The 133,884-nt window shown below is 36.3% G+C and overlaps 1 protein-coding gene across 6 annotated transcripts; it reads left to right on the top strand.

Moving 5' to 3' along the window:
- The first annotated feature begins 12,966 nt into the window (after positions 1 to 12,966).
- MPDZ (multiple PDZ domain crumbs cell polarity complex component) lies at positions 12,967 to 108,493 on the top strand. 6 transcript variants are annotated; one of them, XM_072404280.1, is made up of 51 exons: positions 12,967 to 13,109; positions 20,832 to 20,868; positions 23,290 to 23,456; positions 26,314 to 26,535; positions 26,630 to 26,769; positions 27,549 to 27,762; positions 28,134 to 28,262; positions 29,639 to 29,851; positions 30,211 to 30,325; positions 31,216 to 31,304; positions 34,362 to 34,551; positions 37,982 to 38,068; positions 39,517 to 39,599; positions 40,279 to 40,425; positions 41,534 to 41,704; positions 41,872 to 41,961; positions 42,932 to 43,117; positions 45,401 to 45,610; positions 46,203 to 46,319; positions 46,859 to 47,014; positions 48,134 to 48,472; positions 51,631 to 51,751; positions 56,434 to 56,632; positions 58,822 to 58,863; positions 67,558 to 67,662; positions 68,941 to 69,033; positions 69,169 to 69,346; positions 72,373 to 72,483; positions 73,526 to 73,609; positions 74,972 to 75,067; positions 76,605 to 76,676; positions 80,029 to 80,191; positions 81,547 to 81,743; positions 82,135 to 82,226; positions 84,045 to 84,135; positions 84,542 to 84,622; positions 86,913 to 87,005; positions 87,098 to 87,172; positions 88,562 to 88,742; positions 89,509 to 89,654; positions 89,846 to 89,929; positions 90,104 to 90,297; positions 90,451 to 90,598; positions 94,914 to 95,000; positions 96,119 to 96,215; positions 99,082 to 99,122; positions 99,409 to 99,531; positions 100,905 to 101,009; positions 101,319 to 101,431; positions 102,603 to 102,726; positions 104,460 to 108,493. In XM_072404280.1, exons 2-51 carry the CDS (start codon positions 20,844 to 20,846, stop codon positions 104,604 to 104,606), a joined length of 6,573 nt encoding a protein of 2,190 aa, XP_072260381.1. In that variant the 5' UTR covers positions 12,967 to 13,109; positions 20,832 to 20,843; the 3' UTR covers positions 104,607 to 108,493. The 6 variants fall into 6 exon arrangements, with proteins under 6 accessions (XP_072260381.1, XP_072260382.1, XP_072260383.1 ...); XM_072404281.1 differs by lacking the exon at positions 58,822 to 58,863; XM_072404282.1 differs by lacking the exon at positions 76,605 to 76,676.
- Positions 108,494 to 133,884: the final 25,391 nt, after the last annotated feature.

The raw sequence follows: 133,884 nt of genomic DNA, 5'->3' as shown, positions 1-133,884 counted from the left end.
TACTCTCATTATGTATTGGATTGAATACAAATTCCTGTATCCAATCCAATACAAAATACATACTTTGTATTTATTTTTAATTGAAACTCATTCATTCATTTTGTATTGGATTGAATACAAACTCCTGTATCCAATCCAATACAGAATGAATGAATGAGTTTCAATTTGAATTGCCTGCACACGTGCCGACGTCATCGCGCACGCACGCACAAGAAGCCGGCCGGCTTTTTTTTTCCTCCGCCGGCCGGCTTCTTGTTTCAAAGAGCACCCGGCGCTGGAAGGAGAAGGACGCGGGACGATCAGCGGGACCAGGTAAGTTCTGCCGGCCGGCATCTTACCGGTCCCGCTGGTATAGGAGACGGCACCCGACGCTGGAGAGGGAGATCGACGCTGGAAGACGACGCTGGAACACGGACCCGACGCTGGATGAGCACAGCGGGACCAGGTAAGTGAGATTTTAATATGGTGAGAAAAGTACGGGGTTATCGATAATTGCAACTTTTTTTTGCACGGAAAAGTACGGGCTTAACGGTTGGGAGGTTAATGTCTCAGTATCTCTTTGTGTCCTAAGTGCTGAACATGTACAACAGTGCATGCATTACTGTGATGCCAAGCCAAATAACCTCTGAATGTTTGTATTCACTTCACCTAAAGTAAGGGGTCATTCAAAATATAGCTCCTATTTTGAAAACCACACACAACACCATTACATGCCATTACAGGCATGTGCAATCCTAAATTTAGGATTAATACTAGCAGCCCGGAACATGGTAATAATATCCAGGAGTAAAAAAAAGCCTAAAACGGCTCTTGTCTCTAGAAAGTCACCAAAATATCAGAAATTAGAGGTCTTTGGGACATCCAGACCAATAGGTCTATTGCCTTTCCCCAATAATGTTAAGGCTATGTACACACATGCAATAAATGTCATTGGAAAGGATACTCCACGATCCTTATGATCTTTTCATATGTATGTATGTAGCCTAAGTGTAAATCTTGAGATCTACATCCTATCAGCCAAGTGATACGAAACAAAACTAAAAAATCCAACACATACATACATAAAAATGAGCTATGTGCCAATACACACAACATTAGGTGGCCTTCCAGGGAGTATTAAATATGCTACAAGCAGGCCGTGGATTTTTTGCCTTCAACCAGGGAACCAGGTAAGCCCAAATGTGAATCAACCAGAGACCAAAAGGAAGCCCCCAGTACCCACCTCCAATGGGGTACTTCCTCTTCTTCTACGGAAAAAGAATAGCTAGATTTTCTGATATAAAAACAAATACTACACTGTTTTGACCCAAAAGGCTTGATGTCCTCCACCCAGGAAATTAGATAGGTTGTGTCTGACTAGCTCCTAATACCTACTATGAGAACCTCACAGTGTGCAGTGAAATCTATATACAAATCTATGTTATTTAACTCCTATACAAATGTATAGGAGTTAAATAAATCTGGCGATAAGATTTAAGAAACTTGGTTCTTGAAACTTTACCACTGAAAATATGAAAGTTAAACATTGTTTCCATTTTCTAATTATACCTAGAAAACTTTCATGTAAATCTTCACTAGTCAAAACACCATCCACATATTTAGCACAAGTTTTACATAGGAGTTACTTTTATATCTGTTCCTATAGATTTTCATTTTTATCTTTTACATTACTATTAAAAATGTAGGATTTATTACTGCATTCTAACTGTAGTATTTTTCTAAAATAGTCATAGCTATTACATTGTGAATAACCTTTAGTCTATTAAAATTCAACTCACCAAAGAATCTCCTTTAAAATAAAAAGTTAATATAGCCAAGGCACTGTAAATACTAACCAGCTGGATGGAGATGTAAAATAATCCTTGAGGCCCAGAACAGGGGTAACGGGAGCAGTGTGAGCCTGATCCAACACATGCAGAACATCAAACTTTATCTCCTCTACAGCAAATGGATAACGGGCAGCAATGGAAGGAACATGAACTTATCCTCAGGACAAAGTCTAGATTAAAAACAGGCTCCTCCACTGACAGCATCGGAAACAATAAAGTTTTAATACTCAGAAAGCAGAGTAATGCAAATGACATATTTATTGACTAATGTTGCTAAGTAAAGATATTTAAAACAAATAATATGAACTGGAGTTAATACCAGTACCAGTTATAGAAATGTCCTGCGGTGTAAATATAAATGATTACAAAGTCACAACTATAAAATAAAGTTATATAACATTTATTGTTTTTGTACAGAATAAAAACCAACATATTTACTTTATAGTATATATTGCTTAGGGGGCAATTTCTCAAGCCAGATGTAGTGTGAATTGCACAGTTATCCAATACAAATCACAGATGAGATTTACAAAGAAATTACATTTCCATCTGATTTGCATCTTTTATATCATCGCATGATTTCAAAGCTAAAGAAAAGTGTCTCTATAACTACTGCATACAAACTGTTCAGCACCCCAATGGTAAAATTGTTGTCCCAATTGTTGATAAGTTGTCCCTCATGTTTGTTAATGGATATTCATTTATGTCCAACATTATACCAGCGCATGGGAGTGCTTGCTTGTGGTGTTAGCTTTCTTCTGGAACAATCTAAGAACTCTGAAATGTGAGGCACTATTTTACTCATGTTTACATTACACATTTGGAAGGTCAAGTGTTGACCCATATCGCCTCCTCTATCAATATGGAGATGTGGACCACCAGAGCCTTTTTCAGAATCTTAGGTCCTGGCGTACTAGTAAGTGTCTGCTCTCATATCAAGATAATGCTTTGGTAATGCTGCAGAAAGTTCAGGTTCATTTTAACCAGCTACTCTCTCTACAAGCACAATACAATACAGGCAACTTTCATACCAACGAGGCAGAGCAGAGAAACTTTGGAGCCCATGCTTAAAGGGTCACTTTGCCCTTTTTTTACTGTGGAGGGTGAGCTGTATGTACGGCAATACATCTGTACATCTGGACCGTAGCTTGGTACTTGCCCAGCCATCATCCCTCACCAACTTCAAGGTATATGGTAACAAATAGTGGTCAACCATCAAGCCCAAACAGCGTGATGTAGGGGGTGCCTTATCCCCTCATTGCTCTGGTAAAGCTGACATCTGAGCTTAGACAGGTGGGAAGACGGAAAGGGATGATAGCTGAATACTGTAAGTAAACATGACTGGGGGTCTTCTATGTGCAGTCTGCCACTTTGCCTTGAATGGGTAAAATGACATTGTTTCTTTAAACACCAGCCCTCAAAAACTGCAGCATTTGTTATTTTTTGGGTCCCCTGAACACAAGTTAATGAAGTTACACTGATCTACATACAGAAATTTAAAAAATAAATAATGATTTTAAACTAGGGATTAACAACAGATCCAGACATATATCACTCCAAGAAGGAGGGTAACTATGGTAGACCTAAATTTCTGGGTGTCTCCAGCACATACTGTAGAAAACTGTTACTCCAAAAATTGGCTCTGAAGAATCAAACTCAATCACCAAGCCTTTTTTTCTGATTGATGGAAGATTTTCGGTAGAACAGAATCTATGTTTCTAAACTATTGTGAAAAGAATGGGGCTTTGTTTTGTATGTAACCCTTACAGTGACTAAATTACAGATTCGTGTAAGTTAGGGGGAAGGGGTCATTTTTCTTTTTAGAGCTTTAAATGTTCTAGTCTGTTTAGCTTAATAATTTTTCTTTTGAATGTTGACACACATAGTACCATTGATTTTTTAGTTTTAACAATGCAAAAAAAATCTCCACATGACATATCTTACAATATTAGAGAACCAAGTTTTAAATACAAATCAGACCACCCACTAAAATGGAAGATCTTTTTATGCTGGCCTCACCCCCACCCCCTTTGTAAATCACCTACTCTAAGTAGCTTAAATAGTATTTAGGTTTACATGTACATGTTCCTCCTGCAGCTAGCTGGTTGGGGGTCCCAACCAATACACAGGGTCAGACTTTTTTAGCAGCAGGACTATTTTAAAAAACAAAGAAGAGACAGCTCCATATTTACATGTAGAAGTATAAGAACTCCAGCTGTTTGTACATTAAACACAATGTTTCAGATTATCTGTTTTTCTCTGCTCATGTAATATATGCTCTCTCCCTACCTCTGTGTAGCTCTGCTGATAAACAGTTGTCCACTGCGACCTCTCTGCTTCCTAAGTCACTGCCCACTCATCTACTCGTAATGTTTTTGTTGTTTCTGTCCACTTGGCTTTACCCCAACCTTTTTTTCTGTTTGTCTTGATATCTCAAATTTGTTTTCTCAGCATCCCTCATTCATCTGTTACCACCTCCTAGGAATGGTGTTCTAGTTTCTAAACAACTTTTGCCCTTTGCCATTAATCGCTGTATTTGCCCATTGGCTGAACCTGGATAGCATAATTTCTCTGAAGCTCAGATAGATCCTTGGCCGATTTATAGTAAAATGATTCCTCTGTGCTTTGGCTTAGCTATTATTCACAAACTTTGGTTTAAACAGAAAACTTATAGTTACAGAGGCCTATTGCACTAGCTCATTAGTCTTTGTGCTATAATACTGTCTAAGCCTTGGCTGGGTATTTTCATTGATCCAACAAACTAAGATCGATATCTTTGCCAGCCTGCTTTGCTTTACGCATCAGTCCCTTGGCTGTTTTCACTTTACTATTGCTCTGCAGATATCCTGGTGATGAGGTCTGGTATTCAGCTATTCCACATCTCTACGGAATTGTTTAAACTTATTAGAAGTAAACTGTAAGGAATTAATATCATCCAAGAGATGCTATACCTTGCATCTCGGATGTAGATCTGGCCTTGTCTTGCAGATAGTGCTCCTAAAATTTTGAAAAGTATTCTACAGTTACAGGTACTCTTTGTACGCTCCTCCCCAATAGAGTAACAGCATTATTTTATATGACTCATCATCAGGTGCTACTTTACATAGAAAGAAAAGTAATCCTTTTTTTCCAGTTACTTTTATGTTTAGGATCAGATCAGATAAACTCAGATATATAACCAGCAAGTTTAACATACAACCTTGGTGTAACAGTAGAAGGACTCCTAGTGGCAGAGCTGTAAAATATCATGTAGCTAAATACTCTACATAAGGATGTCTACACTGCTTTTTTCCAGTCGCTACAATTCCTTAAAAAAAATTCCAGCAGGGAGACTTGATTCTTTATAAAAACTATAGTAGGTTTGTAAGCCTGAGATCTCAAGCATAGGGAGCACACTAGTGTTGTTACAAGGAGATTTAGGAAGGGCTGGGATGAGGCAGAAAAGGCATTCATCCACCTTGGGCCCTATGTGTAGGGGGATGTATTTGGAACAGAAGGTTCCTGTATTGTGCAGCACCAAGCTATTATACTCACAGCTCAGTCCTATACAGTATACTGGAAGAACTTGGTTTCCATATAATCAGTGAAGCTGCGTCGTGACCGCCCTCACCACCCTACTGCATATCAGGAGCTCTTTAGGGCTTGATAAACAGAGCACAGCAAACTATTGTCATATTAATGCAGTATTTTATTCCTCAGTAATGAGCCGTCTGTCCAGGGGCAATTTAAAATCGAAAACTAATATTGCATAATGGTGTGTGTTAAAAAAAAGAAATGTTTTCTTGTCCTTTGAAACAAAATTGTAGCCTATTTTGCAAGTTATCATTATTAATTTTTTTTTGTTTACTTGCAAAGGTTTTAAAAATTGGATTTGTTCATTTTCCTGACATTTGTTTTCAAAAGGAACACATGGCAAAATAAAATTTGCACTTTTAATTAGTCATAAACTGCTTTACTTTCCCAAATGGAAAAAGAACATTGGTTAACATGCTGATTACAAATAAATAGCACTGAATTTATCTTGTCACAACACCTCTTCACATCCAGTCTGGTTGTTCTCGAACCAAAACCTGGTAACCCTAGGGCACCAGCTCCTTCACCCTGTCAACAACTCTACATATATAAGTATATGCTCCATGGTAGAGGGGGATGCTCTTTTACAATCCCCTCCTTGTTCTGGTACAAAGAAACCATTTTGTGCTTTTGATTTGCTCAAGATCAGCTAAATACTGAAATTTTAGAATTACAGGTAACATCAAATAATAGTAAAGTAATTAAACATGAATTGCACATACTACACAAAAAACATTTTCCAATATTCTATCTAAATATAATTATTAATTTAACAAATTATATTGACCATTTTTGCTAGGAGAAAAACAAAACCATACCCAAGGGATGAGACATTTAGGTGTATTGTTATGCTGAATATTAAAATGAGGGATCTACATTTTCAATTGCTAAAACAAGCATCAATGGCACAATTCAATGCAAAGATGAAATTAGAGGCTGCAGTATGCATGATTTTTTTCATAACTAAACCAGAACTAGAATTCTACTAAAGAACTTTTATTCTGAGCAGCAAAGGATTCGGCATCTACAGGGTGTCCCAAAAGTCACCATACACATTTAATGAATATTTTTAGCATCAACAAAGGAGTCACTGCAGTTTTACTTGCTAGGCTTGCCATCACATTCAAACAACTTGAAGACTAGTTGTATACCTCCACATCAGTGCCTCCATTTTCTACAACTTTTAGCCACTTTCTCCGACATATTGCAGCAACTCTTCCCCGACATTGCTGCAAGCCATGTGGATTCTTTCCTCAAACTGTGACAGGTATGGGGCTTAGTGGCAAAAACTTTGCTTTTGATATAGTCCCTCAAAAAGAAAGTCATAAGGTGTAAGGTCAGGGAAATGCAGAGCCCATTCGAGGGGATAGTGGTCATGTTACTAGATGCATTGCGGAAGAAAAATGGTCAAACCAGCCCAATGCTAGACATTGGACACCAAACCACAGCTTCAGAGAGTCTCGTTCATGCTCAATAATTTCTGCTGAGTTTGTGACCTATAACCCATCCAATTCGAATCTGTTTGTTCGGGAGAAAAGTATAAAAAAATAAAAACGTACAATAGGCTGTTTGTGCACAACTTTAAACTAATATTTTGTTGTAGCACCTTTTGATTTTATTACAGCATTGTCTTCTTGGGTAGGAGTTTTTCAGCATGGTACATCTTGACTTGGTATTCCAAATTGGTCAGATTGCAAGGGCATAGCCGTCCTTAGGTCAACCCACAGAGTTTCTATTGGATTTATGTCTGGACTCTGGTTAGGCCATTCCAAAACTTTACCTTTATTCTGGAAAAGCCATTATTTTGCTTAATTGAATGTATGCTTGGGGTCATTGTTATACTGAAAGGTGAAATTACTCTTTATCTTCAGCTTTCAAGATGGTATTTGGAACTGTTCATAATGGTATTTGGAACTGCCACCCCCATGCTTCTAAGGGGGGGGGGGGGAGTTCTTTAACTCCTTAGCAGTAATACAGCAGTAAGCAGAAAGCGGTAATCCCTAGTCACACTCGGGGTCGCCTAAACCATAAAATAAAAACACTTACCTTATTCTGTTGTCGTCCCCCGGCGTCCTGCTGGTCCCTGCAGCTCCTCGGGACAATTGCTGTGACAATTGCTTCTTCCATGATTGCAATCCACAATCAAAAATGGTGTTCTTTAATTTATGATTTATTGTGGTATATTCACTGTTTTTTATACTTAATTTTTGTTATATGTTCCTTTTTTTATTTTATTTTCCAAAAGATAGTAAAGAAAATAAAACAATAAAATGTAAGCATATTCAATCGAAATCTAAAAGAGAAATACACCATCTTTTTTTTCAACTGGGTAAGGTTAAAACCATTTCCAGGTTTTAAGTGCTGTGCGCTCAGTGAGGGGAGCTAAATTCACATCCTGTCCAAAAAGGTGACTGCAACAAATCAAAATTAGGGGAAATTCCTGGAGACAACACTAAAAATCTGACAATGGTTCCTAACCCTCCCCTGATCAAAGGTACAAAAAAATTGTTTTGGTATGGCGATATTTTAACCTCTTTTAGTTTTAAGCTAGCAAATACTTACAAATCACTGAAATAAAATATCAGTTTAAAGTGTATTCTAAAAATTTGAGACCTTTATTTAAATTCCTAACATTCTGTACATGATCAGTAATTTTGTAATTTCAGTAATTATTATTAGTCTTCACATTTTAAAAATGCCAAGAATCATTCAGTTGTACAGTAGAATATCATAATGAAGTGCATAATTTACAATAAATTAAAAAAAAAAAGATTAGCAAAACCAAAACAGCTGGGATTCTCATTTTCTGCAGCTAATACTATAACTTCATATTCATTTATTTACATAAAAATAGATGTCAAGTGTATTAGATAGTACTCAAACATTTCAAAATGCAAATTTACATTTTAAAAGCAAAATTTAATTATATTATAATGCGATATTATAATATAACATTTATTCTGCATAATGACTTGGGGCAGGTGTTTACCACAAACAGAAACACAGCTGGTAACACATACAAATTTGATCACATGATAACAAGATTGTATACTTTGACAATTATTGCAGAAACATGCTCAAAGTTGTAAACACTAATACAAAATGATAACAAAGGATTAAAGAGTATTATCTGTGGTATAGTACACCCTTGTACTTATCTCTTTAAACAGACAAGGAGCACCAGAATCCAGAATACACTGATATGCAATGAAAAGTTGAGGGCAGACTCATTAACTTTTCAGCACCTCACTACTCTTCACTGGGATACCGCTTAGGGTTGAAGGTTTTTTTAGTTTTAAATAGAAAAAGAATTACAACTCTCAGGTTTTTGTCTGCTTTCTGGACCTCCATGAGAGAGATTTATCCTCACTTCTGCTAAAAACAGTTCCTAGATAGTAAATAGGTTAAAATCTTAAAACAGTGATGCAGACAGAAATATATATATTAGTTGGAGTTTTGGCTGCAACATACACCTTCAGCACATTCCATCTTCAAAAAAATATTATTTCCCCTCTCAGCCCTTATCTAACCAATCCTGCATTTAATATTTTCCCAGAGATCATAGTTTCTAATCCATTTGAAGACAAGAGAATGAATCTCTTCCACATAAAGTTAAAAAAAAAAAACTTGACAGGTCTAACCTCCATTGCACTAGTTTTTTGATCATTTTCATTACAATGGAAACTATAACTGTACTTCCCACAGCAGTTATTAGGGACAAATACATTGTTAGTGCCTGGAACCCAAGTCTCTTGCGTGGCACTTAATGTTGTGCATCTGCCTGAGATTTATCTACAGGGCAGCCACAGTAAGAACAGAATATAGAAAAAACAGCTGAAAACAGACATGCTGACCACGTCCCCCCCCTCAGGCTCTGGCCGGGTTGTGTCTCTGGACACAGCCTGCCCGCTCCCCCATCGCAGGCTTAGACCTGCCATGGGAGAGTGGGCAGGTTCTGGCATCATGTCACTATGGGGCAAGTTTCTTCGCCTTTGAGTGACACGCGGCTCCCTGCGCATCCAGAGCCTGTAAGTTTAGTGGTCTGTAGGTCAGTAAAGGTTGGTGACCACTGCTATATATAACATACACCTGACCCCTACAAACCTGGTTGGAGGGAAGGGGAGCTGGCTATCAGTGAAGCACAAAGATTTGATGAATGTTTAAACTTTGTTCTTCCTTACCTGTGATGAAAAGCACTAAGCATTAGCAGTGTGAACTTTAAGGTTTTCAGGGAGCTTAACAAGTATTTAGGTATAAAAATATGGCATTTTATCATTGTAAATAAAAGATTTAGACTCAGTAAAAGCACACCTGTAAAAGCATACTAAATTTTTACCTTTCTTATTGCTCATACCGGTACTCCTAAATGCTCCTCTTATGTTCAGGTCTAGGGAAACTAACAAATCTGAAAGGCTCATTCTCCTGGGTACCCCACAGCTCAAACTTTTTCAATCCTGCCAGAGACACTGCTGCAGTAATGATAAATATATTTAGATTTTTTTATGTATGAGCTGATTGAGTAATTTTAGTATAGCCACAGGTTCATTTTCATCTGTAAATAATTTAATTAACAGTTAGAGAATTTACGAGATAATCTTTATGTGGCTAAATATATTTTAAATTAGCCACATGAAGGATTATCAGCTACATTTTCACTGTCTAACTACTAATACCATGGCTAACAGGGCACAACACTTTACTGCTTTACATATTATGACTTGTCTTAGAAAGCCTAAAATAGACTGAAGAATGTTGTAATCACAAAAAGGAAGAAATAAAACCTTAAAGGAAAACTGGTAACAAAAAAACTAACCATTACTTTGCTTTATAGGTATTGCTTTGAAGGTATACAGAAACGTCTGTGGAAACTTCACCGAAGGGTCATTTAAGTGACAGCACTGACATCTATTGGTATGTTCATACAAAGCTATCTGAAAAGCAAAATATCTGACCTTTGCATTACTATTCATTTTGTACTATTCTGTTGCAGGACATAACAAAATAAATCCACATTTACAGGGTAGCAAGTTTAATAGTGTAGAAACTTATATTCATCAATAAAAAATTTTATATTCATTGAATACATTATATAATAATATAAAAATATAATAATAGACATAGACTGCTTTAGCGAGCACTGACAAGACAGCATCTTTAGCTAGTGCAAGCACATGGGATGAAAGGAGTGGTGATGTCACCAAGAATAACATCATTTCTGTCAAATGATTGCATGCATACACATTTCAACTCAGAAGGAACATTTCGTTATATATGTGGTTTGTAAGCAACTCTAGTGCTCATGATGCTGTATTAGATATTTGTTTTTAAAAAACACAATTTGTTAAATGATGAAAGTTTCAGCAGATAAAGAACCTTACTGTAAATATCGTTTTATATATAACGAGAGGCTATATTATGAGGTTCCTGGATAATTATTCGTAATATTTAGAAATGTATTTCAAAATGGCTTACTTGGTTTAAATTTTTAACGAATAACATTGTCAAAACAAATAAAGCTGAAATCAATCACAGAGATCTTGCTGAGGATTCAGATTCTCTGCAAGGAAAGAAAAGGAAGACTGATAACCCCTTGAGTCAGCAGGACTCTGGGCAGAAAAAATCTTTAACAGGGACCCAAATCCTAGTAATTTTCACAATCCTAAATGAAACAAAAACCTGCAAGCCAGTCATAAAGTTAGTCATTCTGGCTATCAGCTCAATCACTGGGCCTGATTTATCAAAGCTCCCCAAGACAAAAGAAGATAGACTACCATAGGTTATCCAACAAAACTGGAATGGATTTCTTAAAAATCACTTACTATTACTTAGCAAAAGTTTTCAATCCTGAGCCATGTCCATTCCAATTTTTCTGGATCACACAGGTTCTCCCATTATCTGGATTATCTATTCGTCTTTGAGAACTTTAATAAATCAGGCCCATTGTGTCCTGCCAGTGTGATGTCAATTATACCCTTTACTATTTGACTATTTGGGCAGCACGGTGGCTCAGAGATTAGCACTCTGCAGCATTAGGTCCTTAGTTTGAATCTAGGCCAGGACACAATCTGCATGGAATTGGCAGGTTCTCCCAATGTTTGTGTGGGTTTCCTCCAGGTACTCCAGTTTCCTCCCAAAAACATGCAGTTGGATTAACCTTCTTCCCTCTAAAATTGACCTTGGACTAAGTTAATGACATATGACTATGGCAGGGACATTAGATTGTGGGCGTCTTTGAGGGCCAGCTATTGACAAGACAATGAACTTTGTAAAGGGCTGTGTAATATGTTGGCACTATATGAATATGTAAAAATAATAATTTTATAGCTTTGGTATCCTGAACGTTATTATATTTCACATCATTGGTCTGATGTGCCATATGCCACTGCATTGCACATCTTCACACTCACTGCTCCATCTTTAGATTCTGCAGATCTTAATTCATACATCTCAATGGCCTTTAATATTAGTGGGAGATACTTTCACTGCATTTTTACAAGGCAGTATCCCTGTAAGGGCTGCACCCCCTGGTGGGTGACGTGGTATTACCTAAGACGCAGAGTCTAAGTGTCTCCTGGTCTTCACTCCAGGTACAAGCACAGGTCAGGGCAGGCGTCAGACAAGCGTAATCCAGGTACAGGCACAGGTCAGGGCAGGCAGCAGATATGTGTGGTTCAGGTACAACCACGGGTTAGAGCAGGTGGCAGACAAGCATAGTCCAAGCATGTACAAGGAATATGGTGGTCTCTGGGGACAGGTAGGGGCGGAGATGTTCCTTAATGTCTCTTGTCACTGCTGACACCTGGTCTAATTCTGGGTTTGGAATCAGAATTACATAACTCTCACATATACGCTCACGACTAACGCAAAACTCCCACACATACGCTCACTACTAACGCATAACTCTCACACATACGCACACCACTAACGCATAACTCCCACACATACGCTCACTACTAACGCATAACTCCCACACATACGCTCACTACTAACACATAACTCCCACACATACGCTCACAACTAACGCATAACTCCCACACATACGCTCACAACTAACGCATAACTCCCACACATACGCATACTACTGAAATACAGTAGTACAGAAATAAACGTACAGAAATAAAATATAACTGACAGGCCAGGCATAAGGAACTTAGTTCTGGTCCTTTCTGTCATAAAAAAAACTGTCAGCAACCCCGCTGAAGCAAAGTTTGAGCTGCTTTATTATTTGTCAGTCTTCTGTGAGGTAATTCCCATAGACTAAACGATGGTCCAGTCTTGATATTTATCTATACACACACATTAGGTGAATGTATAATGTCAGTGTCAGCCTTGTCCTACAGCCATGGATCTCCCTCAGCTGTGTGTGAGGTGGCCCTGGATGTACAAGCACTGCGTATATTGTAGCCGCTGGTCAGCCTGTAACAACACCCTACCCTGTCCTCACACATCCCCCCTCCAGCTCCATCTATTGTTCCCGCTCAGCCCTCTCCCATCCTCTATCTCCACCACACTGGCCGGCCCCTAGTGCCCATGACGTAAGAGCGCTGCCAGCGGAGTGACGTCACGAGACGTGGACCGCAAGCGGCCTCCGGACTACGTTCGGTGCCCCCCGACCCCAATCGGAACCGATGTACTGTGTGACAAGAGCCAGAAGGAAGCAGCGGAGGGGAGGTCAGCAGTAACACCATCGCTAGAGCCGAGCAACAGGTGATGATCCTGAGTGGCGGGGAGAGTACAGTTATGTGATGTGTGTACACCGGGTGATGATCAGCACCGAGGATGCTGCAAGAACTCCTAACACTTGCTGCTATACACCAGTGTCCGGGGGTGAGCACTGCCAGCAGGAGATTCTGCTTTGTACACACGGTGCTGGTCAGCATGGCACGCTTTATGGGCTCAGTGTATATCGCGACATACATTGGGGGTATCCGAGCTTTTACAATAGATTTACAAGGATCAGATCATGCTGCATGTGTCAGGGTGTCATAGGTTGTTGTGATTAGCCCTATGTTATGAGTACTTTATATATATATATATATATATATATATATATATAATAGTGTATATACCTATTTATATATAGATATATATACATACACTCCATTTTTATGTCCCCAGTGTTTATTTCCAGTTCTGGTATTCTCTGTAAATATTTTCCAAGCAGGACTAATCTACAAATAATATCTATTATTATTATTATAGAGTGATCTAATACTTGCTCAGCAGTTGTAATGTATTTATTACCCCTGGGGGTATGAGGGATCCCTCTCCCTGTAATACTCATACATTGGTGCATTTCTGTCTGAGATCATCATTCTCCTTTTATTATATCTTCCTTTGGCTTCGACAAGACAGGGATAGTTTCAGCTAGAAACTTTATATTTTTATTTAAAGAATCCTAAAGCCATTTTTTTGGTTCTAATGTCATAAAAAGTCCCACTTTCTAGTTAAACCCATCCTTTTTGTAAAATGTATGCATTTATGCTGGGATTGGACGGAGATTTAACAATGTAAGCATATGACTCTATTTTCTGTATTATGGTTTTAAGTTTATATGTTTTGTAATAAAATATTCTTCTACATGTACATAGAAATTTTTAGACAGATATTATACTAAAATAAATAATATGCAGAAAGTGTATGTAGTTACTTGACAAATATGTATTATATTTATTAATAATAATGAAGCGCGGTACAAAGTCATACCACTATATGTACTATATCACTATATGTACTATACCACTATATGTACTATATCACTATATGTACTATATTACATTATAAGCTTGAAGTCCAGTACAGTTATGGAACTAGATCAGAGTATCGCCACCTTTTAATAAAGGGAAACCCTTGAAATAACTTTTAGGACTGGGGGAACCCTGCTATAATTTTTATATCCCCAGCTCACAGTACGTTTGTGTGGTGATTGGTAGGAAGAATGCCTCTTACATTGCCGGCCAGTGGGAAGAATGTCACTTTTACAGATAGCTACAAAGATCATCTGGTATGTGTTAAACTGACCTGAGAGTCACAAGCTGCTCATTGCTCAAGGAAACCCTAACAACCCCTTGTGGAACCCTGCTTGAGAAACATTGGTCTGGACAGATATGCATTATTATTATTGACTTGTATTTCTATAGCACCAACATAGTAAACAGGGCTGTACAAAGTCATATGTATTATAATAAATACCAAGCTTGAACACCAGCATGTGTGGATAGTAGACAGATATATATCATTATTATTAATATCTTGTTTTTTATCAGCACCAACATATTACAGCACTCTACAACATCATGTCACTATATGTACTATAATAAATTCTATAGTGGAAGGCCAGTGTATGTAGATTCCTGGACCAGTGTTGTACAAATGGCGTAGCACGCAATATTTATATATTGCTATTATTAATAAACAGGATTTATATAGCACCAACATATTACGCAGCATTGTACGTTAAATAGGGGTTGCAAATGACAGACGAATACAGACAGTGATACAGGAGGAGAGGACCCTGCCCCGAAGAACTTACAATCTAGTAGGTGGAGGAATTTACACACAATAGGATGGGATATATGTAGTGGTGGTTTCAAAAGACAGAAGAAGATGGGTAGCCAAGTTTGAAAGAATGGGTTTTGAGTGTTCTTTTAAATGAGCAGAAAGTAGGAGCAAGCCGAATATATATGTGTGTGTGTGTGTATGTATATATATATATATATATATATATATTTATTTTTTTTTTTTTTAAGAAAGCAGGGGTTGATTCATAATTACATTTCGAAGAGATTTTAATTACAAGGAGGACTTTTTTGTTTGCTCAGTAAACAAAGGTTGTAGAGTGTTAGGGGAATGTTTATCTAGTGTATTCCACTGATAAGAATGTTGGCAAACACAGAGCAGAGACAGAAGGAATGACAGTAATTACTTGGTTATCACAAATCACACATCCACTGCTGTCAAGCTGGAACTCTTTGGTCTTTGGCCCTGTTAACACCATTAAAAAGCGCATTAATGGGGGGTTCTACTCTACTTAAAACTAAACCAAAAAGTTTAGCTTGACATATACCGTATTTTGTTTGTTGCTTACCTTTTTGTATACCAGAAGCTCAAACTTTTTTTGTTTTCACTTTTGGATGCGGTTGGGTGTGGGTGGGTTAAAACTTTTGTTCTCTTCACATTCTCTCCTGTAGACTCAGTAGGAAGTGAGAAGCTATCTTTCTAATAAGTGAATGTACTATTGATTGTTTTCATGAAAATAGTTGTCCTCATTGGAAGAACTCCCCTCCATTGCTGTACTGGTAGCAGCCTAAAATTTTACATTTTCACTCACTACCATTCCTTTAGTGGTCAGGACAGTGTGACAGGGACACAGACAGCAATAAAAATGTGACAAACTTTCTAAACCCCCCCTCACTAGTCAATTTTATTAATAAGATTTGCTTAAATGATGCTTTAAAGCTCACTAAAAATGATCTGTCTAATACTACCAAAGTGACAATGCTGCTGCACATTTTCAGTTCAGAAGGAACAGCATTGAGACATGAGATAAACTACCGAAGTTCACCTCTTTCCAACTGCGTATGGATGAGATTGGTTTATATATCTATTTGTGCCTGCATTTGTAAGTTGTACAGTTGTGTTGTTGCTTTTGCGAATGGTTTGCTGCAAAACTGCACACACAGAATTGAATGGGAATACTTCTTAACCTCATTGCAAGATCACTCATTAACCTTTGCAACATGTGGCAGGAGAATCACAACCACTTGCTAAAGCTTTATTTATTGTACAGTGATGTGCAATATGTTGGTGCTATATAAATACAGCCTAATGAGGATAATAATTATAAAGTGTTTCAGCAAACTTTAGTACTTTTTTAGTACTAAGTACTTTTCTCACCTCCTCCAGCTGCATTGCAGTTGAATATTAATGCCTGAAAGCTGTTAACCGCACCTCTGCACATGCCCTAAAGGCAATTTAGGAATTGACAGATCAGTAGGTAATAAAATATGTTTACAGGGGATCAGAAAAACAAAAACTCCAATATTAATGCTTATAGCTGGCTGCATCTTATATGCCATTTTTATTTTCCATTTTACTTTAGTACTGCTTATAGTATTTTTTTTTTAATACCACTGTAGGTATGTTTTTCCAAGCTTTGAAAAGGTTAAATCTTTGCTTCCTTCCATCTGTTGGTTTCCCTGTTTTTGCCTTGTGTTACCTAAGAATGAGTTAATGGCATAGGGCCTTAAATCCTATTACCGAATCAAGTGTTCTGGGATAAGAAGGTTATTTTTATTCGCAAACCTCCATACTGCTGGGTTTGCATTAGTAAGACTCAAATCACTCTCAGTGATAGCAATATCTTGTGCCTTTACTAAGATGGAATCCAGCATTGGTTTTAGTCTGAAAAAAAAGTTTCCATGTTTTAGTAGAATTTATAAACTTGCCTCCATCTGCAAACCTATTTCTTTACATAGCATAGTGTTGTGCTTTATTGCTATGAATATCTTGTATTGCCTGTACATTATATGACATTTCTCAATGTAAACGGACCGTGTGTTAGTAAATCCTGTTGTGAGGAAGAACGAAAACCTTTTAGTACTAGAATGTCAAAGAATACTCAAATCTCTATATTTAAAAGGTATTTGAAAGTACTGGGCTATTTATGGCCTCCTCATAAAAATACCAATTGTTTGGTGATCCAGCAAACCTGGAATGGATTTGGTCCAGGGTTCAAAACATTTGCTAGCAAATAGAAAAGGGTTTTTAAAAATCCATTCCATGTTTTCTGCATCATCCAGTTCACTTCTGAAAGTGTATTCTCTCCAGCCTTGGAGAGCTTTCATAAATCAGGGACATAGTGTCCATAGAGCAATGGACCGAACAGCAGCTGCTGAAGGTTTTTAACACAAGAAAAAGTATGATGTTTTTTTCTGGTAAGTTGGACTCTCATAGTTACTTTGATTGCTCAAGTAAACTTAAAATTAATTTACTTTTGGAGGCTCTAATAAGACTGCACCAGCTGGTGGGAAGCTCAGCACTAGCATAGTGAATGTCATAAGGCCTTGTACATATGCGTAGGTCTGCCTACTATGTTGTGCTTTACTAACTCTTCTAAACTATATTTCAAAATAATATTAAATTCATACATTGGAAGTACCAAATCATGTACCGGATCTAAATCGGATATTCATTCTGACACGGCACAAGTCTTGTGTACATTTGAACAATACTTACCAATACATCCAATTTAGTTACAAATCGGTCTGTTAGGATAAGTTAGTTTCCTTCAGGTTTGTCCAATTATTTTATTGGTTATGAAGTAAAAATCTGCCCATGTGTAATAGTACCAATAGTGTCTGAAATCTAGATTGACATCGCCGACCAAATTTTTCAGCAGGAGTAGGTAACCTAGATCTGTGATTGGACTGATTTTATTGTTGTTTAATGAGGCAATTCAAAAGTTAGGAAAAAGCATGCAAATAGATTTCCTTTTTATTAGTGTAAAAGAGCACTGAAGTTTATTATTGTTAGTACTGGGTTACTTAATTTTGCCTTATTAAATAAATGGATAACTATGCTGGGTGTTAAATAAAAAATAACTAAAAGTGGATCTTATTTGTTGTAAGCATCCAGTAGGTAGTAGATACGTGCTCTATTCTGCCAATATCCAACAAGATGTAATATATATATTACTCAATACTTACCTACATTCCTGAAATAAGCAACATTCTTTAGTCTCCATAAAAGCAGGAAGGAATAAATCTGCACTGTTGCTTCTTACATTCATTTTAATGTGAACCTGAGAGGACAAAAATATAGGACCACAACTATTGACTTGCTTTGATTACAAGCCTTAAAGCTGTCAAAGCTGGCTCCATCACATTATTCCATTGTGACTACTTTGCCTGAATATTTCTATACTCTTCAGTGTTCTCCCTAGACCCTTTCAGCTGGGCGCACCTCCCGGCACGTTTCAGTAACCACCAGGCTGTTTATGGGTGGTTACTGAAGAGTTGGGTCACAATACAGGGGCTGCCACCTGCCTATCTACAAACAGTCAGAAAATGCTGTTTCTTGAAAAACTTCTGTTTGTTTACTTTTGGGTAGATTCCCTGTTAGACAGTTGTCCCTGGAATAGGCACCGACTTTTGATTTCCACTTACCCTTTGCTCTAAAATTTTAGATATCTCCTCGCTTACTATTTTAGTGACAAGTGACACCAGTACCAAAAGGGATAAATCCCCCCAATGGGGGCATGGCAAAAAAATCTAGAAGTTTTCGTATGTGTTGGCAAACTAATATGTTTACATCCATAAATACATTTTCATTGTTTTTAGGCATATATAATGCTTGTATTTGTTACAGTGTGACAATAAATGCACCGATTCACAGATTGATGTTGATTGAGAATAAATGCATTTTGATTGAGAACAAATGAACTAGAATGCTAATTTAAAATTTGTCATCATGGTCTGACATCATGCTGAGGAATGTTAATCTACAGACTAAAGGTGAAGTGGGTTTAAAACCCTTTTTCCCGTGGTATAAATTTAACCACCTTTGTTTTGTGCATACCATCTCATTTGGGTAACCTTTCATTAAAAAAAAACATTTGAGACTGCTATTTATGACATCTCCTGAAAGTTAGTAATTGCTTTACTGTCTTGGTAATCTTTTCCCTAATACTTTCACTGGCCCAGAATAAAGAAGCACACAAGGTCATTTGACCGTTCTCAAACTGCTGATCCTGTACAGTGTTCAATAATTTTTTTTTAAGCCGGGTGGGAAGAAATCGTACGCGGGTGGCAGCCCCTGTATTGTTGTGTACCCAACTCTTAAGTAACCTCCTAAAACAGCTGGGTGGATACTGAAAAGTGTCGGGTGAGGCAGTTTGGTAATAGATTTCCTAAAAAAAAATCTGTTTACACAAATCCTAGAACCCAGATAGGAGAGGGATTTTACTTTTTTTATATCTATTCTCTCCACAATTTATTTGTCACAATCCTATGCTTAGTGTCCCTTGAATTCACATCCAGCCAAGCATACTGTGATTTTTTCAGTGTTTACCTAAGAAAGCCCTGTTTTCTTTTTGTGACCTACATGCCCTCTACATTCCCTGTGAACTGCATTGCTCTGTTAGTTGTGGATTTGGATAATCTGTCGTAATTTTCATTACATATCCCAGGATGTAGGTAAATGAAGCAGTGCAGATGGTATTTACGTGCTTATTTTTCTGTTAGTGTACTCTATATACATTATTTGCTTGTTTTGCCCTAAAAACACATCACAATGTACATTTTTTTTCTTTAAATCCCTTCCCTATTTCGAAAAAAAAAAGTTTTCCTATTTGCTACTTGTTCTGTTCATGCTCCAGCGCTGCTTTCTTCCTCCTCTTCTAAATTAAATGGTTGGAAGAAAGTTTAGGACTTTAGACTGGTGAGTGTTTTATCAGTTTTCTAAATCTGTTAATTAAAGATTAACTTTATAGCAGGCATATATGGTAACTTTACCTTACGCTTATGCACCTACTTTCTGGGTGTTAGAAATAGAAACGTATGAAGTGTAATTTTCTATGGGAAACCCCGCATACTTACATATTCCTTGCCTCAGGTATTTAGAGAAGTGATGTTAAGTCATCAGCTCTTTCAAAACATACTAAGCTCTTTTGGACAGGAGCTTCTTCTTCTCTGTTACCTCTTAGATATGCCATTTTGGTATAAACCACATGACTAGTGCCTTGTATTTAGTGCCATAATCAATCTGTATAAGATAAATATTTAAAGGATTATTTAGTGACATATTTTAAGTCTTTTTTTTTTCTATGAATTTGAAGAAAGGGGATTATGTATGTCTTACTAGGTAAACATTGGCTATTCATAAAAGGATGCAGCAGCAGCGATGTCAGTACAAGAGGACTGTAGGGGACTATCAGCATAGGTGTGTCTGCAATCCAACAGAATATAGAGCTATATGGTTTAATTTTTACAAGTCTTTTACCAGAAAAGTATAAAAAAAATTTTTTAACTTTCCAATGTCAACGTTTGGTAAAAGAAATGTTAGTTTCCTTGCACGGGTGGTTCACTTTATTAGTAGTTCAACTATAGGATTCAAGTAGATTTGCATGGTCCAATGTACTAATAAATTTATCAGTTTATTCATTCTGTAGGGATCATTGTGCTAATTGTGTCTAAGAAGTACCCTGGTAAATGTACCATATTCCATTTAATATTTCTATTGAAATATTGTAGCATTCTTCCAAGTGAGTGTTCCTTGTCTCTTCTGTTCTTTTTACTTGTATATCTGCAGTGTGAAATCAAAGGCACTGTGACTCTGACTGCTAGTCTTGGGGGATGTGGAGCGATATTTGGCATTCTTACTACTAAGCTGCTCACTGTTATTCACACTGGGTTGTTTTTCTTTGTACAGATAACAGCTCCTATGAGAACTATGCTGGAAACAATTGGTGAGTAATATTATCGTCCTGTTATTTGTCTACTACATTTTTATTCTTCTGTATAAAAAATTCATCAGGCTATTTAAAACATATCTGTATGCTATATTGCATTCACAGTGTTTAGGGGAACGTTAGTTGTGAGATTCTCTGTTCTCCGTTGAAATAATTTGTTGGATGTCCTGATGCATTTTATTTATACTAAGACTATGGGCCTGATTTATCAAAGTTCCCCAGGACTAGAGAAGACTATCATGGGAGAACCGGGGTAATCCAGCAAACTTGGATTTGTTGAAAATCATTTTTTCTTAGATGGCAAATGTTTTCAATCCTGAACTAGATTCATTCCAAGTTTGCTGGATCACTCATGTTCTCCCATGGTGGTCTATTTTCTCCAGTATTGGAGAGCTTTAATAAATCAGGTCCAATGTGTAGGTGATCATTTGGTTGAGGCTTGGCAGCATTCTTCTCTAATTAACATACTTCAAACCCTGCCCTGACACAATAAAGAGTGCTAATACTTAAATACAATAATCTAAAACAAGCAATATGATTGTATCTATCTTGCATATGATTGGTTTTCCATTGCTTGAATTTTGGATACTGCAATTAGGAACAAAGCCTATGTATTGAATATTGCAAAGTTGCTGAATGTAGATAGAATAAGTAGTGTAAAGTTGAAATGACCTTTTATTAAAGCAGCGAGAGATCATGAAAGCTGCCATTACTGAACTCAATGTAAAAAATGATGATTTTGTTTGGGAGTTTTTTAGTAGTTTTAGTTGCACACCTGAATTGAGCAAGCAGATAACTGTATGACAAGTTGTGTGACAATTATCTAACACTGGAGCTGCATTCTTGTTCTGGGTTAGTGATCAGAAGGTATTAATGGCAGAGGATCAGAACACCAACTGGGCAAGCTGGATTTATTAGAACAAGGTCATAAAATACAGCTGACAATCTCCTAGTGAAAACCTTCTTTAAGTTGAGCTGAATGATTCACATTTGTTAACCCCCCTAGTGTTCTAATTCTGTCCATCTGTCCATGCAAAAAGTGTTACATTTATTTTTTGCATGGAAATTTTTTTTTACATTGTAGGCTACAATTTTTAGGCATAAGTCACCAAAATATGTCCAATATTTAATAAATTTATTAATAAACTTTAAATAAAAAAACACAAAATCTGTTAAAAAAAATAGTGAAACATACTATACCTGTATGTTTACCTGTACCTAATAATACATAATATACCAGTACAGTAGCATGTATAATATATATATATATATATATATATATATATATTTATATGAAGATTTCTTTGTATTGAACGCAATACAGCTACTTTGTATTGACTCCAATACAAAATGATTTGAATTTCCTGCCGATCCTCCTGCCTGCACCGACACGTGCACCAATGTCACCGGGGCAGTGGACGTCTGGAGATCGGAGGAAGAAGACGTGTCCCCAAGACCTGCAAGGACCAGCAGGATGCCAGGGGATGCCGACGGAGCAAAGTAAGTGGGTTTTTTATAGGTTTTAAGCGACCCCAAGTGTGACTTGTGATTATCGGTTTTTGCAGGTAAAATCCGTCACACTCGGGATTACCGCCGGGGGGGTTAATATATATGCAGCAGAAGCTTTGCCATCCATCTCTGTAGAACCAATAGTTCTTTCTATTCCCTGCACCTTGCCAAAGATGTTTATAAGTAAAGTCGAGAATTAGAAGGCTGGACAGTAGGGAATAAGTCAGTGCTGCATCTTTGGTCTGCATGGGGGCATATGAAAAAGTGGGGGCAACCCATAAAAGATTGTTATCACGAAAATGTACCCTTCTTTGTCTAAAATGTCTCTGTATGTGAATAAAGATACACAGAAATGTGCCAGACAGATTGTGTAAACAGTCCACAATGTTTTAGGGGTTTAGCGAGTCCCCTTCAACAGAAGTTTAAGCTTATCAAGGAAAGAATATTCTTGGCTAATACAGCCAAAAAAAAACTGAAGTAGTAGATTAATTATAACTGGATGAGTAGTTTCTTTATGGCTATTGTCTCTGTAAGAGTCGCCTAAAAGAAACTTTCCCTTTATTTTATCTGATATTTAATGGGGATACATGCAACAAAATTATCCAGCACCACATGCCCTTCCTTCAACTTTCATTATATAAGTGTCAGACTCTCTCCATAAAGCTGAAATACTAAATATATTAAAGTAGGATTCAGTTTTAGGTAAACCAGTTCTGGTACACACAATTGTGGTTTATGGCTGTCTTGTAGGTTCGAATTCTAGCAACTAACTAACAAATGCTTTCTGCAACAAAGATTAGTACAAAACCATCTGTGACCAAATGAACTGTGTAAAATATCAATTTAATGATCATTAGATAATTGGGATATTGGTTATTGTCTAATAATGCACATTTATTTTTAATGCAGATACCCATCGGGCCTTGCAGGCAGTGGAACGCCTACATAAAAAAGTTCGGGAACGTGGGGATGTAGCAAATGAAGAAAAGTTATGTTTACTAAAATCTGTTCTACAAAGCCCTCTTTTCAATCAGATCCTGAATTTACAGTCTTCACTCCAGCATATTAGAGATCAGGTAGAACAAACATGCAACCTATATAACCTCCTTCGTTATGCCATAATAAAGAAAAGCTGGTGTTTCATGTTTTAAACTCAAAGGTTCAGAGTGAAATGTATATTTTGTTACCACAACAACACTTATATCTGCAGTAGGAGCAGTGTGTGTTACTTTAAGTGATCAACCAGATGTTTATTTAATTTTCATAATTTTCATTCTTCTTTCACTGGATTTCTGAGTTTTAGTCTTTATTTGTACAGCATTTCACATTGCCACAACTTCCTTATACAAATGGTTTAAAAGTAATTTTATGAAAGTTAAACTTATCAGTGTAATGTGAATATTAATAAGCCAGAACTTCTGATGTTGTAAAAAACAGAAAGTCCACTTTTTCTTTTTTATACTTCAATCCATGTAATCAACTGCTAGAGAGCACTTAGGGAAGAATAATGGGAATAATGATCCTGATAGAAGATATAGAAGCCTGTGCATGTTACATACTTACTCAATAGAATTAAATATAATTATTATCAAAACCTATTAGCATTACCTATATCAGGCTTTCTATATGTGAAACGCAACAGATCTCGCAGTAGGTGTTTATGGATAATTTGTTCTTCCCAGATCTATGTATGTATGTATAATAGGTGTATGCATCTGTGTATTGATGTAAAGGGTCTGCCCTGGACCACTGTAGTACTGCAACAACTGGAGGCAAAACTAATACATGTGATTAGTACTTAATGATTCAAACAAAGCATCTGAACAGGTGACTAAGAATTTGCAAACATGTCCAACTTCTGGGTGCCTGAGTCAGCTGTAAGAAAAAGAATCAACATTAATGGTATTTGTGTTAGGTTACAAGAGAGGAAACCACTGCTTCAGATTGTTCTCCTTAGCTTGGTGAACAAAAACAGTACTGTTGGTTACAGATATTGCTGGGATTATTGCCACAAATTACAAGTAGAATAGTACTACCATCAGTAGAGTTGACAAAGCTTGGATATTTTGTTGTTAATTATTTAGTGATAAACTTTCCTAGGGATCTGATCGGATATACAGGTAGTCCCCAGGTTCCTAAGTTGAATTTGTATGTAAGTCGGAACAGGTACATTATTTGAATAAATGCAATTAGGACATATGTTTGTCTCAACATAATTTTAGGCAGTGAGGTGTCAGTTACTGTATAAAATCCCCACTGTGAGTTAGACGTTTATTAACTTTAGAGCAAGCTGTGCTTTGATATGCAAAAAGAAACAACTGCAGAGTTTGTCACTAAAGAGGTACAAGATGTTGTAGAACAGTTTACCCCCTAAGATCACCCACAACTTCAGTTGTGTTTAGCAAAAGTTTTTTTCTGCAAGTCATGAAAACTGCCCCTTCTTTCCCCCACATCACGCCTTGTCCCGCTCACAAAGGAGTAGGAAACCCCCATTCGTATCTAGGAGCTGTCCGTATGTAGGATGTCCTTAACTCGGGGGCTACCTGTAATCCGGTAGTGTTTTGTTTTTTTTGGATAAGGCACTTTTTTTTGTCTGGCTTTGACCCATGGGTGAGATTCTTAGATAGCTGTCACAAATAAATTCATTATAAGATATCACCTCTATTCCTTTGCAGTTTACAGCTTTTGATTTTTCAAGTATCACTTTTTTAATGATAAACATGAAAGTTTCTGTTAGAAAAATGTTACTAATTATAATTTTTAGTTAACGTTCTTTCATATCAGTCAACCTGCTCTGCATTTTGGTATGCATCGTTTTTTAATGATTTAAAAGTTCAGTGAAGCCTCACATACCAGCCTACACATTCCAGGTTCAATAATGCCAGAAAAATGGACACATTTATACAGAGTAGCCTAGAAGGAATGTTAGTGATAAGCAAAGATTGGAATGCTAGTCTTAGTGCAGAATTTTTTCTTTTCATGTTCTCTGCAGTAGTTGTAAACAAAGTCTTTGTAGCTTTAAAATCTGTGAGTATAAAAATACTGGTACAAATGTCTGGAAAACTATCCTTATGCAATTATCTGTGGAGGCAAAGGCGACAGTTTTGAAGACTTTTTAGCGACCAGAAGTGACTAGTGACTGTCAACTCTGGATGTCCTTTATTATTACAGATTCTCGCATCCAAGAAGAAACAATAGAATTTATTTGTAGGGTACAAGGTAACTAATGCTGTATTGTATAGTAGGAATATACGTAATACATTTCAAGGTCTGTATTCCCAAAATACTTCCTGTATACCAGTGCCTTTGATGTTCAATGGATGTACAGGATTGAGGACCCCTCCTACCCCATGTGACTGATTTGGTCAATCACTGGAGCTGTCACATGCACCCCATACCTTTACAACTAGCATTATTATAATAGAAAAGATATGTTTTCTAATAGTAATAATATTTTCTTTATGGACTTAAAAGTTGCATTGTAGAGAAGATCATTTAACTCACCATGTAGTCCATCAAGAGGGGATATGTGTTGATATAAATTTTTGGCCTTTAAATTAGCTATGTAACAGGTGCATATACCATTTTATATATGTGTTTATATTACTTTTTTTCTCTATTTATGTGTTTAGAAAATCATTGGAAAGGACATATATTCCAGAGCACAGTCAAGTTTGTAGGACAGTTGTAATAAAAAATCATGGTATTAATATTCTACCTCTAACTAATTAGTACAGTCAGCATACTTTGCTCTGTTGTTCATGATTATTACTGAAGTTTCCATTGTACAAAAACTCTGAACTATTGTAAAGAGTCAAAGGCCTTTAAAATTTAGGCCATTGCCTACCCCATATGTATGCTTTAATTCTGGTTCAAAAGAAGATTGAAATTGTTATTGAAGTTTTCAGTAATGCATGCTTTGTTTGGTTTCAGGCTAATGTAATACCTTCTGGGTCTTTAGTAACAGAGGTTGCCCAGATTTCTTCATATGGATCAAACTCTCTTTCATCAGTGCAGAATGATTCTAGCTCATTGACTCAACAGAATGGCAGTCAGTTCAGCTCTGAAGAAACTGTTATACCACCAACCCCACCAACGATCAATGGAAAAACTAGCAGTGATGAATTTGATCAAATCATTAAAAAAATGGCTCAGGTATGCATTGATGTGGATGGTCTGATTTCTTACTTAGAGAAAATGGAATTATATATTTCTATTATTTTTTTAATTCTTTTATATTTTGTTACAGGGTCGACATATTGAAGTACTGGATATGGTTAAACCATCATCTGGTGGTCTTGGGTTTAGTGTTGTGGGACTGAAAAGTGAAAATCAAGGAGAACTTGGGATCTTTGTTCAGGAGATACAGGAGGGCAGCATTGCACATAGGTACGACCCAGCTCCATGTTAGTGTAAGCTTTGGTTGCCATTGGTTCAAAAAGTAAATTCACTTAATCCTTAAATATTTTAACACCGCCATGGACAATTTTAACCAATAAATGTAAGCTTTTTCCGTGTTAACTAAACTGCATTCAAACTCTGATGTACAACCTTCTCACAGCTATAATGCATAACATGCTGAGTTTGAAATGACTGGTGATCTGCTAAGCAGTTGATAAGTTGACCTTCAGCAAGAGAATTTAAAGGAAGATAAAAGCTATGGCTGTGGTCAGTAGAATTATGACTGTCTAGCACATGCTTATGTGTTGGTCTAATTGTTCTATCTACAAGAATGTCACAGTTGGCGATGCATGGCATAAGAAGATGTGTTTTTAACAAATCCAGGCTAAAAAGGGTTAAAAAAAAGACAAACTTTTTAAAGGAAAACTGTCAATAACGCAATGTGTGGCTTGCCATTATTGATCTTCTCAATGAGCTTGAAGTCTGGCTCTTATACACACTCAATAGCCAAGCTAAAAATCAAACATTTACCTGGAACAAGTATGCAAATTTGGAAAGTGGTAGAAAAGTCTGAATTTATCTGTATAGTTATTGCAGGTCAGTTATTCAAAATAATAGGGCAGAGGATCTCCAGTCATGTAAATTATGACTGAAAGCAATATTGCAAGGTACATACTAAATAAAAATGTGTGGTAGTTGTGGGAAAAAGGTATCCAGTCTATATTCTCATGACTAATTCTTTATGCCTTTTTCTTTTTTGTTTTTAGGGATGGAAGATTGAAAGAAGTGGATCAGATCCTGTCAATTAATGGTCAACCACTTGATCAGACAATTACACATCACCAAGCCATCAGCCTCTTACAAAGGGCCAATGAACATGTGCAACTTGTGGTTGCTAGAGGGCCATTACCTCAGCTTGTTAGTCCTATGGTATCGCGGTCAGCATCCGATGCCAGCACAGTATCTGCACTTTCTAGTCCTGTAAGTGTTGTTTAGTTGAATTTAATTTTGAGTTTAATGAGTTTAATGGACCTTATATTTTATTATCAAATCTTAATTTAAATGAACACTAGACATAGAAAACAATTCACACCTGAAGTAAAACGTGCAATTTATTGCATGAAAATGCATTGCAAGTGAAAAGATCCTATTCTATTTTATGTGCCTAAATCACATCTTTGCTCCACATAATGTGGAGGTCCAATTCAGAAGTATGTGTAACCATGCACCCTGTAATGTGCAATCATAGTTGTGAACAGGATCTTACAAATGGAAATATGTATAAAAAATTGGTATTTCAGTATTAAAAGAAACATAAGTTTTTTCAAATTTATTTTTTATTATTTTTTCAGATACACTGGCAGCATGTGGAGACCATTGAACTGGTTAATGATGGTTCGGGTCTAGGCTTTGGAATTGTTGGAGGTAAAGCAACTGGAGTTATTGTTAAAACCATTCTTCCTGGAGGAGTGGCAGATCAGGTTGGTTTATATTTGTTGTCTTATGTGCATTTCTAAAACTATAATGTGTGGAATTTATATCTACCTATACATAAAGCTATATTGGATGAGTGTCACTATAAGTAGATAAATGTCATCTCACACTAGTGTGATTACCATATATACTCAAATATAAATCTATTTGAAAAACAAAAAACTGTGGTATCACTTTTTCCTGAAAAAACAGGAAAATCCCTTTGACTTGAGTATCAACCTAGGGCAGCTGTCAATGCTAACATTTAAAACTAGAATTTATAAAATTAAATTAAGCCAATAAAATGAATGTGAATAAATAGATGGGTTATAATTAGTCATTTGCTGTTAAATGATCTTTTGTGTATGGTTTTTGGCCATCACTAGTAGATGGCTCTGTGTTCTCTTGTAGAAATTGTTCCAAACAGCTAGTCTTCAGTGGTAGTTTAGAACCACCCAAAAACAGCCGAGAGGTTACTGAAAAGTGCCGGGTGGTGCACCCAGCTAAAGAGTTGGGGAGCACAGTGCATGTATATGTTATATTAGTTATCATTAGATTTACCAGGTACGTGTACTGAGAACTCATCTTGCTATTGCTGGCCATAGATAGGCTGATTTTGGGACTTGTATAATATTTAATTTAGTTGCTTTATTGTTTTGCTCTATTTAAATTTTAGTTCTAAGTGTTTTGGTACAGCTGTTCTTTGGGTGCAAAATGTGCGAATTGCCAGGAATCAAAATGAGCTGATCACTTCATAAGCGTTGTTCACAGCTGCTATTGTCATCTATGTACGATCTCTCCCTTGAATAGACAACAGGGAGGTAGAGGTGTTCCTCCATAGACACTGTTTGCCACCTTAGGACAGAGGGAGTGTTTCACTGACACCAGGAAAAATCAGAAAACAGTCACCACAAATAAGAATTAGTAACCTGCAATAAATCATATTTTTAATTCCTAGCTTTAGATACATTTTAAAGTTTAAGTTATTAAGCATTAGTTAAAAAACCTTCACTGTAATTACCAATTTTAGATATTGGAAAGCACAAGTATGTTATATTTAAACCATATAAGCAGCCCTTTTACTTGACAGTAGTTTGATGATATGCCTGTGTAATAAACTATGCAGTAAGAAACTAGAATGAATACAACTTCATGTTTATATTAGGTTTGGCAGTAATTTGGTAAATCAACAAAAGCCAGACCTTTATTTCATTAAAAAAAAAATATATACCTGTTTGTCGCCAATGGCCAAATATTCTTTTTTTTTCTTTGGAGAAGATAAAAGTAGTGACGGATTCCCCAGAATGTGTGCATGCATACATTTTTTCTTCTCTGATTACAATACGGTTATTTTATATTAACTCTGACTTTAAATTTCCTCTAGAATGGAAGACTCCGTAGTGGGGACCACATATTAAAAATTGGTGATACGGACCTTGCTGGAATGAGCAGTGAACAGGTTGCTCAGGTTTTGCGGCAGTGTGGAAACAGAGTGAAGCTGGTTATTGCCAGAGGTCCAGTTGTAGACTCTACTACTACCACAGCCTCTGCCAGTGTTCAGACTCCTCCGCCAGTACCATCTCTCCCTGACTCACAGGTGAGTGTAATTTCACATTTGGGTTTTTTAAATATGTTGTTTTTTTCTGATTGGTGTTTTCTTTAGGCAGTGTCAGGTAATCTTGGCATAAGGTCACTCTGCCATAAAGTTGATTTTTTAGAATGCTGTGGGAAACTTTTGTGTTTTACTGCAACAAAGAAAAAAATAGGTCTTCTGCTTTTTGTGATGTGAGCACTGCCTAAGTCTCAGAACTGGATAAATATTAAATAAATATAAATATTATCTGTGTATTTACCTGTTTGCCTGAAGTTCAGCTTTTAAAAACATTGTTAATAAATATTGTCTTCCTTTTGACTGTCAATTTTTCTACCTCTGTATGCATTCTTTTTTTTTTCCAGGTGAATGGTGGAATTATTAGGGATACAGATGGCGAAAGCTTTGATGTAAAGCTGTCTAAAAATGCTCAGGGTTTGGGAATAACCATTGCTGGTTATGTTGGGGACAAAAGTTCAGGTAACTAAATTCTGAAGCTTGGTTTGGTTTTGAAGCAATTTGCTGGATGTATTTTTTAAATTTACAGTGTGTGGGGGGTAAGGGGTTACACAGAAAATGAGTAAGCAACCAAATGTTTATGTTCATATTCATTCCAATTTAAGAATTATTGGTAATGATGTTGATTTTTAAAATACATTAAGGAACATTGCTGCGTGTCATCCACTTTTAAAGCTGACCAAGCACATTATATGTGCAAACAATCCAAACAGGAAACATTTTAATAAAATATTTAAAAAAAAAAAACAATAGTACTCATAAGCATTTGATAAAGTTTCCTAAGAGAGGCCATGGGTGCCTGTACTGCAAAGATAATTTTTTTTTTTTCTAACACCAAAAATAATTAGGCCATCTGCCTCTTTTCCCCAGATCTGTACTGGCTGGGGTGTCTTCTGAGGTGTGAAGGTACTCATAAATACCTACTGGGCAGATAAAGTAGATCATTTTTTACTAAACCATTGCCTTTACGCTTTATATGATATCTAACTATACTTGCCAGGATGGGTAACCTTGCACATCTGTCATTTGATTTGAAGAGTGTCTGCAGGCTTGTGTAAGTGTCTATATGATAAGATTACATGGTCCCTGTTACAACATATAGCATCATACTCTGTGACCCATACTTCTTGTACACTTGGTCTTAGGTTATGTAAATAGCTGGCAGTAAGGCCAATACTCAAATATTATTGTGTAGTTGGATACTCAGCCAGAAAAATGTAGGTTAGCAGGGCATATATGCCGTGATTTTTTTAGTCCTAGGCATTCCAAGGCAGCTCATCTTTCAGGACTGGAATTGAAAATAGCATTTCTAGTTGTGTAAGACCCTTAGATTATTTATTTTTCCAAAACAGAGCCCTCTGGTATATTTGTGAAAAGTATTACAAAAGGCAGCGCTGTGGAGCAGGATGGAAGGATTCATGTCGGAGACCAGATTATTGCTGTAAGTAAAGTGGTATTATCATGTTTTCTCATGTGGTTTCAGATAATTTCACTGTGTTTTCCTGTTATACCTGAAAGCTGAATTTAAATTAAATCTGTACTTGTTTTTAACAAGCAGTAAAAGAAAATTAAAATAAACCATCATTTGCCCCTATAACTATAAACATTTTGAAGAAATTCATCTTGAAATTTTAGAGTCATGTTGTTAGAGCCACAGAAATCTGATCCTGGTGTTTTCTATTTCACCCAAAAAAATTGGAAGCCGGACAACTCTACTGTAAACAAACAGCAGGTGTTTCTAAGTATTGGGAACTAATGAAAACCAACTTTTTTGTAAATTTTGTAATCTGTCAGAATTAAATACTTCACATTACAAGCAGCTGGAGGGGTCTAGAATGGCTTTTTTGAAAGTCAGTAATATGTAAACAAATTTTTGGTCTGGGTACCTGTACATATTAACAAAAAATGCACATAAAAGGAAAATCAGGTAGTGAAATCTTGATGTGCTCTGATGACACTTTACACTTTTAATATATTGCATAAAACAAGAAAAATACCCATCTTAATTGGGAAGTCATGCTGAATATTTTTTTGACATTTTTTATTATTTTCTTTTCTCTTGTATTTTTTGTTTTGTTTTGTAAAATGTACTTTTCTGGTAGGTGGTAAGAATAATCTGGACTATCTTTCAGAGCTCTGGGTGTCACTGCTTTCCCACACTTTAGAGTATGTTGCCCACTGTGGCCCAGATTTATGAAAGCTCTCCAAGGCTGGAGAGAATACACTTTCATCAGTGAAGCTGGGTAATCCAGCAAACCTGGAATGGATCTGGTCCAGGATTCAAAACATTTACTAGCAAATGATTTTTAAAAATCCATTCCATGTTTTCTGGATCACACAGCTTCACTTCTGAAAGTGTATTCTCTCCAGCCTTGGAGAGCTTTGATAAATCAGGCCCTGTATCTCCCATAGAGTGCTTTGCTTCTCTTGCAATCCCCTTCGTCATATTGATGTAAGGTGGTTTGCCCTCCTGTCAGCCCATGTGTCTTTTATCTACCTATTTAAGCTTTTTTTTTTTTAACGTATTTAAACATTTGCAAACAGTGCAATACCTGCTGATTGAGAAAGAGAAAACAGTTTTTCATTGTCTAATAGTGCAGTAAATTTCTGACACAGAAAAAGCATCTTCACACAAAGCCTCTCGGCTCTGCCTAATAATCAGACTAAATAGTGGAAAGAAAAGAAACATGTCCATGTCACCACTATAAGGAAGAAGAACAATTAGTATTTACTATTATTTTATGAGAATCTATATTGAAATATTAGCAATAAAACAGCAATACATTGACTGATATTGTGGGTGAACACACAAAAACAGACAATTAGTTCTCTGTAATGTGAGAATTATGGTTACCCGGGGTCACTGGTCAGAATTTACTCTCTATTCTTTTGATCATGCAAGATTGATGAAGGCTAAAAATCTGTCATGGTATGCACTAAAGATCTGTTATACTAAGGTTGAGTCACAAATTCTGGCCATATGTGAAGGCAAGTTTGATACCCACGGAGTATTGTGTTGTTTACGGAGAACTGGAAGCATCCTCTGGCGTGATGACAGCCTTAATCAGCCAAAAAGCTGGCTTAGACCGAAGGGTGCGGGGCATATCCAGAGGCCAGTTTTAATGTATTTATTCAAATTCAGGATAATTATGTGACTGATAAGTTCTTATCAGTCTCTGTGTTGGTAATTAATGAGTTCTCATTTTTACTGACAGATTATTATTTTATCACAAAGATAAGTTGTTAATAAGACTGAACGGTTTCCAGCTCCCTGTGTACACACTTGTTTTGTTCATGAATATGTAATGCTGTGTATTTACACAGCTAGAAGTCTTTTTCCTAAATTAATAGAATGAAAATCACATCATGTGGTTGTAACATATCAGAATTATTAAATATACTGTGTGGTATGCCTTTAAGCCCATTTCCCATTGCTGTCAATCAGGCCATTTATACAGCAGAACAGATGGTGTAAAATATCCTTAAGAGGTTGTGCTGTTTATTTTGAAAATCGGCTACGATTATTAGAAAGCAAAACAAAAAAATCTGGATGTCAGCATGTGCCATTACATTTTTATTGTCAGAGCAGTATTCAGTATTGTCAGTATTGTCAGTATTGTCAGTGGGGGGGGGGCTTAAAAAAAAATATTAAAAAAACTTCTGAACAACTATAATCTAGGTTGATTTGAAATCACTAATTCAGTTTTGTATTGAATAATGTATAGGTAAACATCTTTTATTATGTCTAATGTAAGTTTTGACATCAACTGCTTATGCATAGCAGATTGTAAACTGTTAGATGGCAAAGGCAGAACTTTTTCAGAACCAGTCGGTGCTCTGTTGCTTTACATAGTGCTATCAGATGACAGTTTAAATTAAAAAAAACAAGTATGGTCACGGGACCTAATTCATTTTGTTGGATTAATTAAGCCTTAAAAGTCCCATGACCATACTTGTTTTTTATATCATGTTTTTGTATAGGGGATGTGGCATTATGTACAGTGATTACCTCACCTAAAAACTAAGAAAGAAGATTTAAACAGATGAGAATTTAAACCAGTGGCTGTAAATTTAGTAAAGATAGTGGCGCTGACAGTTCAAGAGGGTCTTTCGATGGGTTGGATTTGATACATTTAGCATATGTTTCAGTAATGTGTTTAGCATGTTCTGTTTAACATGAACCAAAGTTTGGGTTTGGAGAGTTAGACACAACAGTCAAAAATCGACTTTCATAATTTTGCATAGTCAAAAGAAGAAATTGTATACGTGACCATATACTTGACTATTTTTCCTACTTTTTGAACCATCTCCATAAACATTTTTGCAAATTGTTGCCATAAAATCTATGTATGTAAATATAGAACATTAACACATTTATTACATTTTTTTTAATTGTTAATCTGTTAAAAAAACATATACCATATAATAGTGTATGGCTATTCCTCTTTATTGTCAGTTATATTCTCTTTTCTGACACCTTTGTATGTAATATATTCAGGTTGATGGGACTAATCTTCAAGGTTACACCAACCAACAAGCAGTGGAAGTGTTACGCCACACAGGACAAACTGTTCATCTGACTTTAATAAGGAGGGGACAAAAACAGGAAATTGTTCCTCAACAAGCTGAGGAATCTCCAAGAATGACTGATCGAACAATGACTGTGCAAAATGAAGATGATGGCAAAGGTAAAGCACACCGATTTACCAGTCCTGTAACTGATTGATGATCTTTTTCACATCACTAAAATTTTTATTACAAAGACCAGTGGAATTTATTGTGTTCACATTTTCATTGAGTTTTGCTGTGATCTTTTATTGGCAAAAGTCAGTTTACTGATACTTTTAACTGTCTTGGCGGTATTCCCGAGTGTGGCTCGGGGTGAATTTTACAAGCCAAAGGCGGTAACCCCGAGCCACACTCGGTAGGGAAAAAAATCCTACCTGCTCCCCTTGATCCAGCCGCATCCTCAGCGATCCATGGCTGGCTTCTGCATCCCATCCCCGGTGTAATCGATGTGATGCGTGAATCAAGGGTACGCCGTCGTATCTGTTTTTAAAACTGATCCCAGTGATAAAGTTATAAAAAATAAAAACAAATAATAAATAATAAAATAAATTCTTTTATTTATTTATTTTTTTTATATTTTTTTTTTATAAAATTATTTATAATTAATTATTATAATATAATTTATGATTTGTGTTTCAAACTTTATCATACCCTGGAATTATTCCTAGGAATTACAGGCCTAAAATATTAATCAACAAGTGTATTGTATTTGACAAAAAAAAACAGACAAGGGGGTTAATGACCTGAAACAAATACTGTATTTACTTGATTATACGAATATAAACTGAGGTACCTACTTTTAATTGCGAAAACAAGAAAAATACTTTGACTATAAACCTTCAAAGATATTGGCCCTGATTTTTGAAAGCTCTCCAAGGCTGGAGAGGATACATTTTCATCAGCTTTCATCTTTGGTCCAGCAAACCTGGAATGGATCTGGTTCAGGATTCAAAACATTTGCTAGCAAATAGCAAATGATTTTTTAAAATCCATTCCATGTTTTCTGGACCACCCAGCTTCACTTGTGAAAGCGTATTCCCTCCAGACTTGGGGAGCTTTTCATAAATCAGGGCAAAAGAATTCACAACAGGAATTATTAAAAATACCAGTGAAATAAATGTGAACAAATACACCTGTATGGTGTATTATTTTAAAAACTTATTTAACCTCCCTGGTCGCCTGATTATGTCAGTATTTTTATGTCAAAAGCAGTACATGGTTTTGCGTGAAATTTTGTTATATTTAATTAATTATTATTTTAGGCCTGAAGTTACCCAGCTTCACTAATGAAAGTGTATTTTCTCCAGCCTTAAAGAACTTTAATAAATCAGGGCCTAAGGTTCCATGGTACCCTGATTCAAAAACACTGCTCTCTTCTATAGCTGCTCTCTATTCCCAGGATTATTTTTACATTTATGTTTGCTACATTAAAACTTATCTTTACAGAACTGTGCGAGTTCTTCCAAAACTAAACCAGAGAAAAATAAACAGCCCAAACTGTTTTATTTTCACATGCAGTTTACTCAGTTGTACACACTGTTGTAAATATGACTATATTTTTATTAATCACCATTAAAACATAGTAGAATACTATTGCACCACAACATTCCATGTATAAGTTCTCAAAGTACAATGCAAACATGTCAGCAATGTTTTTGTGCCACTCCTGTTTTCTCAACTGGTTTCACAGCACTCTGTAAGTTCAATAGCTAAATAAACATTTTTCTTACATTTTATTTGTAACTTATCCCATCAGCATCCACAAAATGAATATATGTTTCCTTGTATATCCATCAGGGCACATGCGTTATACTATGGATAAATTGCTCAATGTGCCATCCATTCACAATACAGTATAGTGATTCTAAAAAGAGAATTTGCCACATGAAAAAAAATGCATGAAATGTACTATACATGCAATAGTCTGTCTGTCTGAAACTAAACCCTTAGCGGAAGCTGATCTGTTGTGAATGAAACATGTCTTATTCACTCCTATGTGTACTGCAAAAGATTCTGACCAGAATGCATGGCTAGATGGTCATTTTCAACTTCTATTTAATGTACAGTGCTGCGTAATATGTTGACGCTATATAAATCCTGTTTATTATTATTATTATTAATAATAATAATAATAATAATAATAATAATAATAACAATCAGAGGAACCCTGAAAATATTGTTCAGGTATTAAGAATCCCCCGCAAAAAAACATTTGATTGGGAGTCATTGGGAAGAATTCCTGCCTTTTAAGTGTAGGTAGTCCTCATTTAACAACTTACCTGTTTACCGACTATCTGCTTTTTGGACGAGTAGACTACAATGTACAGACAGGTAGCGTCTCCTTTTCAGTCTTCTGGGCTCCATCTTTTTTTCTCCTTCACTGTCCTCTGCGATAGACGCTGCACGCTCACTGCACTGCAGACCAGATCTTTACTATTTGCTTAACCAATTTGCTTAATGACCAGGTCGCTGCTACAGATCCCAGTCATTAAGGGAGTGCATCTCTAGTTTGTTAGATTGACACCCTTGCAGGCAGCTAAAAACATTCTTTGACACCCTGCTGGCTCTGCCCAGTAGTGTTGACTTGGGAACTATACAAGCACCATCATATTGTGGGGGGGTCATTCACTCACAGATCGTGGAATCCCAATTCACCTCTTGAGGAATCCTAGGGTTTTATGAACCCTGGTTGAGAATAGGTTACCTAGGGATTCAGTGTTATTATTTAGATTTGTACGTATTATTTCAAAGTGAGACACTGCATAAGTGGATGTTACTTTAGTATCCTTATCCATGAGCCAGACCAGCAACATGCATTGTACTTACGGAGTGCTGTACACTGGCTGAGAAGACCAGTTGGCACAAATAGCATTGTTGATGTGTTCATAGTATTGTGAAAGGTTTATTCTATTACTTCTGAAATGTGCACATTTTTATTAGTTGTAAATATAAACGGAGTTTTGTACTAATTTACAACACTTTTTATAAACAGTTGTGGTATATGGTATGTGTAGCCAAAATAATTTAGGGAGTTTATTTTTCTATGGTTTATTTTTACACTTCGGCTTGTAAAAAATGATACTTAGAAAAATCTATGGCTTTTCCTTTAGCTTACTCATGTTACAACCAAAAAGAATGGCTTGGAATGGGGGTTGTTTATGAAAAAGTCTGTTTTGATTTATATTGGTGGATTGCTTTTTTCTTTATTTGCAATAGAAAAAAATAGTTTGCACTATTTGTTTTCAGTCTTCTGTTTTAAATGTAACCTTTAATGAGGGAAATAAATAGGCCGCCATTGTTGAACTCCTAAAGATTTGGGTTATCTAGCTGTTACGTTGATCCACTGGCTTCAAGGCTTTCTTGGGTCTGTGATACAGAACAGATCTGCAGGTCAGGAAAGCAAGACGTCCATTTGTGCAGACTTGTTGTTGGTCAGAAGAGTCCTAGATACATTTTTATCTTTTGGTTTGCATAAATAGTTTGAATTCATTTGTGTGTAAAATCTGTGCATCTCTTTTTTTTTTTTTTTTTTTTTTTTTTTTTTTTTAGAAAGCATTAAGAAAATTCAGCTATTATCGTCATTGAGCAGCAGCAATGTTTCACAGCCTACATCAAAAGGAAAAGGCATACAAACAGGTACTGGTTTCCATAAAGTGCTCCATGGACTGTGTGTGGGAAAAGCATACTGCAACAATCTGCCAGTGATAAAGTGGGCCAGCTGTCCCTCAGATCTTCACAACTATATTGTGGCATCTGACAGTTTTCATTTATTTAAAGAATGTATTAAAAAATGACCCTTGTTTGGAGCATTTTTTTAAAGAAAAAAAAATGCATGTGCTGCTGTTAATTCTTTGTGATATTGTGATAAGTAAAGAACAACAATATGGTTAAAATCCTGTTTTTCTCTACATGTATTATTTGAAAGAAGTTAAAACAGAGAGCTTTTTGTCAAAAGAACCGCTGGCAGTAATTTCAATGATGAGAAACTGCTGCATTTGCATCATATGGCAAATATGGAAATATATTTAATGATAGTGGCGAGACCTTCATATACAAATGTGTTCCCGTTATTGTTCCACTAAATCCTCTCTAGAATAGTAATTAGAATTTCTTTTCTCAAAGGGCTAGTTTTGTAATATACATTTAAAGTAATACTTAAAAGTTGCAGGTTCTTCTCCAAATATAACTGCACAGACCTAAAAAGTACTGGCAGATTAATTGACGTTGTAACTACTATATACCCATAACGTATCTTTGTAGCAAAGCCTAGCATACAGCTCCTTAGGTAACAGGTCAACTTTGGTTGGGCTAAATGTACAGAAGCTCCCGCACTGTCCCCCATGTCCTTTGGAACAATAAGCAGACATACATAGTTGGTAGTTTGGCTTTATTTGTGGAGAACCTCTTTACATTTTAACATTTTATAGGACCTTAATGCTAAACTCAATGCACAGTGTTTAATACATACAGGAGCAATTTCCCAAGGTTGTTGAAACATATGATAAAATAAGCATTTAACTTTAAGGTCCTGTAGGTAGGTAGGTAGGTAGAGGGGGTTTCTGGGCTATAAAAACACTACTGATTTGAAAGAAAATGCAAGATTTATTCTTTGTGTAGTCTTTCTTTTGTATTCCTGTTTTTACTTTATTAATATTAATAATAATATTAATTTTAACAATAATAAACAGGATCCAACATGTTAGACAGGATAATAAACAGGACCAACATGTTACACACTCTGTACATTAAATAGGGATTGCAAATGACAGACAGATACAGACAGTGACACAGGAGGAGGAAGAGACCCTGTCCAGTAGAGCTTACAATCTATTATGGTTCTCATCTTGTAAAACACAGAGGCCATGATATCTGCCATAATACTTTGTAAGGTTCTGCATTGTACTGGCATTTTTTAATATAGTTCTTGCATTTGTAATACAGCCAGACCTTGGTTGTAGTGTTGCCCAGCTCAGCACTACAAGTAGATAGTGCTCATGTATTGTGAATGTATTGGTAAATAAATTCAGAGATTCCTGTCTTGGGTAAGGAATTTGAATTTGGACTCTTTTTTTTCCCCCTTTCAGAAGAATCTCTTTCTGTTGCAATTGATGAAGATGTACTCAGGAATAGGTGGCAAAGAATTATGGGATCAGAATATGAAGTTGTGGTATGTTTATTCTAGATTATAGTTTTAGTTGTGATATATCATCATACCGTCCTTTCTTGACCTTTTTAACATGGGGAACCCCTTGAAATAACCTCCATGTCTTCAGTGAGCCTCTCCTTTTATTACCAATATTCAACGTTCATAGTACATTAGTATAGTGGTCAGTAAAACAAATTTTCCTACATTTCTGGTCAGTGGGAAAAATGTAATTGGTGACCTGTGATTGCCCCCAGCAACCTCTGGAGGAACCCTGGTTAGGAGAAACTGATGTAGACTATATACCCCTTGCAGTGTGGCTTTGTGTTACTTCTTTTGTAAAGTTTGACCCACAATTTGCAAATTCTCCCAGCGGTCAGCAGTTCTTTTCTTACAGTCACACAAAATTTGTGTGTGTAGATGTGCAGTTTGTATCACTTTAAACTTGTATTTTAGAAAAATATAGCATGCAATATTATGTCAACATTATTTTTTCCCTTCTGCGATATTTTCTTCCTCTCTTATCTCTGCATTCCAGGGATGACAGTTGGAATGTGTTAAGAGGAGTTCTCAAAACACAGCACAACCTAAAGGTTGTCATGGAAACGTGAACCCCTACATATTCCATCTAGTTCACACAGCTTGTACTGATACCTGTTCTAAAAAAGTTTTAATCATTCTTTGCGTTTGTTTTTTCGTTCAGGTCGCACAGGTAAACAAGTTTAGCGAAAGCAGCGGGTTAGGGATAAGTCTGGAAGTTTCCGAGGGCCATCATTTCCTGAGATCTATATTACCCGAAGGTCCAGTTGGACGCAGTGGAAAACTGTACAGTGGAGATGAGCTGCTGGAAGTAAGATGTAGCTGAAATAAAAATGCAAATATACTATTACTAATATATACAAAATATATATTATACAACTATATATATATACAAATATATAGTTACAAGCACCAGTGTGTATATCACTATTATTATTAACCTCCCTGGTGGTGTTCCCAAGTGTGGTAACCCCGAGCCACACCGGGGGTAGAATTTCCAGGGAGGTTTAAAGTCCTACCTTGTTCCCACGTTCCAGCGGCATGCTCCAGCGATGTCCGTGGCATCCTCCAGCAATGGTCAGCATCTGCTTCCTTGGCGGTGCCGGCCAGGCATCTTCGTAACCTTGCGATGTCAGGCTGGCATCTGCATCTCTGGTGTGTGAATGTTGGATACGCAAGGCCAGAGAAAACAGATGTCGACCGGTCATCTGCTCGAGGGCAGGACTGTTAGGCAGGTAGGCGGGACCAGGTGGGAAATTTAAAATAATGATTTTTAAATGTTTTGCTTTTACATTTAACAACTTTGTACGTTATATAGGGGTTGCAAATGTCAGACACAGGAGTAGGGGAGGACAGTTTAAGAGACAAAGTGATATTGTTCATAGTGATTTAGTATATTCATAATATTTAAACATTTTATTTGAAATTGTTTCAGCACCCCTTTGCACTACATGGTTTTTGTAAAAATATTGTACGATCAGATTGTAACATAGTTGGTCATATTTATTCTCATCAGATAACATAGACAGGCAAAGGACCAGAGTCCCTCTGTTGCAGACCCCCTGCCCCCATTTTATTGCATTAAAGTTTGACGTATAGATAAACGTTTTATTTAACATGAAAAGAGCACATATCTAAGTTATCTTGTAATTCCTGAAAATTTCTTTTTTTACTGCTGAATATACAGACAACTTTATTTTCCTAAACACAACTTTAGCATGCTTGCTTTGTTTCAAAGTTTTGTTTGTTTGGTTTTTTTTACAGGACAATTTACAATTTGTGGTTGTGGCCCATCAATGTCAATATGATTGTGTTAGATAAGGTCTACATCCTTGGATCTAAAGCAGGTCTTGGGTTATGGGTAAAGTGGCACAATTTTTTTTTTTCTGTCTGACCGTTCTGTATATTTCTTTATATAGGTGAATGAGATCTCCCTACTTGGTCAGAGTCATAAAGATGTGGTAAACATCTTGAAGGAGCTGCCAATCGGTGTAACCATGGTGTGCTGCCGACCAGCCCAGCAGTTTAATAGTCCTTCTAATGATGATGAACAGTGCATTTCAGAGAATGACATTCAGCTAATTGAAAAGGTATTAAAAAAAACACTATTCAAAAATTCGACCTGTCTCTGATATATATTATAAAAAAACAGCAAGGTGAAATAGAGACTTGAACACCTTTTTTAGTTGAAATATGGCTCCCCAGCCCGAATGTCTTATAGTTTATAGCATGTGATTTTGTGTTTTACAATTTACAGGATGACAGTTTCTCCAGTAATCACTTATCAGACCTCTGGAAAGTACAAGATGATATACCTGAAATTCCCAGTACTGTTGCTGAATCGCAGGTAATACAAATGTTTAATGTACTTGATGTCTGGTGAGCTACACATAAAGGCTACCATAATTAAGCACAGAGATTGCTACAGCTTGCATGGTTATGCCTAGGGAAAAATTAAACCTCAACCTGGAAAATTAATGATTATCCTGCAAAATTTTTACCAGTTACTGTTTTACATGTTTTAAAATGTTTCAAAAATATCCAATGATTTTACAAAAAAATCATTAGGCACAATGGATTTTGCTGAAATTTTAGGCAGTGCCTCTTGCCCTGACTGATTCCTCCTATGTTGCAATACAGAACCTCTCTTCTCCTTTTCTCCATAATTCCTTCTTATTTATGCTCTTCTTAGAGCTAATGCAAATGTTTAGCAGTTTATGGTTTCATTTCTGTGCAAGAATACACTGTTTTATTTTCTAGTACACCAGTGTTACTGTCCTGACACCCAAGAGCCTTCCCACATACTGTCTGTAGGGAAAGGACTCTTGAGAGATGTAGTTCTGGGGGCATGCCTACGTTAGTAGGAACTCTGCCGATCCTTTTTCCTGTTAGCTGCCTCTACAAACATTTTAGAATGCTGTTAACAACACTATATACAGTATGTTAACTGCTAAGATGACAAGAAATGTAGAATTTTGTGAATGGTATACTGGTTGAGTGTTTATATAATTGAATTATTATTTTAAAAATGTTACTTGCTGTACGCATGCAGAAAAATGCACATGTGAAAAAGAGGCTCACTAAAGGGTGACACTGAAATTTCAGTGCAATCAAAGCCTATGTCCAGGCACAGCTCTTTTATAATGAGAAATCCTAGTAAGATTACAACAATGTAACCCCAGAGTGGTTTTCTTTTTGTAATTTCAGGAGCATAAATGGCTTTATGGAATATATTCTTGTCAGTCTGTTTTATTGTTATTGTTTAATGCTATGGTTATACAACAAATTGTACTGGTTCTAAAACTTTCTGATTTTAGCATCATATTGACTTTGGCACTATTGGCTCCTCTGAGACCGATGACTTGAATGTGGAAGCAGGTGACGATAGTCCAAGCATGGAAGATACACAAGGCTCACCGCTGGCAATGTGGGAGACCGAGATTCAAACCATTGCACTGGAAAAGGGAAGCCTTGGTCTTGGTTTCAGTATTTTGGATTACCAGGTTTGTTTTGTTTTATGTTGCATAATAAACCTCAAACCCTTCAGGGATTTGAGCGGAAAAGTTGCTAACAAATTGATGTTGATTCAAGGAGAAAATAATTTGATATCATTTCTATATAGCTAACTACATTTGGACTTTGTAATGTATTGACCTTTATTTTTCCTGCAGATTATTTTTATTGTTTTTGTTTTTTTATGGATCTCATAATTTTTTTTTTTTTTAATTGAGGGTTGGTAACATTGCAGAAGCCAATAAGCTATTGCAGCTAACAACACTGCAGCTGGTGACTGGCTAATCTGAAGCTTTCCTGTATTTTACCCAACAGAAAATGTCTTGTACCTATCAGGTATAAAGGTAATGCGCAAGCTGCAGCTTCCAAAACTATGCCACTATGGCTAAATCCCAGGTCCTTCAACCATGCACAGCCTGTGTTAACACAACCCATTGTAGTGATTGGCCCCAAATAGAAATATACATTTGTGTGTGTGTGGTGGGGGATGGATAGAGCAGCAGTGTCTGATACGTTACCCTGAAGTGTTAGGGCTTTGGTAAGTAGACTAACCTAGGATTTTGCTAAAGTAGAAGGGTTTAGGGCTACACAATCACTTTTTGCTGCATGTAATTTATTCTTTACAGAATTTTTTGTAAAGACAAAGTTACGTTAAAGCTGTAATGCTCATTAAAACATGCTTAGTACTAAATAAACGGCTGTAAGAATATATATATATATCTTTGTAACCTTTTATTGACAATGCAGACACCTTCCTTCTATGCTTCTTCAGAAAGTAAGCGAGTTTTTGATGAACCTCATATCTGGCAGGGGAAAGAATCATTGTATTACTGTTGTATAGATCAGAAGTGGTCCGCAAGAAACTTTTGGTGCTCCGTAGCTCTGGCTGGTGCACCTTCGAGCGGGGTCAAGAGAAGGACCCAGCTGGCAGGTGCAACGGCCAGAGCCGCGGACCATGTCCCCCGTACAAATCCCAGGCTCAGGGAAGTGGGCGGGCATTGTCCCTGGACACAACCCACCCACTCTCCTATCACAGGCTAAGATCTGTGATGGGATAGTGGGCAGGATTATGTCACAATGACCTCACAATGGGGAGGTTTCTCCCTCTTCGATTGACACCCGGTTCCCTGCGCATGTGCGGTCAGGAGCTGGTAATTTTAGTGGTTCGTGGGACTGAAAAGGTTGGCGACCACTGGTATAGATGACCTCAATGTGAGTACCCCAAAGAGGGCACATATTATGCCAGCCTATCTCCACTTGATAAACAGAGAATGACAGAGGCATATTGTTTTTAATGGCACTGTATTTGGGTTATTTTATACACAATTTTTAATAAATGTTTTATTTTCAAAAACTACCTATGTCAGTCTTGTCTAAAACCTTAACTAGTATTAAGCCTCCCCTCCTAAACAATATATCTCCTATATGTTTTTTTTTTTTTTTCTTCGACTCTATTCTTTTTTTAAATAGTAGTTATCTTTTTTTGAAAATTGCTTGTGTTTTCTAGACCACTATTATAAACAAAAGATGTCCATGGTTTATAGATTTTTTTTTAATTGCTACTGGAATACTAAATTGAGCTGGAAAAATCCCAGCAGCTTGGTTTCTACTGTGCCCATCCAATTACAGCTGGCACAGCATTTTGAGCTTTTTCTGTTTTCATACATTGGAACACATACAGGTTTCCTAAAAAAAACTTTGTAGGCTACTGGATTAGATTGGTTGGATGTTCAATTTCATTATCATTTTTGTTTACCTGCTGTCTTCTAGACGGGATGCTCAGGCTACTCAGTTTGATATTGATTTACTTAACCCCAGGATAAAAAAATGTTGGATAACAATGTTGTCTGGGAACACACATGGCTTAATACTATTTAAAAAGATAAAGTACATTTTGGGGGGAAACATTTATGCATAAAAGAACATGATTTATTGGGCACTTTTTAATATATGGACCCAAAAAACCTGAACACAATCTCCTTGCTTGCAAGAAGAACTCTGTAAACCTGTTTCCTTGGCATGTTCCATGCTTACTAATACCGTTCTTACTGTGCTGAAAATGTCCAGGAGGCTAAAGCAGTATCATCCACAGATTGGTTTCTGGAATCTGTAAAGGATGTGTAGTTCTTTTAAAACTGAATAGGCATTCACCTAAAATTGTGCCATATAACAGGGCATTTCAAGAAAAAAGAAATCTTATTTTAAATATTAGGTACACTTTTGTTTTGTTTTTAAAGTTGGTAAATACTCATTACTTGAATGTGTTTCTTTAGGATCCAATTGATCCAGCAAGCACTGTCATAGTAATTCGCTCCTTGGTCCCTGGAGGTGTTGCGGAACAAGATGGACGACTTTTGCCTGGTGACCGCTTGATGTTTGTCAATTCGATTAACTTGGAGCATGCCAGCTTAGAGGAGGCAGTTCAGGCTCTTAAAGGTGCCCCAGTTGGACAAGTTAGGATTGGAGTTGCAAAACCTTTGCCTGTAAGAAAATGTTTATGTTATCTCTTTATGTGTGTCTTGGTTGTTTTTGTTCTTTTTTTTTTGTACAGTGGGATCAGTGTTTATTTTTATGGTTATAATGCTTTATTAGTTCCTTTATAAGGATGCTTTGGTTTTCATTGGTGTCCCAATGTCACTTGCTTGTTAAAGTTTCTATAATAGGTTTCTCACTCACCTATGAATCAATAAATGTTTTTTTCTAAAGTTATGTTGTAGTAATATAAATTCTGCTGATGTGGATTTATTTTGAAGGTGAAAGCTATGAGGTTGTTATCCTTCTTTAAGTAGTTGAGTCATTGACCTAGAACAAAACCGTACTGACATTTCCCACATTGCTAACTGGACAGATTATTTTTTTTGTTTCTTATCTGTTTTGTTTTTATCATATAGTAGTTTACAAACTATGATTTGTCATTCAAGAAACATAACTAAAATTTGTAATTGTCTAACTGGTCTGCATAATATGTTTGGTGTTCAGAGCTGCTTTGAATGCTTCCTCAACCTTCCACTTGCATGCTTTTCCTTTCTATGCTGATGTTTAACCAAGTCCAAATGGGACTCCTTGTTTCTGCAGCTGTCACCAGAAGAAGGGTATATCTCTGCTAAGGATGACTCTCTTTTCTACTCTGCACATTCATATGATGAGGAAGGGCCCAATGATGCTCCTCTTTTCCATGCTGAACTAGCTATGGTTAGTGCCAGCAACTTTCTAAAAACATTTTAAAAAAAAAAAAGTTTTAGTGACTTTGCATTTCTTTAATTTAATTCCATGTTTTCACAACTAATTTGCATGTCAGAATGATGATGCAGAGCTTGTATAACTTGAAATAATTATCCTAATATATGTTAACATTCTAGGATATGAAAGTATTGTGTGTGTGTGTGTATATGTATATGTGTGTATATATATATATATATATATATATATATATATCTTAAAAATCATACTGTACAGGATGATACAATTAAGCTTGTGTGGATAGAAACATGATAATTTCTATTGTGTACTAGTGAACATCATAGGGTTGTTATCCTTATTCTCTGAACATGGATTTTAAGTTCTGGAAGAATGTAAAGCTAGACTTTGCTAAACAACAGAGTCAACAACTGCATCATAAGAATTTCCATTCTCACATTTCTTGTTTTTTTTTGTCACAATAATAATAATCATAATTATGGATTAATTGTATCACACCGTAAATTAACCATTTTAATGATCTGCCTTTGCAGGTTGAGACCACAGATGCTGACTTAACAGGGGAATGCAGTATGGAATCACGCTTTACTCACAATAATGACAGCTTACTCCAGGCTTCCTTGGTAGCTTTGCATGGTAGTCCTTGTAATGAAGATCTCCTTAGAGGTTTATCTGATTGTTCTCTCCAGGTAACTGAATTATTGTTGCGTGTGACTGATTGGTTTTACCTGCAGTATTAATAAAATCCCAAACAAATATTTTAGATGAACATTTGTATGTGTCTATGACCATGATAGATTTGTGCACTGTACTTTTTTATTCAGAAGTCAGCACCTATGCACCTGTTCTGGTTTCCATTAAGAAAGAGCTGTTCAAGTTTATTGTGGAACAGTTAGTGACATGACTATGGACTTTGTAAAGTGCTGAAAATGATGTTGGCACTAAATAAATAAAGGATAATAATAATAACAATAATAAATTGTTTGGAAATTTATAGTACTATAAAGGATCTTTTCACACTTAGAACTACAAAAAACTTTGCTCCCTATTTAGTCAAATTTTTAGCACTTCTAGCACTTCAACATGCAGAGTAAGAATTCAAAGTTTTAAAGTATACAGTAAAATATCAAATGCTTGAGTGCCACTTTGAGGCAATGACAGCTTATATGACTTTTTAATGGAATAAAGGGGAGCTATAATCAAATAGTATTGTACAAATAGATTTATAGTCTCCTATAACTGCTTTAAAAAAATAAGAGTATAAAAAAGCTGAAATACCAAAGAATTGTTTGCAATGGAATCCCTTCAGTGCTCTTTACATCATCATGGGATCTCTGTTGAAAGGATTAGAGTGATAGTGGTTAGGGAAAAAGTGATAAGTGGTGGTCAGGTAGTCCCAAAGTAGTCCCAACTTTTTAAAATATTCCGACCTTGGCTTGGAACTTGAGCAGTCTGTATATCCTATGAATTGAAATATTTTAGTTGAAGCTATATCATTCTCTAGCAAATGTGCCCATAATCTGGATCTAATGACCGGCTGCTGCATTGGCACACCTTTCTCCATCTTTTACATGGGGTTGCAGCCAATGTCATGATTGCTTTTGTCTTTTCTGAAAAATTCTATATTTGAAAAGACCCTATTTTTCTGAATCTTCCATACCTTTAAACATGGATGCCTATATCCAAGCACCTTTAATATCTATAGGTACGTTTGTAAGCAGTACCATCTACGAAAAATTATTTACTGTACTATTGCTCTGTTAGCATGTTGCCTGTTCCTTTCCCATTAATGAGAGATATTTATGTAGGTGGTGTCTAAGGAAGAAGATGACTCTCTTCACTCTTCATATGATGCTGAAAGGTTACCTTTTCTCAAAACAACAACCCCAAATGAGCTGTGGGCTACCTCAACACCAGTTTTAGATTTTAAGTTGCCTACCATGGACTTCTACAACCTAAATCTTGACCAGACTGAAGATGCTAAGCTAACGGATTACAATGATAATATTGCTTCCCATGACTCAAAGGATAACTCAGAATTGGTTACTTTCAGCAAGCAGATAGAAAGCACGTCAACTAATTCATGGATGCCATTAAAGACTCATGGAGCTGATTCTTCAACAGATATTCCTCCCTCTATTTCAAAGGTAAACAGGATTGGGTAAAGCTGAACTACAAGCTGATAGAAAACACACAAACTAATATATCTCTGCAGTCAGCCATACATTAATAAATACATTTTTATGCAAGCAGTTTTAGTACCTGAATGTACTTCTTCTCAATCATTTATTTGGGAAAAGAGAAGCAGGAGGAACCAAGAAGTTGTACTTCAATGCAGAGACAAGCTATTTAGTCTGCTATTTCTCCTTTAACTGCTCAGTCATAGGTTAGGGTTTAAAAAGAGTTTTGTAATTAATAACTATTGAAAAAAATTAGCCCTACTGCCCTGCCATGCAGGGATATGTTGTATGTCACAGTTAAACCTTAAAAATGTATGGATAGAAATAGTTCCCACATCTGTGCATGTGGCTGTATGGCAATAAACCTTAAAGAGACCCTGTCACTTTTTGTTAAATCCCCCACTGTCAGTCACCTTGTCAGGATTCCCCCACTTCTCTCACACTAGGGATTTGAATGATTGCAGGGTGAGTTTCCTTGAGTTCTGGGAACTGTTAGGACATTGGACACTTTTCCACTAGATAACTTGAATGCAAGTTTATCTTTTACAAAACAAGTCCAAGCTACAAGCCCTCTTCTAGTTATTGAACTTCCTAGCAATGGGTATGTAGAATATAGGTAGGGCAGCCTTTTGCCTATAACAAGACCATTAGTAGTCTATGTACACACGTTAGATTAATGTTACTGGAAACAATCTTTCACACTAGAATGAATGAGCACTGTACACATAATGCTGTTCTGTTCTTTGTGTCCTCCTTCATAGGGATGTACAATGAACGTCCTTGGTTGGTTTTTCATTGATCTGTCGGGACAGATTGGTGAATATCATTTAGGGGACAACAGTTCACATGCTAGATTATCACCTGAGAAGTTTGTTTAGTGTGTATACATAGCCTACATCCTTTTCACCTAATTCAAGTTTCCTACTCAAATTTTTTTTTTATTATAATTGACACACTAACGTGGATGTTTCTTTCCCAGTCAGGACATGTCTGCCTTTGTTCATTTTCATGACATAAGGGCTTATGGTTTTTGTACTTTAACCTTCTGGACGGTTCATTTCTGTCCAGATTTTTATGTCTAAAAAATTTATTTTACATTGTAGACCTGCAATTCTTAGGCATTAATCACTGAAATATGTCCAATATTTAATAAATGTAATAAATATAACAATAAACATTAAATACAAAAAAAATCTGTTAAAACAAGGGTGCATAAATAAATCAAAAATACTGAAACCTGTAATATAACTGTACAGTAGCATATATATATATATATATATATATATATATATACCGTATTTTTCGGACTATAAGACGCTCCGGCCTATAAGACGCACCCAATTTTAAAGGAGAAAAACCTAGAAAAAAAAGATTCTGAACAAAATACTAAAAAATCACTCTGTGTCAATGTATCCCCTTCTAATCACTCTGACACAGAGTGATCAGAAGGGGATACATTGACACAGAGTGATTAGAAGGGGATACATTGACACAATGTATCCCCTTCTGATCACCCTGTGCCAAAAAAATCATACTCACCCGATACCGCGATCCCGCGATGCTGTGGGCTTCTTCTTCTCCTCGCTCTCCTCCTGGCTGCAGCGCGTGTCCCCTCCTCCTCTGAGTGAGGAGAAGCCGACACGCATACCCCAGCGATCCCATAAGCAGGCTGATCCAGCCTGCTTACCGGATCGCGAGGGCACGGGTGCCGGCTTCTCCTCGCTCAGAGGAGGAGGAGGGGACACGCGCTGCAGTCGGGAGGAGAGCCAGGAGAAGCCAGCACCCGTGCCCTCGCGATCCCGTAAGCAGGCTGATCCAGCCTGCTTATGAGATCGCGGGGGCACGGGTGTCGGCTTCTCCTGGCTCTCCTCCCGGCTGCAGCGCGTGTCTCCTCCTCTGAGAGAGGAGAAGCCGACATGCATACCCCCGCGATCCCATAAGCAGGCTGGATCAGCCTGCTTATGGGATCGCGGGGGCATGCGTGTCGGCTTCTCCTCGCTCAGAGGAGGAGGAGACACGCGCTGCAGCCAGGAGGAGAGCGAGGAGAAGAAGAAGCCCACAGCATCGCGGGATCGCGGTATCGGGTGAGTATGATTTTTTTTAATTACCGGTATATTTAACATGTATTCGGTGTATAAGACGCACCCACTTTTCCCCCCCAGTTTTGGGGAAGAAAAAGTGCGTCTTATAGTCCGAAAAATACGGTATATTATCATTATATATATATATATTCAATACAAAATTATTTGAAATTCCCGCCACGCTCCTGCATGCAGCAATGTCACCGGGAACTTCCGAGGGACAGAACGGAGGAAGAGAACGCAGCCCTAGGATGAGATATGATCGGCAAGTCTTTATTTTTTATGTTTTTAGCTCCCCCGAGTGTGGCTCAAGGTTACCGCTTTTAGCAGTCTTTTTTTACCCCGAGCTACACTCTGGGTTACCGCTCACGGGGTTAAAGAAAATAAAAATGTTAGGCTCACATGGAGATACAAATACACTGTATTTCTGGCAAGATCAGTATTTTCTGTACTTGCAGGAAATGTAATTTGTGTGGAAAAAAATAAAAGTAATGCAGCCACCGCACCTAAAGACTAATACGCCAAAATATATTACTTGTTTAGTTTTCCTTTGCTTTTTTGCTATATTGCTTGACATTATAAACATACAGAGTTACTAAGTATGAATAATCCGTCCCAAGGTTGTAATAAAAGAAAAGCCTTATAGAAAGCAGTTACATTCCAGGGGTGCTTTCTTTACACTGTGAGTAGCATTGTTTTTCGATTTCAATGGCAACCTTTTAAGTTTACACTGAAACTGAACTAAAAGGTTACTTTTTAATGGTAATAAATCGTAATATGTTTTGTTACTTTCATAAACCTAATTTAGTAATTGTAGAGTTTTCCCATTGAAGTAGAATCACAGTTGACTTCTATACCCATTTGGTTTTGTTTGTGTTTTTCTTTTTCATGTGGTTTTATGTTTGATTACATTAATAATCCTCCATTATGAAATGGACACACAATATCCAATTTCTAATTCATAATGTTCCTGAATGTTTCCCATTTCATTTATTGATGTTATTAAAGTCAACCTACAATTAGTGTTATGTCTTTGTATAACAGGCTGAAGGACATTCAACTGGAAAACAGTATTATCAAACAAATGAGGAGTGTGCTCCCACAACAGTACCTAAAAGCAAATTTGAGAAAACAATCACCATTATCAGAGGCAACTACAGCTTAGGTTGGTACACTGGCATCAAAGTTATTATTTTATTAATACATTTTCATGTTTTATTGTGTTTTTTTGTATAATCAACAATGTACATTGAGAAAAATGCTGTCTGGGGTAGACAAAAGAACACAAGCTCTATTTTAACCTGTTAACTCTTGCTTTAGTTTATTAGTTGCTGAACGTCAATTTAATCCCACAAAGCTCAAACCCTAAATGTTTTGTTTTTCCAGTGTGTTTGGCTTAAAGGAGAAGAGCATTGGGGTGGCTCGGATAGCCTACTGGCTAGCAACGTTTGCCTGTGCAAGGAGTTTGCATGATCTTCTTATGTTTGCGGGTTTCCTTTGGGCTCTTTGGTTTCCCCCAAACTTCAATAAAACATGCAATCAGGTTAACTGGCACCCTCAGAAATTGTTGGTATATGGGAAAATTGTGGCACAGAACAACCAAAAGTCATTTGCTGGGCAATATAGAGGCATAAGATAAGGATGTATAGGGGATTTTATCAGGTTTTTCCACGGTGAAATTATTGCATGTTTACAATGTTTCCAGTTTAGAAGGTGACTTTCCTTGTGTGGTAAAAAAAAAAGGAGCTTTCAAAAGGTTTTAACTATTGTGATGGTGACTAAAACTACAGCCAGTACCAAATACCACCAAGATATTTCAGGATTTAGGGTAGGTAAATGGTATATGAAGTGAACAACATACAACCAGAAATATTTGATTTTGGACAATTCCCCAAAAATTACAATTACACATAAACTTGGATTTAGGAATATCTTCAGCACACCAGGGTGTGTAATGGGTGGATTTTAGCTAGTTTGCTTTGTGTCCAATTCTATTATTAAACGTATATTGAGGAATAGACTACAGAGATGGAGACATTATCCTGCCCCTGTACAAAGCGTTGGTCAGACCACATCTGGAATATGCGGTCCAGTTTTGGCCACCAGTTCACTATAAGGACATTGTGGAATTGGAGAGAGTGCAGAGAAGGGCAATTAAATTAATAAAAGGAATGGAGGAGCTCAGCTATGAGGAGAGATTAGCTGAACTGAATCTATTCTCCCTTGAGAAGAGACGTTTAAGGGGGGGATATGATCACCCTGTATAAATATATAAACGGTCCATATAGAGAACTCTCATCCCCATTAAGTCACTTTGAGATCATTACAAAGAACAAAAGGGCACTCTTTGCGTCTGGAGGAAAAGAAGTTTAAGCTCAGGATAAGGAAGGGATTCTTCACTGTAAGGTCTGTGAAAATGTAGAATCGGCTCCCTCAGGATGTAGTTTCAGCAACTACTATAGATTGCTTTAAGAAAAAGCTGGATGTTTTTCTAGAAGCACATAATATAACTGGGTATTAAGGCTTTAAAGTAAAGATAACAGAGACTTGTGATCCAGGGAACATCCGATTGCCTCATGGAATCAGGAAGGATTTTTTTCCCCTGTTGAAGCGCATTGTACCAGGGTTTTTTTTTTGCCTTCCTCTGGACCAACTACGTCTTATAGGGTTTTATGTCTGGGATATGTTTATTTCCCTAGTGGTTGAACATGATGGACTTATGTCTTTTTTCAACCTAACCTACTATGTAACTATGTAACAATCAGTCCATAGAATACACCATGTTATCAAAAGTTTGTATACACCATTTTTGTACAATTATAACCTAGTTGCAGAGCCTAAACTGCTGGGTCAGTTCTGCATGCCATGTCAGTTCTGGTTCTGTTCCAACATTCTTCCCTCAGAGGCATTTAGTTTTTCAATATTTCTGCTACAGTTGTTCCTCTGTGGGATTTAAACAATTCCACAGATTGTTCTCTTCAGTCTTCTCCTTTCCCCGATGCACATCAGTAAACCTTGGGACTCCCATGACCTTAACTCTGGTTTTCCACTTTTCTTTCCTTGAACAACCTTTAGTAGGTATTACCTATTTAATACTGGGAACATCCCACCAGACCTCCCACTTTGGAGATGCTTTGACCTAGTCATCGTGTCATTACAGTTTGGTCCTTGGCAACGTAGCTCAGATCAATTTACACATTTGTCAGCTTCTAACAAATCACCTTCAAGAACTGACTGTTGACTTGGTGCCTAATATATCCCATCCCATTGACAGGTGGCACAGTAACAAGATGATAATATTATTAACTTCACCTGTCAGTGGTTTTAATGTTTTGCTGATCAGTGTAAATATTATTTATGAGGTTTGATGTTGCCTAATGTATGCTGGAACAGAAAGATGTGGGACTAACACACAATTAAGCACGGACAAAATGTTAAAAATCATCTTAAAAGAGATGTTTAAATTAATTAAGTCTTACTTAATTAAAATGTTCACATTACTTTAAAATATATTTTGTAGTATCAGTTTCTTAACATCTCTATTTCTTATATCGTAATAAAATTTGGAAAAACTGCTCTGTCTGTCAGTAGTTTTACTACTGACTTTGAATTCGATGCTTTAAAAATCGTGTATAGATATCATCTTTTAGTGCTAAAGAAAGCTTAGAAGAAGCCTAATGTTAGTAAATAAAGTGAACCAGTGTTATGCAGGGAAAACTTATAACTTTTTGGACTTTGATTAGTGAAATACATTATTATTTATAAATACATTATTATATTGTAACATATTTTGTGGTATCCATTCCTATATAAGGTTGTGTTCTAGTGAATGTTTCTAACTAGTGGCCAGTAAACTAATTTCTCCTAGAAAACAAATGTTACCAAGCATCTTAAAATCATATCTGTTTACATGGATCGACTGCTGTGGAACAGTGTCCAATTATCCATTGCATATGGGAGATCAAAGACACCAGCAGATGTTGTACTATTTTAGCAGCTTATGAGTGTGTTAATAATTAACGCATTGGGTAGTCTGTTCTGCTTTTCATCATTTCAGGCCCAGCCTTTTTATTAACTTTTAAGTTCAAACAAAGTTGCAGGTTATTTATAATAGATATTGCCACCTCAGTGTTAAATTACAATAGAGGTGACATTTTACTGGTTATAATGATAGCATCCTGTGATTATTTTATATTGAAATTTAGCACTCAGCATTTCTTGAGATCACAGTCAAATAAATTGAAGGACATAGATACAAAGTAGATTTTGAACCATCTCAGTTGTAACTCAGGTGGTGCTATTCATAGTAACTGGTTAGACAATGTGTGTTGTGTGTAATGGACTAGGAGTATCATATTTTTTCATGGATCAGTTACTATTACTATGCCCATTTGGAGCCTTTTGTAGATAGGGCTGTGTAACATAGATACATATTCAAGTTGAAAAAAAAGACCATTAAAATAAACAAGTAAAAAAAAATATGTAACTCAATAAAATGATTGAACTACTTAAAAACAATATAACAGTACCTTTTTACCAAAGTTACTGCATTGCAATTAAGTTTGAATATTTACTGCAAAATATAGATACTGTTTATGCATGAATATAAACTGTGTTGTCTACTTTTATCTGAAAAAACAAGAAAACTACATTGACTCGGATATAAACCTAGAGCACAACATGTGGCCATCACTGCTAAAATTCAAAACAGTAATCCAATAACACAGTAATGCCAATAAAGTTATCATGAATACATTCATCCATGGTGTGTTATTTTTAAAACTATTTAAAAGGGAAAGAAATGAAAACCTTATGCTCTCAGTCTGTTCTTTTTTTCCCCATTTCTAAAGGTTAAAGTATTTTATACTTTTGTATTGGTTTGGCTGGGTCACTTGCTTTTAACATATCTATATGCATTACTTTTGGCCACCAGTAAATGATACTATCTTTCTGTGAAGTCTATAACAAAATTTCAGATGTCTAAGATGGCAAAAGTTTGTTACACATCTTACATGAGAACACAGCGACATCTACTGGTGTGATGTCTAGTAAAAACCAAAATTCTTTTTCTAATAGCTTTTTCAGGTTAAAATAAATCATGATTTATACTTGAGTAGTTATGCTTTATTGGTAAAATTTGAGTGTATTAAAATTGAAAAGTGAGATGTTTAAAGAAAGCACAGCATACCACTGCAAGTTTCCATTTTTTGATCAGTTGCTTCTGTTAATCCACCTCAACCTTTGGTTGCTTTGATCTGAGAATTCTTGGTAGTTTCGCTGTTTTCGAGCAAACCCATTGCTTGTCATTCACCTGCAAAAACCCTAGTGCATTAAGTAGACCTTCTGATTATAACTTACTGTCAGACTTTTTCTGCATGGAATTGGTATTTAAAGTATATCTAAAGCCAACATTTTGCTTTACGGTGAGCAGGGAATGGTTTAAACTTTTTCATCTTTTCAATATTGTGTCTTGATTGGGAGATTTTATCCCAGATACATGGTAAGATATATCAAGAAGTCCATGTAGAGTGAATGGAGAGCTTTTGTTAGGCAGGTTTTTACTGGAACAGCACTTTCCCCACTAAAATATTTCCCCACACCTCCTGTTCCAGTGAAATACCAAGGTTGTCCTTTGTCTTCCAGTCTGTCTTCAGTATTCTACATTCCTGGGAATTGCAAGGATTCTTCTTGCTTCACCACTGTTTTTTTGTGAAATCCTGGTAGTCATTTCATGCTATTCTTGTTTTGCATTCTATAGTTGTTGCCCAGGAAGGATTCAGACTTCAGTCCTGTGTACCAGTTTCTCAGCCATTAAACACTTTACGTTTTTTTTTTTTTTTTGGGCAGGCATGACTGTTAGTGCCAACAAAGATGGCCTAGGAATGATTGTTCGCAGTGTTATAAATGGAGGCTCCATAAGTCGGGATGGTCGGATCCATGTGGGAGACTGTATTTTGGCTATCAATAATGAGTCTACAGCAAACCTTACCAATGCCCAGGCAAGAGCCATGCTTCGCAGACATTCTTTACTTGGACCCGATTTAAGGTAAGAAAGCCAATTATTACCAGTAAGCAATAGGATGTTGTTTACTTGTGCTTAGTGTACCAAATATGTAGGAGTCTAATTTAACAACATAGATAGACTTAAAAAAATATCACAGCCATGTCTGTTATTATCAAACCTTTAGTAGATAAATGACAGTAAAACACACATTAGCTTTAAATACATTCATTGTATCCCCTCCCTATAAATTAGTATATATTATTCATTGCATAGATTTTCCAATTCATTTTCTAGAAATAGATATAATTTTAAAGTGTAACTTTATCTTTGCACTAAAACCCGGTAATCTCCCCTAGACCGGGTTCATACTTTCTGTTCTTCCTACTCATCCTGCTTGCCAGGGGCTAAGGGCTATGTAGTCGTCAGCCTTCCTGATATTCTGATATCATACATATGCATTGGATCTAGCCATACAGATGTGTCCCAGATAAATATGCTTAGCTTAAAATTGGCCTTTCCAGTAATTTTACAGTCTAGTCTTATGTTTTGGAATGTACTGAAACAAAAGAGGTTAGGATAACCTTAAACTATTGGGTGACATACATAGAGACTGCTACAGAAATTACCTGTGCAAGTGTAATTATTTTTACATTGTTTGGGTAGCAGCACAACAGTGGATCACAACATGTATACAAATAAAATTACAAAAGCTTCTACATAAACTTCAGAACATACATAACCCTGTCATGTATCGACCAGCATTTTATTCCAGAAAAAATATGCCTTGCATGGATGATGATTCAACAAAAATTTACTGTCCCTCCTGCAACACATTAAAAAGTAATATGGGAAACTAGCAAGCCATATTAAAACAGACACTCCAATCCAAATTATGACCCCAAAGTGAAGTCTCTCACCTTGGTAATTACTACATGCTAGGTGCCAGGTTTAAAACATTGGTCCCAGGTTTAAAATATACAGGGAAGTTTAACCTAAGTGTTAACCTTGCCCATTTTACATGTGATTAATCGATTAATTTCAACATCAGTCCCTATGGCCGGGCAGTTATGAAGGGAAGGGAAAGAACAGAGTGTGTCAGTGTTGGTGGTTGGGGTGTGTAGTGCAAAAATGTGCTTAAATGTATAGAATTAATTCTGTCTGCTGTGGAGCAAAAACCCAAATAGTGAAGGACCTTTACTATAATATTTACAAGTTTTGTTAAACTGCTTGTTGATGATCTTTACATGTTAGTTGTTACTGGTCTCCATATCTCCTTACGGGACTATTAAAGGCCAGATTGTTATATGAGATAAAGCATTTTCCGTGAATCAGAAAGGTTTTTAATCCCAAATATATCCAATCCATTTGTTTAGTAATTATTTAATATTGTCAATTGTTTTTTTTTTAGCTATAGCAATTCCTAAACAGTCTGTTTGTCTCTGGCTCGGCATACAATTCATTTGAGCACATTTGCCTTTTTTGTATAAGCTCTGTTCATCTTTCTTCAAATTGTCCCTAGCATATTGTTGGGTTTAGACCTATTTTGTCATTCAAGCGTTCTAGAGAAGAAAAAAATGTATTCAACAAAACAGTACTGCAACACTCTGCAGACCTTACAGCAACCTTGTGTAAGTGAAAATGGGGAAACTTCCAAGATGAACATATTGGCATTTTTGTTAAACCACAGGTTTTCCCTTTTCCTTGAAAGGATAGAGCAATTTGAGAATCACAAGCTTTAAAACAGCTGGCTAGGGTTGCAGGTTTGCGTTGTTTTGCACTAAGAACCAGCTGTGCGGCCACTCACAGAATGCATGTCGTCCCACTTCACTATCCACCTTGCCAGAAGCTTCTGCTATCTGTGCTGGAATAAGAGCCAGGGCTTTGCCTACTGCAGCAGCTGCTTCCAACATCTGTCAGATAATTACCAGTTTGAAATAGAATTCACCTGCCCTCACCTAAAGAATAAATTCCTGATCAAGGGAGAGAAAGACGGATGGCGTTAACATTTCCCCATCCTTGTTCATAATCACGGTTATAGACACACAGAAAGAGCAGATGCTATCTGGGGGAGGTGTTGATGAAAGAGAGATAGGATTTTAGAGGAAAAGGAGACAAAATAAAATTGCACATACTTTTAACTACATATGTATGCTTCAAACATGCAGTGCGAGGCTTTGGCATTTGTTAACACTATTGTAAAAAGATGCTGCATCATATGCTTCCCATTCTAGATCTTCTCCCGCACCTGCCGATGATCAGGCCCCATTTTATGTGTGAGTATCGGTGATTCAAAAGCTCCGCATGGCTTATCATCTTCTGTTCAGTTGCTTCACTCTTCATAATAATCATTTCTAAATCTTGAGTCATAAAAGAACAGCTTTTTTTTTTCTTTTTATTATTATTAAGTAACATGTTATTCTCTCCGCAAACAAATGTTATAGTCATCCTGTGCTTAGATTTGACCTAATTTTCATATATTTTAACCTCACCCTGCATGCCTTTCTTTTTACCTAGTTTCCTTTAATATGAAAGCATTACATAGTCAATTTCTAGAAAGCCTTCCATTGTGTAATGGTCCCACTAACCCTTTAAGAACCCGGCTTCACTTCCTCTTTATCCATTGCATGTGCTGTTTGTGTAAATGCAGGCTCTGGGGGGTTTCTTGCATGTGGAGATGTCCTATTTTATCTTTTCGTAATCCTTTCCTCCCCACCTAAAACTGTTTTCCTTGAAGAAAGCAGTAATTGCATTCCTTGTTGAGTATCTGCAGCTGGAGAGAGGTAGATGCAGCTTTGATTTGCAGAAAAGAAAATGAAAAAGACCTTGGTGGTGTTTGTATTTTCATTCATTTAATTTCCTAAATCAAAACGTGTCACCTGCTGTGTCCAACCTTATCGCCAAGCAAAACAAACCAACTTGTTTCCTTGGGTTTTTGTTTTCTGCATTCACATAACACACACTAGTTAAAGTAATGAACTTTGTTCTATAGGTATGCCACAAAGAGCTTATTTTAATCCTCGGAATGTTCCTGTAGTGGGGTAGAATGTATTTTTTACCATTCAGAAGGACAATACCAAGCTACTGCTTTTCTTTCAGCATTCTGCACTGCTAAACGCTGGAACATTCAGAAGCAATTTTGTAACGTTATACTCATAATTTCTATTTGTCATTTAAAATAGGAACTTTGGAAGAACGTTCTGTTCTTGCACAGCTATTAATTCAGAAAGGAAATATGTAGTATTAGTATTTATACAAACTGAGATGAATACTGCATTTAGATACAAACCGTTTTGACACTGCTTCTACCTGCAAGTTAGATATTCTCAGCTTGACGATGCAGACTATGAAACTAATTTTGCTTACAGAATGATCCTAGTCACGTTTTACTCTACCTTTATTTCTTTTTGCTTGCACTGTATAGATCTATTGTTTGCCAACCTGTGTGAATGTAGATTTAAAAAAAACTTAGAGGAGTACATTCATTAAAAATGAAAATAAAAAATATTTTTTCAACAAGAAAAAAAACTTTTTTTGTTGAAACCATTTATTTGATGTATTTACAGCAACCAATGAATCCGGTGTTCTCTTCATTTCAGGCTTCCTGGCGTTCCCTGTTATGTCCCACACTGCCATTCACTTTCTTTAGGGTTCTTGATGATGCCCAAACTCACAAAACACATGCGCAAACAGGCAACAATCTCCCTCCGCACATGCATGGGATGGTGTACTTGTTTTCTTTTTTACATTTGAGGAAGGCCCCCGGTGATGCAGGGCATACAAAGAAAGAGCAGCATCCTGGGATATGTGACATAAGTATCCCAAGAAGCTGCATGTTTACCCTTTAGTTTTAACTGCTCTGGCAGTAAGGGCAGAAAGAGGTGGACAGATAAAAAAAAAAAAAAGGAAATGTTGTCATTCTAGTTATTTGTGCCCTTTACACTGTCAGTTTTTTGACACGTAGGCCTGTTTACATTTTTTTGCAGCAAGAAATGAACGAACAACCATAAAAAAAATCTGTTACTCACTCACCGATTGCTTGTATGATGAATGTGATAAATATGGATCAGCTAAATTGAGGAGCAGATATATTTGGCACCAGTCATGTGCCTTGTATGTCAATTTTTCACCCTTGTTATATTATGGCAAAGATTTCTTTTGGCAGATAAAATATTCAGTGTGATTGTCTATTGGTGCTTGAATCTCTGTAATGGTATGTACCACCATCAAAGTATTCCTAAAATAAATATATGTTATGGTAATGGGTTATTCTGAGGTTAAGGTTAACATGAAAATGTTTCTCCATACATTATTGGGGTCCTTTTGGGTGATCTCTCCTTACATCTTGTTCTGGTGTCCTTTGAAAATTGATTACATGACCCAGATTACAAACTTTCCATAAGCATTTAAAAAGAATTTATATTGTTCTGTGTTGTTGCTTTGGAGAGATTTTCTCTTACTTCCTATTCTAGTGACCAGCTTTGAGGGCAAAGCTACCTTGTAGTCTTCTCTTTAATCTTCTATTTATGGAACTTTATTCATCTTTTAATGTAATCGGTAAGTGCTTCTTTTGTCGGGCTGCTGAGCTGATTTTTTTCAAATACAGGAGGCTGCAAAACAAGGAATAATATGGTATAGTACTTTGCGGAGATTGCCTGGTAAACCAAGGCTCTTGTGGCTTGCTGTTGGTAAAACCACTGAAACCATGTCACTTTGATGGTCCAATATTAAGGCAGGGAAGATGGAAAAAAAAGGTGTCAAAAGTTGGTGATCTTGGCATCTGGTTACTTTTTTTCATATTAGGACACCACAAAGTATGTAGTGGAATTTTAGCTTTAGCATTGTCATAAGTGCAAGAAAATCTGTAGGAATCTCTAAGGAATCCTTTTATTGGTGAAGCTAGTTTTACCTTTCTGAACAGCATGGCATATTTAGGTCTAGATTACAGGTCTACTTTTCTTTACTGTGAGTGCAATATCTAGTTTTCATCAGAACAGCAATAGCAGAAAGATTTGTTTCTTCCTGCTGTGTCTACATACCAGAAAGTAAAGAAAAATCTCATAAATAGAAATTTATCTACAAACAGCAATGGTATGTTTGGAGAACAAAAGAAGAAAAGTACACCTCACCAAGCATTTATTTGTTTTGCTTTGGGGTTGTGGCAGCCCAAAGCATAGAAATATTTCGGGTGGAGGACATGTTGATTTTACTTTTCTTGAACCTAAATCTGTTCCCTGAAAATATCACCAAAGCTAAGTGTTTAAACTGACTTTATTTTACATGCTTATAAATGCCCAAACAGCTTTTGAAGGTAGTTAAGCATTTATACAGACATTTTAAATCAAGTTATGTGATAGAGAAGAGTTAGGATATGGGGCATTGCCTCCCAAATGCCACAAAATGTCTAAAAATGCCCAAAAATGTTTTGGTGTTTATAGGTGTTTTTAAGCATTTTTTTGTAGGCTTTTATGGTGTTCAGTGTTTTATAGCTCTTTCCAAACACTGCATATTGCTTTTACGTTACAGCCCATCACGAAAACGCTCCGATGTGGACTGGCCTTCTGGAATAAATGGGAATTTTAAGCATGGACACTGAAACGCCCAGGTTAAACGCTGGGGAAAACATGTAGGCTTAGGCATAATCTAATCTTTTACATAAACCTTCCAATATGACTAACGTGAACTTTAATCATAAACCGATGAAGCTAGCCCCCTAAAATGTAAGTCTATATTCAGTAGTCTTTCGTAATACCTTCATACTTACAGATATAGATACTCCCTGTACTTCATTTCCAAAGCCTGTGCCAACTGAATGGCCCTGTAGGACCACTGAAATGTGTTCTTTTTCCTTTGCTTCCTGCTGTTTGACAAATGGTAGGTTTCTGTGACATATCTTACCCATAGCTGGCCCAAATCCATCAATGTCACAGGCACCCCTCAGAGTGTACAATGTTCAGTAGGCAGAGAGCAATACATGATTGTTAGGCTGAACAGAGAACGGAAAAATTAAAAGAAAAAACACAAACAGGAAATGGTTACCGATATAGGTTTATAGGTGCTGAAAAGCTTCTCTCTGGACCAGTGTTTTACAACCTGGCTTTGAGAGAGTTTGCTAGGGGTCCCTTGAGCAATGAGCAGTTTGGATGTCTCAGGTCCGTTTAATAGCCAAAAAGATTATTGGTATCTCTGTAAGGGTGGCAGCCTTCCCACTGACCAGCAATGTAAGAGGCATTCCTCCTAATGACCACCACAGTAATATACTGTGAGTTGTGAATATAGTAATTATAGCAGTGGTTCCCTGAATACCTGAAAGGTTCCTCAAGGGGTTCCCCCATGTTAAAAAGATCTAAACACTGCTCTAGGCTTTTAGTTTTGCTAGGAGATGGGATTAAATGTTTTCATACACATTGGATATTTTATATCCAGCTCAAGTTCAACAAATAGTAATTTAGTATTACATTTTGCAGTAACATGTCTTGTCTAAGTTCCATTGACTTTTCTTTAAAGCGTTCCTAAACTCAGAATTTTCACTTTATATAAAAGGGTATCAAACCCTTTTATGTAAGGTAAAAATTCAGTTTTTTGTGTATTTTTTTTTAAATGCAACACCAAAAAAAAAAAAAAAAAAAAAAAAAAAAAGTTCAACACCACTCCCTAATTCTCGATCGCCTAGGAATGGATGGGAGCACAAAGCCTCCCGGTATACCTACATCGCGCATCCAGGGAGGCTCTTGGGTGCTCCTTCTGCGCATGCCAGGCGCGCTTGCTCAGAGCCAGATACCGTGACGATGCGGAACCTGATGGAAGACACCTCCGGACCGATCGACTGCTCTGCGGGATTGAAGGTAAGTGTATTTTTCTTTGTTTTAGGCATTTTTCAGTTTACTTCCTTTTTAAGATCAGCAAACCTTATATTTGGTCAAAGGTGTCCAAACATCTACATATTATGGTGCAAAAAAAGACGTGTTTAAAAAAACGCTGTTCCAAAGAGACCACATCATGTATACATCACAAACCTCAAACAAATCAGGGCTGCCATGTAAATAAATAAAGGAAGCCCTGAAAATAATAAAAAATAATAAGATGTTTAGCAGTAAAATTATGTACATTCAAAAGATAAAGTTTAAATATCAACTTTTTACTTTTAAGCATTCAGCCACGATTTTATTATTAAGCAAAAATCTGAAGAAAAAGCATTTCTCCCCTCCTCCTATAGACAACACATTTTGTATTGAAAGCAAAATCTTGATCATGCATTCATGAGTTGTTTATCTGACTCCTACTCATTGGATGTCAGTCAAAAAACCCAGGTGCCAGGCAGTGGATCAAATTCATTTTAGCTGTGATATCGTCATGTTTACTGGCTAATTCCCAAAGCACTTGTGTTGGTAGCCACCAGCTGTGATGCTTGATTAAGGTGCTGGTGGGCTTCATGGTATTTTTATCTCCCTTGATTCAATTTAGCACATAATATGAAATCAAATGGAAATTACGTGTATTCTTCTGTCAGAGCAGTGCTCTTCAGGTCTTTATTAGAAAGAACATATTATTGACAATTTGTAACTCGTTCCTTTCCATGAAAATCCCATTAAATGTTCTTTTACCGAGAAATATAATGGTTCTTTATCGAGACAGAAGGCAATATATACACAACAGTATAGTCTGGAAATGATATCTCATTATGCAGACTAGATCATTGGTCATTTACATTTTATGCTAATCTATGGAGCAGTAGCCTTGCATTTCCTGTTCTGAGATTTACAATAATGGGATTAAGTGTTTCTGTTGTCCTATTTATATGAGTAGTCGGTAAACAGGATTTTACACATTCTGTGGCAGTATCGAAGACCAGCAGTCTACATTAAAATAGTATAGTGTGGGGGTAAGGTCATATAACAGTCATGCTTCTTTGTACCCATTAAGATCTTTTAACATAAGTAAATACCAACAATATAGTTTGTTTTTTATTTTACGATTTGAAGTGAATCTGTCTCAGCAGTACATCTGATAAGTCAGTGATCTATTTATAAAAGATATTTTGACATTCACTGAAATATTTCCTGGTGGACTATCAATTATTACCATTGAAAACTATGAACCTGGAAAATTCTTCACCAGGAAATGTTTCAGTACATGTAGAATTCTTTGCTTTATAAATGGACCCCGCATACCCCATGTTAAAGTTTTATTAGTAAATGTGCAAATAGTAAATGCTACCTGCCATCGATCAGCCTTTTCTGTGCCCCTCTCCAGCTTAGTTACATTTACTAGTGCCAAGTTATGAGGAAAGTGCATTGCTATAGTCTGCAAACTGGCACTGGCCTGTCCAAATGAAATTTCTCTTACTAGCCACAGTAGACGTTAGGGCAATTACCAGGACATAGCCGTAAATTTAGGAAAAAACAAGGCGTTGATATTAAAGTATCACTAAATCAGAGAGGGACAAAAATGTATAATTTTGGCAAATAGAGGTGATCTGTCCATATTCAGTACAATGGGATATAACTTCCTTTAAATTTCCTTTTAAATAAATCCTGCATTCATATTCTAATATTATAAAGTATGAATGTAGGACATTATTATAGTTATAATGTCCTGCTGATCTTCAGGAATCAATTAATTATGGGTCACTGACCCAGAAGATGTATGCATCGAGTGATATTAGGGGAAGCCAGAACCCTTCATATGCTTACTTGTTCAATGTCACCAACCCAAAGTAACAAAGCCTCAGAGTCATTAGGAAGTGTCTAGTTTTGGCTTATACTTACAATCTTTTCTGAGTATTGGGCACTGGCAAACAAAAAAAGCTGTCAAGCAATTCTGTGATAAAACGTCTTCTACTCCCAGCATGTCTCAGTTTTTTTTTTCTAGTGTCCTAGAAAATTAATGTTTTTTTCTGTTCTGATGGGGAAAATACTTTTCTTTGTTGGTTTATTGGAGTGAACCATTAGTTTGCATAATACATGTAGCTCTTTGTTGCTACAAGAGGTTATTTGGTACACTCTCCTGATGTTACTGATACTTTGATTAGCTTTGGATCTCAAAACCTTATCGTGTTTTTTTTTTTTTTTTTTTTTTTTTTTTTGCACAACTATTAGGACTTCCAGAGGTGTATTGGAGCAGGTCTTGATTCCTATTATATGAACAAGTGTCCTTTCTGATTTAGTTTCTCCGTTCTTTATGGTGACTTGTCATGCAGACACCTCCTTACACTGGTGGTTGATGAAGCTTTTCCCAGCTCTCAGTTGACTGCTTTTGGACATCCTGAATGTATCTGATTCTTGTGTCCCTCAATGAACACTAATCCAAAGGAGATTTTTGTAAAACATGCAATAAATTATTTTTCTTGCAGTCCATTGAAACGGGCAATGCTCCTCTATTTTTATGCTCTTGCTTTTGTTACTGTTTGCAACTAAACCTAAGCATACTGGAAGGAGTAGAGGCTTTCCTAGGTTGGACTGAGAGTTTTATGTTTGTCATTGTCCAATCCTCCGGAAGGTAGTAGTATAACCGGGATTGTATGAAACTGTTTACCTTTACAAAAGGTTGAAGGGAGCAAAAAAGGTCTTATGATAAGTTCCTACAAAAACTGCTACGTACATATGTATGCTCTACCTTTGTCTTAACTGTGAATGACAACTTTAAATCTATATACCACATTAGCTGTGTAAGGTTGTTGTAATGCAGAATGGACCTTTAACAGTGTTCATTAATCTCCCTAGTGGTTAATTTCTGTCTGGATTTATATGTCTAAAAGCGGTACATTGTTTTTCATGAAAATTTATTTTACAGTTTAATATATTAGTATGAGTATAATAAAGTTTGAAACACAAAATCATGTAAAAACTAAATTGAATAAATTAAAAAATCTATATATTAAAAAAAAAAATTTTTAATTTTTTTTTTAAATACATATTATACTCATACTAATATATATATATATATATATATACTGTAAAATAAATGTTCTTGAAAACAATGTACTGCTTTTACACAAATAAATCCAATGTATTGCATTCAATACAGTTATTTTGTATTGAATGCAATACAAATGGATTTTGAATTTTCTGCCCCGGCGGCAACATACACACGCACTGACGTCACCCGGAACTCCCGGGTGACTTATCGGATGCAGAAGCCGGCCGGAGGAAGAGAGAAGAAGACAGAGATTGCTGCGATGGACAAGGCGGGACGCCGGCGGATCAGGTAAGACTTTATTTACTATTACCTGCCATAGGATTACCTAGCCAGAGTGTGACTCAACTTTTTTCTACCCCGAGTCACACTGGAGGTTACCGCTAGGGAGGTTAATATCTCAGTAATTGTGCTTTTGTAAAGTTGGTCACCTATTCTAAACAGCAGATGGATTTTTAACATTTTACATATTAAAAAGTAACAGGGCTTTATTTATACTTATTTTACAATAAAACTCCATCCTGACTAATAGACTTCCATTCAAAAGATCTTAGGACCCTGCCAAGGTCTAAAGTGCAACTAAAACATTTGTAACTAATGACTATGGGTTCCTTTAGAATTTGTGCAAAGAAAACCACAGCCTGATTGTGGGGGCTCTTTAAACTAAACTTAGATCCTTTGCGCTCAATGTTGTACATTTTAAAAAGATTAAACACAGCGTAAATTAATCAGTAACATATACTTTGTTAGGATTAAGCTTAAATTGTTGTTTGAAAATAAGGTCTTCTGTCTTTAGTTTGTGGGTCCATAGGTTACTTGTATATCCAGGTAAGAAAGAATTGTGGAAACTAAAAACATATTCAAAGCTCCTATAATTTTTCTGGGGTAAGTTAACATGGTAAGATGTTTGTTTGCTTTTTTGTATGGTAATCTACTCTATGTATAAATGTGGGCATTTGTGTGTTGATTTGTTTCATCTTGTCTATTAACACAATACAAAAAAAAATTTAAATCTTAAGTGTTTGCACTAATGCTATGTGATTTTCTTTTTGTAGCATTACATATGTTCCTAGTGAGAATGTGGAAGAATATCGATCAAGTATTGGCCAGCTTAGTGAAGGAACATTATCGCTTGATCCTTTGCCTGTACAGAACACTAGGTGAGAAGTAGAATAAAGCAATCATTATGTAGTGTTTAACATTATATTTTTTGCATTCAATCAAGGTGCTGTTATCAATAATGGTGCCTTAAAATGACTAAAAAAACTAAATTAGTTGGTCAAGAGGAAAACTAAAACCATATCTCATTATAACAATTCCCCTTCCACACCAGCTTCCCACCCCCTCTAACTAACCACAGGCGAGAAGCCTAATGAAGAAGACTATCTACAACTCATTTGTTTTCACCTAAAGCTGTGGCCACATGAAACTTTAGTGCCAAGTCTTCTCTATTTTTTCTTTAATTTTGATGGGGTCCTGCTTTTGGGTATGTATTTCCCAAAAGTTGTCCACTGCAGGTCCTCTTTCTAAATAGACCAGAATCCACAGGGATGATGTCAATAAAAGATTCAGTGAAGGACAGATGAACACAGGTGCCATAGCAGTTAGGTTGACTGGGAGAATTTTAGATTTAACTTTGAGATAGGCTTTAAAGCAGAAATTGGGGCAAAACCTATTTCCCCCCTTGTCTATAAATCCGCCACCCTTTTAACTGTTTGTAAATACAATACAGCTGAACTATGCATCATTTGTTGTGGGTGAGAACTGTGTTTTGTGCTGCTTGGGAAATCCATTTCAATAGTGTAAGATATATTTTTTTTTGCTGTCCCATTTGGAGAGATTTTCCTATCCTTCTTATCCTTTTCCCCATCCTTCTTACCCCTTGAGCTTGCAATGTAGACTTGAAACATTCTGACTCTTCCCCACTTTATTAAAAATCTATTACCTGGGCTTTATATTAAAAATGTTTGGCTTTATCTTTACCTGGTAAGAGCTGTGTTATGCTGAATTAGCATTTCTAATTACCTGGTTCTAACAAAGAAAATAAATACCAAATAAATTTATAAGATATTTCTGATCAGGATTTTTTTTTTCTTTCTCTGAACCATCAAGAGATTTTGGGGATGAAATTGGTTCTTAAAACAAACTAATAATTTAAAGTAAAGGGCCTAAAGACCTACAATGGTGCAGTGCAAGGAGAAGAACATGGCAGCGCTCTGAAAGCATGAAGTAATAATGACATTTGGAGTGAAACGGATATGGGACTTTGTGGGTGGTATAAAAAAATGAATGAAAGTATATGAAGGTACCATGTGATGCCTGCTCTGTTCCCGTGCTCAGTTTTAATTGGATTGTTTTGTAACCGTTTTTCTGTGAAGTTAATTTCATAGTATTCATTTGCATTTAAAAGAAATTAAAGAAAATTTTGAATTTTCCAGTGATGCTCCAGAGCTACCTGAACGTGAAGAAGGGGAAGGGGAAGAAAGTGAACTGGAACATGCAGCATTTAGCAACTGGAATACTCCAAGAAGGTTTGTACAGCTATTTACATTTCATTGTCTTTACACCATACTGCAAAAATCACAAAACACAAATGCCTAGTTCTGTCTACAACATGAGGCCGAATGTGTGTAATCCAAAGTCATTTCTTTTCCTTATCCTTACAGGGTAGAGCTGTGGAGGGAGCCTGGTAAATCTCTGGGGATCAGCATTGTCGGTGGCAGAGGCATGGGAAGCCGATTAAGCAATGGGGAAGTGATGAGAGGAATCTTCATCAAACACATTCTGGAGGACAGTCCTGCAGGCAAAAATGGAACTCTGAAAACTGGAGATAGGATTGTGGAGGTACCATCTGGAAGATCATTGTAATGTGCAGGCATATGCAACAGTCATTGCTCAATGCCTTAGTATACAAAGTGTGTGGGTTTTAACTGTTCAAGTGCTGATGGCAGGAGAAAATGTCATCTTACTGTTCCATTCTGCCAGTCTTTTGTATTTTAATGTTTTATGCCTCATTTTTTTATCTTATGATTTTTTTTTTTTTTTTTTATACCAGCACTGGCATACTTTTAATTTTAAACTTTATATCATTTTTTGCCTTTATAAAGGTACCTAATTTTAAAATCTAAAAAAAAAGCTTTATGGTTCTAATGAAACATTTCTTGATATCCTTTATTTATTTTGACTAATTCATATTAGCTAGTCATGTTGGAACATAGGATTTTTACTGAATTCTACAGCCTTTATAGACCCTTGCTTATGAGTTGTGTTAGGCTGGAGTATACAGGGTATATTCATTGTGTTGAAAAATGAGACTAACAATATATTTGGTATTCATTTTTTTACCATTTATTACCAGTAACACCAGGGCCATTGCAAAATAAGCCGTTCCTTGTTTGGTTGTTACATTTCCCTCGGTCTTTAAGAGTCACTGGCCTGGCCTGCATATTAGGAAATTTAGTATTTGGTCAAAAGACCTTAAATACCTTGTTCCTGGTCGGTTTAATAGGTATTAGGGTCAGCATGACAGACAGGCAGCAAAGAAGCAATGACACTATCCATACAACAACAGAAAAATATTACTATTTTATTAATATAAAAATTACCAAAAATTTAAAAAAATTTTCATGATTGTGCATTTAAGTGTGTACACTTCCTTTGCCTTTGTATTGAGTATGGTTAGTTGCCAATTTTTTTTTAGGACAGCATGAAAAACATGAAATAAAGTGCTGCCCACCGGCTAAAATTTATAATACATACAAGGTGCAGCACTGCCCCCTAATTCTCATTCGCAATGAATGGGAGCGCAAAGCCTCCTGGGATACCTATGTCATGCATCCCGGGAGGCTCTTGCTCTTGGGTGCTTCTTCTGCGCATGCCTGAGCATCTCGGAAATGCGCAGGAGTCTTTTCGCGGAAGTTTTTTTGCCATCCTACTTCACCCGATCTCGCGCCGGGGTTGGGTGACATAGGATGAAGAACCAGGAAGGAGAGACGAAGATGGAGGCACCCGAAGCCCCGGCTCCGGGACGACGTAAGGCCCGATGCAGGACACCCCCAGATGGAGCAGACTGCCCTTTTTTTTTTTTAGGCTGTTTTCAGTTTAGTTCTTCTTTAAGCTTCTCCACCTAAATGGCTAGTTCAAATTACGCATGTCAACATGTGTCAGGCAACATGATAATAAACTATAATAAAATAGGTTTCTATTTTTTTAGGTTGTCAAATATTGTGTCAATATTAAAAAAAAAGTCTGTATATTTGTGTAAATTTTACTGTAATTGATTCTTAAAATTACAGTATTAGACACTGATAAAGTCTGCCATCTTCAGGCACCATTGGTATCTGCTGCGCCACCTAAAGGCAGTAGTGTTATCTGTTCTGCCACCTGTAAAATTCTTTTTATCGGTGAAGCCTTAAATCTGCAAGTAAACTCTTTGTTGATAACTGATAGTGATCACACGATCACAAACTTTTTAAAATGACTGTTTTCTGATCAGCAGGGACTGGATCTGTCAGTGAAAGCTAGAATTAGATGCCACCAGCCACACAAAGTGTCCGCTAATGGCTCTCCTAGAAGGGATATTTTTTAACTTGTTTCTTTTAATTTGTTTCAGTAATGTTTTACAGATTGTGGTTAGAAAGAGATCAAGGATAGAAAATATATTTTGGAAATATGTATGTATGGTTTCAGTTCTTACTATATTTAGGAATTCACACAAATCCTTAAGTTAGCTCCTCCAATCATAGCTGAAAACCCTTTGCTTGTAGAATGTTGTGTGCCACAATAAAATAATTTACACACCAGTGTTTAACCCAAAATTTTTGTTTAAAACTGGGTGGTAAGTAATTGTAGGCGGGTGGCAGCCCCTGTATTTTGACCCAAACCTTGTGCCAGGTGGTGCACTTGGCTAAAAGGGGCTGGGGAGATCTCTGCACACAATCTATAAATATAAAAATTCAACTTTAAACTTATAAGCAAATTGAGCTTAATATTACTTAAGATACAAAAGAATGCCACAAAAGCATCTTTAGGCTTTGCAATCAATCCCTGCCCAGAACCACAACACATACATTGGACTGAGTACCACATTTACTAAACCTTTTTTGGCTTTGTTATAAATTGCAATGGTTGGCCATTTTTATTTGTCATTGTTGTCTTAGATGTTATCTATTAATCGGAAAGATCCAGCCCTGTTCCTCTACTGTTATAAGAGTATTCATTCATATCTTAACTTTTCTTTACAAAGAGAACAAGAAAACAAACTTGGCTTAGGATCCCCTTTGCTATTTAGTAATTGTGACTACTATCTTGTCCATTGTAAACTGCAAAGCATGGGTAAGATCCCCAGCTTATTATCACAGTATTACAGTACATTTTTATTTGCAATTTCATAGTTTAGTCAAACAGTTGTGTTGCTTTCTCAGATCTGTCAGGTGAACTGAGCAAGACACTAATTTCTTACAACAAGATTATGACCCTGAATCTTAACTGTCTGTTTCCGTTTGCTTTTAAATAGTGAACAGACTGGCATAAGCTCCAGATTACCTTTAAAAACCCCAGTTACAGGTATAGATCCTACTGGTAAAGCTGTTTAGAAAATGACTTACGGCATAAAGCCGTTGACTTGTTATACAAAGCCTATTACGGACATCTATTTATAACGTTAATACAGGAATAGATGCAACAGTAAAGTAATTAGAAGTGGCTCGTCCCTTTTTGTTGTTGTTTTGCTCGCTCTTCATTTTTTTTTTTTTTTTGCTCATGTTTTGATGTCTGAGTATGATTTCACCACTTACACCTTTTTTTTTTAAGGCAGTTCTTTCTGGATGTCTTTGTGCCATTCATAATATCTGACGTCCCTCTTTATTTAGGTTGATGGCATTGATCTCAGAGATGCTAGCCATGAGCAGGCAGTTGAAGCCATAAGAAAAGCAGGCAATCCAGTTATCTTTCTTGTTCAGAGCATCATCAATAGACCGAGAGTAAGTACAATAAAATATTTAAGTACATTACTTCTTCTGCTTGTTTGCTTTATTGACCATTCATTTCTTTTGATATCACTGATATGTTGTAGTTATCTAAAGAATATAAATGAATGTCCTCCTTGTACTCCTATTTATGTTTTGCTGTTCTGTTACTGTGTTATTTTATGATGGTTAAAATATGTAAGTTTTTTTATGCCAATGTTTCTTCGCTACTATCAGTAGGTCATGTTATCCAAATTTTCTTGGAAATTGACTTAATCAGTCAGTAATTAACACATTTGGTTCTGATTGTCCTGAACACATTTCCTCTTAGGGATACTTGATTCTAAGTAGTTCTAATGTGCAATGTTCTCTCTGTGTATGTACTACATAGAGTTTATATTGGTATGTAATATTTATGATCATATGATGTGTTACCCCTGAATGTCAGATATGGCTTTATACTCGTTGATGTTCATTTTAGTATTTACTCTGACTAATTAGTTCAATAGCACAAAACACAGCAGTCTTGTATATCTCAGATTTGTCAATAAGCTAGCAAGGCCACATTTAGCATATGCTTACATGTTACCTATAACATCAAGCTAAGAGGCGGCATACCCATGTGATGACATGATGAAACATAATACTTCTCAAAGAAAAGCAGATTGCAAAGCATGTTCCTATGAGAGATGTCATGTCATGACATACCATTATCACCCTTACCACCAATATGTGTCTAAATTCATCAACTTATGTAGTTTGTTTTTCTACTGCTGTATGTGAATATTCTTTATTAACGGGGGGCTTCTGGTACAGAATGGTTTCTGCTTTAATGTATAACAATAAGTCTTCCAGATAGGAAAATCTCCCAACCTTTAATAGGACCAGTTTAGCTCCATACATCACCAGTCCTCCTTTATCTCTTCACTTTTCTGTTGATTGATGTGTGCATGTGCTTTGAACCCTGTGGATTCATTTTTGGTGGTATTTGCTACCTTTCTAGTGACATTTTAATTGACATTTGTAATGTTCTTTTCATTGCACTTTTCTTCTCTAGCCTGAGTCTCTATATTGCTCTTCATCTGCCTCTGCTTACAGAGGGCATCCACCTACTAACCCCTTTTCTCAACACTCATCCAAGGTAAATACTCTGCAACTGCATGTCTGTTGTCTAAGGCACACCGATAGTTCTAACCTTAATAAATTTAGGTAAACATTTATTTACCTCCGTATAATGATATATTGGCTGATATGACACAAACTGCTTTGCTGTACACAATCCAGAATCTAAATTAGGTTTCCTAATGATTTTTCTTCTGTAGATATTTCCATGGCTATTTTTCCTTTTTGAATTTAAATGATAAAAAAGCCAGGCCCTATTTAATTAGGCAGTTCATTGTTCATTGTTCCGGAATGCTCCTGCATAGGTATGGCACTTGTGGGTATTATTTTCAACATTTAATTCAGATCACTGCTGATCTGTCATGTTACAGAGACACATCACCAATCTGATAACTCTCTGAACATGCCAGGATGTATGACACATCACACTGTCACATTGGGTGAAATCAATCTTTACACACAGGCGGGATTGGTTTTAAGGCCATATTACATCAGCATTTTAACAGCTACGGTCATTCACCTTTATTTCAAGGATTGAATGAATACATGGCAGCTTATAAAAGGACCTGTAGCTCAGTTGCTTGATTTTTTTCACCATTTGGAGCTTGCTACAGAATGTAGCTGCCCTTTTATAACATTTCGGGTGCTAATCATGTCACTTAGCTGCATTTAGAAGCAGGTACATTTATATGTAGAGTGATTAGTGTGACTCTAGTGTGAGTCTACTGTATAACTATACATATTGTACCTGAGGTCCAAAACACCTTATATCTCTTTAATAGCATTTACATATTGGTTTAAAACATTACAGCATGGTAGTTTTATCATTTTTGCTAAGTGTGGATGGCCACATAATAAACCGGACAGAGCCCCACATGCATCACAGCACACTAGTCCGTTTGCCAAGTGCAGTACAGGTAGGTAGAAAATTGGAAGGAGGACTTCTGCTAGTAGAATTCAGTAAATCCTTTTAACAATCAAGGGCTGTTAAAGTTAGCCTAATGGAGGCAGAGGTCAGAGAGCATCCAATAGGCTTGGTATTTTTAACCTTATATTGTTTTTTTTTAATTTAAAAAATTACTACAACAAGGCAGAATAGTCATCTGTTTCAAACGCTATCCATAAAATATGGTTTGGGCTACTATACTTTGGCTTCCAACTTTTTGGGATCACAATGTTTTTTACTGTTTTGTAAATGTATTACATTTCTGAAGAATATTGCAAGTTGTGCATGTACCTAATTTTTTTGTGTAATTTGTATTTATACCTAATGTGTTTCTTTTACTAAATGTGCTTAAGTTTTCTTGGCATTTTAAACACTTTTCTTCGCTCTGTTTCCTTTAATATAACTTTTGTAATTATTTTTATTTTTATTTTATAGCGTAAAAGCTTGCCATTGCAGAGCACATTTGGTACTAAACCTCTCCTCAGCTGCACTAACCCATTTGCTGATTCCTCCCAGTACAACACTAACAAGGTTGGATGTTTTTAACTTTCTGAACATAGCTTTCGGTTCTTTACTTTTACTGTTTCTCTACACGCTAACCCATATTACATTCTCGTTTAACTGCAGTAACCATTACAGAAATACTCTTAAATTTGCAGTTTTGTTTTTAAAGAGTAATATGTGATCTGTGTAATTTCTCTATATTTGCTCTGTTTTTATTGCTTTTGAGATCTGCATAGGATTGTCATTTTTTTGTCATGCCTACAACTTACACACCAGGTTTTTGTCTTACTTCAGGAGAAGAGAAGTCAAGCACCCCACTACCACTTTTCTATGAGTTCAACCTGCTGTGGTGGTGTGTGATCTCTAATATAGCCTAAGAGATACCGTATATGTTAGAAACAATTTATTTTTTTAAGGCATGTCAAACAAAACCCTTCATGATGATCCTATAAAAAGTACTGTCCGTAATATTGAAGTTCACCTTGACCTGAATGTCAACTGCCAGTGTATATTATAGTCAGGAGTGCACTTGTATTAAATGTTTATTTTTAAAACAAAGATTGGAATTAAATATTAAACAGACCTATAAAACTTTGTTCCTAAACTAATAACAGAAATGTAAAAGGAATTAATCGTACAACACTGTTGTTTCATGTTGTCTAGACATAATGTACATGTTTTTGGAGAAATTGTTTGCCACCATAACATTCACACAAATGTTTGAGTCATTGGGCCTAATTTATTGAAGCTCTCCAAGATTGGAGAGGATACATTTTCATTAGTCATGCTGGGTGATCCAGCAAACCTGGAATGGATCTGGTCCAAGGTTGAAAACAACAAAAAGAAAAAAAATGATGGGTTAAAACCAGGTACTTGCTGGCTTCTGATGTCTCTTTGGGACTCCATCAGTAAAATGTCGTTGTCTTGGTGACTTGCTACCTATTATTATTTCTCTCCAACAAAAGCCCACAATGTACTAAAATTAGTGAAAATAGGATAATACAGATAATTCCCCTAATGAATCAGTACATAGAAGCCATATTCCTAAAGTAATGCAACTGTAGAGAGACAGGAGGAGAGAAAGATTCTTTACTTGTCCAAATGGATAGAAAGAGTTAAAGATAAAGGAGTTCCTGGCTAATCATATTTAGTTAAAATGTCCAAAATGTTTTAAACAAAATAAAAACATAGTCAAGATTGTGCCATCATAAAACATAATAAAACACTATACACAAAGCTAACATAAAAAACAATAACATTACATAAGTGTGCTTGTCTGTCATAATTCTCGACAAATTAGTGGAAAGGTTGACATCCCAACATCTACCAATAAGTTATTATCCACTTTTATACTTAGCCTTGTTATTGTTATTTATGGTGTTCCTATTCCTCTGCTAGGTACATGTGCAGAAATTTGGCTTTTGACACGAGTGGTTGCTCCCCAAATGTTTTCAACAGGCTTCATTTTTAAAGTAAAATCTGTGTTTTTAGTGCAGAGTTCATCTTTAACACGTGAGGAACGCGCTGTATTTTGGTGAAAGTTTCTGTTCTCTTGTTACTGTAGGCCACAATGAATCCGGTTAGAATTGCCTTCCGTTGTTCCCCAACTAACCCCTTTGCTCCCACGCCATTTAAGGTTTGTCTGAATGAGCAGCTTTAGATGGTTGTGATCGTAATTCTCCATCGTCAGTATGTGCTTGTTTGTGATTCATGCAGTGTGACGCTTTGTTCAGTTACTTATGCACTCGATGTTTTAATGTTTTAATTTGTTGAAATCTTTACCAAACATTAGGAAACAGTTGATTTCAGTTAAGGGCTTTAATATAGTGTTCATCTCCAAACTAAACCCTTACCTGAAATCACTTGGAGCCTAAAAAAAGTGATTGAGCTTATTTGTTTTCTGGATACCTTGTATTTGTTCAACCTTATATTATTTGTGTATGTTATATTGTGTTTGCCTACTTGCATGATGGACTGTAACTAATAAAAAATTGTTTTATGCATGATATAAATATAAATTGTGAATTCTCAACTATGCATGCATGGGGCAAGATTGATGCAAGTTGCATCAGTGCCCCCCCCCCCCCCGAAAAAAAAAAAAAAAGTAGTTGGCGGGGCCTAGAATTGGGATGGAATGGGGGAAGTGTTGGGGGGTGGGGCATGAGAAACATAATAGGTATTAAAATTAGAAAATGAATTAAAAATATAATATTCCTAATGGTATTTTGGGTTTTTTTAATCACTGCATCTTTTCAGATATTAAACAAAGGAAATGTAGATTTCAGCTTGCTGTATGCTACTTTGAAATAGTATTGTATAACTAATTCTGTTTTCCATTCCAGTCTGGGCATTTAACAGATAAAAAATCTATTGTTACTTTGGATAGGGACTTGTATGTGTGGGTATGCAATAAGTAAAGGCCAACTAATGTTGCCTCAAGTCCATTTGAATGGAGACTAAATATGCTTGCTTTTTATTATATACTGTATGTATGTAGGGGCTCTAAAGTAGTTGCACAAGCAGTTAAAATGATTTTACAGATTGGGTAATTCTGCATTCCAGTCTGAAAAGAAAATGGGACAGCAAAATATTTAATCAAAAGTGAACAGAACCTAGTTGTTTGTTCTGTGTGGGTACATAAAGGTCAATTCCCTAATCTGCATTTGTTTTTATTAATTATTTGTTATTAGTTTTTTATTTCTTGTGAATTTTTTCAAAATAGTCAATTCACAAACATTACTTTGTTTTTTTTTTGTTGTTTTTTTTGCACACAAGATTTTTAGTCATGGAAAAACATTTTTTTGCAAGAATTATTTCAATCTCTTGAAAGTTATTTATTATATTCATGACCTCAGATGTATTCCAAAATACACAGCACTGCACAATATTCTTTTTGAATTGATTCTCTTATGCTCTCCAAATACCACAAAACCGATCAAATAACATACATGCATTGCATTTAGTGGGTCTTTTACATCTTTAGTTAATTTAGAGAAAAAAAAAAGTTAGATGTAATGAGACACCTGGGAGCTTCTGCATACAAATTATAGCTATTAGCCCTGGTATAGTTTTACTTACACTCACAACTGTGGGCTGGTATTGCTAAAATTATCATATTTGCTGTCCCACTCCAGAACATCAAAAAGATGATGCTTGAGGGGTAACTTTTACCAGGAAACGTTTTTTTAGGTTTAGATTGAACTTGGTGAACTTGGTTAGCCCCTGGCTTGTATGTGTCTTGAATGCTCCAACAACCAAATCTTCATTTCATAATTGCTGACTTTGTTTCAATTCAACTGGAAGTCTTAGATGTTCTTTCACTGTGCCTTCTGTTTCTTCTTCAATAAAATAAAATGAATTAGAAATCCAACAGGGATTGAAAATGAGAACTTAAGTGCAAAGATCTAACTGGTCATCCTTGTCTGGCTGTTTTAGGCCATGTGAGTACCCGGGGGCACCCTGCTTAGATCTCTTTGAGGCTATGATTAGTCTTGTCATAGATGCACAGTAGAGTAGTGTCCTGTTTTCTTGTTTGGGCCTGTGTTGCTTTCTTTCTCCAGTTCTCGTTTAGGCTTTAACATATTTCCTGGACTCCTAGGACTTTGTCTGCTGCACTTAAAAGAATCATCCTAGTGCAGGGTTTAACCTAGAATTTCCTTTAATCTGGGTGGGAAGAAATTTTAGGCAAGTGTCAGCCCCTGAATTGTGACCCAACTCCTCAGTAACCACCCAAAAACAGCCGGGTAGTTACTAAAAATTGTCTGGTGGTTCGTCCGGCTAAAAGGGACTGGGGGAGAACAATGCAGTGATTCAGTGCTCTTGAAATTAGGAAATTGGCCTTTTGTCCTGGGTTATTCAGAGTTCCGAAAAATGGTAAGACCATCACTGAGGATTTGCCATTTTATGCCGTTCTTTATGGGTCATGGAATACATTTTCTAAAACAGCAAGTCCTCCTTAGTGCAAGCATTCCTCCCAGTTTTAAGCTTGTCTGTTCAATTGTTTTTAGTGGTTTGTCATGCAGACAACTTCCATTGGTTGATGTGGCTGGCATCCCCTTAGTTGCCTGGTTATGGATGTCCTGGAGGTAGCAGATAGGGTAAAGTTATGTAAAGTTATTCTCCTGTAGTAATCTATTGTGGGACACAGGTACCTCTGTGTTTACGGTTATACATTTAGTACTGCTTTCTACTAAACTGAGGCATGCTGTTAATAGTGGTTCAGGGCTGTTTTTTTTCGCCTGCCAGTGTCTAATTCTCTTCTAAAGGTAGATATAATCTCAAGGTAGCAGATTTCTCCTCTGCTCAATCTTTAAAGAACAGGATTTTGTTAGGTTCTTACAAATATTTTCACTACAGTTTAACTTGATACCAGTTTATTGACCTTGAGGGCCTGTTTTGTACAAAAATACTGTAATGAACAAAATCTTTCAATATATTCTTAAATCTCCTTATGTTATAACAATGGAGGAACAGTTATGTACATTATATTACAAGTGCAGTTGGAGAATGTGTTAAAATGTAATATATTGAACCTTACAAGTCCTTAGATATGGTTGCTTCATTAGTTTTGTTTTTATTACCTTTTTTTTTCTTTCTTTTATTTCCACCCAGTAATCTTGGCAGCAACACAGCCTAGGGTGACAATACTCACTGTACTGTATGTATGAGCAGCATTGTCATTCCAAACTGCTCATCTGATTAAAGTTTAAACATCTCCCAACCTCCTCGTATTTATAGCATAGGGGAGGTTTTCTGTAGTTTACAGACAGAAGGCTGTATTTCTTGCACAATCAACAGTTTAAAAAATATGTACCTGCAAAAAGAAACTAATACAAGCAGCATATCAAGGGACTGGTAGGCTGCGATATATGTTTTTTTTTCTGTTCTTGAATTTAAGTATTCTTTAATTATTATTTACACACAGTATTTAGTAATGATATTTATGTAATGTCAGATATGTATGTTCAGCTTGTACTTATCTCTTATAGGCTTCCAGTAATTCGGATTCTGAAACCGAAAAATCTACTTTTTCAAACTTGGCTCCGGCACCTACGTCCTTCTCCACAGTGAGCTCCACAGGCCGTGTTCCGATGGGCACCAGTACTTTTTCTAAAGACCCAGATAAGGAAGATGAGTTTGGCTACAGCTGGAGTGAGTTGGCAACTTTGGTGACAAGTGAAAATCTACTTGATGCTGTTTTTTTTTTTTTTCAATTAAAATCCAACATTTTACGGATTCTGAATTGTTGCAGCATTAGTGTGCTAGTAAAACCAATTGTATTGCTGACACTCATGACATCTGCTTCACAAATGCTTGTTGCCTGCCTGTCATACTAAACCCATTACATTAATAAGGTGTGTAACAACAATTACACTAATAAGGTCGTCTGATTGATATGGCTTCTTGTTCCTGAACTGCAGCACTAAAAGTTATATTGTTGGTGGATCATCAGTACAACCAAGCAACTCGCATTTTAGAAGAAGATCAATAGTGGCATACCATTTTCCATGACAGATTTCCCTAAAGAATAACCAAACTTTTAAAACAAGTTCAGTCATCATATTTGCCTATTCCATGACCTAAGCCAACCCATCCTCCACTCTACAGATCCAGCCAGACAGCTGGCTCCATAGGCTTCTATGGTACTGTGTCTGCTCACTGCTACTGCCGGCCTCATAACTAGACACATTCCCCATTACAGAGGAGAGGAAGCCTAAAGGAAGGACCAGGAGACCTTAATGTAAAAAGGCATTATGTTTAAAAATAGACCAATGTAAATAAAGGAAAATTATTATTTTTTTATATCTTGCTTTAGTAGAAGTTAGATCACATATACTCCATCCCTGCCACACACAAGTTTGAAGCTGAATGTACAAAAATACAAAGCTGTTGGTGTTTTTTTCTGCATTTAGCTATTTGACTGAAGTTGAGCTTTGCTGGTTTCCTGTTGCCAGCCTGGTATATTTATTATACTGTATGTGTATTGGTAATACTTGTCATCTTCTGCTTACATACTCCTAAATTAGCTTAGAATATTATACATTCAGATAAACTAATGGGTACTTTTTATTCACAATCCATGGAGTACTGTTTCCCATTACTATGTATCTTTTTTATTAGGAGAAACTATTTTTCCTGATGTATAAAAGTAAACTGTAAGTATATAAGGATATCAAAATCAGGACATTGATGACCATTATTATTATTACTTGAAAACTTTGTTTTCTTCCTCACATGGTGTCTTTTGTCACTATTTCCCACTGTTTTGATGTCTAAACTCTCTATTTACTGGGAAAGTCCTATATCACAGATCATAAATGTAACTAGGCTGTCTAAAGATAGCCAAATTTTTAGCCACTCTATGGTAAAATGGTGGTAATGATGTGTTGTTGTTGCTAGGGGACCTCTGCACATTTTTTATCCCAATTTTGCTGCAAAGAGCTAATTACTCATGTCTGTTCTTAGTATGATGGACTTGTTAATTAGTGCTTCTTCCTCCCATTTAGGAAAGATATCGCAGCGGTATGGAAACCTGCCAGGAGAATTGCATATGATAGAGTTGGAGAAAGGAAAGACTGGATTGGGCCTGAGCCTTGCTGGAAACAAAGACCGATCACGAATGAGCGTCTTCATCGTGGGGATTGATCCAAATGGAGCAGCTGGCAAAGATGGCCGGTTGCAGATTGCCGATGAGTTATTAGAGGCAAGTATATGTCAATAAGCCGCCAGTGAATACATCCATTGTACTTGTAAATGCAGATTCTAAATCCTATTGAGCAGCTTATGAACAAGACGGAAATAAAGATTCCTTGTCGATTAAAGGTTCTTCTATTTCAGTCAGTGAATGCTTAGGTATCTTAATGAATCTTTTATCAGTTTTGGCTTTCCTTTAAAAGGCGACACTTCATAAATAATACAAACTAAGCACATATCCAAATGTGTTGTTTTGGCATAAAGTCACTTGGAATACATAGCAATTTTTTTCTTAAATTGCCTCCATTGAGGTAAATGTCATGTGCCTGCTGTTTTTTTTTTTGTTTTTTTTTTTCTTGTGTTTACTTCTATTCTAATATAGACTTTTATGCCTTTTGCAGATTAATGGACAAATATTGTATGGAAGAAGTCATCAGAATGCCTCATCTATTATCAAGTGTGCACCATCTAAAGTCAAAGTCATTTTTATCAGGTAAAATTGTTTGTATTTAGAATTCCAACTAGGGACAATGGACAGAAATTTTGTGCTCCCAACACCCCCCCCCCCCCCCCCCCCCCCCCCCCCCCCCCCCCCCCATGTCTTCATTGGTTAGCATTGGATGTGTCCTCCAATAATCCAAAAGTATATGAGTAGTATAGTAGACCTGAATCAAAAGTGATGTGTCTTAGATGTTTGTATGGGTTCAGTATATATATATTTATAAGAGAAGTCACAGAAGGGATTCTTTCTATTATATAAAGGAACAGTGAAAATACTTTAGCTGTTGTTTGTTGCCTAGCCTTATTGAATATAATTGAAGGGAAAGAATAGAGAAGTAGAGTAGGCTATTGCGGCAATAAAATATAAGTGATTTTTATTCAAAATTATTGTGATCCTAATATTAGCATAGAATTTCTCTTCTGTGAAGGGATTGAATCATAACCATAATCATACACACAGAGTACAGTGTTTACAATTTACATTTAATGAACTAATTCATAGTTATAGTGTCACATCCCGACGCGTTTCGCCAGTAAGGCTTCTTCAGGGGTTTGTTGAAATCAGACACATAAAGAAATGGAAACTGTAACTAACAGATACAAAAAAGAAATAAAAACTGATAAGTAAATCATATTAAATGAAATAAAATATCAAGAAATATCATATCAAGATATTAAACTTTATCATACCTGGGAATTATTACCAACAGTATTAAACAACAAATTTCCATACAATGTACCGCTTTCGACTTAAAAAATACTGACATAATCAGACCGCCAAGGAGGTTAATGCATTAATTATGCATTAATGCATTAACACTAATTATGGGCAGGCTGGTTCCTTTTTAGCACAATGGACAGGCTATATCTCTTCTGAAATAAAACAAATGTACCAGCCTGCTCACAGTCTTTTTTTATTATTTTATACCCTGAGTTTTCCATGCACAGCTTAGTGTTCATTATTGACACATCTGGCTGCAAGGAATAAATACATTCCATTGCGCATACATGGGCGTTACTGTATATTGGCCTGGCCAATCAAGATAGGTAAAGGTCCAAACCCAGAAATCACCAGTCGATGATGCCGGTGGTGGAGCGAGGAGAGGTGAGATTAGTTTAAAAAATTGTGAACATGCAGGTAAATTTAATTTATTGCAGATGTGGTAACGCCTGTCTCTTCTGCAATAAAAAACTGCCTCCTCATAATATTATTTTTAAAATCTAGTTACGTTTTAATTTGTGTGCCAACAGTAGTCATAAAAATAATTTTTTTATTACCTGTAGTTGTCAGTTTTAGGCTTTTATTTTGTGGCATGCTCAGGAAGAATTACAACTGGAATGTTACTGATTTCTGTGGGCAGTATACAAACCTGGCTTGCTCCAGATTTGACATACCAGGCCTGGTAGATTTGTGCTTGGCCTTGTCATACAAAGTAGCATGTTGATATTTGGAAAATGATTGAGTACTGACTTTTGAACCAGTGTGTTTTTCTGTGTTTTAGTGATTGAATGCTGCTCTGTGTGACATGTCATCATCTGCTAAGACATTTGGTACAGCACTATTTCTGTAGGCGTGTTGATTAACTGATGTTTGTTTAAAAAATTCCTGTGAGGCACACATGCCTTGGCAATAATCTGGTGGGTTTTAGAGAGGGTATTTTAGCTGTTCTTGAATTTTTCAAGAGCACAGCCTTTTCCTTTTTTCTAGACTGATGCAGCTTAATGTATAGTTATAAACACCTTAATGTTTTTAAAAGCTTCCCCTATTTCTTAATAATGACTATATGTTTTTTTACTTCTTTCCTGAAAGGAATAAAGATGCCGTAAGCCAAATGGCAGTGTGCCCTGTGAAAACGACAGATCCATGCCCTTCCAACTCTTCTGCCTTTCCAAGTCAAGAGGTAGACATCACACTGGCACATTTACATAATGCTGTCTGCCTATTTCAGTGGCAGACATGTGGACAGAATGGTTTCAGCAGTTAGAATCTGGCTTGGAAGTGCTGAATGTTTTGTGCGGAATGGGTGCCATGTGAGTGCTGCTGAGTGGTGCCCTTCTTGGCTTTGGTCATATTTGGCGCTTGTAATGGAAAAAAATTGTATTTCTGTTCACAAGCAACTTTTAGCTTGTATTGTAATTTAGAAAAGCAGGTAATAAACATATGAGAATATATGTCACGGATTACATTTATTGGCTATTACCCTAAATCCTGAGAATTGTACTGATCTTTATGTTTAACACCTAATACATATTTGTAGATTGCTGGTAGCAATACACTTCTGGGTAAAATATTTCTGTTTTATTTAGAATGACGAAAACGTTCCAGAGTCAACTCCTCCAGTTTGTTTTGCTTCCTTCAAAAATGTTTTCCATGTGGAATTACCAAAGGTACATTTTTTGGTTCTTGTTAATGTTTCTTAGCATAACAAGTGAACATAAATATTAAATAAAAATGTGTGAGATAGTTGCATACACATACAAATTATGGATGACTATATGAATGCTGCAGGCCTAGAAAAACAGGGGACCTACTACTGTAAAACAAAATTATTCAGGCATCAAAAGCATTTGGCAAATCATTTTTATAAAAAAAGAATGTGTATATTATTGGGTAGCTTTTCCCAGTGCAGTGGTCACCAACCTTTTGGACCTCACGGACCACTAAATTCATAATTTTAAATCCTGAGGACCATTATTATGATTTTTTTTAAAAAGATAAATACATTTGTAAAATAATGATCTTTCCTAATGGTGCTTGATTCATTGATCAGCTCAGGAAGTATTACTATTGTTACTATTCTTATATGCATTATCTTTGCTATTACTAAAGAAATGCAAAATATTTGTTCGCTTTTTCTCACTCATTATGGATTTATTTCATTCGAATCTAAGACCAAACAAGAAATTGAAAGTTGAACTATTTGATGCCATTAAATATAACAGTTAAAGAAAATACACAGATAAGGTCATACTTATCTAGAAGAGCATCTGAGAAATAAAATAAAATAATCGGATGAGAATTAGTATTCGTGGAGCGGGGTGTTGTAATGGTGGAAACAATACCGAAGCGTACGGCTCAGCAATGGTTGCCTCATACATCTTAAAACTACACTGACGTCACGCTGCGCCTCCCTTGTTTTTCCATCTCTAGTACAGTTTGTGAATTTAGTGCAATACAAAGGTGAAAATTGTCATTCAGAATATAGGAAATTATTATATTTATACTATAATAATTAAAATTAGTTTTGTTATTATTTAAACATAAAAATTGCAAATGTCCAAATTTCTCTGTGGACCACCAACATTTTCTCGCAGACCACCAGTTGACGACCCCTGGTCTAGTGGCTTACTAAACAATCCACAGTGTTAAAAGACTAAAGCAAGCCAAGGTGTTCCAACTAACAAACAGGGCACAACATTACTTACTTACCTCCAACGCTTACAAATAAAAGTATAGTGTATTTATTATAAAAGCCACCATATAAATGTACAAATATATACACATATATATCTCATATATATCTGTATGTAAGTATGTATATATATACGTACATATCTATACACATCTATTACAATTAGGAATACTTTCTAAGTTGGGTTGGGAACATGGCAGTGTGTGCCAGTAATAATAGCTTGCCCTAGATCTCCCAACCATATTATTTGTGATGTAAAATCCTCCCCAACCCCCAACAGATACTCTGAACAGCCTACTTATCTGTTTTATATAGCTTATTGGCATCAGTCTGTAGATATGTTATGTGTGCCATTAGCTGCTATTGTTTGAGGGAATAAAGGTAACCAACAAAGCTACGAAAATGCACGCATACTGAGCAGATGACAATTTGTGATGTTGTGGTTCAGGGAGTTCTTGGTAGGATCACCAAGGCGGCCATGGGGAATTTAAAATAGAGGGGAGATTGGGAAACCCTTTCCGGTACTATGGGTTCTGAGATGGTTCATCTGCTATTAAATATATATACTGTTTAACTTTTCATTAGTTGGCTTTTGGGCAACAAAACATTGTAATGAATGCTGTACAGACAGCAATATTAGTTTTATGGGGAGCAGGAGGCATCCCTCAGAATCCTCCCCACAGGAAAGATCATTAGCCATTAGTAATCCAGCAGGGCAATTCTTTAAGTAACATGGGGGGCAGCTGTACAGATGCTGGATTTTTACCCAAAATGACCACAAACATAACTCTATGTAGATTTACTTGTACTTTAGTAGCATTATACAATGTTGCTTCTATTTGTATTTATAATGAGAATGTGTTGATTTACTAGTATGAATTCAATATGGATCATTTCAGGATTTATATATGCCAACATCTAAGACAGCAGTCGCCAACCGGTGGTCCGCGAGAAAATTTTGGGGGTCCGCGGCTCTGGTCAGTGTACCCCCGAGCGGGGTCAGGAGAAGGACCCCGCTAGAGGGACACACAGGCCAGAACCGCAGACCACATACACCGACCAGTTCCTAGGCTCAGGGAAGTGGGCCAGCTGTGTCACTGCACACAACCCGCCCACTCTCCCATTGCTGGCTCAGACCTGTAATGGGAGAGTGGGTGGGGTTTTGTCATAATGGCGTCACTCTGGGAGAGGTTTCTCCCCCTTTGTGTGACACCCGTATATATATATGGTATAATTGCATTTTTTATTTTTAATATTGCCCACAGGATCAAGGTGGCCTTGGTATTGCTATATGTGAAGAAGACACCATTAACGGAGTAGTGATTAAAAGCTTAACTGATTATGGTGCAGCAGCAAAGGTGAGAGTTATGATTCTGTGTCTGATATCATTCTATGTATGTTTGTGAACTGTGACTTGTATTAAAAATATCGCATTTTTCCCACCCTGCAGGATGGACGTATCAAGGTAGGAGATCGTATCTTGGCAGTTGATGATGAACCAGTGGTTGGTGATCCAATTGACAAGGTATGTATCCATTTTCCAGAAGTAGTACATTCAGCATGATGGTAAATCTAGAAGAAACAATACTGCCAATTTTTAACATGTTATTAAAAACAAATGCAAACTTTGATTTGTGGCTTTGGGCAAAATCATTTTTACTGGAAGCTTATTTTTCATCTAGTGAGTTTAGTGTGTGCTGGCTGAATTGCCTATTCCAATAATATGTTTGTATTGCTCCTAGCTATTTTTTGTAATTTTTCAGCTAGCTTAATGTGGTAAACTTGTAACCAAACTAATAAAACCTGTGGTTAAACCGAGCTGCCTTTTCATTGAGATAATGTTACTATAAAGATTCACAAACGCATACATCTTGAAACTAAAAGCCTAGTATTTAGTCCTTCATCTATAGCTACAATCCCAAACATCCAACTCTGACAGTTTCTGAGCTATAGGTTCATTAGAATGTCACACATCAAACTAAACAAAGCCTTTATGAGTACAGAAAAATGATTCATGGATCCTATAATGTCCTAATGTAAATATATTGGCTGTTTCTTTGGCTTACCACTAGATAAAATATGACCACTGTGCGTGTACAGCATTATAGCTAGGTATGTTTCAAAAACATTGGACAATGGTATTCTAATAAATAATGTACCTAATTATAGGTGCAATTTTACTAGTTTTCCTTGCAGAGGTTCATAAATAGCAGTTGGCTGTACTAAAGTGTTCACACATCATTCTCCATTGAGCTGCCGCAGGTAGATATACAAGTTGCGCCACCCTTATCAAGGCAATAGCACAGTGGTTTGAGGAAAGGATAACCCCAACCTTAACACCACTCTGAACATAATCATAAACTTACACTTACATCAGGCTATGTTATGTTGTGGCAACAATTTTTGCAACTTCTTTTGAGAAAAGAGTTGCCTCTATCATGTAGCCTTGCACTGCAAAAAGATGAAAAAATGTTGGAGGGGCATGGCTTTCAGTATTATCACTGGTGATCTACATGCCTGTAGCTTGTCAATCAACATCTGGCCTCACCCAGACTACCAAATATAATTTCTGATGAATTCTGAGGAACTGGCTGAAGACTGATATACCTCAGTCCATAATTGAAAGTGCAACCATTTATTTGATGTAAGACTTCAGATCTATACTCCTCAAAAAGATAAGAATTTCACAGTGTCTTAAAAATATGTTTATTTTTTTTTATTATTTTTTTTTTCATAGGAAGAAGATCAGGCAGATAAGCAATAAATATTTTTTGTCTCATCACTAATTTTCTAAGCAGATCTATTGAACCACTGTAATCTGCTTGATGTGACATACTGTGTTTTTTTTTTTCATTTGGTGACTTGTGTGAATGCCTCTGACCCCTTGGGCACAATTTTGTTACTTGTTTTTTAGGTTGTTAGTCTTTTAAAGAAAGCCAAAACAACTGTGAAGCTGACTGTATGTTCTGATGATCAAGAGGCCCAGCAGAATTACCTGTTACCCCTCAGTACATTCACCTCTAGCACTGCGGAGAAGAGGAATAGCCAGCAGTGTCTTCCACACATTAGCCTGACGGAACCAGAGGCTGTCCGCAGTAAGGGTCTCCTTCCATTTGTTTGTTGCTTAAAAAAGGATTTAGGCAAATACCTGTTTAAATTGAGCATATAATTGAACACCTACTGTGACAGGGCACTTACTTATGACATGGTCTTCCTGAACCTAACCCATACACATTGAAAATAAAAAATGTCATGGTGATGCAGTAGTACAGTAGCACACATAATAGTTCCCATTGACTCCCAGCAGTATGGTAAGAAGATATATGAAGATATATATGCATATGAAAAACTTCCACAAAACTGTTGTTGGTTACACTTATCTCCTCTTAAACCATCATAGAGTTATAACAAAAACTCCCAAAATAAAAATTCATATTTTTCTGTTCTGTTATTTTATTTGGACGTCTACTTGTAAATTTTTACAACTTGTTTTATTGCATCCATTAAATTAGTAGGCTATATATTGCAAAAACATGCAGTTAGGTTAATTGGTTTCCCCACAAAATTTACCTTAGACTGTATTATTGACATATGACTATGGAAGGACCATTAGATTGTGAGCTCCTTTGAGGGACAGCTTGTGACATGACTATGGACTGTGTACAGTGGCGCTGTGTAATATGTCAGTGCTATATAAATAATATATAATAATACTATATAATAATAATATGCCTTAGGTTTATTAAAACTATTGTTTTTTACACTGTAAGGTATATTTTTCATCAACCCAGGAATCATTGTTTTTCAAAGGTTGTACAAAAGTTATTTCCTATTCTTAGCTGAACTGCTTTGCATTTTCAGGTGCCAGTCGGTCATCAACGCCTGCAACATTTCCTTCAGACCCAGCCACTTGTCCAATCATTCCTGGATGTGAAACCACAATTGATATTTCTAAAGGGAGAACAGGTCTGGGACTTAGCATTGTAGGAGGTGCAGACACTCTACTGGTAAGTATTTGACTTCCGAGGATAAATGTGCAGTTGCAAACAAAGATGATTCTGATTGTTGCTAGTAAAGAAGAAAAACCTGGTGTTTAGGAGTGTTCATAGCACAGCAGCTTGCCTATGTAGCTCTTTGGTTATAGGACATTGTATATTTGCTTTGGTTCATTGAATTAACTGTTCCTCTGGGTTTTCAGGGTGCAATTATTATTCATGAGGTATATGAAGAAGGTGCTGCTTCCAAGGATGGCAGACTGTGGGCTGGAGACCAAATTTTAGAGGTAAAGGATGTGCAAACTACAAAGCTTAAATGAATCCTTCCATATATGTGAATGTTTCTATTTATACAGGTCATTGTATGTCTAGTGGTAGTTAGCCACATTCAGACTAGACTTACTACTACTAGATATTCCTCCCAAGCTTCTTTTACCTTAGAAACACATTTACTTTTGCAGGTCAATAGTATAGATCTAAGAAACGCAACACATGATGAAGCCATAAATGTTTTACGACAGACACCACAAAAAGTGCGTCTTACAGTATACAGAGATGAGGCACAATACAAGGAGGAGGATATGTATGATATACTGAACGTGGAGCTCCAGAAGAAGCCAGGGAAAGGCCTTGGATTAAGCATTGTGGGAAAAAGGTAAACTAATTTTATTTATATATATATAATATATATATATATTTATCGAAATGAAACGGCTCAAACTTTTACGTGCTTGGGGTGTACATGTATTACACATCTTGCTAATTTATTACCAATCTATTTGTAAATTTTGCCTTTTCCTTATCTCAGGAATGATACTGGAGTATTTGTGTCGGATATTGTCAAGGGTGGTATTGCAGAGACAGATGGGAGACTCATGCAAGGTGATCAGATACTGACAGTGAATGGAGAGGATGTTAGAAATGCCACACAAGAAGCTGTTGCAGCCCTATTAAAGGTAAAAGTAACTTTATGAATTTAAAGTTTACCTAGATGTTATTGTTTGAGCATTGTAAGATAAGACTTAATAAAATGGATGATTATGATTGCTGTTTGTCATTTCTGCAGCAGTAATGTCAAATAAAAGTTTGATGAATGATTCAGTTTACTAGACAGAACATGCTATAAATAATCTCTTCTGCAGGTTGTATGTATTGGTTTATGAGACAGTGCCTATTATATTACATAAAGTAATGCATTTTTAATACATAGACTATGAAATTGCAAGTTGTGCTTGCATGCATACTTGCTATTATGTGCTACCGTATGCATTATCAATATTTCATATTACCTAAATGCCATCCTGATAGTCTTTTCTTCAGCATTAAGGGGCCTGTGTTGCAAGTGGAAAGAAGCAATGTAATCATTACCTAACATATAGTCAATTGTCAATTGTACAAACCACTTCTATTCCTTGCCAGAAAACAGACATGTAATAGGGCGTTCCATTCCTCTATAGTAATGCAACTTTTATAAATGGGGTAAATCGAAAAAACCCTACTTGTGCATAAGTAACACAATTATTCTGATGTACATTAATGCACTACATTTAGCTTGAAAGTTCAGAGTGTTTGCAGTAGTAAAATCTTATTGCAAGTCTGGTTCCAGGTTTATGTTGCTCGTGACTTTTCCTAATGTCAGAATGGAATTTGTGAAAGTGTTCTGTGCATTATGTAAGTGTGATGAATAGTCTTTTGGCCTTTTTTCTGCAGTTATCTCACATATAAAGCTCCTCGTGAACTACAAACACAAGACTGACATCTGCAGGCTATAGGATGTCATTCTTCTAAGACAAATTGTAATTCTGAAAAGAAGCATTTTGCTGTTACAGTGGCTCAAATGTAGACAATACATTTCAAATATATCACCTTTAACTAACTCAGTATTACCCATATAATGGTGGGGAGCTTTGTGATGATCGATACTCCATCAGTAGTAAGTTGAGGCTTATTTTAGTTACTTAGATTTTTTAACAGTTACAAAAAAGAATATTACCAGGATGAGTATATTTCCCCCAAGTTCACTTAGGAGCATGAAAGAAGATCAGAGGAAGGAGTTGCGTTGAGCTCTACTCAACAGTGCCTTTTGCCTTGTACTCTTTAACCAGTTGAGCTCAAAAGCCATTTTCACATTTCAATTTTGGCCCCATGGCAGCCATTTGTTGTATATATCAGAAATATCATATATTGTTTGATTTTTTTTTTTAATAATGACCCAACAAAAAGGACAAAAATATGAAAAAATGGTTTAAAAATAGAGATAAAAGCTAGTTAGGAAGAGGAAATGTTATTTAACTCAGACATTGGCTGGCTTCTGAAATGTGAAAGATATTTCCACAACACAATTTGTTTTTTTGTACTTCTATACTTTGTAGTTGTACTGGTTGGTTAGATTAGGAGACTTCTAAATAAAAGGTAAAATGTTATATTTTCAACATTGTTTTCCATTATATACACAGATAATTATATTTTAAAACAATTAAGTCATAACAACCGTTTCTTTGTGTTCTCATGGTATTTATACACACTTCTACATATCTCAGAACCAGATGGCAACCCAATACCAGAGCCTGTTAGGCACTTCTATCCTCCTCTAATCTGGCAGATCTGAATATGCACGGCCTTTATCCTTAGGCTCTAATTTATAGATCATCTCCCTGGAGATTCCCAAATAGACTTTTTTGTTTTTTTGTATTAGGGTCTGTGGAGGAAAGGCATGCATACTGAGTACTGCAATGCTCACTTCTGCACCAGGACATCTGCTAATCTCAGGTGTAAAAGGAAGTGAAAATACCATGGAAAGACTATGGTGGACACATCTGTTTTCAAAATATATTTTAAAGATTTAATGTGGTTTAAAAATGCACTATTCCTTTAAATTTGCAAACCATAGCATCTAAAATACTGTTTTATGAAAGCACAAGTGTATCAGAAAATGAACAAAATCATAAAATGGTATCAGTCTATCCTAGACAATTTTTAAATATCCTGCTAAATGATATTGCAGAAATAACATGTTCAGAAGTATTGTTTCTAATTTGTTCCTTTGAATTTTAGTAGCACAGGAGTCATTGCCTCTCCGTTTTAGGATATTTTTGTAAAATCGGATATTTGTAACCTGCAGATAGAGGATTATCTTTTGTTTAATGTGAGCTCAGGGGTTTATAATCCCTGTAAACAATAATCAACATGAACACAGACTATCAGTTACTGGTCTGTTTGCACTTAATTCTTTTGGCACCTTTTGTCTTTACCCCCAAAAGTGCACCATCAACTGCAATTTCTCTCCATTAAGCCCTATTGTTAAATCATGAAAACTAAGGGAGGAGGCTTATTAAAACAAAAATGGCTTCAATAGAATGGCTGTAATCATATATTCAATGACTCAGGAGATCCATAACTGGATAATAATAGCAAGTTACATCTGATGACTCCAGATGGCGGAACATAAAATAAAGAGCAGCAATAACTGTAATCTCGCAAGGCCTTGTTTAATAATCCTATTGATTCCCCATGTGGTTATTTTAGGAGGCTGCAGCCTTGACTAAACCAAAAGTTGGTCTGGGTATCCTAAGCAATATAAGTTAAGGATTATGGACCTCTGTTTGCTCAGTGCTGGAGGCTGCTGCATAAATTCAAGAATACATGCTTTTATGTTGTTTTTCTAAAACTGTTTATTTCCCTGCATGCACGTAACTGTCTCAGAGAATAGGCAAAGGGAATATATCTCTAGAGGGCACAATCTAAACAATGGTTTGCAAGCATATGTACCGAGTGATTGCAGATGAGACTAGGACAATTGGTATATAGAGCTTATGTTGCCTTGTTCTGCAGGGGAAATGTAAATGTAATTTAAATGACTCTAGTTATATAGCGTCATATTTTTTCAGTTGTATTCATGCTGTCTCAGGAAAGGCTGGCAGATTTTGTTTGACTAAGTTGTCCAAACTACTTATAAACAGAGTTGGGCCTCATTGCAGGTGTTACCGGATTCTTTGACCTCTAATTCAGTGTGTTTGATGACTTCCTAGTAGCAGGTTTACATATGTTATTACTAATTTAATTGCTAACATATTGCATAACTATGATATAACACAGTAGGAAATTCTTCAAGACCAGGAATGCTGATCATACACATGACAGTGATCAGACTATTGATCATGGAATAGATATTTCAATCTAAACAACGAGAAAAATATTGATTTGGCCAGGTTTAATCAGATTTTGTTGGGACTTGTCTTTTTTCTTTTCGGAGAAAATCCATATTAATTGAACAAGCCTTCCTTTATTGACGTTGATTTCTGAAGATTTCTTTTAATTGAAAAGGGTATATAATACAATAAAGTAGATATAGTTTGAACAGCCACCACACCTCCATTCACCTTCACCTAATTCATTTAATAGAAATCTCTGTATGCACAGAAGGTCAATACTTTGAGTGTATCCGGTTGTAGCTTAATAACATGCTTAACATCTCTGGCCCAAAAGTTCTAAAGAAGATCTCTATCTAGAGGTCAAGTCAGCTGTCAGAGTAGTTGAAACTTTAGTATCTGCGGAATGAACTGTAGATGGTTCTTGGCGTGCCAAAGGTGTCGAACATAAATATTTATCTCAATACATAATGGAGGCCATAAAGCGTTAAATATCACCATACAAGCCCCACCAGTATCAGGAAGTGTGGATGGATGAGGGAAAAAAGCATGTGTCTGTGATTAGAAGAATAATGTTTATAATATTTGAATGGTGTAGAACTGCATTGCAGCATCAGCAGAAGTACAGACATAGTAAACTTTTATTAGGAAGCATGTCACTTTTTAGTGTAGCCAACTAGTTGACAGTCGTACAGGAATCGGTAGTGCAAGCACATCACACCAAACAAAATGGCCTTTTCAAATTAGATACTGGTTGAATTTTGTAAATGGCTTTCTAGAATAGAATATTCTAGAAACTATTGTGTTGTTGTCTACAGGAAGCAGCTAACGCAGTTTACTTTTAAATGTGCATCTGTTTCAGGTAAAGACAATCTAAACGTTATTTTTTATTATATGATTAGGGAAGGATTGGAATCTCCCTGCTGATGAGATTCCTCTCACTTCCTATTCTAGTTGCTGGTGTTAGTAAATAATGTGATTGGATACTATGTCAACGAGACAGCAATGAAAACTATTTAGTAGGCTAAGGAAGGGTCAGAAATCTGAAGGCATAAGTAAAGGGAAATCTCCCCGCCAGGGGATTGAGGGATAGTACCCACCTTATGATATATGTCTGTTTCAGTGTTCTTTAGGTACGGTAAAGCTAGAAGTTGGAAGAATTAAAGCTGGGCCTTTCCACTCAGAACGAAGGACATCACAAGGCAGTCATGTGAGTATGAGAAGTCTCACCGTCCCATTGTTGCTGAGCTTACTTTATAGCATTACAGATGACAGACATTGCAGTACTGTTACAGTGTGGTCTGGTTCATCAATATCTTGGCAGAACCATTCTTCAGCAGTCTCTATTCTTATACTTCCTCTGTCTGGTGTTTAGTTTTCTGCTTTATATTTACATTTATCTTGGAATTTCCAACGAGAATTGGAGGGGAAAAAAACTTGCCATTCTGGCTTCTCTGCTTTGCACTGAATAGGGCACATCTCTGCAATCTTCATCAGTAATTAATACCCATCCAAGCTAATTCACACAGCTTTGTCTGTATGTGAACAAAAAAAAAATATTTTCAACCCAGATCACAATAAACAGCATAGGGAACCAGTGTGAGCTAACTTCTGTATTCCTTACTGCTTCTGTATAAGTGAACAATACAGATCTCATAATACAGAAAGGAAAACAGCAAAACCATTGTGTGCGCCGGGAAACAACATATAAAGAGCAACCTATCACACAGTACACTGTCAGCTGAAGAGAAGTTTGTAAGTCCAGAACCTTGATGTGCACAGGTAGATAGGGGGTCCTCTGCAAATAACTATTGATATAATGATTAGGCTATTTTCTCTGCAATGAGATATTTCAAGTGCTGCAGAGAATGTTCTGGGCCCTTGGGATTCAGTGCTCAGCGGTAGGCTTGCAGGCTCACCATGTAAAACTTTTGCATCCAGCAACTGACATATCCCGTAGCCCGGGGGCACACACGTGTATAATGCTAGGTAGGTGACTAGGCTTCACACAAACCATGTGCACTCATTAGAAAGGTAAGTAAAGATTGGAAACGTAAAAGAGAGAAAGTTAAAATGCAGCACAGTTATTGACCAAGCAATCTGAGGCAAAATCAGATGAGACATAAAAGGGTGTCGCTGGAGTTCTGCTTTATTAGTGATCTCCTACTTGACTCCAGCAGGTCATATAATTGAAAATGAAGTAAATTATTTTACCACCCCTATTGTGAACATTTAGTAAATATATGTAAATAGCCTACTATTTAAAATGTTAACATATTTATGTGGCTTAAGTATTTTGTATTCTTAATGTGTTTTCTTTCCGCTTAGATAAGTGACGGAAGCAGCAGTTTGACATCATTCACTTTCCCTGGGGCTGGATCTGCAGCAGTGGAACAGCATGAAAACTCTTCAAAAAAGAGTGAATGTAAGTTGTCACTATAGAGCTTATCTTGGCCCAAAAATTATGTGCCATTATCTGTGATGCTAAAATAGCCCCCACCCCCCACCCTTCTGCAGTAAGCATTAAAAATGTCAACACATTTTTCTAGCTTATTTTATAGCATACCAGTTCCCATTATTTACTGAAAACTATCCCTGTGTACTTTAGCACTTTGAGGTCTTTAATATCCATATTTCTGCATGATTTTACTAATATACTGATTCTTGTTTCATGCTTCTAACATGTACACACTCAAATCAAAAGTATACATTTACATTATTCTTCAAGTGAAAATAAATGCACACAAATGGCTTCAATTTTCTAAACAGTGGCATTGTGACATGTCCTTATACCTTACATGTGATGTTAATGCATCAAAGCACATGACTGTAGTTACCCACGTTTTGTATTCATACGTGTTTAACCACCCGACCGCTAAACCCGACCTTGGTTCGGGTTAAAAAAAATTGCAATTATTGATAAACCCGAACTTTTCTCACTGTATGAAAATACAGAGAGAAAAGTTCGGGTTTATCGATCACTTACCTGGTCCCGCTGTAGTTATCCAGCGTCGTGTTCCAGCGTCGATCTCCCTCTCCAGCGTCGGGTGCCTTCTCCGAGAAGAAGAAGCCGGCCGGCGGAGAAGAAGAAGCGTGTACGGCGATAACTCCTGTATCCAATCCAATACAAAATAATTCAAAATAAATACAAAGTATGTAATTGGTAAATTCAAACTCTCATTTTGTATTGGATTGAATACAAACTCCTGTATCCAATCCAATACAAAATAATACAAAAAATATTTATGTGGTTTTGTCTATAGGTATGTGACGTTTGGACTCACAAATTTACCACACTAGGGAGGTGTTTTAGAAAAATATATTAGTATACAGTATACCGAATTATCGCATTTTCAGTATTTTCATTTATTTATGTATTCTTGCTTAAGCTGATTTTTGTTTCTTTTTTTTTATTTTATTAAAAGTAATTTTTTTTTTACATGATTGTGTGTTTCAAACATTTTTTATATTCATGATATCTACTAGAACCCTGTTCGGACATATTTCTGTAAGTTACAGGTCAACAATTTAAAAAAAAAATTTCATGAAAAACAGCGTAACGCTTTTGGTACAGAAATCTAGACCTCAGTGTAACGCCCAGGTGGTTAATATCTGCTTGGTAAAGATAACAGGAGAAAAAAGTTACATTTGTTTTTGATTTGTTACATAAAGAGAGAATATTGACATCTTCTGTGTTTTCCTAATATTTTGAGTTTATCATAAGGCTTTCTTATTCTTCTCTTTTTGGGGCATAAGATACTCTTTTTCTTTTGAAAGACACAAATAGGGATAGAAGAGGCTTTGCAAGGTCTGTAGTTTAGCTTGTAGGCAAAAGTGTGAGCTTTAATTAGAGCTGTGATGCAAAGTCTACTGTAGACATTATTTCAGAACTTCACTGGAGCACCAGGCCAGGAATGATGGATTCCACTGCTGGGTGCCTGGGTGCTGCCCTTGGACACATACATGCAAATGGAAGTGAGGTAAGGATAAAAAGAATTCACATTCACTTCGAGGCTAAAGGTCAAGGAAGGAGAGAACAGGGGCAGTTAGAATAAAACAAAAATCAGTAAGGCTGGGTACACCCGTGCAATTGTTCTCGTCCAATATTCGGCTCAGGGCTGATATCGGACGAGAATCTTACGTGTGTACAGCGCTCATTGTCCATCATCCAAACAACCCTCTTGGCTGATCCACAGACCATGGACAACGAAGGATCGTAATGGAATTCAAGGGAAAAAGAGCACAGCGGGGTGCCAATCCGTCGTTCTCCCCCCTCCCCTCTCCATAGAGCAGAACGGTGCTGTATGTACAGCACTCGTTCATGCATTGTGCAGTCCTTAGTCATTGGAAAGGATCATGAAAGGTCCCTTCCAATGACAAATATTGCACATGTGTACATAGCCTAACTAGAAAAACAGCTATGGAGGGTCATGGAGACAGGACTGGAGCACAAATGATCATGGAGCGAAGGAAAACAGCAGCAGTAAGAAGCTGGACCAATCAGAACAGATATCTTCCTGATTATGGCATTGGCACTTCGGGTGAAACCCAGAAGCTACTGTGGGTAGACCTGGTGCTGGATTGCAGGAGTGGCAAGTTTTACATTACCATGACCACCCTAATAGCAGCATACAGTATTTCTCGTTATTCAGTACAATTCTTATCAGTACACTATTACTATTTCACATTCCAATGACTAATCCCTTGAAAGGATCAAACATCAAAATAATCCTAAACCAATTGTCCAATTAGCCAAATTGTGACTTTTTTTTAACACTCCTACATAAATACTTTAGGATGCACCCAGTTGGCAAAGAAATATACAATTCATGAACCACATTTGCTTGTAGATATTTAGGTGAATCATACATTTTTTGTATTTTTGCTCTCGTGACCCCAATGATCATTAGGTACTTTACTTCATGATGGAATACCATCATGTGATACACATACTTGGATTTTATTAAATATTGTCGGACTATTTGTACTGTGCCAAACAAAAAGTATGTTTGAAAACTTGAAGCTGATTTTTTTGCTAGCCAATCTGTGTCTGACATAAAACACTACAAATAACATTTAGTTATGAACATCTGCATATCTTTCCTGATATTTGTTCTGCGTAATAGGTGTCGGGGGTTTGCTTGCTTTGTGTGTTTCTTGTTTATAACATTGTATGCATAGAGGTCACCTTGTCTTACCAACTTTTTGGCAAATAGACTGGCTTTGCTCCATCAGCAAATAATTCACTGTTCAATGAGCCTGAACTTTTTTTTTTATTATTCCTTGCACAGCTTCAGAAATTCAAGGTTTGAGGACAGTGGAAATCAAAAAGGTAAGTGTCTGTTATGTGTGCAGTAAGGAAGAATGGTTCTCAGTAGTGCATTGAAATTAAGCTGTGCTAAGCCTGAAATATGCCTCTTTAAAAAGCGCTGTATTCTACTTAAAAGTACAAAAAAAAGATTTCTATAAACATGGATTACCAGTTTCCAAGTGTATGCCAAAATTACGTAAAGCCTTAACTGGCAAATTTTATAAACCACTGAAACTGATTGTATTTTAGGCTATAGCACACTTGTTGGCTTAGGGGGTAAGTTTTTTCAACCTATTGTTTTTTGCAGGGCCCCACAGATTCCCTGGGAGTCAGCATTGCAGGTGGAATTGGCAGTCCCCTGGGAGATGTGCCCATTTTTATTGCCATGATGCATGCAAATGGACTTGTGGCCCAGACTGGAAAACTCAGAGTAAGTTTATTGATTTGATTTGCTTTTTCCAAGCCAGTCATTTACCAAGCAGTGACAATAGATTTAGGATTGTAGCATCAGTGCATATACAATTTTAAAAAACACATTAACTATGGCAACTCCCATATTTCTGTCCTGACAGTTTCGTTTGCAGTAGATTGCCCAGACAAACAGAATACCAAGCCTGCAGATAGTGTGCATGCAATTGTGTGTATAATTTTCTATAGGCTAAGAAGTTTTAAAACTACAGGAAAATGTGTAGGAATAAATCCATGTACCTCCCTGCTAATATAAAGTAGGTAAACCCGACCTAAACAATTGTGAGCAGTTTATATGACATCTGAGGTTTTCCTTTGGCTGTACATTCACATAAGTTGTTAATGCACACATATACAAAATCTTGCTTGGGGAGATTACATTTAAGGTTACTGTTGATGTTAAATCTTTTTTAATTTAAAATAGTTGTTTTGCAGATTTACCAATTAACAGATTTGTCTTACTAAGTGGCTGCAAATCTCTTGTACAGCAAAGGTCTTACACATAATTTTTAGGATACAAATAAAGAACAAATATATACTTATATGATGACAGTTTCGTTTAATGAACTTTTTTGTGGTGTTTTGCATTTTTATTTTACATACTAAAATGTTGTTTTGTAAATGTAGTAGTTTCCATTGTGGCCACCAGGTGGCAGGATATACTCTGTGTTTGGGGCATCAGTATTTTCCCCTAAATAGTCATTAATGGAACATAAAGGTATGGAAGGGTTATGCTGCTTCTTTAAAATTCCATACAGCAACTGTTACTTTTAATTGTATACATGTTGGACTTGTTAAGTCCAAAAATCTCACTTTCAAGACCCTTATATGTTCCTATATGGACTTTGCGCTAGCATTTCAATACATTTATGTGATTACTGTATATACATTCTAAAGAAGCATTCCTGGCAAGACCTTTTTAGATGTTCACATTGAGTAAATCAAGCCCTGGGTCATGAGTAAAATCTAAAATAGGAAGACTCATTGACAGAATCAAACTATTGCTACTATTCAACAGATCATTGATGCAGAATATTTCAGTTTATTGAATTGTAGTTTATTTTGCCTGTTGTGGTTTTCATTAGGGAACATTTGGTATGGAATTTTATGGTAATTGGAGTCACCAAGGTTTGGTTTCTATAAACTTTTTTTTTCCTGATACATACTGTGATACATGCGATACCTAATGATCCTTGTACTAGCACAAATCTCTGCCAGTTTGTAATGTCTCTTGTAATAAAATTGTATTTTGTGTTTTAGTCTCCATGGTGGCTTTGTAATGTCTTTGACACTAGTTTTGTGCTTCTTCACAAGTCTTTTTATTCTCTAACAAAGGTTGGTGACAGAATTGTTAGTATATGTGGGACCTCAACCGAAGGAATGAGTCACTCACAGGCTGTCAGTCTGCTGAAAAACGCTTCGGGCACAATCGAGCTACAGGTAATGGAGTGCAGCTTTGTATAATTCCATTCATGCAAGTCATTCTAATCTATTGTCAAAATACATACTGTCTCTTGGATTACAATAGGTAAGTAAACCTTCAGGTATGAAATATGGGTATAGTAAAGGACTTCATATTTCTAGCACTTGCTTTACAATTTTGAGGTTAAAAGTTCAAGTGTTTCACAAATACCACATTTATGATAAATTCAATTTTCTAAGCTGCATCTGATGTGTATAACAAGTAGATGTGTCAATGATTAGTACTGAATATAACGTCATTAATACATTTTTATTTTACATTTTCAGGTAGTAGCTGGCGGTGACGTAAGTGTGGTTACTGGTCAACAGCAAGAACATACAGCATCTGCTCTCAGCTATTCGGGGCTTACGTCAAGCAGCATATTACAAGATGATTTGGGGTATGTACTTAAAGGGATCGAATAGGGGGCAAACAGCTGTAACCAGTCCCAAAGGACTGTCCGTGTCTTACTGCTTGATCTCTGACACCCATTTCCTGCCACTATGAGCTATATGAATTCTAAATATAAGGAAGATTCTGCCCCATAAAATCTATAATTCCATAGAGCTTTTCAGATTGTTCTATTAGTGTCACAGACAAAGTGCAGAAATGTTAACAGTGTTTTACTACAGTATAGGCTGAGGGTTAGAACAGTCTGATGTAGTCAGGCAAACGAGACAGGGCAGGAGGGCAGGAAGTAGATTGATGATATCAAGTAGGATCCAAGATGTAAGCTGGGTACTTAAGCATGGTGACTCAGGGGTTGGGACTCTGGCCTTTGCAGCATTAGGTCCCAGGTTCAAATCCCAGCCATGACATTATCTGCATGGAGTTTGCAGGTTCTCCCCATGTCTGCATGGGTTTCCTCCGGGCACTCCGGTTTCCTCCCACATCCCAAAAACATGCAGTTAGGTTAATTGGCTTCCCCCTAAATTGACCTTAGACTACAATAATGACATATGACAATGGTAGGGACATTAGATTGTGAGCTCCTTTGAGGGACAGTTAGTGACATGACTATGGATTATGTACAGTGCTGCATAATATCATGGCGCTTTAAAAATACTGTGTAATAATAATATTAATAATAATATAGCACTAAACTACTCTAGCAGCATTCTGTAGTACCAGGTATCCATCAGGAGGGGGCGCACACTAGGAGGAGTTGGGAAAATGAATTACTGATTTACTGAGCTGTGGAAAAGAAGCAGCCATCAGCATTACAATGTGAATATCTAAATATTTTAGACTAGGAAGCTTTGCGCACCTTTAACTTCTTACGCTTATCCTAATTTCCAATGTAGACTAAACACAAAGGAACAGAAATGTATATTTAAAGTTGCTAAGCTGGATAGAGAAGGAATACTAAAATACTAGGAATTCTAAAATTATTAAAAAAGTACACTTCCATTTCCAGGTCTATAGTTGGCATGCTGAATTCTAAGACCGTAATTCATAAAATCTGGCCACTGCTACAGCTTAAAACCTTCATTTCCACTTTGTTTTTATGTCCGAGGGCATTATTTCAGCAAAAGTATAAATTCTAACTGCAGCTTTTATTTTCCTATCAGACCTCCTCAATACAAGACTATTGTTCTTGAGCGTGGACCTGATGGACTGGGCTTCAGTATTGTTGGAGGTTACGGTAGTCCACATGGTGACCTGCCCATTTATGTGAAAACTGTGTTTTCTAAGGTAAAGAGAATCCGTCATATTTACTATTCTTTGTTTTCAGATGAGTATATATGTTTTCACCTAGGATTCACACATTTTCACATTGGTTTAAATTAGAAATTAGAACATGAGTAAAAGTAGATTCTTGCATTTTATAATCTGTTATCAAAAATATGTACATTTTGGATAAAAGTTGGATGACAATATTTATAAAATGACCCTCAAGAGTCCTAAACATATTTTGGTACTTATTCACAAGTGTTAATATTTATCCAAAACCAACTGTATCCTCCTTTCCTTTGGCTTGACATTATAGTTCTAAATTAAATACATTCTGAGTTCCACCTTTTAGAAAGCATTTAGCAAATATATAATGTCATCTGCCAGTGGATGTCATATCTTGTTGTATTTTGGAACCTTTTAAGAATACATCAGGGCAGATAAATACCGGGTGCAAGACAATATACACAATATTTCTGACAAAAAAATGAGGTTATGTTTGGAAAGAAGGTAATTTGGAACAGTTTTACATATATGTGTGGGTTTTTATGGAAAAAAAGTATGTCCTTCAAACTTTATTATTGACTATAATATGTCAGGCAGGTTTCCTCTCATACAGGCAGAGGCTCATGATACCTTTAGGGATTTAGTGCCAATTGTCTGTTACTTTTAACTGCAGAAGCTAAGGGTTAGGTTTATCATCTGCTAGCTTGTTTTTTTTTATGTTAGTGTAGAGATGAACATAGTCCTCCTGGATCAGATGCAACTCATCCCAGGGCAATTTTTTGGTTTTAAGGGGAATTAACATTTTTTCTATGATAGGATAGCTTCATAAAGTAACCCTGTAACTTATTTATAGAAGACAATTAGGTCTCCTAAAAAAAAACCTCATCTGAACCTACCTTTCCACTACATTATGTTCTCTGCTTCCCAACATCTGGTTTTCCATGCTTTGGGGTGTGTGAGTACCTGCTCCCCATGGTTCAAATGTCACTACAGGACCTTCAACCTAGGGGAAACAGGCTTTTGATCTATCTGGAAGTGTCCAATACCTACAGTAGCCGGGGAGCAGGACATCTTTAAGATGAGTGACCTTTTATAAATGACCCTGTAGAGACATTGTCACTTTGATGTTCTGTCGCCCACCATCTATTGTCTTTGGTCAGCTTTATCTCTGAGGATTTCATAATTTTAATACCCCAGTGGTTCTAAGAAGTTTTGCCAGCATAATTGCTATATGATACTTAGACTGCCATTTGTATGTCATTGCTAGTGCTGCATTCCCTGTACTCCAGCCGTGAACAGGATGTGCCTGTCTTTTTCAGCCACTGAAATACACCAGGTGCAATATCTTCAGTTCCAACATTAGAGATCCAAAGTTTACATACCTACTTCTCATCTTAGGTCTTTGTTGCCTCTGACAGTGGTGACAGGTAAATAGCATATTAGGAATTAATCAGCAGAAATTAAAAATGGATATTAACATATCCTAAAACCCGTTCAAGCAAATACAAATTAGAATTCGTTAGTCTAATTTGACTTAACATCAAGGTGATTGGTTTCTCAACCAGGGTTCCTACAGAGGTTGCTAGGGGTTCCTCGATCAATGAGCAGTTTGTTCCTCTCACCTCACTGTAACTGATACCAATGATCTTTATTTAAAAAGGGCTTTTTTTTTTTTTATAGCTTTTAGCCTTCTCTTTAGGATTCCTGTATGGTATACTATTACAATACCCTTTTATTATATTTTACAGGGAGCAGCAGCTGAAGATGGTCGCTTGAATAGAGGAGACCAGATCATTGCAGTGAACGGGCAAAGTTTGGAAGGTGTAACTCATGAAGAAGCTGTTGCTATTCTGAAGAGAACAAAAGGAACGGTTACTCTTACTGTGCTTTCTTGACCTTTTCACTTCTCAATGGCACCTTTTTTTAAGGTCCCATCCTAATGAGAGTCAATGAGACCAGCTGTTTCCCTGTGAAAGTACATAAAGCAGTAGTGTAGGTCAGCTGTGTGTCAGGTAGGATCTTCTGAAAGAATGTTTACTGAGCTGCTGTCATTTATCCACACTACTTTACAGCGGAAAGGCAAAGAAAAGCGTGTTTATCTAGTTCAGGAGATTATTCTTCTTGGTGATTAGTTTAGTCAGTATTCCAAATTCTTATTAGTTCAGTATTATAGATATATTATAGCTCATACAAATCAGCCAAGAACAAAGAATGTTGCTACTAAAAAGAGATCAAGAAAACTTTTTCTTCATTAGGGTCATTTTATTTTGTTTTTGTTTTGTGTAATTTTAAGTTAATATGACTGCTTTGCTGCTACATAGATCAAGAACTGATGAATGTTTTATGTTAATATTGTATTATTGTTAACAAGTACTACACTGGATATGTATTTAAATGATTTTTTAACCAACGAACTAATACCTGCCAGACCTTATTAATGATATATTATTAGATTGTGTATGAAGCAGGACGATAACAATATCTTCACAACCCAATTCAGTGTGCTATTTCAGAATTCTGAAGGTACCAGTGATGTGCCACATCAGGTTTTATTTTTTAATGCAAAGTAGAGCAATTCTTACAGGAAACTTGTCAAAGGGCCAGTGTTGTGGAAGCCATTGCTGACCTCCTTGTGAATATGTTAGTTGTCCAGCTGTATTCAGTACTGAATCATTGACCCTAACGTTGTATGCACATTAGAAGAGTCGTAGAAGGTTGAAAGTTGGCCAACAAGATTTTGTCAAGTAAAGGTAGCAGTGGCAACCTCAATGTTTCCTTTAGACAGAGCACATTAAATAAAACATGTACAAATATACCAAGGCTGCTGTTGCTGACCCAGGATTTGTGACTCAATATTAATCAGCCTCATTTGTTCAGTATCAATGACTTAGAAAGTATTAAAGACAGTTTTTCATGCTAACGGCTAGTCAGCATTTTCAAAAGGAAATGAGCAATCATAGCCTCCACATTTCGATCATGCCAGGTTAACCTTATTAGTTTTTAAATTATTCATTGCATTGTTCTATGAACAATCCCGTGCACTGATGTTTTTCAAAAGCTGAATTTTGCATACCGCAAGCACCACTGATTTGGAGAATTTTGGGTCATCTTGCAGGAATACATTTTGAATTAATTTGTTTTAACTGGAACTAACACCGCAGTGACCTAATCTTTCCATTTTAGTTTGTTCTTTGAGATACCAGACATAGCATAAAATGTCTTTTTGTCCTCCAATGTGGTTGTAGTAGACAGAATATAAGAGTACAGGGGATAGGAAGTATGCAAAGTCATATTTTTTTACTGATGTGAACTCTAGGAGTGCTCAACAAAAACTGCACAAAGTAATTTTACACTTTTTCCATCCTCTGCATGCAATTGGCTGGCCTCTGTTTTTAGGGCATTGTTAATAAGTAGCTGCCTTTATCACCATGTTTCCAAATCCTTTGTAAGAGGCAAACCCAACGATTTACTAGACAAATGATTCTCATACCACAGCTGTCTATTTAATTTAAGAAATACTATTGACTAAAATATTCAGGTATGATCAAAAAAATTACCCTTTATCATTTGAAGGCATTTATTGTTATACCTACACAACCCATTTGAGATTAGTGTATGCATTTTACAGTTACCCAAGAAGAGTGCATTATTCATTTTTTATTGATTGGCTGTTACTCCACATTTTTCTATAAGAAATCCACCACAGAACTGGAATTACAGGAGCTAAAATTGTACATATTTTGTACCTCTTTGTTCATTTCTCTTTCTTTTAATTGATCCCCTCCTTATGTCACTTGTATACTGTGTATACTTTTCATCCAGTCATGCTATGATAGGCTTAGGTGCTTCGGAAAGGTACGTCGGGTTAATGTGCAACATCACAAACCCACGTCTACTTTATACATATATGAAAATTATGAAGGTTTTTATTTGTTTTTGTGTTCTTTAAAAGTATAAGCACTTTCTTCTAACAGAAACTTCAGTATTAGAATAACCGTGGTCAGTGAGCTGGATTTCAACACCTACAGAAAAGAAATTCTGCAGCTATCAACACTCCACACAACTGTGACTTGTGATATTGGAATGTCAGTGTCATTTGCTAACAGTGTCAGATTTCTCTAGGGAACAATTGGGCACTTTGTTTGTACTGTGAGATAGGGAATGTGAAGGATTCATAGAAATCTTATAGGAAATACAGAAATGTCATTGTAATACATTGAAAGTTTCAAAATGTGGGTTTTTAAGTTATCTTGTTTGTTCTTTTAATGCATGTGGATCTGAATTGATTGATACACTACAATACTTCCTTTTAGTCGGTTCCACCAAGGTCCTTTAGCTGGTAATGGCAAGCCTTTGTCCCCAGCTTCTGATAACATGGAAGTAACTTTGCCAGCAACATTTCCTTTTCATGTCACTTTATTCCACCAGGTACAGGCAATCCTGGTTCTGAAGAACAAAGTCTTGAACAAAACTATTCAGACCAACATGGCACCATTAGTACCTGGTGGAGAATGATTTATGCTTCTGCTGCTTCCTAAGCTGAAACATTTCTATTGTCTTTCATTTGTATGTAGTTTGTCAAAGACTGGCTTGCCTGCATAAAATGTCTATAGAGGCAAAATCTTGACCAGTCTTCTTTTTAATAATGTATAATATTTTTTTATCAATGAAGAACAATTTTAACGTTAAAGAAGATATTAGCTTTTGAAATGCCTATTAGTTTTAAAAAAACAAAACATTAAAGCAAGCTGTGAATATAACTACTGATAATTATAAACTGTTCATGAGGTTATGTGCCTTAATGAGAAAGTTTACTTCAATTTTCAGCTGTATCAAAATAGAGAATGTACTTAACACTCATTGCATATTGACATTCCAAGTGCAAAATGCAGTCCTTGTTGCTGTTTTCAATCATTCAATATAAAGCAAATGTGACGGGTACGGACAGGGAATACAGAGGTTACTTGTGTAAGTACATCACCAATAGGTTTGACCAATCAAAACCACTGTAGTATAAACCTTTGTAATGGCACAAAAGAAATCCATAGCTTTCTAAGGGCTCATTCTTATCTGCACATCGGGGGCCCTAGAATTTTCAAGTATTTACTTGTAGACCTTTTTTTTTTTTTTTTTTGTGTGTTGATTTTTGCTCAAGCTTCATTTAAGATTGGAGTCTGCTCTTGAAATAACAAGCTTTATACCCCCATTCTTTTACATTATGTTTTCACAGTGAAGCCCTCTAGATTGTTAGATCTTACTGACCATGCCTAATTTTTTGTAGACATGATTATATATTTCTTTGTAAACTTCTGTTCTCATCCTATGGAAATGTGTATTTCACTAAAATAATGATTTATGTACTTTAGTGAAAGGCATCTCTGCAGAAGACTCAACCAGATGAACATCCACCAATACTTAAGTTACAAGAGATATACTTTAGAATTTGTTATATTTACACTTTTGTCAAGTATTCCTCTATTCTTTTAACAGTGTTATCTGGATATTATATACATATATATGTACCTGAAACTTCTTCGGAATTATGGCATGAAAATTTAGAGTACTCTCATCTTCTGTTTGGTTTCTTAAAAAATGAATGTTAGGTCACACAACTGTGGCTTTTTTATACTGCATAGTGTTAGGCTTGTGTGCTACTGTCATTTTAAGCCTTTATAGAGAAAGATATACAATGTACAGATATTTTCTTACTGTTGTCAAGTTAAAGATAACACTAAAACCACTGTTCTATTGAGATAGAAAATAAATTCCTGCTTATACTGAACATGTTTGTGATCTTTTTTTTACAACACCCAGATTTTGTAAGTACAGAGTATAAGGGACAGTTCCTTAATACTGTATTTTCTATTGACTACAATTTTAACATGTCATCACACGTGTGTGATAATAATTTAAAAAAAAACAAACCATGCATTTTGGAATGCTCTCCACCAGTTTTTCACATTGCTGTTGGGTAATTTCATACCACTCTTTCTGCAAAAAAATCAAACAGCTCAGCTTTGCTTGATGGTTTGTGACCATCCATATTCCTCTTGATGTCATTCCAGAGGTTTTCAATAGGGTTCAAATCTGGAGATTGGGCTGGCCAAGACAGGCTCTAGATTTGGTGATCTAGGCTCTAGATTTGGTGATCCTCCATCCTGACCTTGATTCCCTGGCTGTGTGGCATTGAGCATTGTCCTGCTGGAAATACCTTTGAGTTGGGGAACCTAGTCTTAGCAGAACGAGGCAAATGTTTTTCCAGGATATCCTTGTATGTGGCTTGAATCATGCATCCTTCACAAAGACACATATGCTCGATTCCAGCCTTACTGAAGAACCCACAAATCATCCCTGACCCTCCTCCATATTTTAAAGGCGGTACAAGATAAACTGGATTGATGGCTTCTCCAGGTATCCATCTAACCATTAGATGACTAGCTGTTGGGCAAAGCTAAAAATTGGACTCATCAGAGAAGATGACCTTACTCTAATCCTTTACAGTCCAATTCCTGTGGTCTTTCGCAAACCTCATCCTCACTCCTGTTTGCTTCTCACTGATGAAGGGCTTTTTTTCTGGCTTTGCATGACTTCAGACCTGCCTGTAGGAGCCAGTTTTGAACTGTTCTTGATGTATACTTCACCCCAGTCTCAGTTTGCCACTGGGTTTGAGGGTCATTTATTGTCAGCCTATGAGTGACTTTCAAATGCCGATTCATCTCCGCCTTCTGCTGGGTTGTAGCTTTGTTGTCCCCGTGCCGTTTGCTTGACTTTGTTCTTGTGTACTGCTGAAATTATAAGGATAGAAGCAACCTGACGCACACTGTATCCTTGTGCCAGTAAAGCCAGGATTGTGCCTTTCTTTTCCTTACTCAAATACTTTTCATTCACCTGCATAGTCAATATTTATTTTTAAATTCCCAATCAGCTTTGACATTTTTCTAGCAGTTTTGCCATCCAACTGGTCACATGCAATAGGAGTGTGTTGATTTTATATTTTTTGTCATTAAATAAGATTCGATTCAGATGATCACCTATTCAGTACCTCATAAAGCAGAATGAGATGTGAATATGTATGTGTCATACTCATAGAAATGCTGATTCAACAATAAATTGAAGTGGTCTCTTATCTTTTTCCAAACATATATATATACATACACACACACACATTTATTTTCGGCTAACTTTAGTGAAAAATATGTATCAGTCAACAGATTCATTTAGGCAGCAGCAGTTTTATCTAAATTCATTTGTGACAATTGGATTTGGTCCATATGATATTATATATTGTTGTCTCTGACAATGATGTATTATGCAAAAAAAGGCAATTGCTTGGTAAACATAGTTTCAGTTTGGTTAATATGAACATTTATATTACTATTCAAACAAGTATTATTCCAAATAAACCCTGGGTAATTTCCTGCTCAATATTTACCTTATGAAACTCAAATATTTTGTTTTTGTAATGCTGTACTTACTGGCAATCTATGAAATAAAATATTAAAAAAATGATTTTATTGCCAATTTAGCAGCCTATGTTTTTAGCCAGGCTTGCTTTCATATCCACTAACAGATGAAATTTGTTTAAAATGATGTTATTTTAAGAAAGAAATGTGCTTTTAAGTAAAATAATGTTGCCGCTCTCACAATCTTTACTTCATTTGTATTGTTTTTATTACACATTACATAGTAAGCAATTGTCTTGCTTGAGTAAGTGTGGACAGCTTTTTTATTTTTTTTTACAGTAGGAACATTGGCAGGCATCACTAAACAGCACAGCAATAAAGCATTGCTTGCTTGGCCGATTCTAGACGTGTTGCTGCCTGGGACAAACATTAAGATGCCTGCTTCACCCACCTACCCTGGACCCCAAATGCACGCCCTAATTACGAACACCTAATGCAGACCCCACCAGTTACAGACTTTCAGTACAGACCCCCAAAGACAGACCACCAGTTTGCTTACCTGTGTCCCTGGCGATATTCTTGTTGCTGGGACTTTGTAGAGTCTGTTAGGCACAAGATCACTCCACCCACAGACTCTGCACAGGCAGCAGCTAAGTGAAGGAGCAAGTGTTCTTCCCCTCAAATGCAGTTCCAAATGTTCTACTACTCTGCTGGGAGGATAGGGAGACTTAGTCTGGTCTGGTTTAGTGATTATCTTTCTTACCTGCCTGATTGCTGAACTTATTTAGTCATTAAAATATATTTTAAAAGTGAAAAAATTTTTTTTTGTTTTTTTGTAAAATTAGTTTTGGAACCTAGTATTGTCCCCAAAGTCTCTATGGGGACCTGAGTGGACATTATATAGGGAAACATTTTTTTTTTTAAAAGCATGTTGTTTTTGTGTAAATCAAAGTTAAATTTAGGAACAGCATTTGTAATCCACATGCCATCTTTTTAAGTTAGTTGCAAAGCCCCTGAACATAGTATTGTGAATAAAATTGCCGAGTGAAATTATAAATATGAAAGGTTAATATAATTACGATGGTGTTTCCTAAGTTGCAGGAATCCAGGGGTGATGTAATTCACCAAATATAATAACGTCCATTTCCTGTTTTATAACCTCATATATTTATTATATCAATAACAAATTTCAGCTTTTTAAAACCAAAATGCATCAAACTGTGCAGATAATACACAACATAAAGAATTTAAACAGGAGAAAGCTTCCCTGTAATTACTATGAGCTCATTGTGTCCTTTTGACATCTCTTAAAAATTATTTATACCATGCCACTGTAATTATTAATTAAACAAGTTTCAGCCTGGAAATACCAGAAAAAAAAATCTATAAATACTGCTTGAGTGAAGTCCGTGAACCCAACTGATTCATTTCAGAGATTAGTGGGAGAGTTCAGAGGATTTGAGCAGCATTTTTTATAGCAAGAAGCCCAGTGGAAAAAAAATAAACTTCAATGGCTCTCAAATACTTTTGGAAAGAGATCAGCATTTCTTGGAGCTAGAGTAAAGACAACAATCTGGAATCTTTTTTTGCCATTAGAGAATAGTAATTGTTTAAACTACATCTAGGTTTTCACAGTTAAATCATCTTTGTTTCAAATTTATACTGCACAGCCTGTAAGGCCATGAGTTACTATACATGGCCACTGTTCTCTGCAACTATTTCAGCTCTCTGACTTGTGCCAAGATCTCGGCTCACAATTTTTGTTTATATCCTTCACTGGTATTTAGCTGCTAGATAAAATAAATAAGGAATATCTCCCTGGCAAAAAAAATACAAAAAGATCATTGCAAATTGATTTTCTATTACAGCCAGAAGTAAAAATAAATGCAAATATATATATATATATATATATATATATATATATATAATATGGTTAAACTGAAAAAAACATAGAAATGAACTGTCAGCGTATAACTGTTTATCTTCACATTTCTAGGATCTTAGTGGCTCTGTTGAAAAATATCAGTTGTTTGCAGAGCTTAATAGCTCAAGCTTACATTCACACATGCATGTCAAAGCAAAGGTTCTCCCTTCCCTCCTCCTTTTCCCAAATGAACTGTGCTAAAACAACTTGAATATTTTAAATTAGAGATTGGCAGCATAATATCAGCTTGTGCTGTGCTTTCTTTTTAGAAAACTCAGCGCCCTTATGAATTTTGTTACAAGTTCAACGATACCACATGTTTATTTGTAAAACAATATATACATTTTTTATTTATATATATATATATATATATATATATATATATATATTATATATACATAATATATATTTAGCAGGGCAATGAGCCAGATGATGATACCAATTTATGATAATTAGCAATTTTGTTTACAACCCCCCATTTGCTGTCCTAAATTAGCTCTGCAACATTTTAAACCCTGCCCCTGACCACGTCTTAAATGTGCATCCTATGAAGAGAAAATCTGTCATCTCCAGAAGAAATTCTGTTGCAAGCTGTTTACTACTCAGGACTACAAGCATAGGGGTCACAAACACCCCAGGATAGAAAGAAAAACTAAAGTATTAGATACACTTTAAAAAAGAGCTCATTATCTGAAACAGAAGATTGTATGTGAGTAGTACTCTGCCTATTTTCCAAAGTCAACAGATTGCAGATTGCAACATTTAATTTTTAGCAGGTTGTAAAGGATGAGAATGATGGAACAGAGTAAAGATGACTGTACAAAATGTAAATACTGTACATACTTAAAATCAACTTAAAGTATACCGTATTTTTCGGACCATTAGACGCTCCGGACTATAAGACGCACCAGGTTTTCCGCACGGGAAAACAAGAAAAAAAAAAAAAAAAATATGCATTCGGACCATAAGACGCACCCTGATTTTCCCCCCACTTTAGGGGGAAAAAAAGTGCGTCTTATGGTCCGAAAAATACGGTAAGTTGATACTCCAAAAGGTGGACTTTGAGATAAGCACACTTTTTGATTGTATAGCGGCAGTGATTGAGAAAGCAGAGTATACACTACATGTATGCATAGCAATAGAAGGCAGCTTATTTATTTAGAGACATTGAATTCCACTTCTACAGCAGATATAGAATTGAAAACTTTTAAAACAAAGGTAGTGTATGGGTTTTTTAGCTACTTACATATGGTTGTTGGTGCCAGGTTGGCTGGTCTGAGTATTTCAGAAACTGCTGAGCTGCTGGGATTTTATGCACAATTATCTCTAGGTTTACAGAGAATAGTCTAAAAAAGAAAAATATCCAGTGAGCAGTATTCACTGGAGGTTAAAATACCTTGTTGATGCCAGAGGACAATGGCCAGGCTGGTTCAAGCTAATATAGAAAGGCAACCGTAACTCAAAAACATTTCTTACAACCGAGGTATGGTAGAAGACCACACTGGGTGCCACTCATTTTGGCTACAAACAAGCACATGAGGCTACAATTGGCACAGGCTGTCCAAAACTGGACAAGGCTGGAAACAATGTTGCCTGGTCTGATGAATCTTGATGTCTGATTTCAATAACGTGAAAGCATGGATCCATCCTGCCTTGTTTTAATTATTCAGGCTGGTGGTGCAGGTATATTTTCTTGGCACACTTTGTGCCCCTTAGTACCATTTGAGGATGGTTTAAATGCCACAGCCTTTCTTAGTATTGTTGCTGGCCATGTCCATTCCTTTATAACCACTGAATATCCATCTTCTGATGGCGACTTCCAACAAGATAATAATACGTCATTTAATAAAGCTCAAGGGTAAAATGGCTGAAATAAAAGACAAGGAAAGCTTATTGTGCAACAAGCACAGTGAAAAAGGGAGGGATTTTTAGTTGGAGGTACAGACAATGGTTAGCGTAAGAGCCAAGGAAAGTTTCTTGATGGGAGGCTTTTAGTGAAGTTTGGAGTAAGAACTCAAAAAGTTCCTGCAGTGCCAGGAAAGCTTTTTGGAGAAAGAGGTATGAAAAAAGTTTCATGGTATAGGTAATTATCTGACGTAAAGGGTTATGAAAGTGTCTAGAGGAAATGGTAAAATAAGTGTTTGGAGCAGAAAGTAAAGGAAGTGACGCGCATAGAAGAAGTAAAAGAATTGTCTGGAGGAATACTTAACGAAAAAGTGTAATGGAAAAAGTAGGGTCTCAAAGATTAGGCAAGCGTAGTATATGGAAAGGTATGTAATAGTGGGTAAACATCTTGAAGAAGACTTAAGGTATCTCTCAGGCGGAAGAATGGAGTGCAAAGTTTCCAAAAGAAGAGCTAAGAGAAGTGACTAGAGGAAGACTTAAGGGAAGGGGTGAAGTGGTAAGGGAGGTATCTGAAGATACTGCAGGAACAATAGTATTTGTGGGAAAGTAAGCTTCTCTCAATATTGACCTATTTATCTATATGTAATAATAACGTAATATTTGAACATTGAGCTTTAAGAAATAACTATACCTGAGTGTAGCTGGAATGTGGTATAGTAGGTGGGAGGAAATTTAAAGTTTTGGTAAACGACAGTTGTAAAAAAATTCTAATAGATTTATAGGCTTTCTTCCAAATGAATTCTAATGTTACCAATGGCTTGGCTTTATCATACCAATACATTAAAGTAATCCTTTCCTTTTATTATGCAGTGCAAGGTAAATAGATAACCTCCCACTCCATAACATGATAATATCCCTCTGGGGCACCAGAAGAAGGGGCACAAAATTGCTCCCCTATATTCTAAAGCCATGGATATTTAAATCAATCCCTGTGGCTGAACAAGGTTGTAGGGGGCATAAAAGAGTATATACTGTTGGGAGGGTGGAATCAAATGGATCCTTTGCCTTAGGAGGAAAGATATCAATATATAAATATTGATACTGATATATAAAATATCAATTTATGATAAATAAAAGATAAATAGAGGTAAAGGTAATGTACATTTCCATTATCTTGCTGTCTTATTGGAGTTACAGAGACTGCAAAGTTATATAAAAAACTGAAAGCTAAAAAATAAACTCTGCCAAACTATATGATCCACCTTGGAAAGCATTCATAGGACATACGCCAAGCTTAGCAGCCAATAGAAAATTGATTCCTTACATTATTTGAGTTCATTCCTTGGAATGCTCTGACCTAATTCCACTTCATCACCTTGGATGGAGACTGAGTATATGCCATTTGGCAGCTAAAACTGGATAACATCATAGAAACTGAGCCTTCCCGTATGAAAACAGATTTTTTTTTTTTTTCTCAATGTCAAGTATTAGGGGATTTTCATCAGAATTGAAAAATAAAACCGGCATTGCTTTGGATTCAGCACATCTTGGCCAGTTTGGATATTCTAACAGTTCACAAACTTATAATTTGATTAAATTTTTTTCTAATGCAGTGAGTTATACTGGCTATAATATCATCTCCTAATAACCACATTAATATTTTAATGGAGTATAAGGATGAATTTATATAGAAATAATTTCCATGTTTTCAACTCTACAAATACAGTAACAACAGACAGTATAGCCAAATGATTATGTCATTAGGATTTTTAGATCCAAATACATACAGGATTTCTATGGCTGTTACCATTTGACTTCTCAATACAGGACAATGCTGGTGGTAATATGATGGAGAAGGGCTGCATACACCTGCTCAATTTCTGTAGCTGGAAATGATCTTTCATAATTGTTTCCAGCTACAAAACAGTGACTGGAGAACAAACAATCTCTGTACACACAGCACTATTCTGTTCTATGGAAAGGGAGGGGGGAAAACCAGCAAGCAGCACCCCACTGTGCTCTTCTCCCTTCACTTGTATTGCGGGTGTTCATCGTTGGCCACTCCTGGATCTGTCAAGACAAACCCATGAACGATAGGCCACCTCTGTACATGTCAGATTTTTACCTGACTGTATTGGGTAAGAATCGCCTGACGTGTATATATAACCTTACATTTTCTACTTCCTTATACAAGATGTGTCCCGAAAATCCTATAACCAGGCAGCTATTACTGTTTGATAGCCTTCAATATAGCCTGATTGGTAGCCTGTATATTTACAGTTTTGTTTACTATCAGCACTGCTCCAGCTCCAGTATATAGCAGAACCTGGCACAGCCCCCCAGCTTTGGCTGGGCTAGGACATTTAGATATTTGCATATTCTTAATAAACAGTGGGTAAGTAATGTTAATATGCTCCTTTCTGGTCAAAAATTAAATATCTGATGCCAGTCTCCTGGGTATATGTACATGTAAGTTAAATTTCATTTTGCCTTCCTTGTTTGTATGTATTTATTCAATCAGTTATGATTCCACTACATAATCCTGTAAACAATAAAAATGTGTAACAAGCTCATATTCTGTTCCTCGGGATTAGATGCCCTATGTTTTAGGACTCCTAATATGAACTTCTACATTCTTCCTTCTGTTTGTGTCCTCTCTTTGGATATTCAGAATGGAGATGATGATTATTTTACGTATAGACTTTATAGTTCAGGACATGTAATTTCTTTTTTGATATCACTGTAACTGATCAATGCTTTTCATGTCTTAGTCTATGTGACACATCTCAAACTCCCCTGAGGAAACGGGTCAGGAAATGAGACTACTTTTAACCTCAACTACACCAGTTTGGTGATCTACTTCTGTATACTTTAGTTCAGATATTGTTACCCATACCATTGCTGGATGAACCTAATACACCATGGTTTGGATATAATTAATATGATTTTCTATATAGAACTCATGAATATATAAAGTTTTAATGTACTGCATATACTTAAGCTGCGTACACACGTCCAATTTTTATCGTTGGAAATGAACGACGAACGACCCATTGGCCAAAAATCGTTCGTAAAAAAAGTAACCAACGACGCCGACGAACGAGGATAGTCGTTGGAAATGAACGACCGGACCGGCGGACCGGATTGGACGACGATCGTTCACCATCTATCGTGTGTACGGTCGTTCAGTGATCGTGCATGTTCTGAGCATGGTGAATGTTATTCGTTTGATCCGAACGTTCGTACACAGTATTCACTTCCTGTGGTGCACGTCACTTCCTGTATCGTTCAAACGATCGCATCTATCATATGTACAATATCTTTGAACGATCGTGTCGTTATCTGTATGTACAGGGTCAGTGTTGTACGATCGTTCGCAGATATCGTGCAGGATCGTTCGTCGTTTGTTTACAAACGATAATAATTGGAAGTGTGTATGCAGCTTTAGTAACCTTATTGAACAATATACTGTTTCCTTGACCAAATATATATATACCTAATAAGCAGTTGTTATGAAAATAGTTATGCATGTAGGTGCAGCCATTGTGGAGAAATTCATTCTTATTTGGAGCTAAAGCTTCTAAGTTTAGCTTTTACTTTCAATGAGTAGTTGAGCTATTTTTTTCTAGCATGGAGTTTGTAGCCTACCAGTCTTCTCTTTATCATAGATTACACACAAACAGGAAGAAAGAAAAAGCAAAATGCTAAGAACTGACTTTAAACATTGGGCATTAATTGTTAATTGTGATTTTAATTACATAGGTCAGTGATAGATTATTTGAAGAGTACTGCTTGTTAATATTATGTAAATATTTGAATGCCTAAAGCCCGTCCACAGTTCTACTTTAACAGCTCTGATATTCTTAAGCTACGTACACACTTCCAATTATTATCGATGGTAAACGAACGACGAACGATCCTGCACGATATCTGCGAACGATCGTATAGCACCGATCCCCAAGACATTACACCCGAGGCGAGAAGTGAGCTGCGGGCGGGGCACTCAAAAAATTAAAGATTACAATATTTCTGAAATAAAAAAAAAAATTATTACTTTCAATTTATACATTTTTTACAATAAAATAATTTAATTAGAAACAAATTTTTGTGTGTTCGTTCAATTATTTATACTTGACTGGCAGGTAGGTAAATTTGAGCTAAACAGGATGAAGTGCCGCAGTGGAACAGGATGAAGAACTCCGCTGGAAGAAACAGGATGAAGTGCCGCAGTGAAAAAGGATGAAGAACTCGGCTGGAAGAAACAGGATGAAGTGCCGCAGTGGAAAAGGATGAAGAACTCCGCTGGAAGAAACAGGATGAAGTGCCGCAGTGGAAAAGGATGAAGATTACTTTTTTTACGAACGATTTTTGCCCAATCGATCGTTCGTCGTTCATTTTGAACGATAAAAATTGGTACGCAGTGTGTACGCAGCTTTAGGAAGGAGGGTGACCACACAATCTTTGTTTGTCAAGTGCATGGTTTTTAGAAGTATAGGAAACCAATTTTTCAAGGTCTTCTTTATTGACCATACTATTAAAGAAATTAAATATGTTTGTATTTTGTAAATTATTACTCAGTTAACAGAGTTTAACGATCACAATAATCAGACAGCTGCATGTATCAGTTTAGCTTAATTTATGAGGATCATCTTATTGCAGCTGTGTCAATAATAAAGGAAAAGCTAAGCAGAATAAAAGGGAATAATATCTGTAGCCGCCAATAAGATTAAATGGGTAAAAAATAATTAATGAAATGTAAAAAGGAAAAGCTTTGCCATAAGGATAAATGGAAAATTCATATTCATTGAGTTGTGTGACCTTAAGTAGGAGGTAGAAGATGGTCCTTTTATTGTTGTATCAAATAAAACTCTTCTAGTATAGTTTATGTAAATATAGATCTGTACAATATCTTTACACATATGGTTAATAATTATGTCAAATTTTAAATGGTCATATTTAAATATTTCCAATGTTTATGAAGCTATTATTACCATCTTCTATTATTATTATGTGTAGCACTTTATGTTGAACTAATATTTACGATATTTGAATTTATTACATTTTAGAGGGTCAATGAATAATCAATCTGAAATTCATGGAGGCTTACAGATTAAAGGAAAATTTTGTATTATCCAGTATGAGAATAATAATATTGTGTTTCCAGGACCAATACGAATCATTTACTTTCTTCGTAAGTCAGCAGCTTCTTAGATTTGAGATTCTAGCCAGTTTACCTAAATATCTAAATCTAGGATTTGGATCTCTTTATATTGCCTGGGAAATGTCTCATTTTCTGTTAAACAGTAAATTTGTAGTTTATTTGTTCAGCCTCTCAGTTGCCAAAGGGCACTGTAATTAACAGCCAGACAATACATTTTATTACTCTAGAAACAAAGACACCCAAATTTAAATCTTGTACTAGAGCTTTGCTGTATTTACTCTATTACACTTACTTGTTCCTTTTATTTCTAACAAGGTTACTGAAACCATGTTCTTTCTTTTACAACACAGTTTATTTTTCTCAAGCGTCTGTGCATTTGAAGAAGATACAAAAAATAAAGGGCTCACAAGGTAACATTAAATAATGTTAGATTGTGAAAAGTGACGTTTTTGTAGCAAATAAGTGAAACATATATTTTCTCTGGTAGTGCAATCATTTAACAATGTGTTATTAAAATAAAACCTGAGACAAGTTTTCTTCCATCTTTTGGTATCACTCATACCTGTACACCTGTACACAAATTTAACCTAACTCCCAAATTGTCATCCAACTTTTACAATGGCCATGGCAGGCTCAACAAACCCTCATGTCATTTTTTCTGCCATAAAAGAGATACTTTTTCAGCCCCTTGTGTCTGCAAACTTTGCTACATTGCAGTGCTTCAGCTCCGGTCAAACTACTCAACAAACCAGGAGTATCATCTGATTCTGTTTGTATGCTGCATGCTGTGATTCCTATGACCCCTACAACACAATATGACACAACAGGGATGTATGGGGTTTGCAGGACAGAATCACTGTATGCAGCAGAGATGCCAGACATCTGACCTTCCTGAAAACTTGGAATACCAAGGAGTCTTATGGAGATTTAGAGGAAACTTTGAAAACACATGCCACCAAAAGGTGAGTCTAATACTTTCTATAATGTGGGATTTGTAGCCTAACAGGGTATCTGCATCCTACAGAAGTATCCTATAGTGCCATGAAATGCATGGCGTATTACCTGTCTTTACCAACAAAAGAAAAAATAAACTGTCTGATTTACTAAACCTCTATAGTGCCTCTGTGATTTTACCTTCTTTAAATAGTGTACAGACCTTAATCATGGAAGGCATGCTATTATCTGAGCCCAATCAAGAGTTTTGCTGCATAACTGATGCACAAACATATTTAATCTAACCCTGAAATCTAGAATTGATGATGTCCTTTCGTTTTGTTTTTTTTGGGTTTTTTTTACTACTAAGCAACCAAATTGTGCGAACATAAAATGTGGTGTCCTGGGAAATGTAGATATCTGTTTGTTGTTAGATATGATTTTGCTTATGTGTTCTTCACCGGAATTCTCATTATCTCTAAACATTAGCAGTAGCCATAATACAAAAGATTATTTCAGAAGAGTAATTATCAGCAGATGTTTTTTGTGGAATGTACATAGTTGTCATGTTAGGGATGAATATAAAATGTGTCATATACAATCTTACAGAAAGAAGATCTAGTGTTCATTTATTTAGTTGTTTTGTGTAATGAAGAGCTTTACTGAGATTATTAATTCTGACCTGGGACACTCTACACCAACAACTGCACCTCCACGGACCCATCTGTAAATGATCCGATATTCACTGATGACACAAGATTAGTTGGACAATACACAATAGGGATGAGTCCGGATACAGGCGAGTTGTGCGCCAGTTCTGTAATGTTCTTTGTACAACAATTTAGACCTTAATGTTCTTGTGATTGAAAAGAAGAGTGGATTTTAGGACATCCTCCCATATGATCCTCTTAAATATAAAAATATCATCTGTTACTCTGATAGAGACAATTAAAATCCTTGGATCCATAATTTTGAAGGCCTAAAAAAAGAAGTCATTATCAAGAAGGCCCAGCGGAGGAGGTTTTCCCTAAGGCAGCTGAAGAAAACTCAGCCTATCACAGAAACCAATACTACAATAAACAAGTTCTCACATCTTTAATGACTGCCCGGTTTGTCTCATACACAGTACAGGTAAAGGTGAGACTTCATGTCATCATCCAGTCAGCAGAAATAGTTGTTGGCTGCAGTTTGCCTATCCTACAAAACCTTTACAACAGTCTTTCTTGACCTTCTTATTATACTTCCACCACAGCTCACAGTACATTTGTGTGGTGATCATTGGGAAGAAAGCCTCTTTTATTGCTAGTCAGTGGGAAAAATGTCACCCTTACAGATATGCCAAAAAGATAATTGGTGTCAGTGGTAACGGACCTGAGAGACACAAACTGCTCATTGGTCAAGGAACCCCTGGCAACCTGGAGGAACCCTAGGATTCCACACTTGAGAAACATTGCTCTACAACTATAGGTAGAAATAGGGCCAAAAAAATTGTCAAAGATCCCTGTCATGCTGCTCATTCCAATTTTTAGCTGCAAGGGCTGAGATACGGAAGTCTCGAAATAGAAACTTCTAGGCATAGAGACTGCCCCTATCTCTAGGAGGTAGCCCTGCTTAATATTTGATTGCACAAACTCTTCTGCAATAATGAGACTGAAAATTGGCAATTCAGATTTAAATAATAATTACCAAGTGTTGCACAATTTGTTGCCACAGACAGATCAATACCACCTTCCAGAGAGGTATAATAAGAAGCAGTCTCTACATACCGGTAGATACCTCTGTAAACTCTAGCAGGTCACATAAACAGATTTTGCAAGTCTAAGAACTAGAAAGTCAAACACATAGTGTGAAAGTTCAAAAGCCAGGTCACAAAAATAAATTGCATCAAACCAGATAAAAACAGTAAATCACATTTTGTTTAGCACCGGAGAATCGTAACAATATATAAGTGGAGATTCAATGAAGTCAACAGTATCTGTAAAAACAGATGTAAGACACAGTACACATACCGCTCTGTCTGAACCAAAGTTTATTGTTTGCACAAGTAACAACGAATGAATAAGTCAAATAAACACATGAACACAGAGAAACAAGGCCAAGCCCGCTATAATATGTCATAGAGAGGTTACTCAGCAGTATCAAACAGATTAGAAACATCTATGTGCTAAATCAAGAACAAAGAACATGAATAAATATTACCTTTACACTTCAGAACTGAAAACAAACAACTGAAAAAAGGTTTAACTAACCTGCAAGAAACAAAGGAGAAATAAGGAACACATCATATTTAGCTGAAAGATTAAAGTATATTTAAACCCAAGGACAAAATTGTAACATATTGTAACTGATGAGTCCTTAAATGCTGGATTAGTTTTTCTGCATGTAAGAATATCCGTTCATTCTGAAAGAAATTATGCACTGTTCAAAAATGTTATCAGCTTTTCCATGAACTTTCTTTGAATCACACAACCCTTTCTAAAGGATACCCCGTACATTGGTGGTAATGGGAAGAAGAGTCCTCCTATATTGGTGATTAGTGGGAAGAAGAATGCCTGTTGTTGTTCAGTAGGATAAAGGATGCCTCAGCATTGGTATCAGTGATTACCTACCAGTGGCTTGGGTCTAAACTCAGATGACCTGTCTTTCACTATGTTACCCTGAACATAGTGATAATGGTCTGCACAAAGGTAGTTAAAACATGAATTGAATCCCACTATATTATATTATGTAGGTTGTGTAGTTGTGGGAACAGAAATGTGAGAGCTGTTATTGGTGCTTTTCCTTTTAAATGTGCAGGCTATGGGGCTGTCTTTTGCATCCGGCTTCAATTATTTAGTGAACCACTTATCTCAAACTGACCAGCATATAAGAAATCAAATTTTTCAGAATAAAATAAACACCAAGAACAAGTTTTTCTCTTCTTTTGTAATCAGTGTCAAAATCTTAGTTACTGCTAGTCAATTACATAAAGTATATAAGCACAAAAACAGTATCACTGTTTTCTTTTTAATATGTTATACTTGTCTGTAAATGTGCATGTATATGTTTATCTAGTTTCCTGTATGTGAGTATATATTCTGTATATCAGTGATGCAGAACAGACATCCAGAGATACCTAAATTCATATTAAACAAATGATTTGTCCTAAAGGAATTCATGATATTTTAAAGTTTATGATTATGTGTGTCATATGTCTTAGTGATGGAGGAGTAATGCACTAAAAGAAGGTAAAGAGACATAAAGGAATGCATCTGTGTGTACCTACTTAAAGATTTACACACTTGCATGTGCGCCTTACACCAAAGGACTAACTGTTAAAGTTTTTCTCTTCATTTTTTTTTACCTTATACACTAAAGCATGCTTTTTTTATATAATTGGAGCCCCATATATATATATATTTTATATTTTATATAGTATATATAGATTGTAGGACTCGGTATAACCAAAACTCTTTCTTTCCCATTGCATAGTATAGTCTCATTGAATTATAGGCAAGCTCTAAAAGGTCTTGGTAATACTTCCATTGGGAAGTATTGATTATTTCTGGTTCATTGCTCCCATATTCTAGACATGTAAAGGATTTTCATAAAGAAGTTCATAAGTCTCTATATTTGAAATCTGATTATATTTAGAAGTTATTTCAAGACTACTTGAATTTGCTATGAAATTTGGTAGCTGCCTCCAAATTACCAAAATACGCCTAAAAAAAGGGTTATGAAAGCGGAAGTTCCACTTTGAGAATTTGTGGCCAGGCAAAGTCAGGCATCTGTGATCCCTTCTGCAATAAGAATATTAGCTGCGTTGCTCATGTCTGGCAATCCCTGCTCTGTTTGTGCTTGGTGAGACTGAATGAATTCCCGTGTGCCAGCGAGGGAGTTATGTTATTTTGGCCCTACCAATCAAGATGGTTCAAGATCTCAACTAGGAAGAGAAAAAGGAAGAAGATAGTGGCACCTTGTGACGGAACAGGTAGAGCAGGGTTTGGTTCCAATTTAATGGGACTGGAATGGTAGGTCATTTACTTTTTATTGATTCTCGTTATTCACCCTACCCTTCATATATAAAGATTTTGTTCATGTCTTGTAACATACAACATTCAACAAAATAATGGTGAACTAATTTTTTGCCCCAGAGAGTTGTCCCCTACCTTTCTCTCTTAGTGAAAATGATTTCTCAGTGGGGACCCAGAAAGCAATTAAAACTTGACAGTTACTACCATTGCACAAGCATGAGACTGTTCCAGCAACAGCCATTGTGCCATTTGGCAACAATACATGTAGATTGGCATTTTTCCACTAAAACCGTTTATGGCTTTTCCAGTTGCTGGTGACATTTGGCAGCCATTTCTTTTCCTACAGTCAATCTGGAGGCTTTTTCAGGACACAAGACATATCCTCCATGTAACAAATTGCAGGAGCACAGACAAATCTGTGTGTACTTGTGCAGATTGCTTGAATCATTAATACATGTACCAAGGCTGTTTTAGGCAGTGCCTAATTATTTAATAAGTAATATTATTGGTTTATATATTAAAAAAAATACCTTTTTTGTGAAGATAGGGGGATCAGCACATTACAGGACACTGTCACATCTTTTTTTACGTCTGTTTATTCAGGAACAAATTTATCTCAAACAGCTTCACTTCAGCATTAGTCCAGCAGAACAAAAAAAGGCTTACTTCAGCAAATGAAGTCCTGCCGCCCAAGTGGCTACCACAGGATTTAACCTGGTATTCAAAAGTATCAAGTGATGCAGTTTCAAAGTCTTTACTCCCAAAAACAGCATGGAGCTGCCCAGTCATGATCCCATCGCCTGCACTCGGACTGAGACTCACCTACAACCTGACAGCCCCTAACATACCTGTTTGGTCAGTCTGAATACCTGGGCTGTACTGCAGTGAGGTAGGAAGGCCCACCCTGATCCTTCCGTCCTATGCAAGAGTCCGAGCCCTGTAAAAAAAAATGGCCGTCCCAGGTCACAAAACCATGTTTCCAGCACCCTTTTGCAGTACAAAACCTCTTTTCAAAGAGGCTATGACCTAAAGAAGGAAAACATATATCTACCATCAAGGACCAATCCACGGCGTCCTGTACAATATATAAATATTAATTAAAAATATCATTAATTTTCAACAGTACACAAAATGCATGACTACCTTGGCTCTATCTCTTAAAATTTCAAGAATGACGTCCAAAATTTAAGTTTTAGTCTACTTACTTTCTTCATCTTTGGCAGTTCCTGACTGTCCCATTGGGGTGCCAGCATCTGTGAAACTTCGTCTTTTGCATTCTTGTCTGTAAGTACAAACCCTAAGAATTGTTTTCCTTTGTTTTCTGTCCCCATAACTTGTCAGGAACTTAGGAAATCATTCTAATATTAACATAAGTACAATAAAACCTGACAGTAGTATAAACCCCTCCCCATGCTAAATGTTTTGGATACAGTTTGTGGTTTTACAGCTGACAAGGCTTTTTTTTATAAAATAAAAATAAAAACAATACAAATACTGTCTACTAATAAGAGAAAACAACTATGAAACATCCTGCCAGGTGTTAAATCCATTGAAAAGCTAGACAGTTTAGAACATTTGAGAGACCTCCCAGTAACCAGAACAGCTTAACAGCCATGAACAAGAAATATCAAACAAAAGGCAGATTGCAGCCAATGAAATATTTTTCCATGCATCTGGATTTGTCCAGTCATTGCACTGCTTGATCCCCTATTTGCTATCCTTCTCCCAGAAAAACATTTGTGAACAGCTGAAAGAGTGGAAAATAAAGCACAGTTAATAAAAAGATAGTACAATTAGCATTTAGAAGTCAACAGCAAAATATATAAACTGTTTTCTATTTTATAGGACTGAAGTTAGAGCATTGTAAAAGCACTGTATTTTCTATTTCTTGTATTTAAAAAAGGAAAATACAGCACAATCAAAGTTGTTTTAGCCAAAATGTCAACTGGGCATTAATATCCCAGGCATACGCAGATATAACTTGGCTTACGTGCTTAGAAATATGTTATGAACCAAGATGAGATTCAAGAAGAGAGAAAAGCAGGATTTTTATAGCACCCAAGGAAATTGTATTAAAAATATTTATTGGCTTGCTTGCCTAGACATATTAGGGACTGGTGTCATGGGACCTCTTTTTACACAGATTTTTAGACTGAATTGGTAGTAGTAGAACCATGGTCATTGTTGGGTTTCCTACATTCTAAATGTGTGGTTATACTGATAGTCCTTAAGTGTAAGATTTTGTTTAGAGTTTCCCTGACAGCATGGAGGGAGTTGCAGAATAATTGTGACGCTCCTATGGTGGTGTCACGGCTATATAGATTCAAACCACACCTACTTTCCTGCAAATGTGCTCAGTTATATGGATGCTGGGAGCATACTGGAACAAAGCATATGGCAGATGTTAATGACAGTCTACTTACTTTTGATTCGCTTAGACTTAAATATGCAATTCCATCTATTCAAATATTGTTTTACACAATTGAAAGGTCCCTTTTCATCTCTGATGTCACCTGTGCTGACGGAAAGCTTCCATCCCAGCATAAATAAATGTACCCTCTACTTCTAAGTTGCCTTCATCAACAGTTTACCAACTGCTTTCCACTGCATCTCGGGAGCCTTTCTTGGATCTCATTTACAATCAAGTGGGCACTATTTTTACAGCTGTCCCTGCTAGAAACTTTAGATTGGTTGGGCAAAAGTATGATCCATAATCATTACTGAACTATAGAGAAATGCAATTAAAGACTATACAATGAGTTCACTATGCTTTTGTCATTGCTTCTGGTTGACCCTTTAGTACAGTTTTCATTGTCTCAAATGTTTACTACCTATGAACCCTTTATAGCATGCTCTTTGGAGCTACCTGTTTTTAGAACATTTTGGGAATCTTATATTTTCATTTATGTTTGCATTAATGGGTTGCCCTCAGGATATTTCCTCCAATATGGTTTTGTAACATGCTTCTTGCTCTAAAGACTCAGGGGATAGCCTAGGACTATTAGCCAAATTTGAACACCTCATTCTACTAGTGGTAAAAAATGTAATATGCAAGATTAGATTTGACCTAATTCTCCTAAAGTTACTCAGCTACAAAAAGTGTTATAAAGGCTTATGCTGTTTGACAAGAAAGAGCCTAGACTCCATCCTCAAACCTGTCCTCCTTAATTCTTTTATATGTGGCTGCCCCTTCTAAATGAGCCATACTCAGCTTTAGGAAACACATGAAGCATTCCATCATACACCTTGGTATGTTACCCAGGCTTTAATAGAAGGAGTATGATCAAATAACCTGGTGATTTTGAACCTAAAGTATTTCTATACAGGGAGAAAGTGGATGGCCTATATGTTGGGGATGGCATCACAGAGGTAGGATAGTAGGACTACTAAGCAGGTGACTCTATCTGCTACAGATAAAAAATGTAATACCTACAAATTAGGGACACTGCATTTTCTGTTTCCAGTGCTCCAGTTAGGTTACGTATTAGGATTTAGGGTCAGGTTGGGACTTAAGGACTCTTAATAAAGAGAGCTGCCACTTGTTGAAGAGAATCTCCAGTACAATGGCAAGTGAAATATGCCATTGGACTGATTTTTATTATTTTTTTTTAATTTATTGAAGGATGTATCATATATCCTTACATCCATACATCCATACATCCATACAGAACAATACAATCACATCATATTGGTTACAAACACAACAAAAATAAAAAGTGCAAAAGTACAGTCAAACAAAATACATTAACAATTAAGTAAATCAAACAAATGTTCACTTTGATTACATAGACAAGATTTTCCAATAATAATGAAGGATTGTTATGTAGGACTCTAGATCCCATACCATGTGGTATGTTGAAAGGTTTTCATTACTTGTTTTTTTATCGGAAGTGATTATCTATATAAGAATCCTATGTTTCAAAAAATGTTGATAGATCTGGGTCTATCCATCTGTAATACTGTTTTGATTTGTACTTTTTAATCAATAGTTATATAGTCACTATAGTCACTAGTCACCAGTCTGGCACTGGGTGCCTTGCTGTCCACTCATTCCGCAGCTAGTCCACCTCTGTCATGAGAGATGACTGACACTTATTAGATTCTTTAGAAGTAGGCAAGATGAAATTAAGGGAGAGTTTTGTTTTTGTTTTTTGTTTTTTGCTAAATTGTCCCCCTTACATTTTGTTAAATGTTAGGGATCATGTTAGGAGATAGTTAAGTGCTGGACAATGCGTTACCATTATATATATGGGATATTTTGCAAGTTCATGACAGTTAAACGACCTTGTCAGATTTTTAGTGCTAAAAACTAACATACCACGGGCATGGTACTTGTATGCCTCAAACATCTAAAGTAAAAAAAACAAATTTGTAAATATAGTCTGGTATGGAACAATTTAAAATCCAGCCATTTAAAATCTAAAAAAAAGTAGTGTGTCACATTTCATTGCATTACTTTTCAGGCCCATGTTGTTGCAAGACAATTCATGATCACATTTTCCCAGGAATTCTACAAACTAAAAGCCATCCAACATGAACTAACAAAAAGGAGAAAATTCGGCTGATGTCTTAGGAAAGGATTAAAGGTTTTAGCATCTGATACCCTAACCTGACGGATGTGAGTGTTCTCAATCCAAATTTCTTTGGGAGAAATTTCAGCAGGGAAAGCCACGTGTTGAGCTCTATCAAGATGGCATAATTCCAAATATGTGTCCAGTCTTCTGCATGAAGGTTTCCATTATTGTGAGCAGAAAAATGATTAGGCTGAAAGATAAATTGAAGAATTAAATTTATCTCTTTTAATTAAAAGATGCAGTGCCATGATGAGGGTTACCTATTGTGCTTTAGTATGTAATTACTATACATTTTTAATAAAGTGTCCAGTATGTTATCAAACCAGAGATCATGTATATCATGTTCCCTCGACATTCTACCTTTTAAAGCTGCACTATTACAAAGGATTACAGTACCGGATTAGGATTTGCTTTCAAAAGGAAGGATACCCATTAGCAAACAAATATTATTACTTTTGCTGGTATAAATTATATCTGCACAATATTTAACATTTATCAAATAAGCCATTAATTAATTACTTAATTAAATTTTATGCTCACTGTGTTCCAACAGTTAGATGTAAATTGTTTCAATCCTGTTAAAGCTTAGTTAATTCTCCTACAGACTTAATTTTATTGGTGTTGCAACTGGAACATAACCTAAAGGCACAATGAATGGTTTCAAGTTGCTCCTTTCACATGTATCTTCATATTGTGAACACAAGCATGTGCATACAAGTATAATCAGTTTAAATTCGCAATTCAATAAAAACCCCTAAATCATGAAACCAGAGAACATAGATAGCAAAGTTGCACCTTCTCAGCTGACTATCTTCCTTTTGATAATTTAGGTGGCACACAACAGTAGTCTAGACCATGAACATGATTCCATTCCATGAAAAAAAAAAAAAAACTTTAAACAGGAAGAGAATGGGGCACAAAAGGAACTAGCCAAGGAAAGGAAGAGTGAGGAAAGAAGTTGCCAACTTGTCCATCTAGAATCATTTCATACTTTACAGTTATAAAATATGTTTAGTTCTTAGTGAGGGCTAATAATACGACAACTAAAATTGACACACAAACAAAAAAATGATCAAGGCTTCATTATCCATAGCTGATAATTTTTTATTCGTTGTGCTTGTTGTTTGATTCCAAAACAATTACGGAACTGTGCATAGGTTATGCTTTGTTTGAAAGCCTAAATTTTGGCCGCACCTTAAAATAGGAGAGTATAAAGGTACACATTTGACTAACCTCATTTGGGTCAGGTACCATCTTGCAGAAGTTCTCAAGTGCTAAAATATTTTCAGATCTTTTATAAAAAAATTGAAAGCTCTCCCAAACCCTTTTTAGGAGAAGGGTTTCCTAAATCTTGACAATACCATAGAAGAATAATGCATGAAGATTACACAAGCAGTTGCTGGTTAACCTTTACAAAGCCTTTTAAATAGAGTGAGCAAGCTTCTAAAGCCAAGCTATAGAAAAATATTCCCCCCGGTTCAATCCATTTGGAGGATTCAACAGTTCATTTAAGAAAATTAATAGATAATGAAGTTCTTTTTGACATTTAATTCAAGTTAATATTTTTGGTGCATTCCATTTCATGCGGTAGTAGTTGGTGGTCTCACTGCACCTGAATGTTTTTTGATCTTTGGTGGTTACAAATTGCCTAGAAGAAAGTAAATGTGTTCCCCTTGCATTTTCCACTTGATCGACACAGTTTAGGAATTGTTATAGGAGCATGAAGATGAACAGTTTTTGGATTGCCCTTTAATGCTTATTATCAAATAATATATAATTCATTCAACCTGGCAGTTGAATCAAAACTGGCCGGCATTTGGTATAGTGGCAATCATGTGTAAGGGCCTTAAACAGCGGGGTCAAAGGGGGTACCACTAAGCCCCAACATTTACATATTGTAATAACTTTTTCAGTATTTTATTTCTCTGTCCTGGCTAACTCTGGACATTTGTATCCAAAGATAACTGCAGGTGAAAGGTGATACATGGAACATTGAGAGGACACATTATAGTACAGGAAACATGAACCAACACATGGCTGAGTCCTTCTAATTGTTATACTGAGAAGAACAGGTACACAGAGACAGTAAATGACTTTATAACCATATAGTTCCACTGAAGTGAGCATTACATTATACAATTTTGTTTTTCATACCACTACCATCAAATGGCAGAACTATTAATGACATTGTAATACTGCACATAAAAATGGTTGTTGAACTTATTTATGAAACAATTAAAAAAATGCTTTCAATTGCATATTTAACAAAGGGTGCACATAAGAAAAAATAATTGTTAGTGTTAACATACCCTTTAAGATCTCTGTCAGTTAATAAGCCCAACTAGTAATTAGGATACACAAGCCTTTTATCATATATTTTTATAAACATTTTGTTCAATAAGTATATGCTAAGTAAAGTGTGTGTTAAGGAACACCTTTGTTATTATTGTGACTTGCATGAATCCAATAACCCTGTATTTACAAAGAAAAGTAAGGCAGTGAAATTTCTGTTAGCATAAGTATGAAAAAAAAAATAAAAACGAAAAATGAGTGTTTATCTATAAAGTAGAAAAAGAACAGTTGGAAAGATTATGTGAAACAGTATCTATTCCAGATGTTGCATACATGTCATTTCAACTCAAAGCAACTGACATGTAAATAACCAGGTGGAAAAAATGTGACTGAAATGTTAATTATCTATAGTCCTTGACAAGGATGAATGTCACTACATAAATGACATGTGGTAGAACAATCTATTATACATATGCCAATGAACAATTAATCTGTAACCGTTTGTCAATTTCACTGTATTTTTCATTGGAAATTGTGAGCACAGAATTTTCCTTCTAATATTAGGCATTAAGTATGTGCATTTTGTCTGTTATTATCATTCATACATTCATCATTATTTGCTTCGAGCTTATGAATATAAAATAAATGAATACTGGAAAATCTGCTCCATCGAATAGCTGCCAGATGGGCAGGGCATTCTTCTGGGTAACTGGGGGTCACCCAGGGGTAGAATGCTTGCTCTCCCTCAGATTTATTTTTTTAAAGCTTTTTTGCATCCTTTTGAACTGTAAACTGTTCGCTACTCCACTTTTTGTTCCGTCCCTTGTATGCTAATTGACTGTACGTTCTGCATTACTTCTTTATACTCCAACAGGTTGTAACAGATTGAGGCTTTAATGTCTCTAATTCAAAATCTCAGAATGCAGCAAATTCAATGCCAAAGGATCAACATGACAGCCCAACAACTAGGAGAGGTCAGCAGCAAAAGAAAAAAAACACATTCTTCTCCTAAAACATATCTAAACCCCAGAACAAAATTAATACATTACTACACAAATAATACATTAATATTGTACGTTATTACAATATTACAGTTCATCAATACCTGGATGCAGTGGCTGCATTTGTTTTCCTTTAAGGCTTTTTTCTTTTATTTTCACCTGATAATGTGTTAGAAACACACTTCCTGTCTTAGGGTGGCTACACTTGCTGTACTGTATCTATGGGGGAGGAATGTAGCCACCACTGGACAACAGCAGCTGTGGAGAGAGGAGTGTTAAAAAAATGGTAGCCAGAAAATAAAAGCTTCAAAGACAGCTAAACAAACTCCTCTTACTGTACAGCCTGCAATGGAGAGCAGTGACAATTTTGATGTTTCCTATTTCATCTATGTTTCCTATAGCACCACATACTCTACTATGGCTATTGTTACCCCACAGCTGCTAAGGTGAGCAGAATATAAAGAAGATGCAAAATGTTCAAGTTTGAATAAAAAAAAATGTTACATTCATATTTTGGTGAAACATTACTGGACTAGGGTTTTCTTTTATCCAATAACACCATGAACTTCATAGGGAAAGTCTAAATCAATTTTCCTGATTGGCTCACCTTTAATTACTGACATCAGTGCCACCACTACTGCCACAATTAGAAGCAGCTGCAGAATCAAGGTGGTGAATAACAATTATTCCACTTTCAAAGCTCTCCTCGTCTGCACTTCTCTCTTGTAGCTGCTCCTGATTTAATAAATATTGCGCTTCACGCAGCTCTTTCGACTTATCAGCTCTTGTTTTTCTGTGATTCAAACTGCTCGATTTCCAAGGGAAGGGAATACTATCTGTCAAACAACAGAGGTAATTGAGAACCTGTGCACTCACAAAACCTGAGTTGTTATGAGTGTTGTAAAGAAAGCAGAAAAAGGCTGCCTCCTGGGTAATGTATCAAATTCACTGTCTTCTCCTTCCTGTTGTGACTAAGAAAATAAATTAGCCAGCAGGTTCAAAGGGGAGAGGCCTGGCTGGAAGAAATCTACCTCCTGCCAGTGAGAACATGCATAGCCAGACCTCCTTCTGTCTACCACTGGTAGTATGCTTAGTACTGGTGCTAGTGCCCCCTCGCCTGTTATCCATAGTTTACTGAATTCTAGATCCAGACCTAAGAGGTTTAGTTTGAGTTGTGAATCCACTAATAACTGGTCTCTTGTAAGAGTTACTTCCTTTGCCAGTCTTATTTTAACCTGATGATTATATTTTCAAACAGGTAATACATTGAATCAACATGTTTACACTCATAAAAATAGGCACATTTTATTATCAGCAATGTTTACAAAATACCTACTTATAACTGGAACTAATTGCTGTATTTTCACATGATTGATGATCACAATATGAGAAAAACAGGCACAGTTTATTAGCAAAAATAGAAAAAAATATATCACTGTATGTATGACTGGAAACAATTGCTGTGATTTATTTGGCCAGCTGTCACAATATAACCAACAATGGTAAAATTGTCTCATACCGAGTAATGCACGTATCATTGGTGTCAGTGGCCACAGTAAAAACCTCCAACACTAGTGACATATAATAATAATAAAAACCGCCCACCCTGATAGTGTAGTCTATTTTAATACCTCTACCCCCTTGGTGGTAAATGCAGTTGAAATTCAACCCCCTGATATGTTGATGGTCACTTACCTGATCACACCATTCTATTCCACTCTCTCTTCCATCCTGGCCTGGCAATATTGTCTTTGTTTCAGATCCTGTATGTACACGCTCTCTGCATATCAGCACCTTGAAGTCTACTGCTGTTAGGTAAGCACAATGGCCTATTAGTTTGTATACCCAACTCAGGACACAGAGACTGTACACCATAAACCAAAAGGTTGTAGGTTTGAAACAAGAGCTGTGAGGTGTGATATTTGGTGAATATTACTGACTGCTGCAGTCCTATTATATACAGTGCATACTACCGGGCAAAGTTTATACTCTCTCTGTAGTTGCTGGTTGCTAAGTATTCCTAGAAC

The sequence above is a fragment of the Pyxicephalus adspersus genome, chromosome 3, assembly GCF_032062135.1.
Source record: "Pyxicephalus adspersus chromosome 3, UCB_Pads_2.0, whole genome shotgun sequence".
NCBI classification, from domain to species: Eukaryota; Metazoa; Chordata; class Amphibia; order Anura; family Pyxicephalidae; genus Pyxicephalus; species Pyxicephalus adspersus.
Note: the sequence above shows the minus strand (reverse complement) of the source record. Positions and strands in the feature narration are given on the sequence as shown.

Coding starts and splice junctions, on each gene's coding strand:
- MPDZ (XM_072404280.1), top strand. CDS start 20,844: ATGAGAACTATGCTGGAAACAATTG. Junction 45,611..46,202: donor GAGTTGCAAAACCTTTGCCT/GTAAGAAAATGT, acceptor TTGTTTCTGCAG/CTGTCACCAGAAGAAGGGTA. Junction 48,473..51,630: donor TTCCTCCCTCTATTTCAAAG/GTAAACAGGATT, acceptor TTTGTATAACAG/GCTGAAGGACATTCAACTGG.